This window comes from Meriones unguiculatus, chromosome 2, assembly GCF_030254825.1.
Source record: "Meriones unguiculatus strain TT.TT164.6M chromosome 2, Bangor_MerUng_6.1, whole genome shotgun sequence".
NCBI classification, from domain to species: domain Eukaryota; kingdom Metazoa; phylum Chordata; class Mammalia; order Rodentia; family Muridae; genus Meriones; species Meriones unguiculatus.
In genome coordinates, this window is record NC_083350.1 from 68277359 (window position 1) to 68421537 (window position 144179).

A 144179-nucleotide genomic window follows, 5' to 3' on the forward strand; every position below is an offset into this window, starting at 1 on the left:
AATCGTAGCATTGAATGGCAGAGAAACACTTAAAGAAATGCTCATCCTCATTAGCCATCAGGGAAATGCAAATCAAAACGACCCTGAGATATTACCTTACACCCATCAGAATAGCCAAGATGAAAAACTCAAGTGACAACACATGCTGGAGAGGTTGTGGAGAAAGGGGAACCCTCCTCCACTGCTGGTGGGAATGTAAACTGGTACAACCACCCTGAAAATCTATCTGGCACTTTCTCAGACAATTAGGAATAGTGTTTCCTCAAGACCCAGCTATACCACTGCTAGGTATATACCCAAAGTTTGCTCAAGTACACAAAAGGGATACTTGCTCAATCATGTTTATAGCAGCTTTATTTGTAATAGCCAGAACCTGGAAACAACTCAGATGTCCATCAACGGAGGAATGGGTACAGAAATTGTGGTATTTTTACACAATGGAATACTACTCAGCAATCAAAAAGGAGGAAATCATGAAATTTGCAGGCAAATGGTGGGATCTAGAAAAGATCTTTCTGAGTGAAATATCCCAGAAGGAAAAATAAAAACACGGTACATATTCACTTATAGAGACCTATAAGATATGATAAACATAATGAAATCTATACACCTAAAAAAGAAAATCAAGAGAGCAGACATGGGGTAAGATGATCAGTCCTCGTTTAGAAAGACAGATGGGATGTGCATTGAACGTATGACAGGAGTCTACTGAGCGCATCTGAAAGACTCTAACTAGCATTGTTTCCAAAGCAAAGACTCATAACCAAACCTTTGGCAGAGTATAGGGAATCATAAGAAAGAAGGGGAGTTAGTCTGATGGGGAAAGGATTGGAGCTCCACAAGGACCAAATATATCTGGGCACAGGGTCTTTTCTGAGACTGACATTCAACCAAGGACCATGTATGGATATAACCTAGGACCTCCACTCAGATGTAGCCTGTGGTATCTTAGTAACCAATTGGTTTCCCAAAATGAGGGGAACAAGAACTATTTCTAACAGGAACTCAATGACTGGCTCTTTGGTCTCCCCACCCCCGAAGGGAGGAGCAGTCCTGTTAGACCACAGAGGAGGGCTTTGCAGCCAGTCCTGAAGATACCTGATAAAACAGGATCAGATGAATGGGGAGGAGGTCCCCCCATCAGTGGACTTGGAAAGGGGCAAGGTGGAGATGAGGGAGGGAGGGAGGGTTTGGGAGGGAATAAGGGAGCATATACAGCTGGGATACAGAGTTAATAAAATGTAACTGATAAGAAAAAAATAAAAAAAAAGAAAAAAGAAAATGGTAGTTGATACAGAGAAGATGAAGAAGCTTCTTTCTACAGGAGCGACTGTTTGCAAATCTTTTCAATTAACTAATTATTTATAATTTATTCACTTTGTATCGATGCTGCAGCCCCTCCCTCATCTCCTCCCAGTCCTACCCACCCTTCCTCTTCTCCTCCTATGCCCTTTTCCTAGTCCCCTGATAGAGGAGGACTTCCTCCCTTTATATCTGACCTTAGCTTAACAGGTCTCATCAAGCATGGCTATATCATCATCCTCTGAGGCCTGGCAAGGCTGCATCCCTCAGGGGGAGGTGATCAAAGGGCCAGACACTGAGTCCATGTCAGAGACATCCCCTGTACCCCTTACTAGGGAACTCACTTGAAAACTGAGCAGTCTATGAGCTTACTCTGAACAGGATGTCTAAGTCCTCACCATGCATGGTCCTTGGTTGGAGTATCAGCTTCTGCAGGACTCCCTGGGCTCAGATTTTTTGGCGTTGTTGTTCTCCTTGTGTGGTTCCCTGTCCCCTACAAGTCTATCTCCCTCTTCTACCATAAGGATATTAACTAAATAATATATGATAAATATACAAAAATCTATAGTCTTAAAGAAGCTAAACACAAGAATCACCCTAGGGAAGATGCTTAATCCTCATTCAGAAGGAAAAACAGGATAGACTTCAGAAGAAGGAGAAGACAAGGACTAGGACAGGAGCCTTCCACAGAAGACCTCTGAAAGACTATCCACCAGGGTGTTGAAGTAGATACTGAGACCCATAGCCAAATCTTGGGCACAGTGATGGAAACCTTTGCAAATTTCTTTGTAATACATGGATACTAGTATGAACGACTACAACCAATCAAAATGCAGAGTTGTGTATCCCAGTTCCAATAGCTATGTCTACAAACTGCTCCTGAACCTAAGGCTTAGGGAACATTTCAGTAAGAGGGGCTGGGAAGATTGCAATGACCAGAAGATCATGGAATTTACTCTGGGGTTGTGCTGCCTAGAAATGTTAGGAGCTGCTCTCCTATATTCTCACTGACTCACATGCCCTAACATGAGCTGAACAAAGACCACAACAGTAGATATGCTAAGGTGGTCAAGTGGAAGCCTGTATGATTTCAACTCTACAAGGACTGCAGACAACAAAGATGCTAGAGCAGGTGAGATGCTCTGTTTAGTGAAGTAAACCAGTCATTTACCCAAATTAAATCATCAGTCCTGAAAGTAACACTAAATGACTGAGAAGGTTGTAGTTATGTATTTAGTATTACATGCACACAGACAGACAGATAGACAGATATATGTCACAGAAATTAATGAAGAGACCATATATTTCAAAGAAATCAAAGACAGGTATATGGGAAAGTGTGAAGGAATCTCAAAATAAAATATATTTTTAAAAAGAACTCATGAATTATTTTAAATATCAAATATAAGCAGAAACTCATTTAAAGGCAGTTCTATAAATAAAAGCATTTTCAAAATACAAAAAAGAACTAATTTGTAAAATAATAACTTTACCTCTTCACATTTAAAGACAAGTGGTGAACTCTGCTTGGTCTCTGGTTCATATAATTAGGTCAAATGTTGTTTTTCATTTTAAATACTATAAACAGTCTTGCACAGCCAGATACAAAATTGTTGGTTCTGAGGTACAGGTCACAGATTGAGGTGTCCAAACACAGAAACAGGAAGCAATCTGGATCACGAAGTAGCCTTGCTCTGTCTCTGAATCAATTTTGTAGATTTATATAAACCACATAATTAAATTCATGTCCTCTCCCCCAAAATCACTAAATTATGCCCCAATTAAATGAATGGGTCAATTGAATACCTACTATATGGGTTTATGAAATACATTTTAGAATATTCACCTTAAAAATAAAATCTTGACAAACATATATTTATATGTACATATACATATCACTTATATCGAATATCATATATATGTGAGTGTGTGTATATGTATTTTAGGTCTTTGTTGGTTCTTTATGAACATCACATTATGTACTTACTCCAATCCCACTAATCTTCCTTTCCCCGAGGACCCTTGTAGCCTCGCCAACAACAGAGAAAAAAATTCATTTAGGAAGCTGTCCTGTGTCACAGTGTGTCTCACAGTCAAACATTTTGTCTACACTTCTTTGCTAGCAAATGTCTCTTTGATCTGGTATAAGGCCTCTGGCTTCTCAAATTCCATTGATACTGGAACCTTGCAGGGACTCCTCTCTGATACCCTGCTGTCCTGTGTCATGAAGATAATCTGGACAGATCAAAAGATTCACAACCTTTGTATGAAAGATGATAGTTCCTTGCATAACTATTTCAACAATATTTTCAAAGATCTGTGATGGCATGTTAAATTTTTAAGGAAACTCAGACTTCTGCTTCTTCATATTATGTCCTCAGGTCATCTTATTCGTCTGATTTTGTAGACATAAGTTCTTCCACTGCTGGCATATTTAGTATGTTTTTTATCATTTAAATTCGGGAACAGTGGTGTTTTCTCAACTGAGGAGTGTGGATTCTTCAGTTTTGACTCACTTTCCAGTATATTCCAGTATACGGCAGCTCACTGTATCATTTCTGTAAAAAGATAGCTTTCTCTGAATGATGTAAGGCAACTCCTGGAAGTAAATCAACAATGGATAACAGTTCAGCTTTATTTTATTAGTGATAATATTTTCTTAAAACTAATTAAACCTATCTTACTGTAAATCCCTTTAAGCAGTGCAAGAGTCATATTTTCTGAGGCACTTCATCTTGGTTGAAAGGGCATCTTTTCAAATCTTTAGAATTGATAGCAAAAGAAAACTAGTTCATTTACTATACTAATCAGACATTATGTAGATAATGATATTTTCCAAAGTGTTTACCAGATCCATAAAGCCTAGAATAAAATGAATTTGACTTAACATTTCTAAATAATGTGGACATTGCTATGAATTTTTATATCTCCAATTAAGGCACTAGAGAAAACATTACACGTTCATCCAAGCTTCTTCTATTCAGCCAATCTGTCATCACAGTAAGCATGGCTGTCGGTTCTGCTGTTTCACTGCCGGTGTCGTATGCCCAAACCATCTGCCAGCATCCACTTACAGTTATTCAGACTCCATTAGTAGTTATGTGTGTTTGTGAAAACCCACTGATTTCAGTGAACTAATACATGTACAACTGCCGTTGAATTAGGTTTGTGGACTTACACCACTGATGATTTTCCATGGACCCCGGTTCTGAAACTTTATGGACTGGCATACTGTACTGAAAGCATGCGATGGAGGGCATTCATTTCTCACTGATGAGGACTATGATAAATTTCTTGATATAATTTTTTTGTAATGACTATCATTCAAACTACTATTTTACATGGATTTGCTTATTAATTTGAACTTTGAGCCCCTAAAACACTATATTCTGTTTGTATGGTAACTAGTGTTTTTGTTTTTGAAAATATATATACTATTTTCATCCCCAAAGAGAGCATGAAACAACATGACTCTCATCCCAAAGATATATTTTATTAGTTCTATAATAACGGTAATTCCATGAATCCTCTCACATAGAAAAATCATAGTGTTTTTATATTATAAGTTGATATAAATGTATAATTTTTGGTTGTATGAGAAATAATGAGTGACAGTAGTTACAGGTATGCATATGTCATTTTTCAAATGTAATTTTAATTATATATTTATTTATTAAAATGTATTCCCTTTGTATACCCTCTGCAGCCAGCTCCCTTGTCTCCTCCCAGTTCTACACACACTATATCTTCTCCCCCTATGTCCTTTCCTAAGTCCCTTGAGAAGGGAGGACCTCCTTTTTTTCTAGCTGACCCTATTATCAGGTATCATCAAGGGTGGCTGTATCATCACCCTGTGTGGGTTGGCAAGGATGCACCCTCCAGGGAGAGGTGATAAAGGAGACTGAAATTGAGTTCATGTCAGAAAGAACCCATGTACCCCTTACTACGGAACACATTCAGAAACTGAGCAGGCAATGGTATACTTTTGAACAGGGGGTTAGGTTTTCTCCATGCATGTTCCTTGGTTAGACTATCACTTTTGGGCTCAGGTGTTTTGGATCTGTTGTTCTCCTTGTGGAGTTCCTGTCCCCTCCAGGTCTTTCTGTCTCCCTCTTCTTTCATAAGGTCAGGCACTCTGCCCAAAGTTTGTCTGTAAGTCTTAGCATCTCCATCAGCTCCCTGGAGGGTAGAGTATTTCAGAGATCCTCTCTGGTAAGTTCTTGTACTTTTCCTCATCTTCTCCAACTTCTGATGTCTATCCTGATTGCCCTAAAAAATGAGAATTAAGCATCTTCCCTAGGGTCCTCCTATAAAATGTATATGCCTATAAATTTTAGTATGCTTATCTTATGTCATATGGCTATCAGTAGCATTAACATAATGAAAATGGCCATCCTACGAAAAGCAATACACAGATTCAATGCAATTCCCATGAAAATTGAAAGAACAATCCTCAATTTCATATAGAAAAACAGAACACCCTGAATAGTTAAACAATCCTGCACAATAAAAGATCTGGAGTTATCTCAATCCGAGATCTCAAGCTATAATATAAAGCAATATTAATAAAAACAACATGAAATAGAAACAGACTGGCAGAATAATGGAATTGAATCGAAGACCCAGAAATATACCCACATACCTATGGAAACTTAATTTTTGACAAAGAAGCCAAAACTATACAATGGAAAAAGAGAACGTCTTCAACAAATGGTGCTAGCCTAACTGTATGTCTACCTGTAGAAAAATGCAAATAGACCCATATTTATCACCCTGCACCAAGTTAAAGACAAAGTGGATCAAAGACCTCAACATAAAAAGTGGTGAAGAGCCTTGGCACAGGAGACAACTTCCTGAACAGAATACCATAGCACAGACTCTAAGATCAGTAATTAATAAATGGGACTTCATTGTGGAGTTCATATCCTCTCCAGGTCTTATTATGTCCTACTTCTTTCATGAAATTGCCTGCACTCTGCCCAAAGTTTGGCCATAATTCTCAGCATCTGCTTTTATATCCTGTAAGGTAGACTCTTTCAGAGGCCCTCTGTGGCAAGCTCCTGTACTGTTCCCTGTTTTCTCCTTCTTCTGATGTCCATCCTCTTTGCCTTGCTGTATGGAGTTTGAGCACTTAGCCAGAGTCTTCTTTCTTTTTTTTTTTTTTTTTTTTATTTTTTTTTTCTTTTATTTTATTTTATTTTATTTTTTTTATCAGTTACATTTTATTAACTCTGTATCCCAGCCGTGTCCCGATCCCTCATTCCCTCCCAGTCCCTCCCTCCCTCCCTCCCTCATCTCCACCGTGCCCCTTTCCAAGTCCACTGATGGGGGGGACCTCCTCCCCATTCATCTGATCCTGTTTTATCAGGTATCTTCAGGACTGGCTGCAAAGCCCTCCTCTGTGGCCTAACAGGACTGCTCCTCCCTTCGGGGGTGGGGAGACCAAAGAGCCAGTCATCGAGTTCCTGTTAGAAATAGTCCCTGTTCCCCTCACTTTGGGAAACCAATTGGTTACTGAGCTACCACAGGCTACATCTGAGTGGAGGTTCTAGGTTATGTCCATACATGGTCCTTGGTTGAATGTCAGTCTCAGAAAAGACCCTGTGCCCAGATATATTTGGTCCTTGTGGAGCTCCTATCCTTTCCCCATCAGACTAACTCCCCTTCTTTCTTATGATTCCCTGTACTCTGCCAAAGGTTTGGTCATGAGTCTTTGCTTTGAAAACACTGCTAGTTAGAGTCTTTCAGATGCGCTCAGATGCGCTCAGACTCCTGTCATACGTTCGATGCACATCCCATCTGTCTTTCTAAATGAGGATTGATCATCTTACCCCATGTCCGCTCAATTGATTATCTTTTTTAGGTGTATAGATTTAATTATGTTTATCATATCTTATAGGTCTATATAAGTGAGTATATCCCATGTTTGTCTTTCTCCTTCTGGGATATTTCACTCAGAATGATCTTTTCTAGATCCCACCATTTGCCTGCAAATTTCATGATTTCCTCCTTTTTGATTGCTGAGTAGTATTCCATTGTATAAAAATACCACAATTTCTGTACCCATTCCACCGTTGATGGACATCTGGGTTGTTTCCAGGTTCTGGCTATTACAAATAGAGCTGCTATAAACATGGTTGAGCAAGTGTCCTTTTTGTGTACTTGAACAAACTTTGGGTATATACCTAGCAGTGGTATAGGCCAATTCCATTCAATGGAAAAAAGACAGCATCTTCAACAAATGGTGCTGGACCAACTGGATGTCTACATGCAGAAAAATGAAAATAGATCCATATTTATCACCCTGCACAAAACTAAAGTCAAAGTGGATCAAGGACCTCAACATAAAACCAGATACCCTAAATCAATTGGAAAAAAAAGTGGGGAACAGCCTAGAACTCATTGGCACAGGAGACAACTTCCTGAACAGAACACCAACAGCACAGGCTCTAAGAGCAACAATCAATAAATGGGACCTCATGAAACTGAAAAGTTTCTGTAAAGCAAAGGATACCGTCATCAAAACAAAACGACTGCCTACAGATTGGGAAAGAATCTTCACTAACCCTTTATCTGACAGAGGACTAATATCCAGTATATACAAAGAACTAAAGAAGCTGAAAAGCAGCAAACCAAGTAATCCAATTAAAAAATGGGGAACAGAGCTAAACAGAGAATTCTCGACAGAGGAATATCGAATGGCAGAAAAACACTTAAAGAAATGCTCATCCTCATTAGCCATCAGGGAAATGCAAATCAAAACGACCCTGAGATATCACCTTACACCCATCAGAATGGCCAAGATGAAAAACTCAAGCGATAACACATGCTGGAGAGGTTGTGGAGAAAGGGGAACCCTGCTCCACTGCTGGTGGGAATGTAAACTGGTACAACCACTCTGGAAAGCTATCTGGCGCTTTCTAAGACAAATAGGAATAGTGCTTCCTACAGAGTCTTCTTTCTTGATTAGTTTCTTTAGGTGTACAGATTTTAGTAGGTGTATCCTACTAAAGGTGTATTCTAATCATGTGTCTAATATCCACTTATGAGAGTATAATCCTGTGTGTCTTTTTGCTTCTGGGATACCTCACTCAGGATGATCTTTTCCAGTTTCCAAGACCAAGAGAGCAACAGAACCAAAAGTTCTGGGCACAGGGATCTTTTCTGAGACTGATACTCCAACCAAGGATCATTCATGGAGATAACCTAGCACCCCTAAACAGATGTAGCCCTTGGCAGTTCAGTATCCAAGTGGGTTCCATATTAATGGGAAAAGGGAATGACTCTGACATGAACTGATTGACCTGTTCTTTGATCACCTCCCCCTGAGGGGGGAGCAACCTTACCAGGACACAGACTAAGACAGTACAGCTACTCCTGATGAGACCTGATAGACTAGTACCAGAAGGAAGGAGAGGAAGACCTCCCCTATCAGTGGATTTGGGGAGGGGTATGTGTGGAGAAGGGGAAGAGAGTGTGGGGTTGGGAGGGGAGCAGGGAGAGGGTTATGGAGGGATACAAAGTGAATAATTAATAAAAATTAAAATAAAAAATAGACAGAAAAAGATCGAAAAATGGGACCTCATGAAATCGAAAAGCTTCTGTAAAGCAAAGGATAATGTCATGAGAACAAAACAACAGTCTACAGACTGTTAAAAGATTTTCACCAATCCTACATCTGACAGAGGGATGATATCCAGAATGTATAAAGAACTGAAGAAGTTAAATACCAACAAACCAAGCAATACAATTAAAAAAAATGGGGTACAGTGCTAAACAGAGAATTTTCAACAGAGAAATATCAAATGGCAAAGAAACAATTAAGAAATACTCAACATCCTTCCTCATTCAGGAAATTCAAATCAAAAGCCCCTGAGATTTTTCCTTACACCCATCAGAATAGCTAAGATAAAAAACTCAAGGGATGATGCATCCTGGAGAGGATATGGAGAAAGAGGAATGTTCCTCCTTTACTGGTGGGAATGTAACATTGTAGAACTAATTTGGAAATCAATCTTGCACTTTCTCAGGAAATTAGGAATGGTGGTACCTCATTATGGGGTACAGAGCTAATTAGAGAATTCTCTATAGAGGAATAATGAATGGCAGAGAAACACTTAAAGAAATAGTCAACATCCTTAGTCATCAGGGAAATGCAAATCAAAATGACCCTGAAATTTCACCTCACAACCATCAGAATAGCTAAGATCCAAACCTCAAGTCACAACACATGCTACAGAAGACTTGGAGAAAGAAAAACCCTCCTCCATTGCTGTTGGGAATGTAACCTTATACAACCACTTTGCAAATCAATCTGGTACTTTCTCAGAAAATTAGGAATAGTGCTACCTCAAGATCCAGATACACCACTTCTAGGCATTCATCCAAAATATGCTCAAGTATACAACAAGAACATTGCTCAATCATGTTTATAGTAGCTTTGTTCATAATAGCCAGAAGTTGGAAACAACTCAGATGTCCCTCAGTTGAGGAATGAATACAGAAATTGTGCAATATTTACACAATGGAATACCACCCAGAAATTAAAAACAATTAAATAATGAACTTTGCAGAGAAATGGTGGGAACTAGAAAAGATCATCCTGGGTGAGGTATCCCAGAAGCAGAAGGACACACATTGTATACATTCACTTATAAGTGGATATTAGACATATGATACAGGATAAATATACTAAAATCTGCACACCTAAAAAAAAAAAAAAACCTAAACAAGAAAGAGGACCCTAGGTAAGTTGATCAAAGTTGACCATTTATCACTCAAAAAGGCAAATGGGATGGACATCGGAAGAGGGAGAAAACAGGGAACAGGACAGAAGTCTACCACAGAGGGCCTCTGAAAGACTCTACCCACCAGAGTATCAAGCAGATGCTGAGATTCATAGACAAACTTTGGGCAGAGTGCAAAGAATCCTATGAAAGAAGGGAGAGACAGAACATCCTGGAGGCAATAGGAGCTCCACAAGGAGAACAACAGAACCAAAAAATCTGGGAACAGGGGTCTTTTCTGAGACAGATACTCCAACCAAGGACTATGCATGGAGATAAGCTAGAACCTTTGCACAGATGTAGCCCATGGCAGATAAATATCCAAGTGTGTTTCCTAGAAAGGGTAAAAAGGGCTGTCTCTGACATGAACTCAGTGCCTGGCTCTTTGATCACCTACCAATAAGGGAGGAGCAGCCTTATCAGGCCATAGACTAAGACAATGTTGCCAGTCTTGATGAGACCTGTTAGGCTAGGGTCAGATGGAAGGGTAGGAGGACCTTCCCTATCAGTGGACTTGGGGAGGGGGTTGGGAAGAGAAGAGGGAGAGAGGGCAGGATCTACTTGGACTTTAGTTTTGTGCAGGGTGATAAATATGGATCTATTTGCATTGCATTTTTCTACATGTAGACACACAGTTAGACCAGCACCATTTGTTGAAGATGTTCTCTTTCTCTCTCTCTCTCTCTCTCTCTCTCTCTCTCTCTCTCTCTCTCTCTCTCTCTCTCTCTCTTCTTTTCCATTGTATGGTTTTGGCTTCTTTGTTAAAAATCAAGTATCTGTAGGTGTGTGGGTTTATTTCTGAGTCTTCTATTTGGTTCCATTGATCCACCATTCTGTTTCTATGCCAGTACCATGCAGTTTTTATTACTATTGCTCTGTAGTACAGACTGAGATCATGGGCGGAGATACCTCTAGATGATGTGTTGTTATACAGTAATTTTTAGAAATTTTGAGTTTTCTGTTTTTCCATATGAAATTGAGAATTGTTCTTTCAAGTTCTGTAAAGAATTGCATTGGTATTTTGATGAAAATTGCATTGAATCTGTAGATTGCTTTTGACACAATGTCCATTTTCAATATGTCAGTCCTCCTGATCCATGAGCATGGGAGTTCTTTACATCTTCTGATATCTTCTTCAGTTTCTTTCTTCAGAGATTCAAAGTTTTTTTTTTTTTTTTCTACAGGTCTTTCACTTGCTTGCTTAGAGCCACACCAAGGTATTTCATGTTATTTGTGTCTATAGTGAAGGGTGTAGTTTCCCTAATTTCTCTCTCAGCTCTTTTGTCTTTTGTATACAGGACAGCTACTGATTTTTTTGAGTTAATTTTGTATCCAGTCACTTTGCTGAAGGTGTTTATCAGCTGAAGGAGTTCTCTGGTTGAATTTTTGGGTTCACTCATGTATACTGTCATATAATCTGCAAATAGTGATGCTTTGACTTCTTCCTTTCCAATGTGTTTTCTCTTGATCTTCTTTATTGCTCTAGATAGGAATTCATGTACTATGTTGAAGAGATATAGAGAGAGTGGGCAGCCTTGTCTGGACCCTGATTTCATTGGCATTGGGTTAAGTTTTCCTCTGTTTAGTTTGATGTTGGCCATAGGCTTGATATAGTTTGTCTTTATTATGTACATATATATATATATATATATATATATGCCTTTTATCACTGATATCTCCAAGAATTATGATTGTTTTGAATTCTGGTTCTTGGGTTTCATCTGAGTAGTACTAAATTGAAACATTTCTATAGATTTGATAGGAAAAGTGTTATTTTGGCAGTTTGTGTGTATTTTATTCAGATTTGATCTGAATATGTGGACTTCTTTCTTGCATTGTGTGTGAGGTGAGAAAATGTGTCCTCTTTTGCACTAGTACAGTCCATGACCTGTGCCACTAATGCTAGGCCAGGCAAAGCTGATAGATGAGCTGACTATTTAGACCAGGCCAGAGTAACTACCAAATTATGTGTCTTTACTTTGTCACTGGCTGTAGAGGTAGTAGCAATTGAAGAAAAGAATGAGAAAGGTAAGAAGCATTTCACCAGTGAAAAGTGAGCAAAAAACTATGTGGTTTCAAAGTGATGGGTTTGCAGTTAGGCCATTGTGTGGGGATGGACAAGGGTGTGTGTATAGGGGAGAAGGGGAAAATAAAAAGAAGTCCCTTTCACAGCACATGTATTTCTTGAACAAAACAGGCTGTATTTGTAGACAGGCATGTGGGTGTGTTGCTGTTGGATGGGTGTAGGTGTGAGACAAAGGGAAGAGCAACCTACCTGACAAATGTGGCTGTAAGACAAAGAGGCTTATCTATCCAACCACTGACAGCTAAGCTTGTGGGTGTACAGATGAGGATAGGAAGGGGGAATCACCGCCATTGTTAAGAATCTCATTGCTATGTATTTTATATGACTAATTTTTAAGTTTATAACCTGATTCTCTATGTAGCATGGATTTCCCTTCCCCATTTACCTATATATTTCTTCAGTATCAACTGAATTTTATTATGATACATTCTTCCCCAGTGATTGACTCTGTTCAAAATACTGCGAACAAAATGTTGGACTCCTAGTGACTGTATTTTCGCAGTTCTAAAGCTCAAAACCACCCAAAGGCAACAGCTATGTGGGTTGTTGTTTTTCTTGAGAACAACTTTTTTATTTCTATTTTCTTTCTTTTACTGAAAATACATTTTATATAATACATTATGATTATGGTTTTCCCACTCCCAACTCCTCTGAGTTCCTCTGAATCACTTCTCCCAATCAATCCATACCCTTTCAGTCCCTCGATAGAAAACAGTAGGCATCTAGATTATAATAATAAAGCAAAGTGAGATCAAACCAAAAATTGGAATAGGATAAAACAGTAAACAGAAGATAAATATCGCACCACCAAACTCCCACAATAAACACATATAGACATAGAGACAGAAACACACCTTAACTTAAATAAAATACTTATTTTTATTTAAATACCACTAGAATAAGCAATATCAGGACCTTTCTTTTATTGTAAGGTTCGCACATGAGGCCACAAATCTACATGCAAGTAATGTCCATTTTATTATGTGTTCAGAGTTGCAGATTGGTAGCTTCAGAATATAAGGTAGTAGTCAGGGTAATAGACTTACTTACATAAAAATGTCATCATAGAGTGACAATTAAATGAAACTGCTGTTAGTTTCCAAGGGTCAAAGCCTCAAGTAAATATAGGCTAACTTTGGCAAGAGTGCCTTATGATCCTGAGTTTACTATTTTATCGCTTTGAGTACAAAAAATAAACTATGATGGGCCAGATGGAGTGCCAGTGATTTATGGTTAACATTATTATGCTATAGGAGCTGTCTAATTCGTGACTATCTACTTAGTACCATAGGGGATAATTGAGTGAATGCCTTCATTTATGAGAATATTGGGCACAAATTGGTAATTCTATTGGTGTTGCTATGACATAGCAAAAATAAAGTAAATGGTATGTGCCACTTCAATTATGGAAATACAGAAGGTAACAAACCATTAGAATCTCATCGTGTTGCACTTTTACCCCCTTCCTCATCCCACTCAACATTCTTAGCATAAACTTTCCTTTTCAGTTAGCTATCACTTGGGATATTTGAAACGAGCATTTGAATTGCTATGTCTAAAATAAGTTTACCATTTGTCTAATAGTAAAGGTTTCTTATGTCAAAATTCAGCATGTAATGAATTTACATTTTGTTTCTTGATAAAAAAGTACATAATATTTTAAAGTTGAACTCACTTGACAAAGAAATACGAGCAGTTAATGGCTGATGAAAATGGAATGTTTAGGTCCTCCCATGGATGAGCTCCTGAAGTGTTCTGCAGAATAAAGTGGTCAGATCTAACATCAAATACACATATTTTTGTCTCCTTTTGGATTATTGATTAAAAATAAAACGTTAAAAATGATAACTCAAAAGCACAAAAACAAAGTATTAAATGTAATTCTTTGACTCCTTTCCTTTGTGGTAACTGAAAGCAAATTCACACCATAGGATGGTGCAACCAAGATGTGACATGACACACTGAGAATGTTATCATATCTCTAACGATATCCTTTTGAAAGCCAGTGTTGTTATGCCACAGATCATCTTGCCTTCAATGAAGACATCTGCTTTTATAAATGTGAAATCCTCTCCCACACTTATAATAGGAAGGTAGCTTAGCAAGCTGAGAATACCACCTGAAAAAGGAAATTCATGGAAGAAAGAAAAAAGTCTGAACAGACTCTTCAAATACATGCATAAGCTCAGACAAATCTTTCAAAGCCTTTAAAACATTAGCAAATTAACCCAAGAAAGACATAAATTGAGTGACATATTAGAGACAAGTGAGTTTCATTTCTGGGACACAAATTTACAAAGCTACTTAAACATTTTAAAGTCATTCAGGGCATTGCATAATCTTTACATACCAAGCATAATCATGCAGTCATTTCAAGTGATGGAAAGTAGTACTGTTTCACAAAATTAAACTATTTACCAATAAATTATGTAAAAGAATTATATGTACCTCAGGAAAGTACATCTAACACGCCCACACAAATAATAAATGAACAAATGAAAAAAATTAACTTCACTATATCTTTCTTTTTTTTAATTCTTTATTAATTACAGTTTATTCACTTTGTACCCTCCCTGTGGTTCCCTCTCTCCTCCCATCCAAATCCCTCCCTTCCTCCACCCTCTGCATGCATGCCCCTCCCCAATCCACTGATAGGGGAGGTCTTCTTTTCCCTCCTTCTGTTCCTAGTCAATTAGCTCTTATCAGGAGTGGCTGCATTATCTCCTTCTGTGGCCTGGTAATGCTACTTCCCCCTCAGGGGTAGGTAATTAAAGAGTAGGCCAATCAGTTCATGTCAGAGACAGTCCCTGTTCCTATTACAATGGAACCCACTTGCATACTGAACTGCCATGGGCTACATCTATGCAGGGGTCTTAGGTTATCTCCATGCATAGTCCTTGGTTGGAATAACCGTCTCAGGAAAGAGAAACCAATTTTAGTAGGTTTATCCTATATTATGTATCTGTATGAGTGAGTATATACCGTGTGCATCTTTCACCATTAGAGTCATAGTTATTGGTTTGGTCTTGTCATAGCTTCTCACAACATCAACAGGCTAATGATGTTTTCAGAGTTAATGAAGCAAAGCTCATGTTTCTTTGTCTTCTTGTTTAAACTACAGCATCCCCTGATTATATGGAAAAACAAAAATCCCAGAATATCTAAAACAACCCTATACAATAAAAGAACTTCTGTCTCTGATTTCAAAGTGTACTGCCATAGAAACAGACCAGTTGATCAATGGAATTGAATGGAACACACTGACATAAGAGCTCTTGATTTTTGTCAAAGAAGCCAAAACCATTCAATTGAAAAAAGAAAGTATATCAGCAAATGGTGCTGCTCTAACTGGATGTCTGCATGTAGAAAATGCAAATGGATCCAAGTTTGTCAACCTACAGAAAACTCAAGTGCAAGTGGATCAAAGACTTCAACATAAACCAGAAACACTAAATCTATTAGAACAGAAAGTATGGAAAAGCCTTGAACTCCTTGGCACAGGAGTCATCTTCTTGAACAGAACTCCAACAGCTCAGGCTCTAATATTAAGAATTAATAAATAGACCTCATGAAACTGATAAGCTTCTGTAAGGAAAAGAAAACTTTGGCACATTTACACAATGTAATACTACTCAGATATTAAGAACAAGGAAATCATGAAATTTGCATGCAAATGGATAGGTAGAGAAAAGATCATCTTGAATGAGGTAACCCAGACCCAAATAGACACACATGGTACATACTCACTTATTAGTAAATACTAGCCATATAGTATAAGATAACCATACTACAATTCACAGACCCAAAAAAGCTAAGTAACATAGAGGGCTCAATGAAGGATGTTTGCTCTTACTCAGAATGACAGGTAGAATTGACAAAAAAATGTGGTTGAAGAGAGGGAACAGAACAGGTGAGGGAATGCTGAGAGAAATGAGGGTGGGAAGCAGATTTAGGGAGAGATGACTTGGGAGGACAGATGGCTTGCAGAAAGAAGAGAAACCAATACATCTCTGTGACAATCTGGAGACCTAAAACAGGGTAGGCTCCTGGGAGGATATGGGAGTGACTACAGCTGAGGTCCCTGGTAGCTGAGGCCATTGATACTAATGAGACCATCATCTAAGGAGATAGGACTCCTAGTGGAGGGGAAGGAACACCAACCCAGTCTCAAAAACTTCAACCCAAAATTTTCCCTGCCTACAAGACATGCAGGGATAAAGTTAGAACAGAGATTGAGGGAATGCCCAACCAATGCCTGGCCCAAAATGAGACCCACACCAAGGAATAGAACCTACCCCAACACTATTAAGGACACTCTGTTATATTTTTAGGTGGGAGCCTAGCGTAGCAGTCCTCAGAGAGACTCCACCCAGCAATGGATTTATATAATATAGTATATATTTTAATACACATAATTATATATTATATAAATTTACATATTGTATACAATATCATATAATAATGATCTATACAAATTATAATACGCATTATATTATTAGTATATTTTGTTTTATATATAAGATATAAATAATATTTTATCATATATAATATATTATATAATTATAAATATGATTATATGTAATATACTTATATGTAATATAAGTATATAATATTTAATATTTACTTAATTTAGTTGAGAACACTGTTTTCCCTCCCTCTTACCCTCTCAGTTCCTAAGTCTCAACTCTCCTCCTCTTCATCTACCCTTCCTCCCTTTATTTTCAGAAATATAATTGGGATAATCTAAAGATATATAGAAAAATATTTAGATAGAAGTTAGCTAGCATATCAGAATAGCAAATGATAGCTGAGAATTCTCCCCTAGGAAACATTGTGCAGGCTTATGTTCCATTCATATGTTCCCTCTTCTTTACTAGTTCTTAATTACTGGTTACCCCCACCAAGACATCTGTACCACTATTACATCAATAATTAAATCTTATAGATTTTTCTTAAATTATTTTTTTTAATTAAGGGAATACAGGAGGTCTTCTGATTTCTTGAGTTAATTTTGTATCCAGCTACTTTTTGAATGTGTTTATCAGCTAAAGAAGTTCTCTGTTGAATTTTGGGGTTGCTCATGTATACTATCATATCATCTAGAAAGATCATCCTGAGTGAGGTATCCCAGAAGCAGAAAGACACCCATAGTACATACTCACTTATAAGTGGATCCTAGACATATAATATAGGATAAACCTACAAAAATCTGTATATATAAAGAAGGTAAGCAAGGAGGATGACCCTGGGTAAGATGATCATCAATCCTCACTCAGAAAGACAAACAGGATGGACATTGGAAGAAGGAGAAAACAGGAAACAGGACAAGAGCCTATCACAGAGGGTCTCTAAAAAGACTCTACCCAGTAGTGTATCTAAACAGATGCTGAGACTCGTAACCAAACTTTGGGGAGAGTAATCTTATGAAAGAAGGGAATCTTATCAAAGAAGGGGGAGATAGTTAGACTTATAGAGGACAGGAGCTCCAAAAGGAGAGCAACAGAATCAAAATATCTGGGCACAGGGGTCTTTTCTGATACTGATACTCCAATTAAGGATCATTTATGGATATAACCTAGAATCCATGCTCAGATGTAGCCCATAGCAGCTCATTCTCCAAGTAGATTACCTAGTAAGGGGAACAGGGACTGTCTCTGACATGAAGTCAGTGGCTGGCTCTTTGACCACCTCCCCCGAGGAGCAGCCTTGCCAGGCCACAGAGGAGTGCAATGCAGTCTGTCCTGATGAGACCTGAAAAGCCAGGGTCAGATGGAAGGAGAGGAGGATCTCCCCTATCAGTGGACTTGGAAAGGTGCATGGGAGGAGAAGAGGGAAGGAGGGTGGGGTTGGGAGGAAATAAGGGAGGGGGCTACAGCTGGAATACAAAGTGAATAAACTTTAATTAAAATAAAAATAAAATTTAGTTAAATGAAAAAGTAAGGAAAATATGAGACTCAAATAAGAAAAAGACACAAATGTATAATGCATTCCGTGATTCTAATAGTGATCAACTATGGAAATAAGTAAGGTCAACACACTGTCCAAATTTTAAGAAAGTTAGAAGTTTCTGAGAATAAATTTCTTATGTTTTAAATGTTTATGATGTGATAAATTATTTGGATGATTAAATTCATGATAAAAATCCATAGTGAGTTACTAATAATCAGAATGAAACTAAGCGAGCTAGACCTGTGTGTTAATACTGGATGAAAGAAGAGGAGATGAATGCCAAGAGTTAGGAAAGTGAGTAGATGGAAATGGAACAGAGAAAACAGCAAGGAGATGAATTAAACATGAACATAGTCAGTAGACATACAGAACAAATGTGAAATGTGTTCATCATGAAGAGATATGTGGCAAGCAGTGCTTCTGGTTCTTTTTAATTTTTTAATTCTTTTATTAATTACAGTTTCTCTTTTTTAATTCTTTTATTAATTACAGTAACTCCTTCCCTCATTCCCTCCCAACCCCACCCTTCTTCCCTCATCTCTTCCTATGCCCCTCTCCAAGTCCACTAACAGGTCCACTCCTCCCCTTCCATCTGACCCTAGCCTATCAGGTCTCATCAGGAGTGGCTGCATTGTCTTCCTCTGTGGCCTGGTAAGGCTGCTCCCCCTTCAGGGGGAGGTGATCAAAGAGCCAGCTACTGAGTCCCTGTCAGAGACAGTCCCTGTTCCCCTTACTAGGGTACTCACTTGGAGACTGAGCTGTCATGGGCTACATCTGTGCGAGGGTTTTAGATTATCTCGGGTTCAGATTCATTCAATGTGACTCATTTAGAAAGTGCCCTGGCATGGACTCATTTGACTCTAAGCGAACTGAAAACTGGCATGCTATGCTTATAAAGTTATCAACTGAAAATGTATAGCTAATGAAATATATAAATATATAACTCATAATTAATGTTTTTAAAAGAAGACACTTCATAGAATGAGTGAGGATATTTACAGCCAGTACCTAACAGTCACACTTCATAAGGATTTATGACTCAATACCTACAAAACAACTACACACATTTAGTGATCAAATAAAGTCTGTCAATCTGTGCTCAGAGGTTGTTAGTAGGAGGCATTTGATAAGAATACTGTTTTGTACTCGGAAGGAGTAAATAGCGCATGTGTTTAAATGGTGAGTGGCAGGAAAATAACCAGCTCTGGTCATCACTAATTTCTCTAACAAACTGGAAAATAAGATATGAGTTCCTTGACATGCTTAGTTCTCCTGGGAAGATGATAAGGAGCATCTGTTCTCTCCAGATAGGGCACTGAAAGAGAGCAAATGATCAGTGTTTCTAACTCTAAGTTGATTAACTAGTAAGAGTAATTGGTATTACTTCCAGACTTAGGGGCAACTCATAGTTGGCAATCTTACTGAAAAGCATTCATATACTATGGGAGTCTGTGTGTACATTCCAGGATGTGTCCAGAAGACTATCTCCTTGTAATAAGACACCACTTCTGGCTCTTAGACACTTTTTGTGCCCTTTTCTTCTACAATAATCTTGGAGCCATAGAGGAATGAGAGTTTTATGGTTGTTCCATTTGTGACTGACCATTTTACAGTCTTTCATTCTACACAGGTTGTGCAGTGGGATTTCTATTAAATAACTATGTGGTATAAAGAGAAGTACTGAGAGTTAAATGGAGACGTGGTGCATTGAATAAGATTGGCTCCTATAGGATTGTTTATGTGCATACTTGATACTTAGTGAGTGGCAGGATTAGGAGGTGTGGCCTTCTTGGTTTAGGTGTGGCCTTTTGGAACAACTGTGTACCTGAGAGTGTGTTTTGTGGTTTCAAAAGCTCACACCCTGCCTGCTGATACAAATGTAGAATTCTTTGATCTTTCTCCAGTATCATGTCTTCCTGTGCACTGTCTTGCTTTCAGCCATGACGATAATAGCCTAAATGTTACAAGTTTGTAATCCAGCTGTAATTAAGATGCCCCTTTATAAAATTTACAATGATCATGGTGTTTCTTCACAACAATAGAAACCCCAAGAAAGACAGGATGCATCAAGAAATTGTCAGGATTAATTTAATACCATGTTCATGTAGCAAAATCCCGGTGTGGAAATGGGAATTGTGCCCACAATCTGACCCGTAGATATGGAGCTCTTCATAATTGTTAGCTTCTGAGAAAGGATGACATAATTTTATGTAAGAGTGTAATGCTTAGTAAGTGGAAGAAGTACAGTGTCAGAACCAAGACTACATGGGAAGAACAAGTTGGTCTTGAAGGGTTTAAAATGGCAATAAAAGGAGACTTGAATTTGGATGGATAGGGAAGAAGAAATATATTTAGAAAGAGTTGGGGAAGAGGGTTGAATATGATCAAATAACTTTGTACAAAACTGTCAAATAACAAATAACTTAAAAATATACAAGAATATTTGTGTCCTACAGAAGTTTATGGTGTTCTTTTACCTATAGATTATTTAATCTAAATGATAATTTGTAATGGACATATAAACTATGAAAGTAACACATAACAGAAACAATTAGTATATTATTAACTTCATGGGGCTTCTTTCATCTAGTCTCAGTTCTGAACTTGTGAATATCTTACATGATTTTACAATACATTATGGGTCCTCCCTCTTCTTCCTTAGAGACATTAATGGATTCAAGCTTATGATTTTCTCCAGGAAAAATTCACAGGTATTCTGATTTCCAGGTGGCAGTGGTCATAAACAACTGTGGATAGAAGTCCATAAACATTAACACATTTCAGTCCTGCTTTAAAAGACTCTGTGTGTGTGTGTGTGTGTGTGTGTATTTTACCTGCATATATTTATGTACACCATCTGTTTGTCTAATGCTCCGAAGAGTCAAGGAGATGTTAGAGTCTCTGGGACTAGGTTTATAGAGGGTTCTAAGCCACCATGTGTGTGATGAGAACTGAACCTGGGTCTTCTTCAGGAATGTCATCCACTGAACAATCTCTCTACTCTTCTGTCTTGATATTTAAAGAAAATCAACCTCAAATAAATAGATACAGTGACAAAGAAGCTTAAATTTGATATTTGGTAACCACTCAATAGGAGCTTTGTCAAAGGGGAAAGCAGTTAAGTAAAAATAACTTTGTTCTTCCACTGACAACTAATGAACACCCACTCCTGCTAACCAAAGTCTGTCCAAATGCTGGTTCTGCCACTGGTGGATTAGTCAGCACAATTGAATTATATATCCCTACATTCCTCTCCTTTGCCAGTAGAACAATTTTAATGTCAGCGAGATATTGAAGTAATTAAAACATAAACTCCATGCTGTTGCATCTATCACTTTCCAAATGGCAAGTTGATTTTACTGAATTCCAATTATCAAATTCTAAACTTGTCTGAGTACTCTATTAGCTACTAAAAATGACAGATTCCATCTTACTGCTAGTCCATCATCGACTGACTGATATTTGCAGCCTGTTCATTGCGGTTGCTTACCGAATGTTATCCATTTCTACTAACGTTACTCTGATCATAAACATGTGGCCTAAAATAGAAAACAAACCACTGCATAATATTTCTGAACATGAGCTCGGCATTTCTAGTTTTCTGTACATGTAACTTAAAGGTGTTCACTTTTGTTAACATTAATTAAAAGAAACTTCCAAAAGGACAGCTTAGTCAAATTCACTGTTTTCTCTACGGCAACAATGCAACAGTTTCCAGAAAATCATGAGTTTATCTTTTACTTTCAGTATAACATTAATTATTTATGTGAGTTTATAAATGATTGTGTAAAATGTCAGAGATACATTTTATATATTTTAACTCATTTTGCTGTGTGATTTCCACATTGTATAAAAATAATAAAACTTATAAAAAGCAAATTACAAACATAAAATACCGATTGAACTACTTGTGTTAACAATTTAAGAATTATTCTTAAAAATTTAACATAATCAAATTGCTAAATAAATAAAAATACTGTCTGTTGATAAAGTACTTATTATCATTCTCCAGAATTCATTATTCTCTGATAAAGCAGGCATTGATTTATGATAAACATTAACTTCTTAGTACCACCTAATAGTTTCTACCACAATTTTACAGGAAATTGGTGGACTTATAAATAAATAAATTTTATGATTATTTTTCTTATTTTCTTTTTTTTTATAGTTTTCTTTTAATGAAAAGAAAATAAAGATTAAATGGTTACCTGGGGCTTTCAAACCATGCCTGTCCCTAGCCCCAGGCCAATAGTTATTTTCATAGACAAGAATGTCAGACACAAACAAATTTAGTAGGGTACATTGTAATTCTAGCACTTGGGAGGTAGAAACAGGAAAATCAGATTGTCCTCAGCCACAGAGTGAGTTCAAAACACAAAAAGTGCCACATGTGTGTGTGTATGCATGTGTGTGTGTTTGTTTTGCCAAGCCTAAGAGGGTGTCTGAGTCCATTATTTAGAATCTGGGAACAACAGCACAAAAAGAAAACACCCTAAATTTGCTTTTGCCCCATTTTCACTTATGTATCAGCCAGAACACGTGTCTAACAAAATATGGCTCATATCTTTCCCTTAAATTCTCTCCAGGAGCCACTTTTGATGAGAAGTGAAATGGCTTTGAGCCCTACCCCTTAGCCGTAAGGTTGCAGAGGCTCTATATGCTGTGCAAGTCAGCTCTAGTTGCCAGGACACATGCCTTTCTCCCTAGTATCTGGCTAGAACCAGGGATGGTTAAGACTCGTCAAGCGCTGCACCACTAAGACACTCCCCAGCCCAAGTAGACACCATGGTTCCATTTCAGTCCAGGAAACCAAGGAGTGAGCAAGGAGAGTTCCGGCGAGGGTCCACGTTGATACTAACGACAGGCACCTTGCTATCTCCCAAGAAGTAGTGGAGTTCTTGTCTCCCAAAGCCCCTGCAGTAAGTATACTGTTCCTCTTGAAGAAGCTCCTTCCCGATGATTGTTCACTCCCCAAAGGCTCCATAGGCACATCATCACTAGGGGTGAGGATCTCAGCTCAGTAATGGAGGAGATATGCTTTCAACCTGCAACACTGTTTCTGAATGAGAGCTGAGTGCAAGTGAAGAAACAAAAACATGACTATGGGGCCACCAAGAACCTTCAATGGTTAGGCTCTTTGAGAGGACCCAACTGTAACTGCAGCTTCAGGGGATACAATGCTCTCCACTGGCCTCTGTGGGCAACTACATACATATACACAGACGCATACAAATATACACAATTACCTTTAAAAAAAATCTGTGAAATATGACCCAGTCTATCAGTCTTGCAGTCAGAAGGTGCTGCCTTTCTATAAATACTGACTCGGGTAGAGATACCCAGTTCTACTTTGTGACAGACCCTGATTCCCTGTCTTGGGTCAGCAGATTACTTTCCCTCTGGCTAGGACAAAATACTTGACTAAAGTTGACTTAAGATTTACTCTGTAAAGAATTGAGTTGGTATTTTGATGGGAATTGCATTGAATCTGTAGATTGCTTTTGGCAGTATGGCCATTTTCACAATGTTAATCCTACCAATCCATGAGCACGGGAGATCTTTCCATCTTCTGATATCTTCTTCGATTTCTTTCTTCAGAGACTTGAAGTTTTTCTCAAACAGGTCTTTCACTTGCTTGGTTAGAGTCACACCAAGGTACTTTATGTTATTAGTGGCTATTGTGAAGGGTGTTGTTTCCCTAATTTCTTTCTCAGCCTTTTCTCAGCTTCATATGGAGAAACAAAAAACCCAGAATCTCCAAAACGATCCTGTACGACAACAGATCATCTGGAGGTATCTCCATCCCTGATCTCAAGCTGTACTACAGGGCAACAGTAATAAAAACTGCATGGTATTGGCATAGAAACAGAAAGGAGGATCAATGGAACCGCATAGAAGACCCAGAAATAAATCCACACACCTATGAATACTCGATATTCGACAAAGAAGCCAATTCCATTCAATGGAAAAAAGACAGCATCTTCAACAAATGGTGCTGGACCAACTGGATGTCTACATGCAGAAAAATGAAAATAGATCCATATTTATCACCCTGCACAAAACTAAAGTCAAAGTGGATCAAGGACCTCAACATAAAACCAGATACCCTAAATCAATTGGAAAAAAAAAGTGGGGAACAGCCTAGAACTCATTGGCACAGGAGACAACTTCCTGAACAGAACACCAACAGCACAGGCTCTAAGAGCAACAATCAATAAATGGGACCTCATGAAACTGAAAAGTTTCTGTAAAGCAAAGGATACTGTCATCAAAACAAAACGACTGCCTACAGATTGGGAAAGAATCTTCACCAACCCTTTATCTGACAGGGGCTAATATCCAGTATATACAAAGAACTAAAGAAGCTGAAAAGCAGCAATCCAAGTAATCCAATTAAAAAATGGGGAACAGAGCTAAACAGAGAATTCTCGACAGAGGAATATCGAATGGCAGAAAAACACTTAAAGAAATGCTCATCCTCATTAGCCATCAGGGAAATGCAAATCAAAACGACCCTGAGATATCACCTTACACCCATCAGAATGGCCAAGATGAAAAACTCAAGCGATAACACATGCTGGAGAGGTTGTGGAGAAAGGGGAACCCTCCTCCACTGCTGGTGGGAATGTAAACTGGTACAACCACTCTGGAAAGCTATCTGGCGCTTTCTAAGACAAATAGGAATAGTGCTTCCTCCAGACCCAGCTATACCACTGCTAGGTATATACCCAAAGTTTGTTCAAGTACACAAAAAGGACACTTGCTCAACCATGTTTATAGCAGCTCTATTTGTAATAGCCAGAACCTGGAAACAACCCAGATGTCCATCAACGGTGGAATGCGTACAGAAAGAAATTGTGGTATTTTTATACAATGGAATACTACTCAGCAATCAAAAAGGAGGAAATCATGAAATTTGCAGGCAAATGGTGGGATCTAGAAAAGATCATTCTGAGTGAAATATCCCAGAAGGAGAAAGACAAACATGGGATATACTCACTTATATAGACCTATAAGATATGATAAACATAATGAAATCTATACACCTAAAAAAGATAATCAATTGAGCGGACATGGGGTAAGATGATCAATCCTCATTTAGAAAGACAGATGGGATGTGCATTGAACGTATGACAGGAGTCTACTGAGCGCATCTGAAAGACTCTAACTAGCAGTGTTTTCAAAGCAAAGACTCATGACCAAACCTTTGGCAGAGTACAGGGAATCATAAGAAAGAAGGGGAGTTAGTCTGATGGGGAAAGGATAGGAGCTCCACAAGGACCAAATATATCTGGGCACAGGGTCTTTTCTGAGACTGACATTCAACCAAGGACCATGTATGGATATAACCTAGAACCTCCACTCAGATGTAGCCTGTGGTAGCTCAGTAACCAATTGGTTTCCCAAAGTGAGGGGAACAGGGACTATTTCTAACAGGAACTCAATGACTGGCTCTTTGGTCTCCCCAACCCCGAAGGGAGTAGCAGTCCTGTTAGGCCACAGAGGAGGGCTTTGCAGCCAGTCCTGAAGATACCTGATAAAACAGGATCAGATGAATGGGGAGGAGGTCCCCCCTATCAGTGGACTTGGAAAGGGGCACGGTGGAGATGAGGGAGGGAGGGAGGGACTGGGAGGGAATGAGGGATCGGGGCACGGCTGGGATACAGAGTTAATAAAATGTAACTGATAAAAAAAAATAAAAAGAAAAAATAAAAGAAAAAAAAAGATTTACTCTGGCTCATGATGAAGGGACAGTAGCAAAAGCAGCTTCAGATGCCGTGGCAGGTGGGAGGTGCACATCACATCCTTAATCTGGAAGCAGCTCAATTTCCCCCTTTTCACTCAGTGGGACCCCAGGCCACAGTACCACCCACATTCAGTGTGGGTCTTTCTTTCCCAGTTAATCTCTGGAAACAGCTTCTAAGAGACACCCTGATGTTGTGCCTCCTAGGTGATTTCAAATCTAGTAGTAGGCAATGGAGACGAACCATCACAGGATCTGCTGCTGTGTGCTAGACGTCAGTGATGAGCATGAGCATCATGCCCCATATCCACGAACACAACCGGAAGGAGCCTACACTCAGGTGTGCACACGAAAACACATCTCAGTAGCTGCATCCAATGTCAGCATGTACCCTTGAAGGAGAAGACGCAGCAAGTCATCCCACAGCTCACCAAACCATTTTTGCTGTGCTTTCAGCCACGCACTGAGCAAGGTGGCTATCCACATCTATCTGGGACAGCTTGAGGTCAAATGACTTCCGGCACAGTGGGTAGCTCAGCAACACAGGCAGACAGTGTGAAAACACTCACACTTGGGTGCTGGGAGTCGGACTGGAATCTGACTCAAGGCATCCTTTCAGGGATGCAATAGGTGACCGCAGGGAACCTCCAGCACCATGGAACAGCTGGCAGGAGCTTCCAGAGTCACCAAAGCAGGTGGAAAAGGTGTCTGGGAAAAAGACTTGGAAGCCACATTGAAGATGTCCGGTGGTACAGTGGACGGGAAAGCTGGCAGTGGTGGCAATGGCTGACTCTCTGGAGTCAAATCTGCATTCGGGTTCACAGAGCTAGGCAGTAGAGCAGGCCAGGGATCACTCTTTCTGCTCCCCAAGAGGAACCAGAGGCAGCAGTTGGAGGGTCTGCCCTGCTCCCGCTGGGCTGCTGTGACTCAGCCTCCAATTATTTTTCATATTGCCAAAACATAGTCTATTCATAGCATTTGTTCATTTGATACTTCTAATTACGTCTACTCCAATATTATCATATGACACTAAAAAAATGTAATATTGAAATATCTAAATTGAAAGAGAATCATTACATGCATTGGAAAAAGGATTTACATATTTTTTTAATTTTTATTTACACTACATTTTTTACACAAAACCGTTTATGGCTGGGGGGAAACTCACACTCTTTTTTCTTTAAACTTTAATTATTACAATTTATTCACTTTGTAGCCCCCTCCTTTGTCCCTTCCCAACCCCACCCTCCCTTCCTCTTCTATTCCCATGCCCCTCCCTCAGTCCACTGATAGGGTAGGACCTCTTCCCCTTCCATCTGACCCTAGCCTATCAGGTCTCATCGGGACTGGCTGCATTGTAGTCCTCTGTGGCCTGGTACAACTGCACTACCCCCCAGGGGGAAGTGATCACAGAGTCAGCCACTGAGTTCATGTGGAAGACAGCCCCTGCTCACTTTACTAGGAAACCCGCTTGGAGACTGAGCTGCTACTCTTCATGTACTCATTCAAAACGCTGGGTTTTTAAAACAGTGTCACTTTGACACTGATTGTTGGTGTTAGAAAGACAGGAACTTAAAGAGATTTGCCACTGAAATAAAGGGTTCCATTCTGCATACCAGACACATGACCTCAGTTCTAAACTATCACATCACAAGTTTCTCTTTTTGCCTGTCTTTCACTGTGACACAATGGATAGCAAGTCAAACATTAATTCATAACACATGAATTAATCATGTAAAATAGTCAATAGTTCATATCAATCTCTCAATTATACAGTGGAGAATTTTATATTTTGTAATTCTTTGATATAAATCTAATATTTAAAAGATAAAGATCACATTTAAAAACTATTCTATCACAGTCAGGCTCTAAAACATTGAATTTATGACAGGTGCCTCCTAGACTTTATGTAATGAACTAAAGTGTACTGACAATTTAAACAGACACATTGTAATTGCATATATAAACTTCCTCCCTAACTCATGTTTAATTCTGTGCTATTTCTGGACTTGAATAAAAAGAACTAGGTCACCAATTCCCAATGACTTTATTATGTTCTTGATATTTAAAATAATGGTAAAATATCTTTACTGATGATGAAAATTCTGTGCAAGACTATTCATTCAAACCTTAATATCTAATATTGCAATGCAAAAGAAACCAATCTTCAAGAATTGCAAAATGTATTTTAGGGCAAGTGGTATGGTTTTCTGTGTAAAAACTTTGGCCATAAGAGTTTTATGAACCTGGAACACACAGCACAAGGAAAGATCCCATTGCTGAACACTGTGGTGTGACCTCCCAATAACTATTGCATGCTTTGGTTTGAGGACAGCATCTGCATTCCTAGAAATGTCACAGGTACACGTAATATATATATTTTTAATTTTCTTATTTATTTTAATGCAACTTAATAGAAATAAAGTTACATTACTTTCCATCTTTACATTTCTCCATCCAGCCCCTCTCATGTTCCTCACTCTCACATTGCCCTTTACTTTGATTATTGTTATCAAAGAGAGGGAGAGAGGGAGAGAGGGAGGAAAGAAACACAGAACTCCAACTTTCTTGCTGAGTTTGTTTCTCTTATGGATATAGTTTCATGTCTTAGGTAACCACTTAAGGATTCATCCTGGGAGAAAATAATTCTCACTTTTCCATCTCTGAGCTTCCAATATTGCTTGTAGCACTGCCTAGGATTGGGAACCCATGAGATTTGCCTCCTCTTGCTATAGTATGTCAGTTATTGTAATTGATTTTGTTTTGTTTATACACTCATTTTAAGAAGAGACAATTTTGTAGAAGAATTCCTGGCATTCTTGCTCTTAGCATTTTTCTGCTCCGCTTCCACAGTGTTCCCTGAGCCATGGATGCAGGACCTGTAATGCAGTTGTATCAAGTGGAACTGGGTGCTATAAGATCCATTGGTTCCTGCAGTGCATCCACTTGTGGTTTTCTGTGGTCCTCTCCTTTCACTATAAAATGAAGCTTCTTTGATGGAGGATTGTATCTTTACTGTACTTGCATATATATAGACAACGCATGAATTTGAAAAAATTTGTGGAAGGTGCATAGGGTAATGATGGTAGATACTGTCATATTTTATTGTGCGTATGAAGTTCTTAAAATCAAAGAACAATTAATAAAATTGATAATGTTTATTTATATTAATGGATACATATGTAGATAGGTAAACCTATATGAAAGCAATAACTGTTAATGAAAAAACTGGACATGAATTTGAAGGAGAGCAAGAACACACATATGGAAGAGGTTAGAAAGAGAAAGGGGGGAGAGAAATATTATAATTTTATTACAATTTAAAAAATCCTGTAAACATATTGTACATTCATAGAGTGTATATAATTTTTAGGGTTATTATAGCGGTTTTTGTTTTTCTTTCTTTCTTTCTTTCTTTCTTTCTTTCTTTCTTTCGTTTTCTTTTGCAATGTATCATTTAACAACACAGGCTAACCTCAAACTTATGAATCAAAGGTTTAATTCTTCAGAGTTATATCTGATGCCTGGATATTGACAATATTCAAATACATATGCTGTATATTAGAGTGCTTTTCAAGGGAAAAGGCTACTGGTGTCTGATACATTCTAGCATCCACATTTGGAATGATACTTCTTTCGATGTTTGGTAACTATTAGCTATCAGCTGTTCTTACTATGAGAACTGCTATAGATAACTGTCTAGATAGTGGAAAAACACTTCACATAATATTCTGGAATAATTACATGAGTCTCAAGAGAAAATAAAACAATGTTTATTTTTAGTCTCACTGTTCCAAGTCCTCATCTCTCACTCTCCTTTCCTCCCACCTCCCTGCTAGCTCATCTCTTCTTCAGAAAAGGGGAGCCCCCTTTCCCTTCCAGGCTAGCCCATGAAGTGGTATTAGGACTGAGCATGTCCTCTTCCCCTGTGGCCTATCAAGGCAATCCTGACAGAGGGAAGTGATCAAAAACCTAGTAAGTGAGTCCCTGTCCGATGCTGTCCCCACTTTTGTTACTACTGGACCCACATGAAGCCTGAGCTGCCCATCTGCTACATCTTTGTAGGGAGCCTAGGTTTAGTTCATGCATGGTCCTTGGTTGATGTTTAAGTCTCAGCAAGCCCCTTTGCTGCCGTGGTTAGTTAGCCCTGTTGGTCTTTTTGTGGAGTTCCTGTCACCTCTAGGTTCTCCTTCCACTTTCCACAAGTCTCCTAGTAGAGAGAGGGGGACACCAACCCAAGTACAAAATCTTCTACTCCAAGTTTGCTCTGCATATAAGATGTGCAGAGATAAATATAGAGCAGAGATTAAAGGAATGCACAGCCAATGCCTCTCTCAACCAAAGACCTATCCCATTGGAAAGTGTTAATCGCTGGCACTGTGAATGAAACTCTGCTAAGCTTTCAGACTGTCAGAGCTGTCCTCTGAGAGACTCTACCCAACACCTCCAAACACATGCAGAGACTCAAAGCCAAACATTGGACAATATGTAGGGAGTCATTTCTAATTTTTACACCGTTTATTTAATTTATTGCTGCTGGAGCTGAAATCTAGTACCTTGTGCATGTGAGGCAATTACTTTTCAGCTAAGCATCTTACGCAGTACAAATCATTACATTTCTAAAGCCACAAACAGCGTACTAATTACATTAATTTCAAAACAGTGCCTGCTTTTTTTATTTCCTTTGTCTTTTTATTGTAAGCCTGTTCTATTTCTGGCAATTGTTATGAATGTCCCCCATTAGAATAAGAAAATATACAAATTTTAATAATTTGTATTTGTTGAGGTATTAAATACAAGATTGAGTTACCCCACAAAGCACAGTTTTATATTTGATATAATCAATATTTAGCACATGGATACTTACATGGGAGGCATTTTGTAAGGAGTTAGTTACAAAAAAGCTAGAGCCAAGCTTATGTAAAATGCTTATTCTAAAGTGAAGGACTGCATTAGAGAATGCTAAAGAAAATATGTATCTATGTACTGGATGCTATTTAGTCATTGCTACTAATATGCAACTAAATCATGGAGTGATAATGGACATTATTTGCTCTGTTATTTGGGTTATATAAAACATTTCTCTGGAGACAGTTAATGTTAAAATTTTATTCTCACCAAACTATGAGGATGTAGAAAAGATATTTTATAGAACAACACTTGTCTGAAAGTAAATACTTGGCATTTTTATTATTAATTTTTATTTTTTATATTAATCACAGGTTATTTACTTTGTATCCCAGCTGTAACCCCCTCCCTCATTTCCTCCCAATCCCACCCTCCATCCTTCATCTTCTCCTTCCCCTTTCCAAGTCCACTGCTAGGGGAGGTCCTCCTCCCCTTCCATCTGACGCTAGCTTATCACATATCTTCACAACTGGCTGCCATGGCCTCCTCTGTGGCCTAGCACGACAGTTCCTCCCTTGGGGGTAGGGAGGTGGTAAAGGAGCCAGTATTTGAGTTCATGTCAGAAATAGTTCGTTTCCCTTCCTAGGGAACCCACTTGGTTACTGAGCAGCCATGGGCTACATCCAAGCAGGGGTTCATCTGGAGGTATCTCCATCCCTGATCTCAAGCTGTACTACAGAGCAATAGTAATAAAACTGAATGGTATTGGCATAGAAACAGAAAGGAAGAGCTATGAAACCAAATAGAAGACCCAGAAATAAACCCAAACACCTATGAATACTTGATTTTCGACAAAGAAGACAAAACCATTCAATGGAAAAAAGACAGCATCTTCAACAAATAGTGCTGGTCCAACTAACTGGATGTCTACATGCAGAAAAATTAAAATAGATCTATTTTTATCACCCTGCATAAAACCAAAGTCCAAGTGGATCAAAGACCTCAACATAAAACCAAATACTTGTTATTTTTAAGGGAAAATCAGAGCATATCTATGACTGGGTAAAACTGAGCAAAATAATGAGAAAGGTAAGAGACACTGGAACCATGACTGCTCTCCACTTTTATCTCTGCCCCCTCTTTTCCCCCAAAATCTGCACTGATTAATTATGAAACTTGCACTGGAGAGAAGCAAAGAATTAAATATCTCTGAGGCTGTTCTGTTCCTATCATTATTATCTTCTCTTTGTTTACATTAAGACACCACATTCTAATTGCTACAATCAAAATATTCAATAGTTTTTACATTTGTCTCAATTAATTAAGATACCAAAGACAAAGGTGATTGAGGAGCAAGAGCACGTGTAATTAAATTTGTCAGTAATGTACAATCTTTATTTGTCTCAGCAGCATGACACAAGCTCTACGAAGTGGGTAAAACTCAGTCAATAAAATTCTAAATCTTAATCATGTAGAAACAAAGCACAACAACAACAAAAATGTAAAACCCTTTAAATTGTGCACAATATTGGTAACTAGATAATGGTCTATTTCTCTTTAAAATTATTTGAATTTCACATCAAATTCATAGGCTTATCCTAGTTACAAAAGGTGTACTTGATTTGTTTGTTTGCTTGATTAAGAAAGAACCAAAATTAAAATAAAAAGCTAAAAAAGAAAGCTTTGTGTTCATGTATATTTTTGAAGTGACTGTTTACCTGAGATTGAAATTGAACTCCTACTTCTCAAAGCTACATACAAATGCTAAGATAATTGAAATAGCCTATCACAATGAACTGTACAAGAAGACATCAAATACACTCTCCACAATGATCATGTAAGCTTCATCCCTGGGACACACAGGTGGATCAATATCTGAAAATCCATAATTGTAGTCAAAACAAACTGAAATAAATCACATGATCATCTCATTAGATGCAGAAAAAGCCTTTAACAAAAGCCAACACCACCTCATGATAAAGTCTTGGAGAAATCAGGGATACAAGTCCCATATGAAACATATTAAAAGCAATATATAACAAGCCAACAGCCAACATCAAATTAAATGGAGAGAAACTCAAAATGACTCCACTAGATTCAAGAACAAGATAAGTCTGCCTGTTCTCTCTAATATAGCTCTTCAATATAGTACTTGAGATCTTAGCTAGAGCAATAACACAACTAAAGGAGATCAAGACACAAATCGAAAAAGGAAGAAGTTAAAATATTGCTGTTAGCCGATGATACAAAAATATACATAAGTAACCCCCAAAATTCTACCAGGGAGCTTCTACGGCTGATAAACAACACACTGTCAGCAAAGTGGCACGATACAAAATTGACTCAAAAAATAGTACCCTTCCTGCATACAAATGACAAATGCGCTGAGAAAAAAAAATTGAAAAAACAACACCATTCACAGTAACCAAACACACACACACACACACACACACACACACAAAAAAAAAAAAAAAATTGGTGTAACTCTAATCAAGCAAGTGAAGTCTCTGGAGAAAGAAATTGAAGAAGATATCAGAAGATGAAAAGATTTCCCATAGTTATGGATCAGTAAGATTGATATAATAAAAATAGCCATTTGGAAGTGGAAGAGGACCTCCCCTATCCATGTATTTGGAGAGGGCAAAGGAGGAGATGAGGGAGGGAAAGTGGGAATGGGAGGAGATGAGGTAAATGATTACAGCTGGGATTCAAATTGAATAAACTGTAATTAATATAAAAAATAAAAATTTAATTTAAAAATTGCCATCTTATCAAGAGCAATCTACATATTCAATGCAATTCCTATCAAAATGCAACACAGTTCTTTACAGACAGACCTTCATAGTAGAATTATCAATTTTATATGGAAAAACAAAAAACCCTAGAATATCTAAAAATAATCCTGTACAATAAATGTCTGGAGGTATCTTCATTCCTGATCTCAAACTGTTCTATATAGCAACACTAATAAAAACTGTATGCTACTGGTAGATCTATAGAATCAAATCAAAGATTCAGAAATAAACCAACACTTGTACAGACACTTAATTTTTGTCAAAAAACCAAAACTATAAAATGGAAAAAATAAAGTATCTTTAATAAATGGTGCTGGTCTAACTGGACATCTACATATTAAAATATACAAATAGATCCATAATTATCACCCTGTACAAAACTAAAGTCCAAGTTAATCAAAGACCTGAACATAAAACCAGACACACTAAATTAGAAAAAAAAAAAAAACTGTTGTTAGAAGAAAAACTGGAAAAAAGAGTTGAACTCATTGGCATGAGAGACAGCTTCCTGAACAGCACACCAACAGCCCAGGCTCTAAGATCAATAATTAATTAATGGGACTTCATATAACTGAAAAGCTTCTGCAAAGCAAAGGACACTTTCAACAGAACAAGACAATAGCCTACACACTGGAAAAGGATCTTAACCAACCCTACACTAGACAGAGATTAACATCTGAATTATACACACACACACACACACACACACACACACATACACATCAAGAAGTTAAACACTAACAAACCAAATAATCCAATTAAAAGTGAAGTACAGAGCTAAACAGAGAATTTTCAAAATAGGAATATGAAATGGCTGAGAAACATTTAAAGAAATGCTTAAGTTAATTATTCATAGGGAAAATGAGAATAAAACATCTCTGAGATTCTATCTCAAACCTATGGCTAAGATCAAAGACTTTCAAGTGACAGCCATGCTTGTGCAGTTGTGGAGAAAGTGGAACACTCCTCAACTGCTGGCACAAGTGCAAACTTGCACAACCACTTTGGAAATCAATCTGGTGCTTTCTCAGCTCTCTTCAAGACCCAACTATTCCATTCCTGGGCATATACCCAAAAGATATTCCACGATACAACAAGGACATTGGCTCAACTATATTCATTGCAGCTTTATTGATAATAGCTAGAAACTGGGAACAACCCAGAAGTTCCTCAGTTGAAGAATTGATAAAGTAATTGTGATACATTTACACAATGGAATAGTATTCAGTTATTAAAAACAAGGACATGAAATTTGCAGTCAAACGGATGGAACTGGAAAAGATCATCCTAGGTGAGGTAACCCAGAATTAGAAATACATACCTGGTATGTACTCATTTATAAACAGATATTAGCTATATAGCACAGGAAAAACAATTACAATCCATAGACATAAAGATGCTAAGTAACAAGGAGGACCCTAGAGAGGATGATTGATTCTCATTCAGAAAGACAGATCAAATAGACACCAGATTGGGGTGAAGGGATGGAGCAAGAAGGGAACCTACCACAGATATCCTTTGAAACACTCAACCCACTAGGAGGATTGAAGAATATGCTAGGACTAAGAGCCAAACTTTGGGAATGGCTCAGGGAGTCTTATGGAAGGGGGGCATGAGGGGACAGGAGCTCCACAAGAAGACCAGCAGAGTCAAAAAATCAGGGCACAGGGGACCTACAGAGATTGATGTACCAACCAAGGATGATGCATGGAGAGGACCTAGGACCCCTGCTCAGATGTAGCCAATAGGTAGCTCAGGCTCTGTGTGGCTTTCCTGGTAAGAGTCACAGGGGCTGCATGTCAAGGACTCTGTTGTCAGCTCTTTAATCACTTCCCCCTGGTTGGGTGGCTTTGCCAGGCCACAGAGGAAGAGGATGCAGTGAACCTTGATGAGACTTGATAGGCTATGATCAGTTAGTTGGTAGAGGAGGGAGGCCTACCCCTTTCTGAGGACTAGGAGAGGGAGAAAGAGGAGAAGAGGAAGGGAGGGTGGGATCAAGAAGTGATGAAGCAGGAGGCTACAAGTGGCATGTAGGTAAATAAAATTTTATTTCTTTTTTTAAAAATATAATTTATTTAAAAATTAATTACAATTTATTCATTTTGTATCCCAGATGTAGCCCCCTCCTTCATATCTTCCCATGACCCTTCCAAAGTCCACTGACAGGGGAGGTCCTTCGCCCCTTCCATCAGGTCTCATCAGGACTGGTTGTATTTTCTTCCTCTGTGGCCTGGTAAGGCTGCTCTCCAATCAGGGGAGGTGATCAAAGAGCCAGCCACTGAGTTCATGTCAGAGACAGCCCCTGTTCCCCTCACTAAGTAACCTACTTGGACACTTAGCTGCATGGGCTACATATTTGCAGCAGTTCTAGGTGATCTCCATGCATGGCCCTTGGTTGGAGTATCAGTCTTGGAAAAGTTTCTTAGGCCCAGATTTTTTGGTTCTGTTGCTCTCCTTGTGGAACTCCTGTCCCCTCCATGTCTTTTATCTTCCCTTCTTTGATAAGATTCCCTGCACTCTGCCCAAAGTTTGGGTATGAGTCTCAACATCTGCTTTGATACTCTGTTGCTTTGAGACTCTGCTGGGTAGAGTCTTTCAGATGCCCTCTGTGGTAGGCTCCAGTCCTTTTCTGTTTTCTCCCTCTTCCAATGTCCTCCCATTTGCCATTCTGAATAAGGATTGGTCATCTTACCCAAGGTCCTCCTTCTTGTTTAGCTTCTTTCGGTGTACAGATTTTAGTATGTGTATGCTATATTATATGGCTAATATCATCTTATAAGTGAGGATATACCATGTGTGTTTTTCTGCTTCTGTGATACCTCACTCAGGTTGATCTTTTCTATTTCCTACAATTTGCCTGCAAATTTTATGTTTCCTTGTTTTTAATTGCTGAATTGTATTCTATTTTGTAAATGTACCTCAATTTCTGTATTCATTCTTCAGTTGAGGGACATCTGGATTTTCTTCCAGAATCTGTCTATTATAAATAAAGGTGCTACAAACATGGTTCAGCAAACGTCCTTGTTGTATACTTGAGCACATTATGGATATATACCTACAATTCCTTTAACATTATTTTTTTATTTTATTTTATTAATTACACTTTATTCATTTTGTATCCCCCCATAAGCCCCTCCCTCCTCCCCTCCTGATCCCACCCTCCCTCCCTTTTCTGCAAGCATGCCACTCCCCAAGTCCACTGATAGGGGAGGTTCTCCTCTCCTTTCTGATCTTAGTCTATCAGTTCACATCAAAAGTGGCTGCATTGTCCTCTACTGTGGCCTGGTAAGGCTGCTCCCCCCTCAGGGGGAGGTGTTCAAAGAGCAGTCCAATCAGATTATGTCAGAGGCAGTCCCTCTTCCCATTACTATGTAACCCACTTGGACACTGAACTGCCATGGGCTACATCTGTGCAGGGGTTCTCGGTTATCTCCATGAATAGTCCTTGGTTGGAGTATGAGTCTCTGGGAAGTTCCCTGTGTTCAAATTTTCTTGTTCTGTTGCTCTCCTTGTGGAGACCCTGTCCTCTCCAGCTCTTACTATTTCCTACTTCTTACAGAAAATTCCATTCACTCTGCCCAACAGTTGACCATCAGGCTCAGCATCTGCTTTGATAGTCTGTAGGGCAGAGGCTTTCAGAATCCCTCTGTGGTAGGTTCCTAGTTTGTTTCCTGTTTTCTTCTTCTGGCTTTCAGAAGCCCTTTTTGCTTTACTGTTTTGTACACTTAGTATCAAACACTGGGCTTCACCAGTACCAAGAAAGCACTGTTTCTACATGGTATCATAAACCTAAACACCAATATTCTTTGCAGGGAAACAGCTAAAACACAAAATTAATGGCATTTAACATGTGAGAAGTAAAATGAATATATGTGGAAAATAGGAAAATATAGCCAGTGACTATGAAAAATACAAGTTAAACAGATTAAATATCAAATGGAAACAGTGAACAAGGCTATGTAAAAATTATTTAATGTTACATATACAAATCAGTAAAAGCAGAAAAGACCTGATTAAAAAAAAATAAGATGGAAAATTGTTGAAGAAGTTCCTTGATTTTGACATCTGGCCTCCATGTGCGCACTCACACTTGTGTGTGCTCACCTGTGCACACATACACTCAAACATGTACACAAAAAGGACACACACCTATGTTTTTACCAATTATCCCTTTTGTAGGTGTCTATCCAGGAGAAATAAATATATCTAGTTATAAAAATGGTTGTTCATGGATGTTCCTAGAAGTTTCACACACATACCTAAAGGAACTACCCAAAATACCATTCAACAAATGAAAATTAGCATATTTTTCAAATGTATGGAACAGGATAGTTAGTAGCAACAATATGAAATTAGGTGATAGATTAACATATGTGAACCTCACCATCAAATCACTGAGAGAAAAAAGCTTAAAAAAAGAAACAAAAGAGTAAATGCTGAGTAATTACATTTGTTTGAAGTCTTAGAATGAATGACACTAATGTCTTGGAATATTGTTAAGGGTAGTTGTTTTATATGGTTTGAGTGCTTATGAGTAACAGCAAAAGAAACGTCTCAGAAGAGAGAAATATGACAGAGGGGAGCTCCTGTGGAGACGTCTATTTACCAAATAATGCACAGGAATGCAGTTTAACGCTATCTAAAGGTCCTGCTACACCTCCACCATCGTCATTATTGTCGTGTTAAGGAATACACAGTGAAATGAAGGAGAGGCAAATATAAATCATTTTAGCATTTAGTGGAAGGATGAACAGAAATTTGTGATTTTTTTTCTTACTGTGGGCACGCTTAAAGTTTTTGCAATAAAAGATAAAATGACCCACCAGGGAGAAGTGATCAAGGAGCAAGCAACAGAGTTCATGTCAGAGACTGTCTCTTCTCTCCTTACTAGGGTATCCACATGCAGACTGAGCTGTCTATGGGCTACATCCGAATAGGGGATCTAAGTCCTATCTCTGCAAGGTGTTTGGTTGATGCATCAGGTTCTGCAGTGCCTCAGGGTCCTGTTTTTGTTTGTTTGTTTGTTTTGTTGTTCTTTGTTTTGTTTTTGTTTCTCAAGGACCTTTTATATCCCCTCTCTTCCATAAGACTCCCTGTGCTTTGTCCAAAGTTTGGCTGTGTATCTCTGCATCTGCTTCGATCCCCTCCTTTTAAGAAAATCGAAACGTATACCTATAATTTTTAAAAGTTAAATTTAAATAAAAAGAAAAGAGCTTGTTTGCTACTGTTCTGGATCTGTGTATCTATTTACTATCACTGGAAAACTTATTTTTATAGTAGACAGTGCTTAATACAGAGATCTTGAATTAGCCATCATATAGAGGATAAGAAACTATGAGGTACTCATTTCTAAAGGGGATGTACTATTACACACCTCCTGAGCAGGAACCTCCATAGAAGTTAGGTAGAAAGACTGCAAGAGCCAGTGTTGATGGAGATTTTCAAGGAAACATTATTTTCACTAGTATTGTTTTTTTTTTTTGTGATTGTGATTGTAACAGCATGTGCCATAGCTGGACCATCTCACCCAGAAAAAAATCATTGCATGGAGGTAGGTAATTAGGCAGAACAATGTGGCCATAACTGAGGAGCCATTGACATTTGCTACCTACTTGAAGAGTCAATGATTATTTTTTTTTTTTAATTCTGTGAGCCCTGATGTATAGAGTATACTCTGGAAAAGATCCCATTCCAAAGAGTAGCTATAAAGTTCAAACTGGATTTGATGTGTCTTAAAAAGAAACTAAAACTGAAAGAGTAGAGAGGGTAGGCATATTAGTAGTTGGTGCTTAGGTACAAACTTTGAAAATATGATCAAAATCATTGCATTAAAATTCTAAAGAATTTAAAACACATTATTAAAATGAATAAATTGCTGTGAATGAAATGAAAAATAAAAAAGCTTATTTGTAAAAACCGTATACATATTCTCTCTATGGAAAACCTTCTCAAACTTGTGAATGACTAAATTCTAACTATTGATACTAAAGAGACATTCTGTTCAGTAATCTCCCCTAGACGCTTAAAGTTTGCAATTTGATAACTATGAACACGGGCACTGTTTTTGGAACTAGATTGGTAGATATATTAATTATTTTAAAAAGGCTTCAATACATCTTCATAATCTGTTAATCCTTCCAGCACTCTACCCTACTTCCCCAGCCCTTCACTTTCATCTGTTCACCTAGATAACATGTCATAAAGAAAAGAATTCTTTCATAATAATAGAACAAAATTGATTAAGAATAAGTGTCTTCTTCTTTTATTCTACTGTTTGGGTGTGGCTCTACAGCAGAATACACTGTTGATGGAAGGAAGAGCCTGGGTCATTCCTTAGCACTGATAGAAAGAAACAGCAAATATGAATGTGCAAAGATGTCATACAATCTTATTTCTTTTCAATAGTTGATTTCTTGCTGCTGTTAACAAAGCAGTGAATACTGGTCAATGTCATAGTTGCAATTCAATGTAATAAATTAGAATATCCAGTAGTATTCCACACAAAGAATATAAAAATATACCTTACAAATTTAGCCTATAAAAGTTAATGTAAATGTTAAAGATTTAAATAATTATTATAAAATACATGGCTATTCTTATAGATTATACTGAATAAGAAGATAATTGAGTTTGCTGTGATATTCTCTGTATTTCTAATATCAGAAGTTAAATCCATTCACATCTGCAATAGAGGAGGGTTCCCCTTTCTCCACAACCTCTCCTGCATGTGTTGTCCCTTGAGTTTTTCATCCTGGCCATTCTGATGGGTTTAAGGTGAAATCTCAGGGTCATTTTGATTTGCATTTTCCTAATGGCTAATCACCTTGAACATTTCTTTAAATGTTTCTCTGCCATTGGATATTCCTCTACAGAGAGTTCTCTGTTTAGCTCTGTTCCCCATTTTTTAAATTAGATTGCTTGATTTATTGCTTTTTAAGTTCTTTAGTTCTTTTTATATGCTGGATATTAGCCCTCTGTCAGATATAGGGTTGGTGAAGATCCTTTCCCAATCAGTAGGCAGTCGTTTTGTTCTGAGGACAGTGTCCTTTGCTTTACAGAAGCTTTTCACTTTCATGAGGTTCCATTTATTGATTGTTGATCTTACAGCCTGTGCTGTTGGTGTTCTGTTCAGGAAGTTGTCTCCTGTGCCAATGAAGTCTAGGGTCTTCCCCATTTTTTTCGTCTAACTGTTTTAGTGTATCTGTTTTTATGTTGAGGTCTTTGATTCCACTTGGACTTTAGTTTTGTGCAGGGTGATAAGGATGGGTCTAGTTTCATTTTTCTGCATGTAGACAACTAGTTGGACCAGCACTATTTGTTGAAGATGTTGTCTTTTTTTGGCTTCTTTGTAAAAAATCAAGTATTCTTGGGTGTGTGGGTTTATTTCTGGGTCTTCCATTTGGTTCCATTGATCCACCTTTCTGCTTCTATGCCAGTACAGTGCAGTTTTTATTACTATTGCTCTGTAATACAGCTTGAGATCAGGGATGGTGATACCTCCAGATGATCTGTTGTTGTAAAGGATCGTTTTGGAAATTCTGGGTTTTTTGTTTCTCCATATGAAGTTGACAATTTTTCTTTCAAAGTCTGTAAAGAATTGAGTTAGTATTTTGATGGGAATTATATTGAATCTGTAGATTACTTTTGGCAGAATGGCCAAAAGCAATGTTAATCCTACCAATCCATGAGCATGGGCGATCTTTTCTTCTTCTGATATCTTCTTCAATTTCTTTCTTCAGAGACTTGAAGTTTTTTCAAATAGGTTTTTCACTTGCTTGGTTAGAGTCACTCCAAGGTACTTTATGTTATTAGTGGCTATTGTGAAGGGTATTGTTTCCCTTATTTCTTTCTAGGTCCTTTTGTCTTGGGTCTACAGAAGGGCTTCTGATATTTTTTTTTTTTAGTTAATTTTGTATCCAGCCATTTTGCTGAAGGTATTTATAAGCTGAAGAAGTTCTCTGGTTGAATTTTTGGGGTCACTCATGTATGCTATCACATAATCTGCCAATAGTGAAACTTTGACCTCTTCGTTTCCAATTTCTATCCCCTTGATCTCTTTAGTTGTCCAAGTGGGTGCTCTAGTAGTGGGAGCAGGGACTATTTCTGACATGAACTCAATGGTTGACTCTTAGTCCTCCCTCATTCCTCAAGGAAGGAGGAGCCTTGCTAGGCCACAGAGTAGGACATTGCAGCCAGTCCTGAAGATACCTGATAAGCTAGGGTCAGATGGTAGGGGAGGAGGTCCTCTCCATCAGTGGACTTGGAAAAGTTCAGGGAGGAGATGAGGGAGGGAGCATGGGATTGGAAGGAAATGAGGGAAGGGGCTGTGGCTGGGATACAGAGCAAATGATCTGTGATTAATATAAAAATATAAAAATTATAAAAAAGAAATTAAATCCATAAAACTAAATTAACATGACTGCTAAATATGACCTAAACAAGAATGACAAAAAACGGGTATTTCAGACTGAATAAAGGAAAGCTCAAAAGACCTCACCTGGATACTAAGAAGTATAGGAAAACCTGAGAGCAGGAGAAGACCACTCCAATTGGTTGTCCATTGTCAAACAATCACCCCTGAAAACATTCATTTCAAAAACTTTAAAAAATAATACTATGTAACTATATAATACTATAAAAAAGATATTTGTAAGTTTAGAAAAGACACTGATACCTTATTTAAGAAATAACAAGTAACAAAAATATGAAGCCAAATTATATAAATCAATTTTTTAAAAGATGACTGACACTTGAAAGGTTTTTGAATTCCTTTAAAAGCAGTGACATCCAATCTGTTGGTTGCAACACTATTTGGGGATCAAATGACCTTGTCACAGGTACCCTGCATAACAGATATTTAGATTACAATTGGTAACAGTAGAAAAATTACAATTCTGAGGTAGCAATGAAAATAAATTTACAATTGGGGATTACCACAATAAGAGGAACTGTACTAGCAGGCCATAGCACTAAGAAGCTTGAGAAACATTGTTTTACAATGAGCCTAAAGGCTTTTTCAGTCTTACTTGTGCTTGGTAGGAAGATAAGGATGCAGTCTCCTAGACATCATGAAATATCTGTGGCTGCTGAGAATGTCCTATGACTTGGCTACAGCACTGGAGTAGCATGCCCAGGTTTGTCTAATGATGTTCAGTATAACATGTATGGAGAATGTAGTGTGCTGTAAGATCCTAAAGACACAGGACTCTGCTTCTTATATTTTAGTGTATATACATACTGAAAAGTCAGCACTTACAGTGATAAAATACTATAAGTCCAAAAAACACAGGACAGTGAGATAATAAAAGGAGGTAGACTTAATTATCACAGTCTCCTACTTTGTCTGCCATTTAGAGGTGAGACCATGACCCTTGTTGTTTTCTGACTGAAACAATTCTTGAAAATACTTATTTTTCTCACCTCCAGAAAAGCATGACATATATTATATCACATATGTTATAATACAGCCATTATTAATATAGAAATAAATGTATATTATATTTTAAGCATATAAAGATAGCATTACTTTCATCATCTCTTTATCATTCATATAATGTAACATGAATGGAGAATCAAAGAAAGAGCAACATATATATTCCAAATAAATTGCTGTCTATCTACATTCTGATGCTTATATTTTTATTAAGCAAATAATAAGTGAAAAGGATTATAAAAAATGTAAAGAGGCTGGACAGACGTTCTGATGAGTAAGAGCTCCTACAGAACAAACTTGACGACTGAAGTTTGGATGTCCAGATTCCCGTGAACTCATGTAAAAGAAGAACACAGTATCTATCTCTAATTCCAGTGTTCCTAATACGAAATAGAAGAATGAGAGCAGAGAATCAAAGAAAGCTCCACATAAGAGGAAGTCCTTAATCAAACAAGGTGGAAAAATATTGGACATCTGTAAGAGTCTATACTGACTTTCATATCCATAAATATATACTTGTACACTGATATATGTTTCTCTTTCTCTCTCAATCACATGCACACACAAACACACACACACACACACACACACACACACACACACACACACAGAGTTGACCAAGTAAATCACGAGCTGCAGGCTACCTTAAAAAGCTGATAGAGAAAAAACATTTGTGCTCTTTTCAATGATTCAATATATTTTCAAAACTAAAACTAACATCAGTACTTCTGATATACAGCCATCGTGGAATTGAAGATGCAATCCAAACTTTTACCCATACAAAAAGACATGATCTAAAGAAATTCCAATCAGAATTTGAACATTGAGTACCCATAAGAATGATTACCTTTCTATAAAGCATATGATTAATTAGACAAAAAAATGCTATGGGGAAGAGCATCAATAAAGCTGAAGTCATTTGAAATTTTAATACTGAAAGTCAAAACATTGGCTTTAAACAAAAATTTTGAGTATGTAACATGTTGTTTTGTCAACCCTCCATCACCAAAATAACATCAGGATTTAATAACGAGACTTTTTGTATATTTTACCTAAAATGTGAAGACAGATCTTACAGATAGGATTAAAGCTTAAATGTAGTTAACAGGTTAAATTACACTCTATGACAAGCTTATATTAATTCATACACAAAACCAGCTCATAGTCAGCAGAATTTATTGAACTTAAAGCATGGCTTTTATGAAGACTCAAAAAAAGAGGAAAACTAGGGATCCCCTTTTAATGCTACAACTTGCCAAATGGTAGCCATTTACCTTCAAATTAAATGCAGGTTTTTGGGAGAATATCTACCTATGGAATTCTTGGGTCATGTGGCAGGCGCCAATTGAAATATTTTAACGTTTTACAATTATAACTGAGTGTATCTCTACAAAGCTTGTTTGTATAAGACGAATATTACTTTGGCTTTGATTTACTATGTTTTAATTCACAATCTATGGATAGAGGTAAGAATAGAGAGAGGTGGCTGGACAAAATAAAAGCCAGGTCTGTGATTTTACTATATTTAGTGGGCCTTTGTGCCTATATATATTAGATTCATCCTAAGCACACATTTCTACATTTTGTGACAACAGGAATTCAAAGATTTTCTTTCTGATCTAAAATTAAGTGAAATAAAAAGAATATATCAAACTAAACAGAAAGTCAACAATTTAAGTTTTAGAACAGAAGAAAACAGAAAAAGGAAGGGAAGCATGAAAAAATATTAGCAACTTCTATCAGTTTGAAAGCAGAAGTCTTGGTTACTGAGCTACCACAGGCTACATCTGAGTGGAGGTTCTAGGTTATATCCATACATGGTCCGTGGTTGAATGTCAGTCTCAGAAAAGACCCTTTGCCCAGATATATTTGGTCCTTGTGGAGCTCCTATCCTTTCCCCATCAGACTAACTCCCCTTCTTTCTTATGATTCCCTGTACTCTGCCAAAGGTTTGGTCATGAGTCTTTGCTTTGAAAACACTGCTAGTTAGAGTCTTTCAGATGCGCTCAGTAGACTCCTGTCATACGTTCAATGCACATCCCATCTGTCTTTCTAAACGAGGATTGATCATCTTACCCCATGTCCGCTCAATTGATTATCTTTTTTAGGTGTATAGATTTCATTATGTTTATCATATCTTATAGGTCTATATAAGTGAGTATATCCCATGTTTGTTTTTCTCCTTCTGGGATATTTCACTCAGAATGATCTTTTCTAGATCCCACCATTTGCCTGAAAATTTCATGGATTTCCTCCTTTTTGATTGCTGAGTAGTATTCCATTGTATAAAAATACCACAATTTCTGTACCCATTTGTGGTAGCTCAGTAACCAATTGGTTTCCCAAAGTAAGGGGAACAAGGACTATTTCTAACAGGAACTCAATGACTGGCTCTTTGGTCTCCCCACCCCCAAAGGGAGGAGCAGTCCTGTTAGGCCATAGAGGAGGGCTTCGCAGCCAGTCCCGAAGATACCTGATAAAACAGGATCAGATGAATGGGGAGGAGGTCCCCCCTATCAGTGGACTTGGAAAGGGGCACGGTGGAGATGAGGGAGAGAGGGAGGGACTGGGAGGGAATGAGGGATCGGGACACGGCTGGGATACAGAGTTAATAAAATGTAACTGATAAAAAAAAGACCTTATAAAAAAAAAGAAATATACAAATATGGGTATGCTGTCAATTTACTTTAATAAATGTATCTGCATAATTACCAAAAAAAAGAAAGCAGAAGTCTTTACTTTGTAATGTAAACAGATATAAAAATAACCTGTGATTAACATTAAAAAATAAAAATTATCCTCTACTGTGGCCTGGTAAGGCTGCTCCCCCCCCCCCAGAGGGAGGTGATCAAAGAGCAGGCCAATCAGAGTATGTCAGAGGCAGTCCCTCTTCACATTACTATGTAACCCAATTGGACTCTGAACTGCCCTGGGCTACATCTGTGCAGGGGTTCTAGGTTATCTCCATGAATAGTCCTTGGTTGGAGTATGAGTCTCTGGGAAGTTCCCTATGTTCAAATTTTCTTGTTCTGTTGCTCTCCTTGTGGAGACCCTGTCCTCTCCAGCTCTTACTATTTCCCAGTTCTTACCTAAAATTCCGTTCACTCTGCCCAACCGTTGCCCATCAGGCTCAGCATCTGCTTTGATAGTCTGAAGGACAGAGGCTTTCAGAGGCCCTCTGTGGTAGGTTCCTAGGTTGTTTCCTGTTTTCTTCTTCTTCTGATGTCCATCCTCTTTGCCTTTCTGGATGGGGATTGGACGTTTTAGTTAGGGTCCTCTCTCTTGCTTAGTTTCTTTAGATGCACAGGTTTTAGTGGGTTTGTCCTATGTTGTATGTCTATATGAGTGAGTATATACCATGTGTGTCTTTTTGCTTCTGAGACAACTCACTCAGGATGATCCTTTCCAGATCCCACCATTTACCTGCAAATTTCATGATTTCCTTATTTTTCATTGCTGAGTAATATTCCATTGTGTAGATGTACCACAATTTCTGCATCCATTCTTCAATTGAGGGGCATCTGGGTTGTTTCCAGCTTCTGGCTATTACAAATAAAGCTGCCACAGTAGAGGACAATACAGCCACTTTTGATGTGAACTGACAGACTAAGATCAGAAAGGAGAGGAGAACCTCCCCTATTAGTGGACTTGGGGAGTGGCATGCAAGCAGAGGGAGGAGGGAGGGTGGGATTGGGATGGGAGGAGGGAGGGGCTTATGGGGGGATGCAGAATGAATAAAGTGTAATTGATGAAAAATTTAAGAAAAAAAAATAAAAAATAAAAATTATAATAAAAAACAAAACACACACATAAAGCAAAATTATAAAACTAAAAAATAAAAGAACAATAAAGTATAATTTGATCTGTTATATATATATATATATATATATATATATATATATATATATATATATCAATTACCTGTCCACTGATCCCTGTGAAAAGATGCGCATGTGTGATTATTTTGCTGAAAGGGAAGTTAAGGATAAATTTTACAAATTATACTCATGTATTACTATATGAAACATTAAATAATAATAAATATTTAGAAGAGAGACAGAAACTTTAGATCTTTTATAAAGTTGTAATGAGACCATATATAAAATCCAGCTTGTCAAAATGTAACATACAGCCATTGTTGGTCTTTTTTTTTTTTTTTAATTTCACTGCTAACAGAGGGTAAATGTGAACATAGTCATAGGCTATACCCATTCCCTGGAGAACATGGGTAACAAGCGGAGCTGTATTTTCATCATTATGCACATTTGTACGTGTTGAGTAATGTTTTTTTTTTTTTTTCTGAAGCTCTGAAATCACAGTTTACATATAGATGAACTGAAAAAAAATGGATCAAAAGAAGTTACAGTTTGAAGCAAGAAACAAATGAAAATACTAACTGGAGAATGCAAATTGTGCTGAATCTTCAGTTGTTCAATTGAAGCTGTTGCTGTATTTTTGTTGTTCTTATCTATCCATGAAGGAGAGAGGGGAGACAGACACATTCAGAGACAGTGATGGATACATGTAACATCCTGCCCAGAGTCTATATATAAATATTTGGGTATATACAAAGATAAGAGCTTATATATTTATAACCATTGCTAAATTTGTATGCACATATGCACATTAAATATGAATATGTATGTATATGGATATGCATATATGTATATGAAAATATACATTCCCAATTCTGTCTGCTGAAAGAATACAAAATTCTAAGAAACCTTAATAGTGAAAAACACAGCTGTTGTTGAAATGTTGATCTTGGACTAGCACACACAGTTTCTGAGCGGTGGGATACCTGATCTTCTGAGTTGGAGAATGGAAGGACCCCCAACCCAGGAAAACCACAGCGAGGCTTTCTGAACACCAGAGAACATCGCAGGAGGTGAAAACTTTGGCCTCCGGTACCCGGAGACTTGCTTGGGGAAGGAGAGAAATGATCCTTTGTTCTTGCTGCACTCCCTTCCCCCAGACCTCCTTCCTCCTCGGCACAGCGGCACAGCTGACTCATCTTTCTCAGCGCAGACCTAACTGCCTGGGGTATACAGCCGCTGAGATGGAGCCCCAAGCACTTTAGCGGCAGACAAAAGCCAGCAGTACGTGCCCCGGACTCCCAGATTCGCACAGCGGCTGCACCATCCTCCCAGGGCACGAATCTGCTAGACACCATACTAGCTCCGCAGGATCGCCATCACTGACGGTGCGGCCCCCCCAATCCCACAGTGACAGAGAATATGCTATATACTCACCGAAACCAGGCAGAAACGTCACACAACCTGGACACACCAGGCGCTGGGCCTCCCAAGCTTGGAGAGCACAACGAAGAGATCCCAGGACTTCCCAGAAAGCTTTGGGACTAGCAACCCAGTCTCCAGTTACAGCGGGACGTGGCAGCGGAGCAGCACTGAACTGGCAGGGCACCACAGCCCTCCAGTTTAAGACTAACCAGGGCCAAACCAGAGAACAGAGAGCCTGGTTACCCCATCCCTGCTGAAGTGACCACCCTGAAATCTCCAGCTGCAGCAAGACCTCAGAACCTGGCAGTGACAGCAGCACAGAACTGGCGGAACACATCAAAGAAGCAGGGCCAAACCAGAGAGCAGAGAGCCCCGGATACCAAGATCTCGGCCAAGAGACCTGCCTGTAAGTGAGTGCATCCTTGAGAATCTGCAGTTCCCCAGATCCTGGGTCCTTCTAAATCAGAAGCCAGGCATCGAACCCCCCTCCCACCCACATACCCACTTTGGGAAACAGAGGGGCACTAGGGACATTGAAGTTCCTGCCCTGTGGGCCTGATTGAGGAGCTAAGACAGTTAATGCCAGAAATTGCGCTGAGATCATCATTAGCGCCTGCGACATATACAGTGCAGAGCCCCTCCCACACACTCAAGGGTTCAACATTAGCCATCACTCTGTCCCTCGAGAAACTCATCCACGCACACTTACACACACAGACACACACACGCGCGCGCGCGCGCGCGCACACACACACGCTTGCATTTGCCCCGTTTGCGCCTGTGTACTTTCCTCCCACAGGTACAGCTAGTCCTCAGCATACGCTGAGAGTGCTCAGCTTCCTGAAGAACTCTCCAGACACCAGAGAGAGACAGCACCAGTCTGATCTGCAGAATCCAAAAACAAACAGGGAAGGTTTCAGATAAGTCAATGGCCAGAGGTAGGCGAAAGAACACTTCCAACATAAATCAGGACATCATGACTTCACCAGCAAACCCCAAAATCGGTGGATACACCAATTCAGCAGAAGCACAGGAAAATGATTTTAAAGCCATGCTTGCCCAATTATTTGAGGCTCATAAGGAGGAAATGAACAAGTCTTTCAAAGAGATGGCCAGTCAATTGGAGGCAAAGAAAGAAGAAATAGACAATATCCTTAAAGAAACACAGGCAAACATAGCCAAACAAATAGATACACAAGTAGAGGAAAAATTAGTGGCATATAAGAAGGAAATGAAAAAAGAAATAGAGGCCATCGTAGAGAGACAGGAATCCAAATTCAAACACATGAAAGAAATGGTGCAAGGCATGAAAACAGAATTAGAATCAATAAAGAAAACACAAAATGAGAAAACCCTTGAGCTGGAGAACTTGGAGAAAAGATCAGGAACAACAAAAGTAAGCATCACCAACAGAATACAAGAGATGGAAGAGAGAATCTCTGGAGCTGAAGACACACTTGCAGAAATGGATACTTCTCTCAAAGAAAAAGTAAAATCAGAAAAGTTCCAATCACAAAATATCCAAGAAATCAAGGATGCTATGAAAAGACAAAATCTAAGAATAATAGGAATTCACGAAAAAGAAGACTCCAGACTCCAAGGTCCAGAAAATATTTTCAAGAAAATCATAGAAGAAAATTTTCCCAACTTAAAGAAAGAGATGTCCATAAATATACAAGAGGCCTACAGAACTCCAAATAGACTAGACCAGAAAAGAAACACATCACGTCACATCATAGTCAAAAGACTAAATCTACAGAACAAAGAAAAGATATTAAAAGCAGCAAGGGAAAAAGGCCAAGTAACATATGAAGGTAGACCTATCAGAATCACGCCGGACTTCTCATCAGAAACTATGAAAGCCAGAAGGGCCTGGGCAAGTATCATGGAGACTCTAAGAGATTACAAATGTCAACCCAGACTACTATACCCTGCAAAGCTTTCAATCAACATAGATGGAGAAAACAAAATATTCCATGACAAAAATAAATTTAAATATCTAAAATATCAAAAATAAAAATAAATATCTACACAGCAAACCATCCCTACAGAAGATACTAGAAGGAAAACTCCAATCCAATGAAAACAAATTCACCCAAGAAAACAGGGCATACAGATAATGTCCCAACAAAAATGAAAAGAAAACAAGCAATGAAACAGGGTTAGATCATCGACTCCATTATAAAAGGAACTAACATGCATTGGTCACTATTATCTATCAATATCAATGGACTCAACTCACCAATAAAAAGACACAGGCTAACAGAATGGTTAAGGAAACAGGATCCAACATTCTGTTGCATCCAAGAAACACACCTATGCAACAAACACTACCTCAGAGTAAAGGGCTGGAAAACTGTTTTTCAAGCAAACGGTTCCAGAAAACAAGCTGGAGTAGCCATCCTAATATCTAATAAAATAGACTTTCAACCCAAGTTAATCAAAAAAGATAAGGAGGGCCACTATATTCTCATCAAAGGAAAAATCCACCAAGAGGACATCACAATCTTGAATATCTATGCCCCAAATACAAGAGCACCGACATTCGTAAATGAAACATTATTAAAGCTTAAATCATACATTGATCCTAATACCTTAATAGTGGGAGACTTCAACACTCCACTCTCACCAAGGGACAGATCAACTAGACAGACACCAAATAGGGAAATAAAAGCACTCACAGAATCCCTAAATCAAATGGAACTAATAGACGTCTACAGATCATTTCACCCAAACTCAAAAGAGTACACCTTCTTTTCAGCACCGCATGGAACCTTTTCCAAAATAGACCATATAGTGGGCCACAAAGCAAGCCTCAACAGATACAAAAGGATTGAAATAATCCCTTGTATACTATCTGACCACCATGGACTAAAGCTCGACCTCAACAACAACAGAAACAACAAAAAGCCGACACGCACATGGAAACTGAACAACTTACTACTCAATGACAGCTGGGTTAATGAAGAAATAAAGAAAGAAATTAAAGACTTCCTAGAATTCAATGAAAAGGAAGGCACAACATACCCAAATTTATGGGACACATTGAAAGTAGTCCTCAGAGGAAAATTTATAGCACTAAGTGCCTGCAAGAAGAAATTTGTAACATCACATACAAACAACTTAATGGCCCAACTGAAAACCCTAGAAAAAAAAGAAGCAGATACACCCAAGAGGAGCAGACTGCTGGAAATAATCAAACTAAGGGCTGAAATCAATCAACTAGAAACAAATAAAACTATCCAAAGAATCAATGAAACAAAAAGCTGGTTCTTTGAGAAAATCAACAAGATAGACAAACCCTTAGCCAAACTAACTAAAAAGCAGAGAGAAACTATCCAGATCAGCAAAATCAGAAATGAAAATGGGGACATAACCACAGACATTGAGGAAATCCAAACAATTATTAGGTCATACTACAAAAGCCTATATGCCACAAAATTTGAGAATCTAAATGAAATGGATAATTTTCTTGAAAGATTCCATCTACCAAAACTAAGTCAAGATCAGGTAGAAAGACTGAATAGCCCTATATCTCCTAAAGAAATCGAAGCAGTCATTAACAGTCTCCCCTCCAAAAAAAGCCCTGGACCAGATGGCTTCAGCGCAGAATTCTACAAGACCTTCAAAGAAGTGCTAACTCCAATTCTCCTCAAGCTATTCCACAAAATAGAAACAGAAGGAACACTACCAAACTCATTCTATGAAGCCACAGTCACCTTAATACCTAAACCACACAAAGACCCAACAAAAAAAGAGAACTTTAGGCCTATCTCTCTTATGAACATTGACACAAAAATACTCAATAAAATACTTGCAAACCGAATCCAAGAACACATCAAAGATATCATCCACCATGACCAAGTAGGCTTCATCCCAGGCATGCAAGGGTGGTTCAACATACGGAAATCCATCAATGTAATCCACTACATAAACAAACTGAAGGAGAAAAACCACATGATCATCTCCTTAGACGCTGAAAAAGCATTTGACAAAGTCCAACACCCATTCAGGTTTAAAGTCTTGGAGAGATCAGGGATACAAGGCACATACCTAAACATAGTAAAGGCAATATATAGCAAGCCTATAGCTAACATCAAACTCAATGGAGAGAAACTTAAATCAATCCCACTGAAATCAGGGACAAGACAAGGCTGTCCATTGTCCCCATATCTCTTCAACATAGTACTTGAAGTCCTAGCCAGAGCAATAAGACAACTAAAGGAGATCAAGGGGATACAAATCGGAAAGGAAGAGGTCAAAGTGTCACTATTTGCAGATGATATGATAGTATACATGAGCGACCCCAAAAATTCAACCAGAGAACTCCTTCAGCTGATAAACACTTTCAGCAAAGTGGCAGGATACAAAATCAACTCAAAAAAATCAGAAGCCCTCCTATATACCAAAGACAAAAAGGCTGAGAAAGAAATTAGGGAAACAACACCCTTCACAATAGCCACTGATAACATAAAGTACCTTGGTGTGACTCTAACCAAGCAAGTGAAAGACCTGTTTGAGAAAAACTTCAAGTCTCTGAAGAAAGAAATCGAAGAATATATCAGAAGATGGAAAGATCTCCCGTGCTCATGGATTGGTAGGATTAACATTGTGAAAATGGCCATACTGCCAAAAGCAATCTACAGATTCAATGCAATTCCCATCAAAATACCAACTCAATTCTTTACAGACCTTGAAAAAAAGATTCTCAGCTTCATATGGAGAAACAAAAAACCCAGAATCTCCAAAACGATCCTGTACAACAACAGATCATCTGGAGGTATCTCCATTCCTGATCTCAAGCTGTACTACAGGGCAACAGTAATAAAAACTACATGGTATTGGCATAGAAACAGAAAGGAGGATCAATGGAACCGCATAGAAGACCCAGAACTAAATCCACACACCTATGAATACTCGATATTCGACAAAGAAGCCAATTCCATTCAATGGAAAAAAGACAGCATCTTCAACAAATGGTGCTGGACCAACTGGATGTCTACATGCAGAAAAATGAAAATAGATCCGTATTTATCACCCTGCACAAAACTAAAGTCAAAGTGGATCAAGGACCTCAACATAAAACCAGATACCCTAAATCAATTGGAAAAAAAAAGTGGGGAACAGCCTAGAACTCATTGGCACAGGAGACAACTTCCTGAACAGAACACCAACAGCACAGGCTCTAAGAGCAACAATCAATAAATGGGACCTCATGAAACTGAAAAGTTTCTGTAAAGCAAAGGATACCATCATCAAAACAAAACGACTGCCTACAGATTGGGAAAGAATCTTCACTAACCCTTTATCTGACAGAGGACTAATATCCAGTATATACAAAGAACTAAAGAAGCTGAAAAGCAGCAAACCAAGTAATCCAATTAAAAAATGGGGAACAGAGCTAAACAGAGAATTCTCGACAGAGGAATATCGAATGGCAGAAAAACACTTAAAGAAATGCTCATCCTCATTAGCCATCAGGGAAATGCAAATCAAAACGACCCTGAGATATCACCTTACACCCATCAGAATGGCCAAGATGAAAAACTCAAGCGATAACACATGCTGGAGAGGTTGTGGAGAAAGGGGAACCCTCCTCCACTGCTGGTGGGAATGTAAACTGGTACAACCACTATGGAAAGCTATCTGGCGCTTTCTAAGACAAATAGGAATAGTGCTTCCTCCAGACCCAGCTATACCACTGCTAGGTATATACCCAAAGTTTGTTCAAGTACACAAAAAGGACACTTGCTCAATCATGTTTATAGCAGCTCTATTTGTAATAGCCAGAACCTGGAAACAACCCAGATGTCCATCAACGCTGGAATGGGTACAGAAATTGTGGTATTTTTATACAATGGAATACTACTCAGCAATCAAAAAGGAGGAAATCATGAAATTTGCAGGCAAATGGTGGGATCTAGAAAAGATCATTCTGAGTGAAATATCCCAGAAGGAGAAAGACAAACATGGGATATACTCACTTATATAGACCTATAAGATATGATAAACATAATGAAATCTATACACCTAAAAAAGATAATCAATTGAGCGGACATGGGGTAAGATGATCAATCCTCATTTAGAAAGACAGATGGGATGTGCATTGAACGTATGACAGGAGTCTACTGAGCGCATCTGAAAGACTCTAACTAGCAGTGTTTTCAAAGCAAAGACTCATGACTAAACCTTTGGCAGAGTACAGGGAATCATAAGAAAGAAGGGGAGTTAGTCTGATGGGGAAAGGATAGGAGCTCCACAAGGACCAAATATATCTGGGCACAGGGTCTTTTCTGAGACTGACATTCAACCAAGGACCATGTATGGATATAACCTAGAACCTCCACTCAGATGTAGCCTGTGGTAGCTCAGTAACCAATTGGTTTCCCAAAGTGAGGGGAACAGGGACTATTTCTAACAGGAACTCAATGACTGGCTCTTTGGTCTCCCCAACCCCGAAGGGAGTAGCAGTCCTGTTAGGCCACAGAGGAGGGCTTTGCAGCCAGTCCTGAAGATACCTGATAAAACAGGATCAGATGAATGGGGAGGAGGTCCCCCCTATCAGTGGACTTGGAAAGGGGCACGGTGGAGATGAGGGAGGGAGGGAGGGACTGGGAGGGAATGAGGGATCGGGACATGGCTGGGATACAGAGTTAATAAAATGTAACTGATAAAAAAAAGTAAAAAATAAAAAAAAAAGAAATGTTGTTCTTGCAAACTAGTTTTACAAAGAGGAATAATATCTCTCTCCATGAAGAAAGTACTAACTGAAGTATTGGGCAACTTATATTATCTTCCTTTTCCAGAATATAAGCAGGGGATAGAAGGAGCACTGGCAGATGTGATCCAACTTCAAAGACTCTTCCTGGCCTAGGTACATCCTTTTCTGCACAGGGTATAACATCCACTTATACACAGAAGCAATAAGAAGCCCAATGAGGGAAATCACGTTTTATCTGTCATGTAGCATCAGGTGAGTCTCATGGGAGCTTTAGAGGAACCAGATGAGATAAGCGAACTGTATTAGTCACTTTCTATTGCTGTGCTAAAACACCATTGACAAGGCAACTTATAAAAGAAAGAGTTTAGTGGCATTTATGGTTCAAGGGGACTAGAGTTCATTATGTTACGATGGCAGAGCTAAGGCTTGGAAAAAGGCAACTGAAGCAGCGGCTGAGAGCTCACATCTCAGATACACAAGCAGAAGACAGAGAGCAAACTGGGAGCTGACTCTAGTGACACACCTGTTCCAACAAGGGTTCACCACCTAATAATTTCCAAACAGTTCTACCACCTAGGGACAAAGTATTCAAACATGATCCTATGCAAGGCAGTCCCATTCAATCTACCATACCAACCAACAAAGCACCGCAGAGATTCTAAAATTAACCAAACCTGGAACTGAAATCCAAGAGAAGAGGCTGAAGCTCTTGCACAATACCTAATTTGCTCGCTTTCAAAATAAAAGATTTGAATAGGAGCCTAAGTGTTCTAGGAAATGGAGAAAGAAAACCATGGTAGGATTAAAAAAAAAAAAAATCTGCCATAGCAAAACCTAAGAATATTGCAGTTTAAATGAGAAAAGACGTCATCTGAAATAAAGCCTGATATGAGTATAAGATTGTAATTTTCTGAATTACACTATATAGTAGACACATCAATAAATAACACAAGGTCACTAATTAGAAGAACAAATGAAAGAAAATAAGAAAAGCAGAGGAACTTAATGAAAGTTATATAACAAGTAATTATATACCAAGAAGGAAAAAATTAACAGTTAACAAAATTTGTAATTATATTAAATAAGATTATCTTAGATATTTTATTATTTTAAGATTGTCAGGGAGAGAAAAGTGGATAGGAGCAACAATTTTACCCAACTGCAAGAGAATGGGAGAAAAAAAAAGAAAAACCAAATTCTTCTCGTTTCCAGTGTGAAGGGAAATTTTAATAACTATTTCTGTCATTGGAGCATCAGTGTATATGAAGAGAACTAATCCAAGAAAATACTATTGAAAAATTATTGAATCTGGTAAAAGACATAAAACTATGCTTCCAAAAGCTGGGTGAAATTAGGCAGATAATGTTTTAAAAATCCATAAACTTTCTATAAAGGAAATAGAAAAATAAATTAGAACATGCAGACAAAAACATTAGTTTTTCAAAAACGACCTTAAATTTAAATATTGAATTTGTATCTCATGAATGTCAAAGATTGGTGGATTTTACTTTAAAAATTATCACACAACTAAGAGAATGGAAAAGGTGAATCACAAGGTAAATCTGGAAATTCAAACTAATATATGCAGAAAATTCGACATAGCATTTTAGCATTTTCACAATCAACATACACACAAGAGATATCTGCAGCAAGATATATGCACATGCAAAGTTATAAAATTTTATATTTAGCAACATTTTATCTACCAGCTACAATTTTAACCAAGATATATTTTATTTAATACCATGAGACTCCACATCATCCTTTATTTTGTGTCACCTGATAGTAGACACAAAATAGTGATAGCAAAAATAAGAGTATAATTTACAAATGTGTATAAAAAGTACATTCCAAATAATATGGGTCAAAGTGAAAATTTTTGAAATACTTGTTTTGTTTTTAAATGTGTGCATTAAAGAGAGAGAGAAAGAAAGAGAGAGAGAGAGAGAGAGAGACAGAAAAGAGGGAACATTTGAGTGTGAATGGATCATTTTTCCTGGGAGCAGTAGTTCCAGGATCAAGTACATAACCTAACCTGGATCTGGGGAAATGAATTTAGATTCTCTGCAAGATTAACAAAGAAACTTAACTAATGAGCCATCCTCCAGCTCCTAAAAGCTTTCAAAAATAAAAATTATAGAGAGCTGAATGGCAAGGCAAATGTAAGAATTAAAAACATGCAGGACTCAGCTAGACAGTGCTGATGAGGTAGGTTATAGAAGTGAGTGCTGACATTTCAGATGAGAAAAGTTCTCAATTAGTATGCTAATTTCCTTCCTTAAGGTGTTCTATAAGGAAGCACAGCGTCAGCATAATAAAATAAGTAGTGAGGACAAAGCTGAAATAATTGAAATAGAGAAAATATAATGTGATTCAAGGAAGGTTTCTTTGAAAAAATGTTAACGTGATACATTTCAATAGAGTAAAAGTCCAGAAGGAGAATATGTATAGCACCAATTTCAGGAATAAACTGTAGACACCATAAGAGATTCAGGCCACTGCAAGGAAACTCACAGGCTACATAGCAGGCACAACTGCTAAAATTGTTTGTCACCAAGCCTGACAACCTCAGCTTCTTTCTAAGAACCCAGAAGGTGTAATTTGTCCTCTGACTTCTACCATGTTTGGCATGGTAAGCGTGTACATGCCAAAAATAATGTACATACAACTGAATTAAAAATTTAATTCTAATAAAGAAAAAATAGCTTGAACATACATATTCATGATGAAACCATTGGAAGAGACAGAAGCTTGGAATGAACACCTTCCAGTATTGAGGGTGAGCTTCCAAACCGAGTGCCCAATCTCATAGTCCTGTAAACACATTCTGGGTACCAATGTCTCCTTGTTAAAAACCCCGTAGCCCACTCACATCATCCTATGGACACTTTCCTGGTTGCAGCAGCTAGGGGCACTCACCCATACTATCCTGTGGAGGGGATACCTTCCCTCACTGTGTAGGAGGCTCTGCTCCATTTTGCCTATTCCCTAGCTGCCTGACTCTCCTGGGTCAGGGTAAGCAAACAAAGCATAGACAGTAAACATATCAGAGCTAGGCGAGGATCCCACGTCCTATTGATAACAATATTGCTACCTGTGGTATACTGGAACAGTGCTAAGCTCAGAAATCTTTCTGCTTGCGCCCCAGCTGCTTGGCATACCTAGGCCAGAAACAGTAAGCCCAGCACAGACAGAGAAAACAGCTGAGCTAGGCACAGGACCCAAGTCCCGTCGTCCTCCTCCCAAAGGAGGTTTGTGGAACACTAGAGCAGCCCTAGGCTCTGAGACCTTTCTGCCTGCTCCCCAGCTGCCTGGCCCACCTGGGTCAGAAACAGTGAGCCTCGCAGAGACAGTGAACCCAGTGGAGCTGAGCTAGGCATGGGACCCAACTGCCATTGTCCACCATCTCAATGAAGCCTGTGTGGCACAGGAACAGCACTAAGCCTGGAGATCTGTCGGACTGCGCCCTAGCTGCCTGGCCTACATGGGTCACAAACTGTGAGCCAGCAGACACAATGAACTCAGCAGAGTGCTCTACCTTCCTAAGCTGCATATGAATCACGATCACCCATTCTTGATCCCCTGGACAACTCTAAAATTGCTGTAGGGTACTATAGACTCCAGAGACAGGTGGACCTAGTGCAAGCTCTAGGAAAAATCAAGGCTCCAGACAACCAGATGATTAGAGGCCAGCAAAAAAATACAACCAACAAATATCTGAGCATCATGGCTTCACAAGAATCTCCCCCAAACAGCAGTTGTTTTAATGCAGCTGAAACACAGGAAAGTGATCATAAATCTATGATTATGCAGTTTCTAGAGACATATAAGTAGGACATAAATATAAAAAAAATTCGAGGCCATCATGGACAAACAGGATCGCACAGTCAAATTTTTCAAGACATGAAAACTAATAAAGCAAACAAAAACAGAGAAAACCCTGGGTTGGAGAACTTAGAGAAGAAATCAGGAACAAAAAGGTAAGTATCACCAACAGAATACATTAGATGGAGGATAGGCTCACAGACACTGAAGATACAATTGCAAATATTGATACATCTCTCAAAGAAAACATAAAATAGAAATATTCCTGACACAAAACATCCAAGAAATAAAGGACACCTTGAGGAGACAAAACCAAAAATAATAGGAATAGACAAAAAAAAAAAAAAGGAGGAGAAGAAGAAGAAGAAGAAGGAGAAGAAAAAGAAGAAGAAGAGGAAGAGGAAGAGGAAGAGGAAGAAGAAGGAAGATTACAGGCTCCAAGGCCCAGAAAATATCTTAGAGTAAATCATAGAAGAAAAAAATTTCCCAACCTTAAGAAAGAAATGTCCTTAAACGTGCAAGAGGCTTAGAGAACAACAAATAGACTAGACCAGAAAAGAAATTTTTTGTGTCACATAATAACCAAACACTAAATCTACAGAACAACAACAACAAAAAATATTAAAAGCAGCAAGGGAAAAAGCCCAAGTAATAAATAAATGCAGACCAATCAGAATCACAACAGACTTCTCAGCAGAGACTCTGAGAGCCAGAATGGCCCTGGCAGATATCATGGAGACACTAAGCAACCACAGAAACCAACCCAAACTACTATACCCAGCAATACTTTCAATCAACATAGACAGATCAAACAAAATATGCCCTGACATAATGAAATTTACACAATATAAGCACAGCAACAAGCCTTTCTGAAGATACTAGAAGGGAAATTCCAACCCAATGAGATCAACTACATTCAAGAAAACACAAGATAAAGATATCTTTACAACAATAGAGCAAAAGAAAACAAGCACACTAACACAAAGTCACCACCAACTCCACATTAAAAGGAACTAACAATCATTGGTCACTAATATCTATCAACATCAATGGACGCAAGACTCAAATAAAAAGACACAGACTAACAGAATGGTTGTGGAAACAGGATCCAACATTCTGCTGCATTCAAGAAACACACAACTGTAACAAAGATAGACATATCTCAGAATAAAGGGCTGGAAAAAGCTTTTCCAAGAAAAGCAAGACCCAAGAAGCAAGCTGGAGTAGTCATCCTAATATCTAATCAAATAAACTTTTTTTTTCAATGCAGTTTATTCAGGAACCTTGAACAATCATCTGACCCTGGGGAAAGCCAGCCCACAGCTTAAATAGCCTCTGGGTAGCCAACCCAGGCGTGCCACGTGGGCAATGCAGATAGGTCCACATACATGGAAGCAAACCAGATCCTCAGCCTTAGCCAAATGTGGAATTGTTCGTGACAGAGAGCACTCACCATCGGGAAGGTGGAAGGCGGAAACCAGCTCCATCTTTAAGGCACAGCATTCCGCAGCTCTCTACAGTTCCCCCTTTTTGTTTAAGACGCATCAGGCAAGAGTAGAGGTCTGATCTAGTCATACTGGGCAGACTGCTCAGACCCTGAATAATCATTTAGCCAATGTAGCTCATGCCTTAGTTGTACATAAAGGAGTTAATGCTCAACTAAAAGGAAGCTTGATGGTGTTCAATCAGAGGATTGACCTCGTGCAGGAGCAAATTGATACCCTATGGCAAATCGCTCAATTTGGCTGTCAATGAAAATATGCTGGACTTTGAGTCACTAGCATATAACATGAGAATTTTTCCTGTGCTGCAAATCTGTCTAAACAATTGTCGAGCTATATTTTAGGTAATTGGACTGGAGAATTCGATACTACGATGGAGCAGCTGAGAGTGGCCATTGTCACAGTAAATTCTACCAGAGTGGACGCAGGACTAGCCACAGGATTATCATCATGGATTGCTGCAGCCATGAATCATCTGAAGGAATGGGCAGGCATGGGAGCGTTAGCAGGCCTTCTGGTGTTGGTCTCCTTGGTTTGCCTGTGGTATATATGCAAGATTAGAGTCTCACAACAGTGTGATGCAGCCATGATCATTCAAATAAACTTTCAACCAAAATTAATCAAAAGAGATAGGGAGGGACACTTCCTTCTCATCAAAGGAAAAAAATCTACCAAGATGACATCACAATCCTGAACATCTATGCACCCAATACAATGGCTCCAGCATTATATATATAACAGATGCTTAAATCACACATTGATCCCAACACCTTAATAGTGGGAGATTTCAACACCCCACTCTCACTAAGGGACAGAGCATGGAGAGAAAAGCTAAACAGAGAAATAAAAACACACACAGTGGTCTTAAAGCAAATGGACCTAATAGATGTCTACAGAACATTTCAGCCAAATACAAGAGAACACCTTCTCTTCAGCACCTCTTGGAACCTTCCCCAAAGTTGACCACATAGTTGAGCACAAAGGGAGCCTCAAAAGATACAAGGAGATTGAATAATCCCTTGTTTCCTATCAGACCACCATGGACTAAAGCTGGACATCAATGATCACAGAAATAGCAAAAAGCCTATACACACATGGAAACTGAACAACTCTTTATTCAATGACAACTGGGTTAAGAAAGATCTTAAAAAAAAAGAAATTAAAGGCTTCCTAAAATTCAATGAAAATGAAGCTACAACTTACCCTAACTGAATGGACACTATGAAAGCAATGCTAAGAGGAGAGCTCATAGCACTAAGTGCCTTCATAAACAAATTAGAGGAATCTCATACAAACAACTTAATGGCATGCCTGAAAGTCTTAGGGAAAAAACAAAACAAAACAAAACACAAAAAACAAGTATACCCAAGAGGAGTAGATGGCTGGAAATAATTTAACTCAGGGCTGAAATCAATAAAATAAGAGAGAGAGAGAGCAATTCAAAGAACCAACAAAACCAAGAGCTGGTTCTTTGAGAAAAATCATCAAGATAGACTAACTAACTTAAAGGTAGAGGGACACTGTCCAAATCAACAAAATCAAAAATGAAAAGACACTCAGGAATTCCGAAGAATCATTAGTTCCTACTTCAAAAACCTACATGCAATAAAATTTGAAAATGTAAATGAAATGGACAATTTTCTTGATAGATTCCACTTACCAAAGCTGTGTCAAGATCAGGCAATTAACTAAATAGTTCTGTAACTCCTAAGGAAATAGAAGCTGTCATCAAAAGTATCCCATCCAAAGGAAAGAAAAAAAAAAAAGAAAGAAAGAAACAAAGCCCAGAGCCAGACAGTTTCAGCATAAAATTGTATCAGGCTTTCAATGAAGAGACAACACCAATACTGTTCAAAGTATTCCACAAGATAGAAACTAAGGAACTTTACCAACCTTATTCTATAACACCACAGTTACCTTGCTACCTTAAACACACAAAGATGAAACAAAGAGAACTTCAGACCTATCTAGGTTATGAACATTGATGCAAAAATAATCCATAAAATTCTCGCAAACAAAATCCAAGAATTCGTTAAAGATATTATCCACCATGGACAAGTAGGCTTCATCCCAGTTATGCAATGGTGGTTCAACATAAGAATATCCATAAATGTAATCCACCATATAAACAAAATGAAAGGAAAAAAAAAACTTTGATCATCTCCTTAGATGCCAAAAGAGCACATAAGAAAATTCAACACCCATTCTATTTAAAGTTTTGGAGAGATCAGGGATACAATGCACATACCTAAACATAGTAAAAGCAATATAGAGCAAGGCTATCGCCAACATCAAACTAAATGGAAAGAAATTTAAATCAATCCCACTGAAGTCAGTGATAAGGCAAGGTTGCCCACTATCTCCTTATCTCTTCAAAATCATTCTTGAAGTCCTAGTTAGAGCAATAAGACAACTAAGGAGATCAAGGGGTTGCTAACCAGTAAGGAAGAAGTCAAAGTATCACTATTCACATTTGATATGACAGTATACATGAATGACCACAAAAATTCAACCAGAGAACTCATTCAGCTGATAAACACCTTCAGCAAAAATGGATGTATAAAAAATTAACTCGAACAAAAATCTGTAGACCTCTTGTATACAAAAGACAAAAGGGCTGAGAAAGACATTAGGGAAACAACACCTTTCAAAGTAGCCAGAAATTACATAAAGTGCCTTGATGTAACTCTTACCAAGCAAGTAAAAGTCCTGTTTGGGGAAAAAAAAAAAACTTCAAGTATCTGAAGAGAGAAATTGAAAAAGATATCAGAAGATGGAAATAAATCCCATGCTCATGGATCAGGAAGATTAACATAGTAAAAATGGTCATCTTACCAAAAGCAATCTACAGATTCAATGTAATTTCTATCAAATGACCTACACCATTCTTTGCAGAACATGAAAGAAAAATTCTCAGTTTCATATGGAAAAACCAAAAACCCAGAACAGCTAAAACAATCCTCTACAATAAAAGATCTTTAGGAGGTATCTCCATTTCTGACCCCAAGCTGTACTACAGAAGAACAGTAAGAAAAACTGCTTGGTAATGGCAAAGAAACAGACTGGTGGATCAATAGATTGAATTAAAGAACCAGAAATGAGCCCACACACCTACAGACACCTGATTTTTTACAAAGAAGCCAAAACCATACATGAGAAAAAAAGATAGCATCTTCAACAAATGGTGCTGGTGTAACAGGATACTATATGTAGAAAAATAAAAATATATCCATATTTATCACCCTGCACAAAAGTCCAAGTGGATCTCAACATAAATCCAGACACACTAAATCTGTTAGACACACTAAATCTGCCTTGACCTCACTGGCACAGAAGACAACTTCCTGAACAGAACACCAACAGCAACACCTCTAAGAACAACAATCATTAAATGGGACCTGATGAAACTGAAAAGCTACTGTAAAGCAAAGGACACTGTCAGGAGAACAAAATGACAGCACACAGACAATAAAAGATCTTCACCAATTCTGCGTCTGACAGAAGGTTGATACCCAGAATATATAAATACTGAAGAAGTTAAACATCAACAAAATAAGTAATCCAATTAAAAAATGGGTTACAGAGTTAAATAGAGAATTCTCAATAAAGGAATGCTGAATGAAAGAAATGCTTAAAGAAATGCTCATCATCCTTAGTCATTGAGAAATGCAAATCAAAACAACCAGGAGATTTCACCTCACACACATCAGAATGGATAAGATCAAAAATTTAAGGGATGACACATGATGGAAAGGTTGTGAAAAAAGGGGAATCCTCCTCCACTGCTGGTGGAAATGTAACCTTGTACAACCACTTTGGAAATCAATCTGGTGTTTTCTCAGAAAATTAGGAATAGTGCTACATCAAGATCCAGCTATACCATTATGGGCACACATCAGAAAGGTGCTAAACTCATACAACAAGGACAACTGCTCCACTATGTTTATAGCAGATTTATTCATAGTAGCCAGAATCTGGAAACAATGTACATGTCCCTCTACTGAAGAATAGATACAGAAATTGTGGTACATTTACACAATGGAATACTACTCAGCAATTAGAAACAAGAAAATCATGAAATTTGCAGGCAAATGATGGGAACTAGAAGAGATCATCCTGAGTGAGGTAATCCAGAATCAGAAAGACACATATGGTATATACTCACTTATAAATGGATATTAGCTACATAATATAGGATAAACATACTAAAATCCATATTCCTAAAGAACCTAAACAAGAAATCCGGGCAGAGGGTCTTTTCTGAGACTGATACTCCAACCAAGGACATTGCATGGAGAGATATAGAATCCCTGCTCAGATATAGCCCATAGGCTGCTCAGTTTCCACATGGGTACCCTACTAGGGGGAAGAGGGACTGTCTCTGACATGAACTCAGTGGCTGGCTCTTTGATCACCTCCCCCTGGGTGGGGGTTTTCAGGCTTTCCAGGCCACAGAGGAAGACAATGTAGCCAGTCCTGATGAAACTTGATAAGCTAGGGTCAGATAAAACGGGAGGAGTACCTCCCCTATCAGTGGACTAGGGGAGTGGCATAGGGGGAGAAGAGGGAGGGTGGGAGGGTCTGGGAGAAGATGAGGGGGTCTACAGCCAGGGTTACAAGTGAATAAAATATATTAGATAGATAGATAGATAGATAGATAGATAGATAGATAGATAGATAAAAAGAAGTCTTTTTATTCAAGCAATATATTTATTTTGTTTTACGTAAATATAAATATATGCATAAATATAAATATTTTGTTTTATGTAATTTGCATTTGAAGTTCTATATTTTGAGAAAATATTTCAAATATTGCTTCTTCTATATACATATTTTTTTGTTTATTTTTAGTTTGTGTGTGTGTGTGTTTTTCTGCATTTGTGTGGTGTTTCTGTGTGTGTTTCTGTGTGTTTATGTGCACAAACTTTCCCAAGTTCAAAAGCTGAGATGGGATTTTATTCCATCATGTCAAAACACACCATAGTCCTGACCATACTCTGGTACTTTGTAAGAATTGCAAGCACTGTTACTGTAAAGCCATATATCCAGCCCTGATATTGTTTTTAAATTCATTTAGAATATTTGTGCATATTTCCTTACTTTTTGTTTAACATAAAAAATGCAAAATAAACTGCTTTTAAAATCACCTCCAATCCTATTGCAATTAAGATTCACACTCATCACCTCAGACATTGGATTAAATTTATGTTTATTCCTGATAACACATGGACAACACAAATGATACATAGAAGGTTAGGTTATACACATTTCTTTGTCCACCTGAAAAGAGAAAAGAAAAATAATTAATTCAATTATTAGACAATCCAAAAGGAAAAACACAAAACCAATAAACTTTAATATTTTATATCTATAACCATATAATTGAGGCTTCTACTGTTATGCAAGAAAAGAAGATTAATACAATTGCTAATTTATTTATCATTGCATTTATACAGATGAATAACCTCAAGATCTTAAGTTTCTATCCACATCTTTCTTGCCTTTAATATGTCACACATATTATTGTCATACATATAACATGAATATTTTCCATGACTTTTAATTTTATACTTCATAAGAAGTTAACACAACTACTCTTTTTAGTAAAGTATTATCCATTTAAAAAAGCATGTCAGTTTAATCCATATGTACATTGATATTCTTAGATTTAAAGTAGTCCATTTCAAAGGGATATCTATTTGAAGTACATTTTTACCTTTAATATATGAAGAGCAAATGGCATGTTACATGTCAGCAGAAGCATTAACATGTTAAGGTCATAGAAAAAAATCTTCAGCAAGATTTAAACAAATAACTGTGTGCTGAGACCCGAACTAGGAGAAGAGAAAGAAAATATGGCAGTTAAAATAAGACTGCTTAAATCGTTCATTAACTGCATATCTAAATTTTATTACAGACAGAATTATCTGAGATCACCTTAGAGGAAGATAAGAAATAATTAAGCATTTAATGCTGAAGATAAAAATAGGTTTGTCCTACAAAATTAGAAAGACAATGGTGAAGACACGCTGTCATTGGTTCTTCAAATAGCTTTTTAAATATTCAAATGAAACAGGTCTATTAAGTCAGCTATCCCAAGGGCCCAATATCTTGTGCCACATTTTATGAACTGAACCATTAAAATGAACCGAAATTTTACATTTCTTCTGTTTTCCTTTTTAAAATGATGTATTTAACATAAAGTCCTATTTTGTCTTATGTGTAGGACTATAAATATATTTATATATTAAATTAAAACAATCTAATTGTCATCATCTGTGAGTCTACAAAATTTGTAGTAATCTTAGACACTTTTTTTTCTAAGTAATCATGTAAATTACTAGAAAGAGTATAACAAAACTTTCCTAGGACCCGCCAGCAATTAAATAAAAACACAGACTTATTTATGTTTAAGAGATCAGGCGTTTACCTGAGAAGACTCTCAGCTCACGTAACTTAAGCCCCAACTAGTCTAGCCCATGACCTAACATCTAGCTAGTTCTGTACCCTTCTTTCAGCTCCAGTACGTCTCTTTCTTCCTGTATTACACTGAGGAATCTTCCACGCTCTAAATTCTCCCAGAGACCTTGTTCTGCCCGGAAGTCCCGCCTTTCCCTTCTGCCAAGCCATTGCCTATCATATTTTTATTAAAGCAAATCAAATACATTTCTAGATGTATTCTTAGGCCGGGGAGGAAAGTTGTATGTTTACAAAATGCGAAGCCAATGATGGGCCACAGCTCTCTGCATGTACAGAATTCACAATTAAACATAAAAACACCTTCTCACGGTGCTCCCCAACATAGGACAAGATTGCAATTATTTTTGTGGCTACTATGCTTTCGTTTGGAAACAGCATGGTGAATGGTTGATGCTCTTTGCTTTCAGTTTAAATTCTTCTTTTCATTTTATTTAATTATTCTAAAGGTTAGCTTTTCTTTAATTTTGAGAATTTCATACAAGCTCACAATGAGTTCAATCTTCTCTACTCAGCGTTCCCCACTTTCAACTCCATCACCGCAATATATAATCTCAGAAATCCAGTGCTTTTTATTGTAATTGTCCTTACTTCAATGAGCTTTAGATTTTTCAAAGGCTTTCTTCCCCTAGCCTTGCACTCAGGCACATCTGTACTCTGTAAAAGATATGGCTTCGATCCACACTTCATGCTTGCTATTTTATGATCCATCACAATCACTTTCAGATTCAATACTTACTTGTAGCACTCAGATGTAATCATACTTATTTTACTTCTTAAAATTTATGTGTTTGACAGAAATAAAAAGCGAGATTGAATGCAAAAAAATAAAAAAATAAAATGAATAAGATACATGAAAAAAAATTATGTGTGATCATGTGTATATGTTTAAGTGGGTATGTATGTGAGTGCTGGTATATGTGAGTCAGTGTGAGTGCATGTTCATGTGCGCATGAACGTATGTGTGTGGAGTTGTGTGTACCAGGTATGTGCACTGTGCTAGCTTGAATGTGCCATAGTGCACATGTAAAGCTCAGACACAACACTGAAGAATCAGTATTCTTCTTGCACCATAGAGGGTTGGGATAAAACTCAGGTTTGTGCAACAAGGACTTCCCCCAACTGAGAAAACTGAAAACCCTAATGTAGGGATTTGAATGCTCCCTATATTAAGGAGATGCTTAGGCTCAGAATGGGAATTAACATACAGTAACCATTCAGTTAATGGAAAGTGTTATAATTTTTATCAATTCTGTATTTAAAATTACAAAATTAGTTCTATAATTAAAAAAAAATAGAAATAAATTTTGGTCTTATAGGAAAAGACAATGACACTTTATATAATATATAATGAAATCTTTATTCTGAGAACTTCATAAGTCTCCATTTTATGTATTTCATACCTTAAATATGATTAAAATACTTTGCTATAATTCTGAAAATCACATATAGAAGAAAATTACCACTCTATCAGGATACAAGACAAAGAGCATTTTATAAAACAATTCTTTCTTTTCTAGAGCTTACCATTTCCCTGTACACTTCATGATTTCCTTGTTTTTAATTGCTGAATAGTATTCTATTGAGTAAATGTACCTAAATTTCTGTATCCATTCCTTAGTAGAGGGACATCTGGGTTGTTTCCAGGTTGTGGTTATTACAAATAAAGCTGCTACAAACATGGTTGAGAGATCATTCTGAGTGAGGTATCCCAGAAGCAGAAAGACACACATGGTATGTACTCACTTATAAGTGGATACTAGACCTATAAGATAGGATAAACATATTAAAATCTGTACACTTAAAGAAGCTAAGAAAGAAGGAGGACCCTGGGTAAGATGATCAATCCTCACTCAGAAAGGCAAACATGATGGACATGGGAAGAGGGAGAAAACATGGAAGAGAACAGGAGCCTACCGCTACAGAGGGCCTCTGAAAGGCTCTACCCAGCAGTGTATCAAGGCAAATGCTATGCCTCATAACCAAATTTTGGACAGAATGCAGGGAATCTTATGAAGGAAGGGGCAGAGAAAGACCTGGAAGGGACAGAAGTTCCACCAGGAGAGCAACAGAACCAAAAAATCTGGGCACAGGGGTCTTTTCTGAGACTGATACTCCAACCAAGGAGTATGCATGGAGATAACCTAGAACCTCTGCACAGATGTAGCCCATGGCAGCTCAGTATCTAAGTGGGTTCCCTAGTAAGGGGGACAGGGACTGTCTCTGACATGAACTCAGTGGCTGGTTCTTGGCTCCTCTCCCCCATGAGGGGGTTGAAGCTTTACCTGATGGCAGAGGAAGACTTTGCAGCCAGTCCTGATGAGATCTAATAGGTAAGGTCAGATGAAAGGTGAGAAGGACCCCCCCTATCAGTGGACTTAGAGGGAAGGGGGGTGGGTTTGGAAGGGAATGAGGGAGAGGGCTTCAGCTGTGATACAAAGTGAATAAACAGCAATTTATACAAAAAAATTAAAATTAAAAATTCATTTTTGCCTTTGTTCACTTCCAGGTATAGTCTACCATAACTTTCTAGAAAGTCTTGTATCGGTTTACTTCAGAAGTCTTATTCAGTGCTTTTCTCTATTTACCTGTACACAGGCTAATATTTGTGTTCTTGTGAAATGTTCTCTCATTGCCCTCCAGATCTGTGCTCCTTCTGATGTGATGAACTATCAGTACTCTATACAACTTCCATTAAGTGCTTCTATCCAGAGCATTGCTAGGCAAGAGTTGCAAGAATATGAGGGTGTCGTACTAATTCCCTTAAGTCACTTCCCACAGAAGCACCTGACAAAAGTTACAGGCAGAAAGCCTTATCTCCAAAGAAGTCTGTGACCCCCTTTTCATGAGCTTTTTAAGTGACAACAGCAAGCATTTATTCAGTATGCTATATTTGAATGTTCATATACATATAAAAGTCTAAATAATTTGGCTAGAAATTATGCTCAGTGTTGAAAAGGAGAAATTTTACATATAAGTAAACAAGTTTGAGGATTCTCTGTGGGAGCTGGTGGAGTTGTGATTTAAACACAGGCATTTTAAATTATTTTATAATCTTCGAAAATTATAATATACCATTTCTCCTTTTTCTTTCCTTTTTCCAATCTCTCCCATATACCTCCTGCCTAGGGTTCTTTTTCTTAAACTGCCGTTACATAAATGTCATGTGTGGGTGTCTGTATTTATGGTATTGTGTCTGTCTATATGTCTAAATATATATATATATATATATATATATATATATATATATATGTATGTTTTCAGGGCTCATTATTTGGTGTTGGATAACCATTTTGGCATACATTTGGCTGAGGTGGCAGAGTACTTTTCTTAACTATTTAGTGTTGCCTAAAATTCCTTGAGGTTTGATTCCCAGGTATGTGAATCACGAAATAAAATGTTAGCACTCTTCTACTCCACGATCACTTCTCATTATTTTCTTCCAGACTTATTATCTTCTCTTAAACTTTTCTTTATTTCCTCTTTGAGTATGCCATGATTTTTTGGTAAGATACTTACAGCACTTATTCATATATGCCTGTCAGAATAGTTTGATTGTGTGATAACAAGCAAAACCTAAAATATCTTCAACTTGGAGAAAGCCAAAACACTTTTGTGTTCATGAGGACTAAATGGTCCAGAGGTGACCAAATCTGTGTTTCAATTATATTCAAGAAATCAAAAGTTTGCAAATTCCACAAGAGTTCTAAAAACTTCTGTTAAGGACAGACACATGTATTTCCTGTTAGGATTTATAAGCTTCACCATTGCCTGGTGGTATGTTCATTCAAAAGAGAAAAGTGAATGACAGAAAATATTAAATATGTTTTATATTTCATGACAACTTCAGCATTTGGAGGTGAAACAGGGAAACACTTAAAGAGAAGAGCTTTTTCTTGATACTTACATCTTAAAACTGACCATTGTATTCAGAAAATCAAGAGTATTTATTAAATGATTGAATAATCTTTGTACAAAATTATAAAGAATTAACAAAATGCATTGACTCTTAGGAGCTCTTGGTCCGAGCTTTTAGCAGGAAAAACTATTTGACAATATAAATTCTGACAATATAAATTGTCATATTAGTACTATTCAGCTGCCAGTTTCAGAGAAGAGAATCTTCTTGCAAGGTAACATCACACAACAGAAAGCTCTGAATTCCTGTTTGAAATGTGTAAGCTCTAAATCCAGTTCAGAATGAGACATTTAAAAACAGTGTTATATCTGAGTGTGTCTGTAATAATATTTTTCACAAATTTGTTGTTTGACAGTTTATACATATAAAATGCATTCTGATTATTCTAATTTCAAATTTTCTCATTTCATGTCACCCCTTCAAACTTCCTTCTGTCCTACAAGTTTGTTCTTCACACTTATTCTTTTGGTGTTTTGTTTGTTTGTCTTAATTTGTTTTTGTTTTTTATTATGGCCATATTTTACCAATCCCATCTGTATGACTCTCCAATCAACACTGGTAGTCTCACAGGAGGGTACACATTGAAGACAAAATTACTCTCCCTCAGTATCAACCACTAACCAACAGTTCATTAGAGAGGGCTGTACTCTTTGAGTCTCTCCTCAGTCCATAACAGTTTGTGCAGTACTGTGCATGCCCAGAGGAAACAGCCATGAAGTTTTTGAGATGACAATTGTAATGCCTGTGCCATACCCTGAAAGAGTGTTTCATTACATATTTTGCTATCTCCAGCTCCTATATTCCTAGTGTCCATTCTTTAATTGTTTGCCCTGTGCCTTAAAAATGGCAGTATAAATACCCTGTATGCTGTAAGCTCTTAGCTGGAACTTCTTGTCACTAGATTATGTAGCAGTGAGTCTCTACATTTACCTCAGTACTATGACGAAGTATGCTTCATCCCAGGTATGCAGGGGTGGCTCAATATATGGAAATCCATCAATGAGATCCACCACATAAACAAAATGAAAGATAAAATACCACATGATAATCTCCTTAGATGATGAAAAAAGCATTTGACAAAATCCAACATCCATTCAGGTTTAAAGTCTTGGAGAAATCAGGGGTATAAGGCAAATACCTAAACATAGTAAAGGCAACATACAGCAAGCCCATAGCCAACATCAAACTAAAAGGAGAGAAAATTAAATCAATCCCACTGAAATCAGGGACAAGGCAAGGCTGACCACTCTCTCCATATCTCTTCAACTTCTTGAAGTCCTTGCTTGAACAATAAGACAACTAAAGGAGACCAAGAGGATACAAATTGGAAAGGAAGAAGTCAAAGTATCCCTATTTGCAGATGATATGATAGTATGCCTGAGTGACCCCAAAAATCCCACTAGAGAACTCCTACAGCTGGTAAATACATTCAGCGAAGTAGCTGGATACATAATTAACTCAAAAATATCAGTAGCCCTCCTGTATACAAAAGAAAAAATGGAAGAGAAAGAAATTAGAGAAACAACACCATTCACAATAGCCACAAAGGACATAAAGTACCTTGGTTTGACCCTAACCAAGCGAGGCAAAGACTTGTATGAAAAAAATTTTCAGTCACTGAAGAAAGAATTAGAAGTATCAGATGATGGAAAGATCTCCTATTTACATGGCTTGGCAGGATTAACATAGTAAAAATGGCCATATTACCAAAAACAATCTACAGATTTAATACAATTCCCATCAAATGACCAAAATAATTCTTTACAGATTTGAAAGAATAATTCTCAACTTCATATGGAAAAATAAGAAATGGAGAATTGCTAAATCAATCTTCTACAATAAAAAATGTTCTGGAGTTACCTCCGTACCTGATCTTAAGCTGTACTACAGAGCAACAGTACTAACAACTGCATGGTACTGGCATAGAAACCAATTTATGGATCAATGGAATCGAATAAAAGACCCAGATATAAACCCACATACTTATGGACACCTGATCTTTGACAAAGATGCCAAAACCATACAATGGAAAAAAAAAAGCATCTTCAACGAATGGTGCTGGTCTAACTAGATGTCTACATGTAGAAAGATGCAAATAGATCCATACTTATCACCTTGCAAAAAACTAAATTCCAAGTGGATCAACAACTTCAATATAAAATCAGACACACTAAACCTGTTAGAAGTTCTAAAAAGTGGGGAAGAGCCTTGAACTCATTGGCACAGGAGACACCTTCCTGAACAGCACACCAACAGCACGGGCTCTAAGATCAACAATCAATAAATGGAAACAGATTTCATGAAAATGAAAACTTCTGTAAGGCAAATGAGACTGTTTTTAGAACAAAACAACTGCCTACCGATTGGAAAAGAATCTTGACCAATCCTTTATCTGACAGAGGACTAATATCCAGAACATATAAAGAACTCAAGAAGCTAAACAGCAACAAATCAAATAATCCAATTGAAAATGGGGTACACAGCTAAACAGAGAATTCTCTGAAGAGGACTATCAAATGACAGAGAAACACTTAAAGAAATGCTCAATCTGTAGGATGTCATTTTGTTCTGACGACAGTGTCCTTTGGTTTACGGAAGCTTTTCAGTTTCATGAGGTCCCATTTATTGATTGTTGCTATTAGAGCCTGTGCTGTTGGTGTTCTGTTCAGAAAGTTGTCTCCTGTACCAATGAGTTCAAGGCTCTTACCCACTTTTTCTTCGAAGCGGTTTAGTGTTTCTGGTTTTATGTTGAGGTCTTTGATCCACTTGGACTTCAGTTTTGTGCAGGGTGATAAGTATGGATCTATTTGCATTTTTCTACATGTAAACATCCAGTTAGACCAGCACCATTTGTTGAAGATGCTGTCTTTTTTCCATTGAATGGTTTTGACATCTTTCTCAAAAATCAGGTGTCCATAAGTGTGTGGACTTATGTCAGGGTCTTCTATTTGATTCCATTGGTCCACCAGTCTATTTCTATGCTAGCACCATGCAGTTTTATTATTGTTGCTCTATAGTACAGCTTGAGATCAGGGATGGAGATACCTCCTGAAGATCTTTTATTGTAGATAATTGTTTTAGCAATTCTCAGTTTCTTGTTGTTCCATATGAAGGTGAGAATTTTCCTTTCAAGGTCTGTAAAGAATTGTGTTGGTAATTTGATGGGAATTGCATTGAATCTGTAGATTGCTTTTGGTAATGTGGTCATTTTCACTATATTAATCCTGCCAAGCTATGAACAAGGGAGATCTGTGAAAGGCTCTGCCCTGAAGACTATCAATGCGGATGCTGAGACTTATGGGCAACCTTTGGGCAGAGTGCAGGGAATCTTAGGAAAGTAGTGGGAAACAGTAAGATCTGGAGAGGACAGGAACTCCACAAGGAGAGCAACAGAACCAAAAAAATCTGTGCACAAGAGTGTTTCCTGAGACTGATACTCCAACCAAGGACTATGCATGGAGATAACCTAAAACCCCTGCACAGATGTAGCCCATGGTAGTTCAGTATCCAAATGGGTTCCATTGTAATAGGAAAAGGGACTGTCTCTGACATGAACTGATTGGCCTGCTCTTTAATTACCTTCCCCTGAGGGGGAAGCAAAATTACCAGGCCACAGAAGAAGACAATGCAGCCACTCCTGATGAGACCTAATTGACTGGGATCAGAAGGAAGGAAAAGAAGTCCTCCCCTATCAGTAGACTTGGGGAGGGGCAAACATGCAGAGGGTGGAGGAATGGAGGGATTGGGACTGGAGGAGCGAGGGAACCACAGGGTAGGGAATACAAGTGATTAATATGTAATTAATAAAGAAAAAATAAAAAAATATAAGGAAAAAAAGAGAAATGTTCAAAGTCCTTAGTCATCAGGGAAATGCAAATCAAACAACCCTGAGATTTCACCTTACACCCATCAGAATGGCTAAGATCAAAAACTCAATGAGAACACATGCTGGAGAGGATGTAGATAAAGAGGCATGCTCCTCCACTGCTGGTGGGAATCTAAACTTGTACAACCACTCTGGAAATCAATCTGGCACTTTCTCAGGCAATTAAGAATAGTGCTTCCTCAAGATCCAGCTATGGCACTCTTAGGTAAATATCCAAAAGATGCTCCAGTATACAACAAGGACATTTGCCCAACCATGTTTGTAGCAGCTTGATTTGTAATATACAGAAGCTGAAAATAACTCAGATGCCCCTCAACTGAGGAATGTATGCAGAAATTGTGGTACATCTACACAATGGAATATTACTCAGCAATAAAAAACAAGGAAATCATGAGATTTGCACTAAATGATGGAAACTGGAAAAGATCATCCTGACTGAGGTATCCCAGAAGCAGAAAGACAGACATGGTATATACTCACACATAAGTGGATATTAGAAATATAATATAACATAACATAACATAACATAACATAACATAACATAACATAACATAACATAACATAACATAACATAATATAATATGTACACCTAAGGAAGCTAATCAAGAAGGAAGACTCTGGCTAAGATGCTCAGTCCCCATTCAGAATGGGAAAGAGGATGGACATCAGAAGAGGAAGAAAACAGGGAACAGGAAAGGAGCCTGCCACAGAAGACCTGTGAAAGGCTGTACCCTGCTTGGTATCAAAGCAGATGCTGAGACTTATGGCCAACCTTTGGGCAGAGTGCAGGGAATCTTATGAAAGAAGTGGGAAATAGTAAAACCCTGAGAGGACAGGAGCTCCACAAGAAGAGCAACAGAATAAAAAAATCTGAGCACAGTTTTTTTTTTTCTTTTCTTCTTTTCCTCTGAGACTGATACTCCAACCAAGGACCATGCATGGAGATAACCTAGAACCCCTGCACAGATGTAGCCCATGGCAGTTCAGTGTCCAAGTAGGTTCCATAGTAATGAGAACAGTGACTGTCTCTGACATGAACTGATTGGCCTGCTCTTTGATCACCTCCCTCTGAGGTGGAAGCAGCCTTACCAGGACACAGAGAAAGACAGTGTAGCTATTCCTGATGAGACCTGATAGACTAGGATCAGAAGGAAGGAGAGGAAGACCTTCCCTATCAGTGGACTGGGGAGGGTCATGGTTGGAGAAGAGAGAGGAAAAGTGGGATTGGAAGGTGAGGGGGGAGGGAGCTACAGGGATGATACAAAGTGAATAAACTGTAATTAATAAAAACAAAACTTAATATTAAAAAGAGAATGTTCTGTGCAAGAATATTACGCTGTTTCCTAAAAAAAATGGCAGGCTGTAAATGCCCCCTTTTTTTGAACAATTCATTCTCAGAGTGATACTGGGAAGCAGTTCAGAAAGTTCTGTCCTTTGACATCATTTGTAGCAATAACTAAGAAGTGAAGAAACCACAACAACCAGCGCTTGTAGTTCTTTTTCTAGTATTTATATATGACTTTCCTTGTGCTGCCTCATGTCTCTGGTATCAATGCTTTTCTCTATTTGAATTTTATAGTGTTCTATGATTTCACAATGAGAAAAAATATCTCTTTTTAAGTCTAGGTTCCTGCCTGAACTTCCAAAAGTTTGAGGAACTATATTCATACATCTTTCCCTAAATATCTAAAAAACTTGTGTATCCTAGAATTTAGCACACATTTTACTATAAAATTTAGGTAGCTATATAAAGTTATGCAAAGAAAACAATAATCTGAACTCTCAATAATAATCAAACTGAACTTAGTTAATCATAAATAAAACTTTATTGACAATCTGCCATTAAGCTGACTTCCACTCTTCATGAAACTCCTATTCTAATTTTTGTATAATTACTTAAGGGTCATTCCTTTTATGACATTATCAGAGCCAAGTACATCAGTACATACTGACTGTGATGGACTTGCATTACATCAATTTCACGAAGTTAGACATCCTTTTCCTTTCTCATAGTCATATGTGAACAGGAGACTCATTATGTTCTTTGCATACGTATTAGAGTCTGAAGTGGAGGAGCATGCATATATTTTATAAATATAACAGAAGGCACTCATGAGAGAATGCTCTTTGGCAAGATGTAAATAAAGAGCTGTATATTGTTCCTTGACCAGCTGTTGTGGCTAAGACATTTCAGTCAGAAAGTATGTATGCTTGAAAGCTACAGCTTACTCTGGTAGTATCACTCAATTTTAGGAGTCAACATTTACATAGTATCCATCTCGTTCCTTATTGTGTTTATAATATATATATATATATATCAATATAAAATATTAACATTATGGAATATTATATAAATAATAAAAAAACTTGTGATAGAGAATTGAGGTATCTAAGACTCAGTCATCTTTGATAGTAACAACACAGTTGTTCATCTTTTAATTTATTTATTGTTTTATTAATTACAGTTTATTCACTTTGTATCCCAGCTGTAGCCCCCTCCATCACCTTTTCCTACTCCCACCCTTAATCCCTCTTCTCCTCCTATGCTCCTTCCTTAGTCCACTGATAAGGGAGGTTCTCCTCCCCTTCCATCTGATCCTAGTCTATCAGTTCTCATCAGGACTGGATGCATTGTCTTCTTCTGTGGCCTGGTAAGGCTGCACCCCCTTAGGGGGAGTTGTTCATTTTTGAATAAATTACTTTTAAAATATTTTTTGAATGAATTGATAAACGAATAGCATGTTCTTTTAAAATAAATTTTCATTTAATCTTAGATCTGTAATTTTCCACAAATGAATGCTTTAATTTATTCTGTTGTAATTTCCTGTACCTATTAATATTTCAATTTTGGGGACACTGGTACTTCATTTTGACTAATGAGCTAAAACTTCTTGCTGTATCATTGAAGTTTGGCAAAGTGGATACAGATGTGATGATACCAGTTACTTCAAGCTCCAGCCTCCTTGACTCCTTGTGAGAGTGGGCTGGATGATGGATGGTACCTTTCTACCTAAGTTGCTTTCCTAAGAACATTTTACCAAATCAACAGGAAATCAAATTGACTAGACCTGAGCCTAGTAATTCTCTTCTTCCCACATTCATACAGCACTCAGTATGTTATACATTGTCTTTGTAGTCAAGATCCTCCTGCCTCAAACTCCAGAGTGATGAAATTCCAGGATTGAACCACCACACAGGTTCTATTGCTATTTATTGAACAGCTGTTTCTTTTGAAGGGTCCCTCAGTACTTCATAAGATTAGGTTATATGAATTTCTAGATTCAGACGGTACTCTTTAATCAATGCTATATCTTCAAAAGTTTTGTTTAATTTCAAGGTTTTAATTTTATAGTTTTCTCATGTTCTCTTAGGTTAAATGAGAGAAAATATATAGATTTTCCTGAGATCATTACTTGATTATGACAAGAGTTTAAAGATCTTATTTGAGATAATTTCTATTTTATATAACCTAAACATCTCTGCCTATCCTCAGTATATGTTATATATTTTCTGAGATAATGAAGTATTATTGAGACTATAACAAGAGCAGAAGTATGTAATGTGCACTTGAGTAAATATTTCATGAATCATGTGTGAAATATAGAAGCACAAAGTCATAGCAAAGGGAATATATGTTAGAGAGCATGATAGAGGATATGTCATCAGAAACTAAACATCAAATTAGTTCCAAAATGTGTGATGTCTTTTAATCATTGTGCTTATTGAGGTTTGAACATTAAATGCAGTACCATAGGCTCATAATTTGTCTCCAGAGACCTCAGAAGATTATGAGTCTGGCTAGTAGAACTATGTCACTAGAGCCAGAAATTTAAAAGTACATTTATCTTTTGTTTGGAGCCTTGATGACTTTGGACTTAAAATTCTGCCCCTGCCCCCAGCCTCATGAACATGTTCGTTTTGTGCAGCCATTTTGGAAATAAGTTCAGAGATTTCTTAGAAAACATGGAAGTAAAATTACCTCATGGCCCAGCTCCATCATTCCTCCACATTTATCTCAATGATTCATGTGTCATTTAAGAAACATTTGCACAACTATGTTGATTCCTGCCTTACAATAGCTAGGAAATAGAATCAACTTAGATGTCTATCAGCAGATGAACAGGAAATACCATGTGGTACATATAAACAATGGAATTTAAGATCATATACATGTAGGGGTCTAGATCCAGTCCATACATGCTCTTTTATTGATGTTTCAGTCTCTGAGAGCCCCATGTGATATAGGTTAGTTGAGTTTTTTTTTTGTCTTCTTGTGGTGTTCTTGTCCTCTCTACATCCCTCTATCTTTCCTTTCACATTTCTGCAAAACACCTAGAGCTCTACCTAATGTTTCTTCGTGGATATCAGCATCTTTTGCAATCTGCTTCTGGAGTAAAGCCTTTCAGAGGCAGTTATGCTAGGTTCTTGTCTATAAGTATAGCATAGTATCATTATTGGTATCAGGAGTTGGCTCTTTCCTATGAGCTGGGTCTCAAATTGGCACAGTCCTTGGTTGGCCATTGCTTCATTCTCTGCTCCATTGGTATGCATGAACAACTTGTAGGCAGGGTAAATTTTAGATCATGGTTTTGTGGGTAGGTTGGTGTCCCTCTCACTCCACTTGAAGTATTGCTAGGTTAGAAAGTGGCCTCTTCCATTTCTGTGTTCTAAGATACTAGGAGTTTTAGCTAGAGTCAACCCCATATCCTCCCAGAAGTATACCCTCTAGTAGGTCTCTAGCTTGTCTCAGGGATGCCCTCCCCTAACCAGTTTCCTTTCTCCTTCCCAGGCCACTTAACTCTCATTCCTGCTCTCCTCATACCTGATATCCATCCTCATTCTCCTCCCAATCCCTCTTCCACCAAGTTCCTTATCTTCACCAATTTTCCATAGCTATTTTATTTCCCTTCTGAGTGAGATTCAAGCATCCTCCCTTGTGTCCTCCTTCTTTTTTAGCTTCTTTGGGTCTATGGACTGCAATTGCAGTATGGTCATCCTGTACTATATGCCTAATATCCACTTATAAGTAAGTGAATAACATGTGTGTCTTTCTGAGTCTGGGTTACCTCACTCAGGATGATCTTTCTAGCTTCATCTAATTGCCTGCAAATTTGATGTACTTGTTTTTAACAACTGAGTAGTTTTCCAATGTGTAGATGTGCAACATTTTCTTTATTCATTCTTTGGTTGAGGGATATCTGTGTTGTTTCCAGTTTCTATTACAAATAAAGCAGCTATGAACATATTGGATAAAATGTCCTTGATTTATGGTTGAGCAACTTTTGGGTATATGGACAGGAGTGCTACTGCTGGTTCTTGGGGTAGAAGTAGCCCCAATTTTCTGAGAAAGTGCCAGATTGATTTCCAAAGTGGTTGTACAAATTCACACTCAGAAGCTAAATTCCCAGTGTTATAATTGCAGAGGGTTTGGCCATTACCAAAGAAACTGTAAAGTAGAAGCTTCAGAGCTCAAAATAGTGTGTACATTGACTCTGAACAACATGATATTCATAAAAGAGAATAAGCAGCTTCTGACTGCAATGGAATGCAAAGACTTCCAGGGTTTTGTAGCCGTGGTGGCAAGGGAAAACATTGGTCTAGGGATGATAAGTCCAAAGAGACTTACAAGGTAACTTCTTGCCATCTGGAAAGGAACAACGGGGCCTGTCAGCTCAATGCTCTGAAACGAACAATGTAAGCCATCTTTCTTTGGTCAGCCAGGAAGTACCAAGCAGGCAGGAAAATAAAAACTGACAGTTGATGATCTAATGCATGTACTGAAGGTAGTGCAGCTTTGGATCTGGCCATTGATATGCCTCTTACACTATCTCCAAATGTAGAACTTTACACAATAACCACTGCTATCGATTAGCCTTTACCTTCAGGGACAGTAGGAGTAATCCTGGGAAGAAGTGGATTAGCTTCTCAAGGAATGCTTGTACATCTAGGTATCATAGATGGGATTGAAAGGAAGAAATTAAAATCATGGCATATGTAATAAAGGAGATGCAAATTAATGCAGGGGGTAGTATTGCTCCCCTGTTACTACTTCCTTACATCAAAGGCGAGGCTGTTCCAATAGAAAACAAACAAAGAAACAAACAGGGGCTTTGGGGATTTCTGGAAAGCATGTGTTCTGACAAACAGTGCTTAACAAACAGAGACCCAAATTAATGGTACAAATGAATGGTGTTAAAATAGAAGGTTTGGTGGGTACAGAAGCTGATGTCAATATGATTTTCCAAAAGTCTTGGAATCCAGATTGGCTACTTAAGAAGGTTTATACAGTTTATAGGAATTGGTAAAGTATCACAAATAAGACAGTGTCCAATGGATTAAATGTCTATGACCTCAAGGGTAAACAGGGAAGTTGAGACACTATGTGGCTGACATACTCCTAAATTTATGAGGAAGAAATCTTTGACAACAATATTCCTGAATTCCCAGGAACAGAAAAATGAGGAAATTGGAAATTATATGGTAGATGCCCTTGGAAAAGGTATTGAAGTCCAAGTGGATCAAAGATCTCAAGAAAAAAATCAGATACACTAAACCTATTAGAAGAAAAACTGAGGAAGAGCCTTGAATTCATTGGCACAGGAGACAACTTCCTGAACAGAATAACAACAGCACAGGCTCTAAGATAAACAATCAATAAATAGGACCTCATGAAACTGAAAAATTTCAGTAAAACAAAGGACACTGTCATTACCACAATACGACATCCTACAGATTGGGAAAGGATCTTCACTAACCTTATATATGACAGAGAGCTAATACCCAAAATATATAAGGAACTCAAGAAGTTAAAGATCAACAAATCAAGTAATCCAATTAAAAAATGGGGTACAGAACCAAACAGAGAATTCTTAATGGAGGAATAATGAATGCCAAAGAAACACTTAAAGAAATGAACAACATCCTTAGTCATCAGGGAAATGCAAATCAAAAGGACCCTGAGATTCTACCTTACACCCATCAGAATGGCTAAGATCAAAAACTCAAGTGACAGCACATGCTGGACAGGATGTGGAGAAAGGGGAACCCTCCTCCATTGCTGGTAGGAATGTAAACTGGTACAACAACTTTGGACATCACTGTGGTGCTTTCTCAGACAGTTAGGAATAGTGCTTCCTCAAGATCCAGCTATAACACTCCTAGGCATATATCCAAAATATGCTCTAGTATACAACAAGGACATTTGCTCAACCACATTCATAGCAGTTTTATTTGTAATAGCTAGAATCTGGAAACAACCCAGATATCTCCAACTGGGGAATGGATACAGAAATTGTGGTAATCTACACAATGGAATATTACTCAGCAATAAAAAAAAAAAAAGGAAATCATGAAATTTGAAGGGAAATTGTGGGAACTGGAAAAGATCATCCTGAGTGAGGTAGCCCAGAAACAGAAAGACACACATGGTATATATTCACTTATAAGTGAATATTAGACTTATAATATAGGATAAATATACCAAAATCTGTACACCTAAAGAAGCTAAGAAAAAAGGAGGATGCTGTGTAATGTGGTCAATCCTCATTCAGAAAGGCAAATGGGTTGGACATCAGAAGAGGGAGAAAACACGTAACAAACAGGAGCCTACCACAAAGAGCCTTTGAAAGACTACCCAGCAAGGTATCAAAGCAGATTTTGAGACTGATAGCCAATCTTTGGGCAGAGTGCAGGGAATCTTATGAAAAAAGGGGGGGGACAGGAAGAACTGGAGGGGACAGGAGCTTCACAAAGAGCAACAGAACCAAAAATTCTGGACCTAGATGTCTTTTCTGAGACTGATACTCCATCCAAGGACCATGCATGGCAATGACCTAGAACCCCTGCACAGATGTAACCCACAGCAGCTCACTGTCCATTTGAGTTCCTTGGTACTGGGAACAGGGACTCTGTTCCCTGTTTTCTGACATGAACCAAGTTGCTGGCTCTTTAATCACCTCCCATCTGATGAGGGAGCAGCCTTACCAGGGCACAAAAGAAAACAAAGCACCCAGTCCTGATGAGACCTGATAGGCTAGGGTCAGAGGGAAGGGAAGAAGGACCTCCCCTATCAGTGGACTTAGGGAAGGACATGGGAGGAGATGAGGGAGGGATGGTGGAATTGGAAGAGCAAGAAAGAGGGGGCTACAGTGAATAAACTGTAATTTTTATAAAAAAAAAAAATTAAAACATCAAGGAAAACAAGAGCTGGTTCTTTGAGAAAATCAATAAAATAAACAAACCTCTAGCCAAACTAAGAGGCAGAGAAAATGTGCCCAAATTAGCAAAATCAGAAATAAAAGGGGGCCATAATACAAAACACCTAGGAAAGCCAAGAAATCATTCAGTTTGCTTTCAAAAGCCTGTATTCCACAAAATCGGAAAATCTAAATGAAATGGACAATTTTTTGATAGACCTCACATAGCAAAGTTAGATACAGATCAGGTAAACAATTTAAACAGTCCTATAAGCCCTAATAAATAGAAGCAGTCATCAAAAATCTCCCAACCAAAAAGTGCCCAGTTACCAGATGGTTTTAGCACAGAATTCTACCAGACTTGCAAAGAAGAGCTAATACTAATACTCCATAAATTATTTCACAAAATAGAAACAGAAGGGCGATTATCAAACTCATTTATAAAGCTGCAGTCTCCCTGATTCTTAAACCACAGAAAAACTCAACAAAGAAAGATAATTTCAGAGTAATATCCCTCATAAACAGTGATGTAAAAATATTCAATACTCACTAACCAAATGGTGGGACCTAGCAAAGATCATCTTGAGTGAGGTAACCCAGAAGTAGAAAGACACATATAGTATATACTCACTTATTATTATTATATTAGTTATATAATATAGGATAACATACTAAAATCTATAACTCTAAAGAAGCTAAACAATAAGGAGGACCCTAGGGAAGAGGCTGAAACCTCACTCAGAAGGGCGAACAAGATAGACATCAGAGACAGGAAAAGATAGGGGACAGGACAGGAACCTTCCACAAGTGGACTCTGAAAGATTCTTGGTATCAAAGGAGATGTTGAGATTCATAGCCAAACTTTGGGCAGAGAGCAGGGAACCTTATGGAAGAAGGGGGAGATAAAAAGACCTGGAGGGGGCAGGAGCTCCACAAGGAGAACAATTGAGCCAAATACTATACAATGGTGGGGGCTGCAGTGGGTATATAAAGTGAATAAATTGAAATTAATTAATTAATGAATTAATTAACAAACCTAGCTTTACCATTTCTGGGCTTACACCTCAAATATACTCTATCAGACAACAAGGCCATTTGCTCAATTATGTTTGTAGCAGCTTTATTTATAAAAGCCAAAAACTGGAAACAACACAGTTGTCCCTCAGTCGAAGAACAGATAAAGAAACTGTGGTAAATTTACATATTGGAATATTACTCAACTATTAAAAACAAGGAAATCATGCAAATTTGCAGGCAAATGGATGGATCGTCCTGAGTGAGGTAACTCAGACGCAGAATGACAGACATAGTATGTACTCACTTATAAGCAGATATTAGCCAAATAGTACAGGATAAATGTACTACAGTTCACAGACAAAAATTAGCTAAGTAACAAGGAGAGCCCAAGTGAGGATGCTTGAATCTTACTCAGAGCTGGAATAGGCAGCAAAGTAGTTGATGAGAGGGAACAGGCTAGGAGAAACACTGCTTGAGGGAATGAGGGTTGTGATCAGATGTGGGGAAAGCAGGAGAGGGAGGAAAGAGGTCTTGGTAAAAGAAGAGAAACCGCAGGCAAGGGCATCTCTGAGACAAGCTTGAGACCTAGGATAAGGTAGGGTCCTGGAAGAATATGAGGGTGACTCCAGCTGAGACCGTAAGTAGCGGTGTCAAGAAGACTAAAGAGGCTGCCCTTTAACCAAACAGGACTCCTAGTGCAGGGAAGGGAACATTAACCCACCCACAAAAAAAAAAAAAAAAAAAAAAAAAAAACTTCAACCCAAATTCCAAATTTACTCTGCTTACAAGATGTGCATGCATAAAGATAGAGCAGAGATTGAGGCAAAAATCAGTATGTGCCCAGCATTTTGGAACACTTTCCTCAAGAGAAATGTGAATAAACAGTATGTGTGGTTTGCAGTTACCAGAATAACTCAATGATACATTGCAATTTATAATTCCAGTACTCCAATAATTTTATTATTAAAATAAAATTATAACTATTTCTTCTGATCAATATATTCTTAATTTATTAGTCTACTGTCTTTTTTCTATTATTTATATTCCATGCCTTATATGATTAATTTATATCTGGAGAATTTTCAGTTATTAAAAAATAAGAATCTTCAGTACTCTATTTTGAAAGATAATATCAGACTGTAATAATTATTATAAATTCAGAGCAAGCCTCAAATTCAAGACAAGATCTTACTAAAATAAAGCAAACTTAAGGAAATTTGGCATGCTGAACAGTAAGCATGATATGGAGTAATGAACTGTCAAGTTAAAATAAAACCATTAGTAATTAAAGCAAAATAATAATCAACATCACTTGCAGTCTCATAAAGAACATACTTTAAACTACACTGAGATTATGGCTCTAAGGAATCCATCGTTGTCTTTATATTTGCTCTGCATGCTATGTCTCAGTGCAGTGACTTCATTTATTTTGATAAGCTAGTCACTATTACCAAAAATATTAATTCTTAGGGGACTATGTCCATTTTGTGTATTTCTCTACGTGTTTTCGCTCTTGAGTAAATTTGGTGAGCTGTTATTATTCAGCACAGGTGGTTTTTCTTTTTGCTGGTCTAATAACTTCTTTACAAAGCTAACCAAGGCTTGGGGGGAAAACATACTTTCTCATGTAACTATCAAAGTAGAAATATTTTAAAATATATGGATTTGGGGGATATAGCTCAGTAGCTAAAATGCTTGCTGCACATTCATGAGGACATGAGTTAGCATCTCCTGTATCCACATAAAATGCTAAAATGGAAATGTGTGCTATTATCAGAACAATGAGAATTGGATATACAGGGGTATTGAGGTGCTTAATGGTCAGCCATCTATCCATATCAGTGGTGTCCAGGTCCTGAGAGATCTTGTTTTAAAACATAAGAACAAAGAGAAATGGGAAGAGAGGAAGCCACTCACATTGAACATTTTCCCCTTCATTCTCACTCCACAAACTCATGTATACACACAAACATGTATACACACATTCTCTCTTTCTCTCAGACACACACAGACACACACACATACACAATCTGTCTTCAAACAGTGTACTCCCTTTTGTACAGCCTTACAAAAGATATTATTGCACAGTACGCAATAGATGGCTGCAGATATTGCTGTCATAGCCTAATGTGAAAACAAAAATCAAAACAAGAACAAACAAAAATCCCCAAAAAGGAACTCCTGGAGGGAGATTCCTCTTCTGAATTTACTCACCAGGGTAACCTGGCTAATGTATGCTGTTTTGTGTCTTATGATCAAGAATTAGTTAAGCTGATCACATCCTAATCATTGGTTGTCACATTAAAGGTTCTTCACAGAGCAAGATGCTACATTTGAAGTTGTCTGGTTAATTTTCTCCCAGCGAAGCCAGCACATTTTTAAGTCTTTTGTTCTTGGGATTCAGAGCTGCCTAAGAACAAGCACATCCATTTTCCCAGGGATGTGAGCCTGTGACCTCTACTTCCTCCTTTGCTTCAATGATGCTATTAGCAGGTTCTGTGCAACAGCCAAAGGCCTGTTAAAAGGCAGAAATGTGATTTTGATCTTTTTAGTTTCTCACTAAATTACAGAATCAGTTCTCTGCTTGGCAGCTGCTGACAATTTCATAACAGTTTATTTTTCAGTACCTCTCTGAAAAGCACCAATTTACTGTTTCAGGTGCTCATTTATATCAAGACAGAAACCTCAGTGGTTAGATGGGGTCATTCTTGCTAACGCTCGATTTGCAGTTGACCTTCATGTTTATAATTTTTTCTTCTGAACAGAGAAAAATTAACTATGGCATAATTTAATTTCTATTTTAATAGAGTAAAGCATAGTTTCAGAAGGAAACTTCACCATGGAAGGATAAACACCCTTTAAAGAATAATATGCAAATATTTAAAATTTAAGGCAGTACCACCATTTTAAGAAGTAGTATAACCAATGTAAATAATCTCAATGTGATGCTTACCTGAGTTTTAGTATTTCAGAAGTAGTAAAGCTTGTTATATTTTTCATCTTACTTATTTTTCCTTCTTGTTAAATATATGCAGAGAAATATTTCTTTTCTTAGCTAGATGTATAAAATCTTATTGAATTGCTTTATAATTTCTAATATAAAAGGTAATCATACATCCTATGATTTTTTTCTTAACTATTCATTAATACAAATAAAAATTAGAAAAAAATGAGTTTATGTGTCAATGTTATATTGTTCGCTAAATCTTGGGCTGATATTCAGTTATTAAATGAGAACAAATGAAATGGATTATACATATTTACAAATTGAATTTTGCAATTGCCTTCCAGTTCAAATAAATGTATTGATATTAGTATATTCATGAAAATTGTCAATGTCTTCTCATTTAAACCTTTATAGAAATATGGCTTGGTTCTAGAAGACTCTAGTGAAATGAACAGAAGTATTCAGTTTTGTATTTTTTACTAGAGTTATAAATATTACTTTATGTGTTAGTGCATGGATATGTATTTTTGTGCATCATGTACATGTGTGGTGCCTGCTCAGGTTAGAGAATGTCAGAAAAGGGTATTGGGTTTCCTGGAACTGGAGTTACTTATGGTTGTGAAACATCTAATGGGTGCTGAGATAGACAATGGAAATGTTTAAATGCAACTGCTTTTAACCACTGAGGCATCTCTCTGACTCCAAATTTTGGTTCTTTTGTTTATTGTTGTTTTGGTGCGGTTGAGTGTTTTGACTATATTAATGTCTATGTACCACATGCATGCCTGGTGCCCAATCAAGCCAGAAGACAGCATATGATACCCTGACACTGGAGTCACAAACAGTTGTGAGCTGCCATGTGGATTCTGGGAATTGAATTAGGACCTCTGGAAGAGCAAAAGGTGTTCTTAATCCCTGATCTATGTCTCCCATCCTCATCAATTTTTAAAACATTTTATTTCATTATTTCTATATTTCCATTACCCCCTACCATGTGTGTGTGTGTCTGTGTGTGTATGGGCACATGCACACAGTGCATACCTGTGTGTGTGTGTGTGTGTGTGTGTGTATATGATCTATATATGTATGTATATATATATATGTGTATATATGTGTGTGTGTGTGTTCTGGTGATTAATATGACCAGAAGTGAGTTTTGGATCTTCTAACGATGAAATCACAGACCATTTGAACCACTTGAGGTAGGAGTTGAAACCAATCTTTGGTCCTCTGATAGAGTAGCAAGCACTTTTAAAAGCTGAGGATTTTCTATAGCCCCTCACCATTTCAAAGTAAATATAAATAAATTGTTACTAATATTTGCTAGACATAGACTTAAGGTGATTCAAGACAACTCAAATGTTTATACTTTGGCAAATATTATGAATTAAGAATTACAACTGACCAGTAATATATAAGGTTGGGATTTTTAAACAGATAACAATAGGAATAGAGATTTCACTCAAATGGTCATCTACTTGCATAGAAAAATGGTGTGTTCTGAAAAGTAGAAACTAAAGTGCACAACTCAGAGGGAAAATGTTGAATTGGAAATAATCAGTTCCTTATCATCAGGAACTTATGTTTCCCATTATGGAAATTAAACATTTTCTATTAAGAATACTTGAAAATTTTAGACAGTTTAACAAGGGAATGAGTAAAGCAGTCATGTTTTATTTAAGACTGATTATTCTGTTTGCAATTTAGAAGATCCTTACATGCCTGGATAAAGACAGTGGATTTGCATCTCCCTGATAACTAAGGACATTGTGCATCTCTTTAACTTTTTCTCTGCAATTTGATATTCCTCTTTTGAGAATTATCTGTTTGGCTCTGTACCCCATTTTTTAATTTGATTACTTGGTTTATTGGTGTTTAATTTCTTAAGTTCTTTATATATTCTTGATATTAGCCCTGTGTCAGATATAGGGTTAGTGAAGATCCTTTCCCAGTCTGAAGGCTGTCGTTTTGTTCTGATGACTGTGTCCTTTGCTTTACAGAAGCTTTTCAGTTTCATGAGGTCCTATTTATTGATTGTTGCTCTTAGAGCCTGCGCTGTTGGTGTTCTGTTCAGGAAGTTGTCTCCTGTGCTAGTGAGTTCTAGGTTCTTCCACATTCAAAGACTATGCATGGAGAGGACCTAATATCCCTGCTCAGATGTAGCCCATAGACTCAGTCTCAAGTGGGTTCCCTAGTGAGGGAAGCAGGAGTGTGTCTGACATGAACTCAGTGGCAGGGTCTATGATCACCTCCCCCTGAAGGGTGTAGCCATACCAGGACACAGAGGAAGACAATGCAAACAATCATGATGAGACCTGATAGGCTAGGGTCAGATAGGAGGGGAGGAAGTCTTTTTTTTATTACTGGACTAGGGAAGGGCCTTAGGGGAAAAGGAGGGAGGGTAGAGACTAGGAGGTGATGATGAGGGAGGGGACCACAGCCTGGATACAAAGTGAATAAATTGTAATAAATAGTAATATTTTTAAAAGAATCACCAAAAATTAATATAAATATTTTCACATGAAAATGAATTTAATAAAACTGAGAATGACAAAAAAAAGACAGTGAAAGAACTGAAGTAGTAAAATCGAAATGACATAATATGAAGATGGGATTAGTACTAATGTGAGCAAAGGCGAGGTGATGATTTGAACTTGAGCCATGTTCAGGAAGATAATCTGCAAAGCTTGGCAACAACTCAAGTCAAGCTTATGAAAAATAAGAATTAGCAATGATTAGTGAGTTTCTGACATTTAACACTGGATGTCACAAAGAAGTTCAGGTGATGTAGAGTCAATAGAGGTCACAAGGAGTTATCACCTTAAAGATGAAAAGTGTAATGCAAATGCTGACAATAGCATTTGAACTAACCTTGGAGCAACTGAAAATACGTTCCCACTGGGCACTTAAATACCAGTTTACACCTAATTGTATGTTGTACAAAAAACACACACACACACACAAAAAAAATGTTTGGCTTTAGAAACATTTAAAAGTTTAAAAGTTGATAAGTTGCCTTCTATTTAAAAGTTGATAAGTTGCCATTTATCTATTTGTCACAATTTTCCCATAGGAAATATAAAACATACCTTAATTCATCTCTGTAAATTTTGTCAGGTGAAAATTATAGTGCAACTGTAAATTATTTGTAATATAATTGATGAATCATCTTTAAAATGGCTTCTTTTCCCTGTTTTTCAATTATAACATGAATTTCATTGTTTTACTGGTAGTAGAGAGTATCTTTGAGTTGCCTACTGTTATCTTATTTTTCCTCATGTGGAAAAATTGTTCAAACTGACTTTAGACATTTTGCTAAACTGAAAAAAAAATTCCATTTACTACTTAGATCATTAATTTTAATATTAAAAATAGAAAATAGATATTAAATTATATTATCAGAAATTGGAAATAGAATATTTGTATTGGATATAATTTTAAATTTTATTTATTTTATTTTGCATTTTTGTTGTGTATTTTATATTTCATTTCTGTGTATTTTTTTCTGTATGTGTATTTGAGATCACTTACATGTCTAGCACATGCAATGGCCAGAAGAGGGTAGTGGGTTCCCTACAGCTGAATTACAATTGTGAGGTCATGCTGGAAATCAAACACAGTTTCTCATGAAGAGAATCAAGTGCTCTTGTGTCTCACACATCTCTTGAACACATTTTGAGTCTATGATGAAGTACATTGATAATGCTGGGAATCTAAAGTGTAATACTTAGTTAAAATACCTCCTTTCCCATAGCGTTTCATATATTTCACTTATATCCAATGACAACTGACCTCAAAGAATTCAGCAATATGTGAGCCAGGGTTGGAGAGGGAGCTGAGTACAGTGTGAGGTGACCATGTTTGGTGTTTATTCAAGAAGCAGCAGGTGAGTGTTGCTGTTTTGCTTGCTTTTTCTTTTTTAAATTTAAATTAGGATGCCTGCATTCGGGGTGAGTCTTCCATCTTAGGTTAAATCTGACAGGATCATACAACAGTTACACTGCCGATTCACCAAATGACTAGTTCCACATGGGAGGTTTATTAGGGGAAGGGGTCACAGAGACAGTCTCTGGACAGGGCAGGAGAGAAAGAGAGAGGGAGGAGGAGCTTCAAGTTCTGTTATAAGGTGACCCAGAGCATGGGCAGGTGCTTCCAGGTGGTCCGTAGGTGGCTTGATAGATGCCTGATATCCAGTTTGTCAGGTCCCTTGGGCTGGCCTTAGAGATGCCTGCTAACGGATCCCAACACAATCTGTTTGGAAATGACTTCACAAACACAGCTACATTTGCATTTTGAAGATGATGTTAAGTCTATTCCAATTGACAATGGACATTAATCATTGAAGCAAATATAAATGCTCATTATTCAGCTAAATATAGCACTGAAGAGTTATGAGAGTTGCATTTCATGTTTGCAATATCAAGTTGTTTTAAATAGAACATTTGAACATCATCCCTAATGACTCAGGTTTGCTTACTATAACTGGGTAGTTACTCAAGCCAATCTAAAGCAGTATTACTTATTCTAGTAAAAGATATACATGCTGAATGTGTTATGAAGGCAGTCTAGGCATAACGGAAAAAGAATGCTTAAATGCAGTGAGTTCTAAGAGGAAGACTATGAGGAAGACTAAAACTAAAGCTCTTTTAAAACCTCCTAAGGAAACTATCAGTGTAGAATTTTCATATGTATGTATGTATGGTTGTGCCTGATCCGCAAGACCCCCAAATGCCACTATGAGTCTGAGTCCATGGCAAAACACAAGAGGATCTTTATTCACAGCTTAAGCTGGGACTCTCACAGTCACCAAGGCACTGGTATCTAACTGAGAGCCCAGTACTCAGAATTGAGAGTAATTTATAAGTCCCAATCCCTTCCAGTATGCAGAAAGCAAAGGAATTTCATCCTGGGAAGCATGTATTGGTCAAAACACAAAAGTGGGTGTTGCATTTTAAGACGACTGGCTGTGGAAAGGTGCCAAAACCATTAAGAGTTCTGGCTTCCATTGTTTGGCTGTTGCTAGGGGAGAGGGGAAAACTGGTCAGGTTTCCTTGCTACTATTTCTCTAGTGCATAGGAAAGAATGGAGTACTGCTCGTTCCTTCCCACAGGTGGCCGGACATGTCTCGACCTGGCTAGCCTTTGTTCAGGCTTGTGTTTTAAACTTTAATCCAATAACCCCTAAACTATTTTATAATTCTTTGGTCTCTCAGTATGTGTATGTCTATCTATCTATCTATCTATCTATCTATCTATATATATATATATATGTTTGTATGTATATATTTTTACCTGGAGTTATCCTAGAATGAGAGGCAATATACTATAGACTATCAATTAAAAAGTCAGTACTGGGTAAGATTACTTCTTTTGTGATTATTTAACAGGATACCATAGTCCTTCCCAAGCATATTGCTTTTGATTAATTACCCTCCAGAACTTGATGGAATGACTGTGTTGCACACAACACCCTATAACTGCATCATAGAACATGGAAAAAATAATTTGAACTTAATTAACTTCATCTCTACTGACAATTAATTCTAGTGGTGAAAAGTGGAATGCTACCAATGGAAATAAAGGATTACCAATTTTAGCTAGCTGTGAACCCTCCGAACTGTAGTCATGACTGCCCAGTAATATTTGCCTACGTGGAATTATGGTACTAATGATATGGAAGCAATGAAACACAACTCTTTCCATAGCATATTCCAGATAGAACAGAAGTTTTGCGCACAAAAACTCACAGAGGATATGATTGTCTGGACTTGTCTGAGATCAATCCAGCTAAAAATCCCAGCATGGAAACAAAAGGAGTTTGTGAAACTGTAGCCCTATTGTTGGCAAATGAAGGCTGTGGGGAAGTAGTGAGAAGAAGAGTTAGTTTCATTTAGTAATGTAGCTCCTATGCTTCAGCCGATATTCCTACAGCCATGCAAAAGCAGGTGACATCAGATACACTCAGTGGGTTTTAAAAAGCAAAGGAGAGCATGTGGACATGGAGTAGGGAAATAGGTGAGAATTAGTGTAGGAATTGGAAAAGAGGTCACAAATATGTTTAAAAAATAATGTATGTATGTATGTATGTATGTGTGTGTGTCTATGTATGCAATTTTCAAACAATACAAAGGGTAAGAGAAAACAAATCATGACTACGGAATCTACAACTTTTATTTGCTTGATGTTCTACAAATAAAAATGTGCAAATATGTATGTGTCAAAGTACATGAAAAGAATAAAAATTAGTGATTCGAATACAGGTCTATTTAACTGTGTGGAATACTAGTAACTTTAAATGAAAGAATGCAAAGGCAATATGATATATAATCAGATTTCCTTGGTGGGAAAATGAAGAAAACAACTCATATCAGCAAAAACAAAAAAGGAAATAGTGCTCACTAATATCTGAGAGACTTAAGTGGCAAATGAATGTGTGTGCGATTAAACAGCCTTAAATCTATTAATCTAAACATAACTTGGTTCCCATCACATCATTTCACATCACCAAGTCTCTTATTCTGCAGAAAAAAACAAAACAAAACAAAAACAAAAACAAAAACAAAAACCTACATATACAGAGTGTAAGGTCACAGTAAAGTCTGGTTTTACCTCATGGGACAATGTGGGCAGAAAGAGAGAATCTATTCTGTTGTGATTTCTTCTCACTAACAGATACCTTTATTTCTGTTCCAGTAGAGAGTGGACCAAATCCCTGCCACACAAAGGGTTTGAACAGCAGCTCTCTTAGCTGTGTCTTAGCCCACAATACACCATTGTGCTAATTATAATGGATGACTCTAAGGATAAACACATCTTGAGAGAAAGATAGTCTTTGTGAGGCCTCAAGAGAGAGCAGGTTTATCTGACTCCATCCTATGAACACAAAGAATAAAGCTTTGCTACCACCTACCCAGCCAATGCAAAACAGAACACTGACAGAGAAGGGCATCTGTGCAATATCAGAAACTCCTGTAAGCATCACTAAGAAAGCATAAGGCCCAGAGAATCATCCATGATCTTGTCACTGGTGTACTTCTGAAGACAAAGTAACGTCTACTAAGTACAAAAAAAAAAAAAAATCTCATTCTTTTCTAATGGAGGAAGACAGGATTAATGGTGCTGATTTTATTTGTAAATGTGAGGAAAAAGATGTATGAACATAAATATTTAAGTGTAAAAATACAGATTTCTAATAGAGTATTTAAAGAACAGAAATATAAGGAAAAAATCCTGATTTAGTACTTCAGGTGAGTATGCATGACACTAATGGAAAAATTATAGGACTTTTTGCTAAAAACAATGTCATGACTTACTGTATTATCAGGGCGGTGTTAACTATTTTCATTTTCTACAGTATTTATTATTTCATCTCTCTGAAAGACTGATACCTATGGCCTATCAGGACAAATATGAAATGTCACTGAATTGCCTGAAACAAAACTTTGAGCCTCTTAATAATATTTCCAATTTAATAAGACCTTAGACAGTTTAATGTCTTATATCTAAAGTTAAAAGGAGCCAAAGTGTATTAAATACTTTGAATCCACTCACCTGAAGCTCTGAATTAAATTGAAAAGAGCTGCTATAGCTTAGTGGCACATTAATAGAAAACCAATGAACTACTTAAACTTGACCAGACTACATAATGTCTATTCATACTTGATGGTTGTTTGTCAATGGACACAGAGGGGTTCAGTAAACGTCTTTGCTAGACAGTGAGAGAGAAGAGAGCTTCCCCTGGGATAGTACAAAGATTGTTCCAGATACTGAGGAAAACAATTTTCCTCTCATGAGTGCATAAAAACACATATTTTCACACATAAAAATTATCAATAACAGTTTCCAATCATTTTTAACTAACCTACACTAAAATAATTAACAGCACTGCTAATTTAACTCAGTTTGCTCTTAAGTAGCCTATATCATGTCATCCATATAAGAATTTGAGAATAATTGAGAAAATATTAAAGGTAATTTATCCTTTATTCTGAAATATTTGTAACAATATTCTTTATAATCCATTAATTGGATAACAATTCATATTAATATCTTATTTCTGGAACTAGAATTTATTTCATAAATCATAGAAATATATTTGATAACTCAATTATCTGTTATCAAATATCGTGTTCTTATAATCTTGCATTATTTTATCTTGTACCTTGCATTATTTCACATATTTTATTCTAGGTAATATATTATTTCTTATCAACATAAAGTCAGCTTCTTTAATCATGTTTCTCTTCTTCTCTACTGTGTATTTGTTTCCAAAATTAGTTCAGTGAATATAGAGGGATCTAAATATATAAGGAATGAATTAAGGCATAAGCAAATCCTAAACACTCTAGTGGTTTATTACATGAGGCTGCATCTCGATTATGCTGAGTTTCTAAGATAAATTTGATGATATAAATCCAAAGATATTATTATGGTTTTATTCTTAGCTATGGAAAGGAAGATTACTACAGTTCTCAATGTTAGTATTAACCCCTGCTCTAACTGATGTGCTGTTAGAATATGTATATGTGTGTGTGTGTATAATAGGCATTTGTGTGTTCTTGTGTGTTCATGTGCATTTGTGTGTGCCTGTGTGTGCAAGTGTGTGTGCATATCCATGCCTGTATGCATGCCAGGATACCTCTAGTGCTCACTCTAATCTATGGAAATATACAGCTAGAACAACATGTTAATTCACTTTTTTCATATAGTTTTCCAGAGCAAAAAAATGTTTATCAGTAAAAAGTTACTTTATGTATTAAAATGCAATAAGTCAAGCAAGGGTTACTCCTAGTAATTGTGAAAAGATAACTCATTCACTGGAAAATCAAAGCTTTCCAAGTTCTAAATAAATTGACTGACCTCATGTAAAGAGTAGATTTTACTGTGAGATCATGATACTATATATATATATATATATATATATATATATATATATATATACATTATCTATTAGGAAAGTTTCTTTTGTTCTTTCTTTTTTTTTTTCCATGATGAAATGTTTTTATTTTTGGTTTTCTTTGGGGCGTGGTGGCTTCAAGGATGGCTATGGAGGGATGAGCAGGACTGGGTACATGATACAAAATTCACGATGATTCAATAAAAGTTAAAAAATGTTTAAGATTTTTCATAGCCAAGACCCAAGGTTCGTCAAAATAGAAAACTACTCCACAATATAAGAAGCATGACAAGGTAATTTGTAAAAAATTAACATCCACATTTATAAAGAACACAACCTAAGTATTAAACAGGCCAAGGACCAGAATAGGCATTTCTGTTAACCTATTTCTGTAAGTATGAAAAGTACCTCTGCATCATTATTCTTTGGAGAAATTTTTTACAAATTACCTTGTCATGCTTCTTATATTGTGGAGTAGTTTTCTATTTTGATGAACCTTGGGTCTTGGCTATGAAAAATCTTAAACATTTTTTAACTTTTATTGAATCATCGTGAATTTTGTATCATGTACCCAGTCCTGCTCATCCCTCCATAGCCATCCTTGAAGCCACCACGCCCCAAAGAAAACCAAAAATAAAAACATTTCATCATGGAAAAAAAAAAAAAGAAAGAACAAAAGAAACTTTCCTAATAGATAATGTATATAATTGTTCTTTCTTTTTCAGAGAAATGTTACTTTCAGGGGAAGTAAAAACTTTTATTCCTGTGTAGACACTTACATGTATCTTTCTACTGTCCTGAATCCATTTCTTTCTCACTGCTATTCTATGCCAGTTCTTACAGAATTTAAGGGAAGAATGTCTCGGTGGAAAATTCAGTCACAAGGAACACAACTTCCCAAAAGAAAGAGCTGCCTATGGTTTTGACTCATAAACAAAATGATAAATTTTATAATGAATAATTATAATAATTAATAATTACATCACTCCTCTTATGGTCAGGGAGAGTGAATTCAACAAATTTGGTTATCAAAATGTATACTAATTTTTATGTTTCTCTTGACTCTTAAGCTTGTAACATTTTCTCTTGGTCATGCATTTTGGAGACAGGTGACTGATGCCATGATAGACATTGACTTAAATCAGATCAATAAAATTCTATTTTTAGCATTTTCATCTCCATATCAAAAGAAAAATTCAAATCAAGCATTTTATTTTATTATTATTTATTACAATCTATTCACTTTGTTTTCCAGCTGTAGAACCCTCCCTCATCTACTCCTGGTCTCACCCTTCCCTCCCTTCTTCCTCTTCCCCTATGCCCCTCCCCTAGTTCAGTGATAGGGGAGGTCCTCCTTCCCTGATCTTATCAGGACTATCAAGGATCCTCTTTCTCTGTGGCCTAGTAAGGCCATCCCACCAGGGTGAGGTGATTAAAGAGCAGGCAACTGAGTTCAGGCCAGAGATTACCTTTGATCCTCTTACTAGAGAATCCACCTGGAGAATGACCTGCCCACTGGGTAATCTAAGCAGGGGTCTAAGTCCTCTCTATGCATGGTCCTTGGTGGATTCATCAGTCTCTGCAGGCCACCATCGGGACAGAATTTTTGGCTCACTAGGTCTCCTTGTCTCTTGTCCCATCCAGGTTTCTTTATTTCCCCTTTCTTCCATCAGATTTACCTTACTCTGTTTAAAGTTTAGCTAAGAGTTTCAGCATCTGCTTCAATACTTTGATGGATAGTCTTTCAGGGTTCCTCTATGTTAGGCTCCTGTCTTGTTTCCTGTCTTTTCCTGTCCTATGTCTATCCTGTTTGCCCTTCTGAATGAGGGTTAAGCATCTTCCCTTTGGTCCTCCAGTTGTTTAGCTACTTTAGGACTGTAGCTTTTAGTATGTTTATCGTGTATTATATGGCTAATATCCACTTTTAAGTACATTTTAAAAGAGCTACTGGGAAGCAAACGAAAATAATTTGTGTGAGGGTTGGCATGTACTTCCTGGGGTTACTGTGTTTCGAAGTTCAATTATTTAAGAAGTCATCTGTCACTTTGGTATACATTTCAATTATGTATTTCTCTTTTATTTATTTTCAGCACAATATATCAATTTAGTCATAGATAACAGGAAAGTGTACATTTGTAGTAAATGACTGTTTTTCAGTGAATAAAATGAAGCATCTCTGGGAAATGCGAAAATATTTTTGCAATTCATTATATTTGGCTTTTGTTAATTATTTAATGACATTTTGTACAAATTGTGTAAGCAATTAATGAATAAAACTAAGATAGGGAGGGTTATAATTTTTTATTTTCTATACTATTTGTAATCATTTATTTTTCAGAATCATTATACATTGGAATTTAACAGAATTTCATCACCGAAATCAATACTCTATGACACTTCTTTGAGCAAAAAATGATTTTTAAGTAGTGATAAGATTCATTTTCACACTTTCAAATCATGCTATTTCTATTAGGTTGTTATTTCTAGCAAATATGTTCAGATTAATAATAAAAAAACAGATATGACTACTACTGAGATTGTTTTATATTCTTAGATTACATAGAGATTTTTTTTTTCTTCACATTCTAGGGGTGAATAATTTCTATGAGATATTCTATTACAAATATTTGAGTTGTTAATAAGTCTTTATTAAAATAATTATTAATGAATTATTTGTCTTTAGAGTGCTTACAAGAGCTTCAAGTTTATGTGAGAAAACTAAAATAGGGTCAATAAATGAGTGGTGGGCTAGATGAGACTATCTGGCTGTTATGCTTACATATTCCTCGCTTCAATATTTCCACATACAGGGGGAAGGCAGATAAAGTTTGAATTAAATGTCTACTTATGAATAATTTCAATCATAAGACTGCTAAAATGTTTAATCCCTATTTAATTATAATATTATTTTATACACACTATGAAAAAAATCTGAGGTAAAACTATTTAAATCATTTTGCTGCAGTCTTGTATTCCCTATCTCATTCCAGCAGAATTATCATATTATAGGTTTTTTTTCAATGAAGTCAATTGTTTTTTCATCCTCATTTTGACAAGATATGTACCAGAATAAGTTGTATATTCCTGAATATGAGGCTGAATATTGCCTTTGCAAAAAGAAAAAAAAATACCAGTGATATCTCAGCAATCCATTAAGTTCAGTCATAACAAGGTTTTAATTGTTTTATTTTCTCTAGAAGACGGTACAATTTGAGATGAACTCTTCTTCATGAGAATCTTATGTTTATGAGGTAAGTCATGTAGAAATGAATTTCTTCATTGCAAAATGTTTCCACTTATAAAATTGGTTTGTATTATAGTGCAATCTGAACACTGTAGATAACTTTCATCATTTTTAGATTTCTGAATCCAGAAATTAGTCTTCTGTAAACAGGGCTAACTCTCGGTGCCACTTACTACGAGCACATCTTTGTCTTCTTTCAAAAGTGATCACGGTTTCTACAAAGCACCATCAGACACTATTTATGTTTTAAGTAGCTTTGATCTAGAGAAACTCTGTAAAAACTTTGTTCAAAACTACAGAAAGCTGTTGCTTTTAGAAAAATGTCTGCATCAAGTATCAGGAAACTAACCTAAGATTTTTGAAATGTAAAGGTAAACCTTCGGATAACTACATTGTACTGACTTATTCACTGGCACTTTTGACATATTAGATTATATTATTGTTTATAATGACACTCATGGAGACACAAGTTCCCTTAAAAAAAAGGAATAATTAGTAGTGATAATTTTTCTCCAATATCTATCCATGACTTCCCTGGAACAAAGTAGGTAATTAAGTAGATATATTATGATCTCCACCCTATAAAAGGAAGAAAAAATATCTGTACCAGAGAAAAATTTTCTTGTACCTTGATCTTATATTTCTATGTCTTCATAAAGGCAATAACTTAATATTTGTATACTAATTCATTCAGATGAGGCGTTTTGTTATAGAAAGCCAAATTATGACGCTGTTAATTTAAATAGTATAGGAAATTCCAAACATTGACCAAAGACAATGAACACCAATAGGGAATTTTAATGTGAGTACCTTATAGATTTAACATATAAACAAGTAAGAAAATCTTATCACAGATGAACATTATTTCATACTACCTTCTAATGAATCTAAAAGATCAAAAGATTTGCCATTTATAATGAATATGAAGAAATGCTAGAAAAAGGCCTAAGGAGATGGAAATTATCTATCATTTTCTTCTGATTTATATTTAAAATTATTTTAAAGTTAAAATACTTTGAACTTAATTCATTTTTTACTTTAATATAATTTAATAATGAATTTTTTATTTCCAATCTTAAACCTTATTTTGTGGCAATGTGAACTGAATATCAAGTGATTCTTGAGATATGGAGACTGCATTTATTCTTTCTATCTTACTTTTCCTCACAATCTTGAATCATACATATCTTTGCTAAAGATAATATTACTGTGATAAAATAATCACTTTTAGGCTGCTAATGATGGAATGTAATATTTAGTCTTAAACCTATAAGACCAATAAGTTATGAGAAATAAATATTTACATACAATTTTGTATATTGTATCTAGGAAGCATAACTATATATTTTTAAAATAAAATTGGATCATTGTCTTCAAAATTGAATTTAATATTATTTGTAACTACTATGTAATTCATTACAAACTGAATACTATAGAGCACTGCAAATTTCCAGTTCAGGATGAATACGGAAATATTCTAGGAATTTGTTTATTCAGTGTTTTATAGCAAAATACTAAAGTTTACAATACTTTTTCCACAAATACAATCTTGTTTGATTGCATGTTATTTTGTAAGCAGTGTTACTTAGGGACTTTTGTTTATTTTAGATCTGATACATGAAACTATCAATTTGGGATGATAACTTATACTATATGATAACAAATATTTTATTTGCATTGATTTCAAATAGCTTCCTTGTGCAAATGAATTTATGGTCTACCATAAAGAACATTTTTCATTGCATCACCATCATGAAGGAATAAGTTCTATAAACTGCTGTACATCAAGTGTTCACTTCATTGAAATTTATTTGGAAACAATTTCCAGTACATTGTATGAAGATGTGGAAGTGGTTATTAAACATATAATACAGGATAAATATACTAAAATCTGTAGTCTTAAAGAAGTTAAACAACAAGGAAGACGCTAGGGAAGATGCTCAGTCCTCATTCAGAAGTGCAAATGTGATAAACATTGGAAGCAGGAGAAAACAGGGAACCTGGACAGGAACCTACCACAGATGGCCTCTGGAAGACTCTACTGACTGAGGTATCAAAGCAGAGGCTAAGACTCATATCCAAACATTGGGCAGACTGCCTGGAATTTTATGAAAGAAGGAGGAGATAGACAGACCAGGAGGGGACAGGAGTAACAAAAGGAGACCGACAGAAAAAAATAAAAACAAAAACAAAAACTGAGCCCTGGGGACACTAAATAGAATAATCATTCCAAGGAAGGACAATGCATGCAGAGGACCTAAAATCCCTACAAAGGTATAGCCCATGGCAGCTCAGACTCCAAGTGGTTTCTCTAGTAAGGGGAGCAGGAGATTTCTCTGGCATGAACTCAGTACCTGGCTCTCTGATCACCTCCCCTAAGGAGTGCAGCCTTGGCAGACCACAGAGGAAGACATTGCAACCAGTCCTGATGAGACATGATAAGCTAGAGTCAGATAGAAGGGGAGGAGGAACTCTCCTTTCAGTGGACAAGGGGAGGGGCATAGGGGAGAAGAGGAAGGGAGGGTGGGATTGGGAGGAGACAGGGAGGAGGCTACAGCTGAGATACAAAGTGAATAAATTCTAATAAATGATAATAATAATAAAAATATATAACTGTGGGAAATATTGGGTACATGCTGAAGTCATGTGGAAAAAAAAGCCTTATAACAGCTTAAAAATTCTGTTTATGCCATTTTTGCTATTGTTTTTCTGGCAAACAGGTAGATGGTACTTTAATAAAAATGTTGCTCTAAAATATTTGCAAGAGTATATTAGCTCTGAGAAACCAAAATAGCTCATACCAAATCACAGACCATCCATGGTTGATTTCTTATTAGTATAATACTAGAGAGTGAATGTTTAGTAGTTGGTAACTGATAATATTAAACTATATCAGAAAGCGATTCTTCTCCTTTTACATCTGAGAAAACATGAGGAGATCAAAGACTCCAGGGATTATGACATCCCTGAGTGTTGGTTTTCACTCTATAATATCTTCTGAATTTTCTTACCTAGTGTGTAAGGTGAGTGGTGATAGAATTCATGCTAGATAGTCACTAAAACTTTACTATGACATTCTTTGTCTTGCTTGGCCTTATCCTAAAGTCTTTTTTAAAGTAAATATGTTTCTTTAACACAGTATCAAGTCTAATGTGTTTGACCCTTCTTCTCAGTATGAGAACCTTCTTGATGATGAAGCAGTATGGAGTGTCTCATGATATAGTTTCCTCTCAACATTGTGATTATGTAGGATTGAGACCAGCACATTCTAGAAAAGTCCATAAATCCTTAAGAGAACATTTTTCTGCAAACAAATTTAAATATATATGCAGGTGAGTAGGACCTATTCTTGTTTACAGTTCATAATAAAGCTGAAATCACAAAATTAATCATATGTCAAACTGTATTTACGTAATGATATACAAGATATGCCTAAAAAGTAGATCTGAAACACATTCACGGCCATGAATGAATAGTTAAACAGTTATCTTAATTACTTCAATACGATTTCTAGAAAGGGTACACAAATGGAGGCATGGAAAGGTCCACTGATCATCAGGACAAGATGGCAAACCAGGAGAACACTTCCTCTGAGGAGCAGGACAATATTTTCCAAACAGTGACCAAGAGACTGAACTCTGGGCCCTAAAACAACAGCAATCCTGTTTCCCAGGTGAGAGGAAATGCCCATGGAATGGGAATCAGTCGGGTCCACTCTCAGGCCACCCAGCCAGAACACGGAAGAGATCCAGAGTCCCACAGGCACTAGGTCTCCAGACCAGAGCCACACACCTGCATGTCCTGATCACCTTCCCAAGCTGAACGGTGGGCACAAAAACACCAGAGACTGGGAGTCCCAGTTGCGAGAAAACCCCACAGGGAAGGAAGGAAACAGTACTGACTTGGGTCACCCAGTCTTTCCCTGGAAAAAGTCTCCCAGACCAGCAGGTATGAGCCTCCATCACTGAACTGGGCTCCAGCCACAGGCACAGGGAGTTGCTGCATGCCCAGCTCTTCAACACAGACAGAGCTGTGTACCCCAGAGCACCAGAGACTGGGAGTCACTGTGGGGAGAAATCCTCACAGGGAAAAAAACAAAGGGGACTGACTTAGGCCACCCAGTATATCCCTGGCAAAGGGCCCGCAGACCTGCCCAACCCAGGGACCTGCTGTGCTCCAGATAACCTGCTGTTACCAGGAGAGTGGTACCCACCCACCACAGATTACTGCTTGGGTACTAGGACACAGAGCCCCAACCTCAGACCTACAGAAGCCTGGAATCCCTGAGATCAACCCCGAGATACTGCTCCAAGTGGCAACCAGTTACCCCTAACAAAACTGACCAAACCACAGGACACACAGGTTAGAGCAGCAGATCACTAAATTTACAGCAAGAGACCCAGAAGCAGGGCAGCTGTCTTCAGGACTTCTCTGGGTGAGAGGAGAGCCCTCTCAGCTAATAAGGACCACAGTTACCACTCAGGTCTCTATGCCTGAGGTGAGCAGCAGCAACTCCTGAAAAACAACAGCCATACAGTGCCTATACCCAAAAGGTTGAGAAAGCTTCCTTCAGGAAAAACCATCTTCCTGCCAAGGGGATTCTCTCCACCACAGGATTTTAGGAACCACCAGAAACTAACTCCAAACACCTAAGAAAGCCCAATGGGTAGAGGCCAGCGTAAAAGCTCAACCAACAAAAGACAGAGCAATATGTTATCTCCAGGACCTAGTTATCCAGGGGCAAGTAGACCTGGACACCCCAGCATAATTGAAATTCAAGAAGATGACCTAACATCTATACTCTTGAAGAGGATAACAGAGGGAAAAAATGAAATATTTAAAGACCTAGAGGAAGATAAACTCAAACAGATTATGGCCTTCCATAAAGAAATAGAGGAAGTTGCAGCCAAACAGTTTGTGGCCTTTAGAGAAGAAATGCTTAAATCACTGAAAGAAATAAAAGAAACAGAGGATTGTTCAAACAGCTGAAGGAATTGAAGGAAAAACAGGAAAATACAGTGAGACAGGTGAAGGAAATCAACAAAACGGCTTAAGATCTGAAGATAGAATTGGAAAACTTAAAGAAAACACAAATGGAGGAAATTGTGGAAAGAACTTAGGGAAGAAAACAGGAACTACAGACGATAGCATAACCAATAGACTACAAGAGATGGAAGAAAGAATCTCAGGTGTGGAAGATACAATGGAAGAAATAGATGTATCTGTCAACAAAAATGTTAAATCGAAAAAATTCCTGACACAGACCGTCAAAGAAATTCTATACAACATAAAATGACAAAACCTAAGAATAATATGAATAGAGGAAAAAGATTCCCTTCTCCAGAAAATATCTTCAACAAAATCATTGAAGAAAATTTCCCCACCCTAAAGGAGAGGCCAATAAGAACACAAAAGGCCTACAGAACATCCAATAAATTAGACCAGAAAAGAAAATCCTCCCGCCACATAATAATCAAAACAGTAATTATACAGAACAAGGAAAAAATACTAAAAGCTGCAAGGGAAAAAGGCCAAGTAACATATAATAGCAAACCCATCACAATCATACCTGACTTCTCAACAGAAACTATGAAAGCCAGAAGGGCCTGAACGGATATCATGCAGACCCTAAGAGAACATAGATGTCAGCCCAGGCTACTATACCCAACAAAACTCTCAGTCCTCATAGACAGAGAAAACAAGATAGTCAATGACAAAAACAAATTTCAACAATATCTACACACAAATCCAGTTTTACAGAAGACACTAAAAGAGAAAATACAACCAAAGAAAACTAGCTACTTTCAAGAAAACTTTCAAGGATGGGCTTCCAAGATGGTGGCAGCTAGTGTGCAGCTTAGCTGAAGGGGAGAGGACCCGCAACTCGGAAATTGGTGAGTGAAGGGGCTGATCAACCCAGAACAGAGTTATCTAGACTTCCAAGAAGAAAGAGACTAACCATGATCTGAGTCCATCTAGAATCAGGTCACGGCAGACTCCCCCAGGAGGAGACACCCTGAGAGGTGATTCCCAGGCACTTCCCCACACCCAAAACCCTACTAGCTCTTCGGAGGAGGCCAGAGGCATCCAGCAGAATCTGCCACAGACCACACTGTCTATACCCCAGCCCCAGCGAGAGTTACAGCTCCCACCAAAAAAAAAAAAAAAAAAAAAAAAAAAGAACGACAAACCCCAAGATCAGGACTGAGAAAACCCAATCTTTTTGGGCACTCCTGAGAACCAGAATGCCTCCATAACCCTGCCCGGCGGAGTGGAAGGATAGAGAGGCGCACAGCAGCTTCACAGTGCCTGGACCACAGTGCTGCCTGCTGCTCCTAGCAAACAAACTTCAGCTTGGGCTCTGGGACTGTGGTCATTCAACATATCCTGAGATTCTCCCAGGTTCACTGCAATAAGGTCTAGCACCAAGTCTTATCACTGGTGCCCCCAACCCCTGGCAGAGAAACCTCGGCTCAGGATCAGGACTGAAAAGTCCCAACCCCTTCTGGCACCCCCCTGGGAGTACCTCCATAAGCTTGCCCTAGCAAGGGAAGGGCAGAGGGGAAGGACAGAGAGGCAGCCTGCCACAGGACACAGCACCCCTCTCCAGCTCACCCAGCAGATCCTGGCAGAGAAACCCAAGCTCTGGATCTGAGGACACTCAACCCTAACTGGTACTCTCTCAGGATCAGCAGACATAGGTTCTACCGCCAGGCTGCTTCTGACAGAGAGATCTGGGCCAGGGATCTGGGATTGAGAACACTCAACCTAACTCTTTCCCGCACTATCCCGGGACCAGTCAACATAACCCCTCCTGGCAGAAGGAAAGGACAGAGAGGTGGCACACAGGACAGGTGGACACAGAGTCCTGCTGCAAGTGCCACAGAGCTGACTGTTAGCCTACCTGCGCATTTTTCCGCAGCAGGACCATATCGGAGAGTAGAGAGCAAGGGGAACCCCTGTGCATTCCAACTGGTCCTGCAAGAGAGTGAGTGAGCCTTCTAGGGAGAGTTTGCCCCAGACCCAGGGCCTCTCCACAGAAGCAACCAGACGAAATCCCTGCCATCCCTACCCCTAGTGTGGGCATCATAGGGATTGTTGGGATAGCGACCCCAACGTTGAAGCCTCTGCCTTGTGGGTCCACCAGTGTAATCCAGGCAAACAATCCCTGGATCTCAGACAGAACTGCATAATAGTGGCCTCCAGGCAACTGCAATAGTCAGAGAATCCGCCCATGTACACTGCACCAGCTAAAAGCGCATGCGAATAGCACCAGCATCACATTCCTTACTTAGGCAAAACTGAAACCACAATGCACACTCCCAAACCAGTGAATCTCTCTCATCTTCCTGAAAATAAAACAGTCCAGAAAACAGAAAGAGACGATCATAGCCCAAACTACAAAATTGAGAAAAAAACAGTGAGGGTTATAAATAACCAGATTGCTAGAGGCAGACATAAGAACACACCCAAAAAAAATCAGGACATAATGTCCTCACCAGCAACCCCACAAAACAATGGACACTTCAATTCACTAGATATACAAGAAAACAACCTCAAAACTATATTTCTCCAGCTATTAGAGGCTCGTAAGATGAAATGAACAAAGCCCTCAGAGAAATAGCCAAAGAAATCGAAACAAACCAAAAGGAAACAAATCTTGGAAACAAAGCTCTCCGAGAAATGACCACGAAAATTGAGGCAAACAAAGAAGAAATGAACAAAGCTCTCAAAGAAGTGTCCACACAAATGAAGGCAAATAAAGAAGAAATAAACAAAGCTCTCATAGAAATGCAGGCAATTATAGCCAAAGAAGTAGAGGCACAATTAGTGATACATAGAGAGGAAACGGACAAAAAAATAGAAACTGTCATTGAAAAGCAGGACTCCACATTCAAACATATGAAGGAAATGGTGCAAGACATGAAAACAGAATTAGAATCAATAAAGAAACACAAATAGAGAAAAACCTGGAGCTGGAGAACATAGAGAAAAGATCAGGAGCTACAAAGTTAAGCATCACCAACAGAATTCAAGAGATGGAAGAAAGAATCTCAGGAGCCGAAGATACACTTGCGGAAATTGACAGGTCTCTCAAAGAAAAAATAAAATCAGAAAAGTTCCAAACACAAAACATCCAAGAAATCAAGGACACAATGAAAATACAAAATCTAAGAATAATAGGAGTAGAAGAAAAAGAAGACATCAGGCTCAAAGGTCCGGAAAATATTTTCAAGAATATTATAGAAGAAAACTTTCCCAACTTAAAGAAGGAGATGTCCATAAACATACAAAAGGCCTAGAGAACACCAAGTAGACTAGATCAGAAAAGAAATTCTTCACATCACATCCTAGTCAAAACACTGAACCTACAGAACGAAGAAAAAATTCTAAAAGCAGCAAGGGAAAAAGTCCAAGTAACATATGAAGGTAGACCTATTATAATCACACCAGATATCTCAACAGAAACTATGAAAGCCAGAAGGGCCTGGACAGAAATCATACAGTCCTTAAGGGACCACAGATTCCAGCCCAGACTAGTATACCCAGCAAAACTTTCAATCAACATAGATGGAGAATTCAAAATATTCCATGACAAAACCAAATTTAAACAGTATCTACATAGTAACCCAGCTCTACAGAAGTTACTAGAAGGGAAACTCCAAACCAAAGAAAACAACTACATCTAAGGAAACAGAGGAAATAGATAACTACTAGATAACTACACACCCAAAATCTGAAAGAATACGAGCAATGAAACTCAGTGACACCACCAACCCCACATCAAAAGTAAGTAACAATTGTTGGTCACTAGTATCTATCAACATCAACGGACTCAACTCCCCAATAAAAAGACACAGACTAACAGAATGGTTGCAGAAACAGGATCCAACATTCTGTTACATACAAGAAAGACACCTATGCAACAAAGATAAACACTACCTCAGAGTAAAGGGCTGGAAAAATGTTTTTCAAGCAAATGGTTCCAGGAAACAAGCTGGAGTAGCCATCCTAATATCTAACAAAATAGAATTTCAACCCAAGTTAATAAAAAAAGATAAGGAGGGCCACTATATTCTCATCAAAGGAAAAATCCAACAAGAGGATATCACAATTTTGAATATCTATACCCTAAATACAAGAGCACCTACATACGTAAATGAAACAATATTAAAGCTTAACTCACACATTGATCCTAATACCTTAATAGTGGGAGACTTCAACACTCCACTCTCACCAAGGGACAGATCAACTAGACAGAAAACAAATAGGGAAATAAAAACACTTACAGAGTCCCTAAATCAAATGGACCTAATAGACATCTACAGATCTTTTCCTCCAAACTCAAAAGAGTATACCTCATTTTCAGCACATCATGGAACATTCTCCAAAATAGACCATATAGTTGGTCACAAAGCAAGCCTCAACAGATACAAAAAGATTGAAATAATCCCTTGTATTCTATCTGACCACCATGGACCAAAGCTGGACCTCAACAACAACAGGAATAACAAAAAACGGGACACGCACATGGAAACTGAACAACTTGTTACTCAATGACAGCTGGGTTAAGGAAGATAAAAAGAAAGAAATTAAAGACTTTCTAGAATTCAATGAAAATGAAGGCACAACATACCCAAATTCATGGGACACATTAAAAGCAGTGCTCAGAGAAAAATTTATAGCACTAAGTGCCTGCAAGAAGAAATTCATAACATCACATACAAGCAACTTAATGGCCCAACTGAAAACTCTAGAAAAAGAAAAAAAGAAGCAGATACTCCCAAGAAGAACAGATGGCTGGAAATAATCAAACTCAGGACTGAAATCAATCAATTATAAACAAATAAAACTATTCAAAGAATCAATGAAAAAAAGCTGGTTCTTTGAGAAAATCAACAAGATAGACTAACCCTTAGCCAATCTAACTAAAAAGCAGAGAGAATCTATTCAAATCAGCAAAATCAGAAATGAAAAGCCTGACATAACTACAGACACTGAGGAAATTCAAACAATAATTAGGTCATACTACAAAAGCCTATATGCCACTAAATTTGAAAACCTAAATGAAATGGATAATTTTCTTGATAGATTCCATCTTCCAACATTAAGTCAAGATCAGGTAGAAAGACTGAATAACCCTATATCCCCCAAGGAATTTGAAATAATCATTAACAGTTTCCCCTCCAAAAAAAGCCCTGGGCCAGATGGTTTCAGCTCAGAATTCTACCAGACCTTCAAAGAAGTGCTAACGCCAATTCTCCTCAAACTATTCAACAAAATAGAAACAGAAGGAACATTACCAAACTCATTCTATGAAGCAACAGTCACTCTGATACCTAAACCACACAAAGACCCAACAACAAAAAAGAGAACTTCAGACCTTTATCTCTTATGAACACTGACGCAAAAATACACAATAAAATATTTGCAAACCGAATCCAAGAACACATCAAAAATATAATCCACCATGACCAAGAAGGCTTCATCCCAGGCATGCAAGGGTGGTTCAACATATGGAAATCCATCAATGTAATCCATCACATAAACAAACTGAGGGAGAAAGACCACATGATCATCTCCTTAGATGCTGAAAAAGCATTTGACAAAGTCCAACACCCATTCATGTTTAAAGTCTTGGAGAGATTAGGGATACAAGGCACATATCTAAACATAGTAAAGGCAATATACAGCAAGTCTATAGCCAACATAAAACTCAATAGAGAGAAACTTAAATCAATCCCACTGAAATCTGGGACAAGACAAGGCTGCACACTCTCTCCATACCTCTTCAACATAGTACTTGAAGTCCTAGCGAGAGCAATAAGAGAACTAAAGGAGATCAAGGGGTTACAAATCGGAAAGGAAGAGGTCAAAGTGTCACTATTCCCAGATGATATGATAGTATATATGAGCGCCCCTAAAAATTCAACCAGAGAACTCCTCCAGCTGATAAACACCTTCAGCAAAGTGGCCGGATACAAAATCAACTCAAAAAAATCAGAAGCCCTACTGTATACCAAAGACAAAAGGGCCGAGAAAGAAATTAGGGAAACAACACCCATCACAATAGCCACTAATAACATAAAGTACCTTGGGGTGACACTAACCAAGCAAGTGAAAGACCTGTTTGAAATAAACTTCAAGTCTCTGAAGAAAGAAATTGAAAAAGATATCAGAAGATGGAAAGATCTCCCGTGCTCATGGATTAGTAAGATTAACATTGTGAAAATGGCCATCCTGCTAAAAGCAATTTACAGATTCCATGCAATTCCCATCAAAATACCAACTCAGTTCTTTACAGACCTTGAAAAAAAAAGATTCTCAGCTTCTTATGGAGAAACAAAAAACCCAGAATCTCCAAAACAATCCTGTACAACAACAAATCATCTGGAGGTATCTCCATCCCCGATCTCAAGCTGCACTGCAGAGCAATAGTAATAAAAACTGCATGGTATTGGCATAGAAATAGAAAGGAGGATCAATGGAACCACATAGAAGACCCAGAAATAAACCCACACACCAATGAATACTGGATTTTTGACAAAGAAGCCAAAACCATTCAATGGAAAAAAGATAGCATCTTCAACAAATGGTGCTGGTCCAACTGGATGTCTATCTGCAGAAAAATGAAATTAGATCCTTATTTATCACCCTGCACAAAATTAAAGTCCAAGTCAATCAAAGATCTCAACAGAAAACCAGACACTCTAAATCTGTTAGAAGAAAAAGTGGGGAACAGCCTAGAAATCATTGGCACAGGAGACAACGTCCTGAACAGAACATGAACAGCACAGGTTCCAAGAGCAAGAATCAATAAATGGGACCTCATGAAACTGAAAAGCTTCTGTAAAGCAAAGCAAACCGTCATCAAAACAAAATGATTTCCTACAGATTGGGAAAGAATCTTCACTAACCCTTCAACTGACAGAGGACTCATATCCAGTATATACAAAGAACTAAAGAAGCTGAAAAGCAGCAAACCAAGTAACCCAATTAAAAAATGGGGAACAGAGCTAAACAGAAAATGCTCAACAGAAGAATATCGAATGGCAGAGAAACACTTAAAGAAATGCTCATCCTCATTAGCCATCAGGGAAATGCAAATCAAAACGATCCTGAGATTTCACCTCACACTCATCTGAATGACCAAGATGAAAAACTCAAGTGACAACACATGCTGGAGAGGTTGTGGAGAAAGGGGAACCCTCCTCCACTGCTGGTGGGAATGTAAACTGGTACAACTACTTTGGAAATCTATCTGACGCTTTCTCAGACAATTAGGAATAGTGCTTCCTCAAGACCCAACTATACCACTGCTAGGTATATACCCAAACTTTGCTCAAGTACATAAAAGGGGTACTTGCTCAAACATGTTTATAGCAGCTTTATTTGTAATAGCAAGAACCTGGAAACAACCCAGATGTCCATCAACAGAGGAATGGATACAGAAATTGTGGTATTTTTACACAATGGAATACTACTGAGCAATCAAAAAGGACGAAATCATGAAATGTGCAGGCAAATGGTGGGATCTAGAAAAGATCATTCTGAGTGAAATATCCCAGAAGGAGAAAGATAAACATGGTATATACTCACTTATATAGATCTAGAAGATATGATAAATATAATGAAACCTATACACCAAAAAAGATAATCAAGAGAGCGGACATGGGGTAAGATGATCAATCCTTGTTTAAAAAGACAGATGGGATGTGCATTGAACATATGACAGGAGTCTACTGAAGGCATCTGAAAGACTCTAACTAGCAGTGTTTTCAAAGCAGATACTAAGACTCATAGCCAAACCTTTGGCAGAGTACAGGGAATCATGAAAGAAGGGGAGTTAGTCTGATGGGGAAAGGATAGGAGCTCCACAAGGACCAAATATATCTGGGCATACTGTCTTTTCTGAGACTGACATTCAACCAAGGACCATGTATGGATATAACCTAGAACCTCTGCTCGGATGTAGCCCGTGGTAGCTCAGTAACCAATTGGTTTCCAAAGTGAGGGGAACAAGGACTATTTCTAACAGGAACTCAATGACTGGCTCTTTGGTCTCCCCATCCCCGAAGAAGAGGAGCAGTCCTGTTAGGCCACAGAGGAGGGCTTTGCAGCCAGTCCTGAAGATACCTGATAAAACAGGATCAGATGAATGGGGAGGAGACCCCCCATTAGTGGACTTGGAAAGGGACAGGGTGGAGATGAGGAAGGGAGGGTGGGATTGGGAGGGAATGAGGTAGCAGGATACCGGCAGGATACAGAGTTAATAAAATGTAACTGATAAGAAAAAATCAAATTAAAAAAGAAATTAAAACTAAAATGCACCGAAAAAAAAAATAAAGCACAGGAAATAATTATCCTCTCTACAGTAAAACAAAATGCAACCAAGCACACAACCTTGTGACCAGAGCCAACATCAAAATCAAAGGATCTAACTACCACTGGTCATTCATCTCTCTCAACATCAATGGACTCATTCTCCAATAAAAAGACAAAAACCGACAGAATGGATGAGTAAACAAAACCCAGTAATCTCTTACATACAAGAAACACACCTAAGCCACAAAGATAGACATTACCTGAGGATGAAAGGTTGGAAGACTGTTTTCCAAGCAAATGGACCCAAGAAGCAAGCAGGAGTAGCTATTCTAATATCTGATAAAATAGACTTTCAACCAAAATTAATAAAAAGAGATGGGGAAGGACACTTCATACACATCAAGGGAAAATTCCACCAGGAAGACATCACAATCCTGAACACATATGCCCCAAATGCAAGGGCACTCACATTTGTAAAACAAACACTGATAAAATGTAAACCACACATAGATCCCCACACATTAATAGTGGGAGACTTCAACACCCCACTCTGAACAAAGGACAGGTCTAACAAAACAGAAATTAAACAAAGAAACAATGTCTCTAACAGAAGTCATGAATCAAAAGGACCTAACAGACATTTACAGAACTTACACCCAAACACAAAAGAATTTACCTTCTTCTCAGCACCTAATGGAAACTTCTAGAAAATAGATCATATAGTTGGTCACAAAGTAAGCCTCAACAGATACAAGAAGATTGAAATAATCCCTTGTTTCCTGTATGATCACCATGGAATAAAGTTGGACCTCAACAAGGACAGAAATAGCAAAAAACATAGACATATATGGAAACTGAACAACTTACTTATAAATGACAGCTGGGTCAGCAAAGAAATAAAGAAAGAAATTAAAGTCTTCCTAGAACTCAATGAAAATGAAGACACAAAATACCCAAACTTGTGGGACACAATGAAAGCAGTGCTAAGAGGAATGTTCATAGCACTAAATGCCTTCAAGAAGAAACACAGCTCATTCAAACAACTTAATGGCTCACTTAAAAACCCTAGAAAAAGAAGAAGCAGATATACCAAAAAGGGGAAGACACCTGGACATAATCAAACTCAGGGCTGAAATCAATCAATTAGAAACAAATAAAACAATTCAAAGAATCAATGAAACCAAGAGCTGGTTCTTTGAGAAAATCAACAAGATAGACAAACCCTTAGCCAAGGTAACTAAAAGGCAGAAAGACACCATCCAACACAATAAAATTAGAAATGAAAAGGGGGACATAAGGACAGACAATGAGGAAATCCAAACAGTTATTAGGACTTACTTCAAAAGTCTATATGTCACAAAATTTGAAAACCTAAATGAAATGGACAATTTTTTTTGATAGTTTCGACTTACCAAAGCTGAATCAGGACCAGGTAAATAAATTAAATAGTCCTATATCCCCAAAGAAAATAGAAGTAGTCATTGAAATTGTCCCATCCAAAAAAAAAAAAAAAAACCAAAAAACAAAAACAACAACAACAACAAAAAAAAACAAAAAACAAACAAACAAAAAAACCCAAGATCAGATGGTTTCAGCACAGAATTCTACCAGGTCTTCAAAGAAGAGCTAACTCCAGTTCTCTTCAAACTATTCCACAAAAAAGAAACAGAAGAAACACTACCAAACTCATTCTGTGAAGCCACAGTCAACTTAGTACCTAAAACTCACAAAGGACCGAACAAAGAAAATTTCAGGCCAATCTCCCTTTTGAACATTGATGCAAAAATACTAAACAAAATACTTGCAAACTGAATACAAGAACACATCAAAGATATCGTCCACTATACCATGTAAGCTTCATCCAAAGTATGCAGGGGTGGTTCTATATAGGGAAATCCATCAATGTGATCCACCATATTAACAAATTGAAAGAAAAAAAACCACATAATAATCTCCCTAGATGCTGAAAAAGCCTTTGACAAAATCCAACATTCATTCATGTTTAAAGTATTGGAGAGATCAGAGATACAAGGCACATACCTAAACATAGTAAAGGCAATATACAGCAAACCTATACCCAACATCAAACTGAACGGAGAGAAACTTAAAGCAATCCCACTGAAATCAGGGACAAGACAAGGCTGCCCACTCTCTCCATAGCTCTTCAACATAGTTCTGGAAGTCCTTGCTAGAGCAATAAGACAGTTGAAGGAGATCAAGGGGATACAAATTGGGAAGGAAGAAGTCAAATTATCACTATTTGCAGATGATATGATAGTATACGTGAGTGACCCCAAAAACTCTACCAGGGAACTCCTACAGCTGATAAACACCTTCAGCAAAGTGGCAGGATACAAAATTAACTCAAAAAAATCAGTAGCTCTCCTGTATACAAAAGACAAAAGGGCTGAGAAAGAAATTAGGGAAACAACACCCTTAACAATAGCCCCAAATGACATAAGGTACCTCGGAGTAACCCTATCCAAGGAAGTGAAAGACTTGTATGAAAAAAATTTCAAATCTCTGAAGAAAGAAGTAGAAGAAGATATGAGAAGATGGAAAGATCTCCCATGCTCATGACTTGGCAAGATTAACATAGTAAAAATGGCCATCTTACCAAAAGCAATCTACAGATTCAATGCAATGCCCATCAAATTACCAACACAATTCTTTACAGACCTGGAAAGAAAAATTCTCAACTTCATATGGAATAACAAGAAACCCAGAATTGCTAAAACAATCCTCTACAATAAAAGATCTTCTGGAGGTATCTCCATCCCTGATCTTAAGTTATACTATAGAGCAACAGTTTTAAAAACTGCATGGTACTGGCATAGAAACAGAAGTGTGGACAAATGGAACCGAACAGAAGACCCAGAAATAAACCCACACACTTATGGACACCTGGTCTTTGACAAAGATGCCAAAACCATACAATGGATAAAAGACAGCATCTTCAACAAATGATGCAAGTCTATCTGGATGTCTACATGTACAAAAATGCAAATAGATCCATACTTATCACAATGCAAAAAACTAAAGTCCAAGTGGCTCAAAGACCACAACATAAAACCAGACACATTAAATAGGTTAGAAGAAAAAGTTGCCTAGAACTCATTGGTACAGGAGAAAACTTCCTGAACAGAACACCAACAGCACAGGCTCTAAAGAGCAACAATCAATAAATGGGACCTCATGATACTGAAAAGCTTCTATAAAGCAAAGGACACCATCATCGAAACAAAATGATTACCTATAAATTGGGAAATAATCTTCACCAAACCTTTATCTGACAGAGGGCTAATATCCAGTATATGTAAAGAACTAAAGAAACAGAAAAGCAGCAAACCAAATAATCCAATTAAGAAATGGGGACCAGAGCTAAACAGAGAACTCTCTGTAGAGGAATATCATATGGCAGAGAAACACTTAAAGAAATGCTCAACCTCATTAGCCATTAGGGAAATGCAAATCAAAATGACCCTGAGATTTCACCTTACACCCATCAGAATGGCCAAGATGAAAAACTCAAGTGACAACACATGCTGGAAAGGTTGTGGAGAAAGGGGAACTCTCCTCCACTGCTGGTGGAATATAAACTTTTACAACTACTGAGCGTATCTGAAAGACTCTAACTAGCAGTGTTTTCAAAGTAAAGACTCATGACCAAACCTTTGGCAGAGTACAGGGAATCATAAGAAAGAAGGGAAGTTAGTCTGATGGGGAAAGGATAGGAGCTCCACAAGGACCAAATATATCTGGGCACAGGGTCTTTTCTGAGACTGACATTCAACCAAGGACCATGTATGGATATAACCTAGAACCTCCACTCAGATGTAGCCTATGGTATCTCAGTAACCAATTGGTTTCCCAAAGTGAGGGGAACAGGGACTATTTCTAACAGGAACTCAATGACTGGCTCTTTGGTCTCCCCACCCCCGAAGGGAGGAGCAGTCCTGTTAGGCCACAGAGGAGGGCTTTGCAGCCAGTCCTGAAGATACCTGATAAAACAGGATCAGATGAATGGGGAGGAGGTCCCCCCTATCAGTGGACTTGTAAAGGGGCACTGTGGAGATGAGGGAGGGAGGGAGGGACTGGGAGGGAATGAGGTATCGGGACATGGCTGGGTACCAAGTTAATAAAATGTAACTTATATAAAAAAAAGAAGTTTTACAAAGTTAAAAATAAAAAAAATAAAAAATAAATAAAAAACAGCGCTGCTAGGCCACAGAAGAGGACTTTGCAGCCAGACCTGAAGATACTTGATAAGCTAGGGTCAGATGAAAGGGGAGGAGTTCCTCCCCTATCAGAGGAATGGGAAAGGGGTAGGGAGAAGATGAGGGAGGGAGTGTGGTTTGGGGAGGGAAGGAGGGAATGGGACAGTAAATTGTAACTAATATTAAAAAAATAAAAATTTAATTAAAAAAGCAAAAAAAAAAATAAACTTTTACAACCACTCTGGAAATCAATCTGGCACTTTCTCAGACAACTAGGAATAGTGCTTCCTCAAGATCTAGCCATATCACTCCTAGGCATATATCCAAAAGAGGCTCAACTACACAATAAGGACATTTGCTCAAGCATGTTTGTAGCAGCTTTATTTGTAATATCCAGAAGCTGGAAACAGCCCAGATGCCCCTCAACTGAAGGATGGATGCAGAAATTGTGGTACATCTACACAATGGAGTATTACTCTGCAATGAATAATAAGGAAATCATGAAATTTGCAGGTAAATTGTGGGACCTGGAAAGGATCATCCTGAGTGAACTATCTCAGAAGCAGAAAGACACACGGTATATACTCACTCATATAGACATGTAATATAAGATAAACCTACTAAAATCTGTACATGTAAAGAAACTAATCGAGAGAGAGGACCCTGATTAATATGCTCAATCCCCATCTTGAAAGACAAAGACGATGGACATCAGAAGAAAACAGGAAACAACCTAGAAACCTGCCATAGAGGGCCTCTGAAAGGCTCTGCCCTGCAGACTATCAAAGCAGACGCTGAGACTTATGGCCAACTGTTGAGCAACGTGCAGGGAATCTTTTTTTAAATTTATTATTATTATTATTATTATTATTATTATTATTATTATTTACACTTTATTCATTTTTTATTCCCCCATAAGCCCCTCCCTTCTCCCCTCCTGATCCTGCCCTGCCTCCCCTTTCTGCACGCATGCCTCTCGCCAAGTCCACTGATAGGGGAGGTCTTCTTCTCCTTTTTGATCTTAGACTATTAGTTCTCATCAGAAATGGCTGCATTGTCATCTTCTGTGGCCTGGTAAGGCTGTTCCCCCTTCAGGGGGAGGTGATCAAAGAGCAGGCCAATCAGATTATGTCAGAGGCAGTCCCTCTTCCCATTAGTATGTAACCCACTTGGACACTGAACTGCCATGGGCTACATCTGTGCAAGAAGTGGGAAATAGTAAGATCTGGAGAGGACAGGAACCCCACAAGGAGAGCAATAGAACCAGAAAATGTGAACACAAGGGTCTTCTCAGAGACTCATACTCCAACCAAGTACCAGCCATGGAGATAATCTAGAACCCCTGCACAGTTGTAGCCCATGGCAGTTTAGTGTCCAAGTGGGTTACATAGTAATGGGAAGAGGGGCTGCCTTCAACATAATCTGATTGGCCTGCTCTTTGATCACCTCCCCCTGAGGGTGGAGCAGCCTTACTAGGCCACAGAAGATGACAATGCAGCCACTCTTGATGTGATCTGATAGACTAAGATCAGAAGGAAGGAGAGGAGGACCTCCCTTATCAGTGGACTTGGAGAGGTGCATGAGTGAAGAATGGGGAGGGAGGGTGGGACTGAGAGAGGGGACAGGAGAGACTTATAGGGGGATACAAAGTGAATAAAGTGTGATTAATAAAATAAAATTAAAATTAAAAACAGAAAGTCCCAATGATTTCTCTTACTGAGCAGACAGATTTGGAAATCTGGGGAAATGAATATTTTTAAATTTTAACTGTTAAACTATTTTTGTGAATTTTATTGTTTTTAAGATTTAGAAATAAGTTTTTTTATGTTTTTACTTATTTTTTTAATTTTTTATTTAGTACAATTTCTTGTATCCCAGCTCTCTCCCCACTCATTCCTTCCCAGTTAATCCCTCTCTCTGTCTCCACCTCCCATGCCCCTTCCCAGTCCACTGATAGGAGAGGTCCTTCTCCCCTTCCATCTGACAGCAGCCCATCAGGTCTCATCAGGACAGTCTGTATTGTCTTCTTCTGTGACCTGGTAAGGCTGCCTCCCCACAATCAGGGGGAGGTCATCAAAGAGCCAGACCCTGAGTTCATGCCAGAGACAGCCCCTGCTCCCCTTACTAAGAAACCATCTGGACACTGATCTGCCATGGGCTACAACTGTGCAGGGGTTCTAGGTAATCTCCATGATGGTCCATGGTTGGAGTATCAGTGTCAGAAAAGAAACCTGGGACCAGATTTTTTGGTCCTGTTGCTCTCCTTGTGGAGCTCCAGTCTCCCCCTGGTCTTTCTATCTCCCCCTTCTTTCACAAGTTTCCCTGCACTCTGCTCAAAGTTTGGCTATGAGTCTCAGCATCTGCTTTAATACTCTACTGGGTAAAGTCTTTCAGAGGCCCTCTGTGGTAGGCTCCTGTCTTGTTCCTTGTTTTCACCCTGTTCTGATGTCTATCCCATTTGCCATTCTGAAAGAGGATTGAACATCTTCCCTGTGGTATTCCTTGTTTAGCTTCCTTAGGAGGATAGATTTTAGTATATTTATCCTATATTATATGTCTAGTATCCACTTATAAGTGAGTATATACCATTTGTGTCTTTCTGCCTCTAGAATACCTCACTCAGGATGATCTTTTCTAGTTTCCACCATTTCCCTGCAAATTTCATGCTTTCCTTGTTTTTAATTGCTGAGTAGTATTCCATTTTGTAAATGTACCATAATTTCTGTATCCATTCCTTAATTGAAGGACATCTGGTTTGTTTCCAGATTCTGGCTATTATGAATAAACTTACTACAATCATAGTTGAGCAAATGCCCCTATTCGCTGCTTGAGCATATTTTGGATATATGCTTAGGAGTTGTATAGCTGGATCTTGAGGGTAGCACTATTCCTTATACCCATCAGAATGGCTAAGATAAAAACTCAAGTAAGAACATATGCTGGAGAGGATGTGGAGCAAGGGGAACCCTCTTCCATTGCTGGTGGGAATATAAACTTGTACAACCACTTTAGAATTCAATCTAGTGTTTATTTTTATTATTTGTTACAATTTATTCACTCTCACCAATCACATTTCTCACTGACAAGTAATGTACCCCTACTTCCTCTCACATTCATGACATTTTCTAAATATGTTCGCAATAGTTTTAAGCATCTCTCTACCTAAGTTTAGAGATAAAAATTTGAGATTAGATAACTCATCAATGGCTTCTTTGGAGAAGAGCGATATCTTCTTCTCTCAAGAGCTATTGATTGATATGTAACACTGAATCTTGGCTTGAACACTATGAAACTTCTTCTTTGTAGGTTAGCATGTTAACTTGTGTTCTCACTGTGCAGTTCCTGTTTAGGTTTCTGCATTTTTGTGATTTCATGGCTAAGCTTTCTTCTCATATCTAGAAGATACTATCTAATATCAAACATCTTTTTCCTCTAAAAACCTTTTCGACTCTTTTTCTGTTATTTTCTGTAATCCTTAGAACAAGCAGTTGTGTTGCCCACAGTCTTTCATATTATCTGCATTTGGCAAGTTGTGAATCTCTTTGATAGTGTGTTTTCAAATAGCTCTCCAAAAGGATCTCCTCAGATACAAAAGTATTAGTCATCCTTTGTGCTTATTAATACTGGTGCTTCTTAGGAAGATCAGGAAATGAATTATTCCAAGTCAGAGAATAATCTCCTCAGAAAGAGCAGTGTTGAGGTTCATTTCTACTTGGATCAACCAATGTTCCAGAAACACACAATAAAATCATTTAAAAACATTTAAGATTCAAAAGAGGAAAGACGAACAAAGACTGTCTCTAAGCCATTTAACTGTACTGCACAGTCATGCTCATTTTTATGACAATAATAATGATGATGATATAAAATTCAGTGGCAACTTATCAGTAATGACGCCTACCAACAGAATTTCTAAAATTCTAGACAGAAAAGTTTTGAAATATTTTTTTCTGTGATAAGGAGGAGGTAATCACTAACAGTAACCTAGAGCTAGCACACATGATAGAACTGAGGCAGGCCACTTAAATCACTGTGGAAAGTTAATTTCATATATTAGAAAAGTTAAGTGATGATATGTGATATACACATTCTCTCCCTATTCAATCCTCTTTTTATAGCTTCCATTTTATCTCTTCATATCACTGTGTTCTTTTATCACTTTGTCCTGAGATCATGCTACTTGGTTGCTTACTGTGTACCTAAACTGAATCAGAAGCTTAAAAGCTATATTTCCATAAAAAGAAAACATAATAATATCTGTCTTCATTAGGGCCTGGATTAATACATACAGAATGATTTTTAGCTCCATATATTTAAGTGTACATTTTATAAATTCCTTTTTCTTAACAGCTGAATAATATTTCAGTGTTCAAATGTACCACATTGCCTTTATGCGTTTATCTGTTGAAGAGCACCTACACTCCAATTTCTGGCCATTATAAATAGAGCTTCAGTGAACAAGATGAGCAAGTGTCTCCATAGGAGGATGTAGAGTGCATTGAGTAAATGTCAAAGTGCAGTATAAATTGACCTTGACATAGATCAATTCTCAGTTTCTCAAGGAACTCTCACACTGATTTTTAGAGTGGATGTATCAGTTTGCAAGCCCTTGAGCAATGAGTAAATCTTGCTATCATGAACTATCATTTGTTTTATGGACATTCTGACTGGAGTAAGATGAAATCTCAAAGTAGTTTTAATTTATATTTCCTTCATGTCTAAGGCTGTTGAGCAGTTCTTTACATACTTCTCAGTTAGTTGTGTTTCATCATTTGAGAACTCTTTATTTCCATACTCCATTTGTTATTGGGTTGTTTGATTTCATGATATTGAAGCTTCAAATTTCTTTATATATTCCAAACTCTAACCCCCTACCAAATGTATATTTGATTAAATATCTTTTCCCATATGTATTGCCTAAATGCTTGGATCCTTAGCTGTACAGAAGCTTTGAAGCTTTATAAGACCTCATTTGTTACTTGTTCATCCAACAGCCTGTGCTTTGGGTATACTCTTCAGAAAGTCTTTTCCTACGCCAAGTTCAAGCCTATTCCCCACTTTACAATTTATGGCATTCAGGGTATTTGGCCTTATGTTGAGGATCTTCATCGACTTGAAATTCAATTTTTTTTTAGAATAATAAGTATGGATCTATTTTCAATATTGCACATTTAGCCAGCTGCAGGCATAAGGTTATTGTGTAATTCAAATGCTGAGTTCTGTTTTCCCCATATCTGTTTGCAAGCCTTGTTCTGAGAATCTGCTGTCTTAATGTTGTACAAACTCTGTTCCCCAATGGTCGAATGATATGTCAATAAAGCAATTTACAGCCAATCATGGGACAAGGAAGAGAATAAGGCTGGACATCTTGCCAACAAGGGGAGGAGGGGTTAAAAGAAGAAGTAGAGAATTCAGCCAGGGAATTCAAAGAAGGGAGAGATCCAGAAAAGATAAGGAGAAGAGGAGCTGGAGCAGGAAAACTACAAAGTACCACTATCCTAGGGATCTATGGTGGGAGGAAACTGAATTATACATAGGGTTAGAAAATTGAGCGGACATGGAGTAAGATGATCAATCCTCGTTTAGAAAGACAGATGGGATGTGCATTGAACGTATGACAGGAGTCTACTGAGCACATCTGAAAGACTCTAACTAGCAGTGTTTTCAAAGCAAAGACTCATGACCAAACCTTTGGCAGAGTACAGGGAATCATAAGAAAGAAGGGGAGTTAGTCTGATGGGGAAAGGATAGGAGTTCCACAAGGACCAAATATATCTGGGCACAGGGTCTTTTCTGAGACTGACATTCAACCAAGGACCATGTATGGATATAACCTAGAACCTCCGCTCAGATGTAGCCTGTGGTAGCTCAGTAACCAATTGGTTTCCCAAAGTGAGGGGAACAGGGACTATTTCTATAAGGAACTCAATGACTGGCTCTTTGGTCTCCCCACTCCCGAAGAGAGGAGCAGTCCTGTTAGGCCACAGAGGAGGGCTTTGCAGCCAGTCCTGAAGATACCTGATAAAACAGGATCAGATGAATGGGGAGGAGGTCCCCCCTATCAGTGGACTTGTAAAGGGGCACTGTGGAGATGAGGGAGGGAGGGAGGGACTGGGAGGGAATGAGGGATCGGGACACGGCTGGGATACAGAGTTAATAAAATGTAACTGATCAAAAAAATAATAATAAAATAAAAAATAAATAAACAAAACAAAACAAAAAAGAGAATAATATCTGCTCAGTTATTGTGTTCTGAAGCTTATTATTAAACAAATATAAAAGTCTCAATTATTAATAAGACAGCAGGGTTAGGAGATAAGCCGAGAAACAGCTTTTATAAAAATAGCTGTAACAAAGGACAACAATATAGGGCAGAATTTATGGTAATCCCGCTCATGTAGAAAGTAAAACTACAGAGCAAATTTTTAGTTCTGCTCACAAAGGAGAGAAACTGCAGTTTCTAAGGCAGAAACTTACAGCTGCCTGATTAGACAGACCCCTGCAGATCAGCAAGGCCTCCAGCAGGCTGCAGAAACACAAAATAAAACAAAACAAAACAAAAAAATGATTCATACAAACCCCACTGGAGTCAGTTCTTTCAGTCCTTTCTAAGAAAGGAGAAAAAAAAAGTGGCTTTTTAACACAAGCAAGCTTCTCAAACTAGACTTCCCTGGCCAGGACAGGAAGCTAAATATCTTTGAGAAGGGGCTCTTACTGGCCTGACTGCTCAGGCAAGAAGGCCAAACACTTGTGGACCCAATAACTTCCCAGAGCTGTGAAAGGTTCAAGATCCCTTGAGAAAGGCAGGGGAAAAAGAAAGCCTCTCTCTGGAAGCAGGAGCCAGAGACAGACAGAAAAGCCTCAAGCATCTAAACTGGTATGTTCTGGAAGGGAAGTCTAAGAAAGCAAAGTCTTTAGGGAAAAGTTTGAAATTAAAGATTATTATTTTCTTTTTTTTTATTAATTACACTTTATTAATTTTGTATCCCCCCATAAGCCTCTCCCTCCTCCCCTCCTGATCCCACCTTCCCTCCCATTTCTGCATTCATCCCAAGTCCACTGATAGGGGAGGTTCTCCTCTCCTTTCTGATCTTAGTCCATCAGTTCTCCTCAAAAGTGGCTGCATTGTCCTCTTCTGTGGCCTGGTAGGGCTGCTCCCCCCTCAGGGAGAGGTGATCAAAGAGTAGGCCAATCAGATTATGTCAGAGGCAGTCCCTCTTCCCATTACTAGGTAACCCACCTGGAAATCGACCTGCCATGGGCTACATCTGCGCAGGGGTTGCAAGTCATTTCCATGGATAGTCCTTGGTTGGAGTATGAGTCCCTGGGAAGTTCCCTGTGTTCAAATTTTCTTGTTCTGTTGCTCTCCTTGTGGAGACCCCTTCCTCTCCAGCCCCCACTATTTCCCACTTCCTACACAAAATTCCATTCACTCTCCCCGAGAGTTGGCCATCAAGCTCAGCATCTGCTTTGATAGTCTGCAGGGCAGAGGCTTTCAGAGGCCCTCTGTGGTATGTTCCTGGTTTGTTTCCTGATTTCTTTTTCTGGCTTTCAGAGGCCCTCTGTAGCAGGTTTCTAGGTTGTCTACTATTTTCTTCTTCCTCTGATGTCCATCCTCCCCTCCCCTCAGGATGGGGATCGAAAACTCTAGCCAGGATCCTCTCTCCTGCTCGGCCTCTCTAGATGCACAGATTCTGGTTGGTCCGTCCTACTTTGCATGTCTATATGAGTGAGCATATACTGTGTGTGTCTTTTTGCTTCTGGGACAACTCACTCAGGATGATCCTTTCCAGGTCCCACCATTTACCTGCAAATTTCATGATTTCCTTGTTTTTCATTGCTGAGTAGTATTCCATTGTATAGATGTATCACAATTTCTGCATCCATTCTTCAGTTGAGGGGCATCTGGGTTGTTTCCAACTTCTGGCTATTACAAATAAAGCTGCTACAAACATGGTTGAGCAAATGTCCTTTTTGTGTACTTGAGCCTCTTTTGGATATATGCCTAGGAGTGGTATGGCTGGATCTTGAGGAAGTGCTATTCCTAGTTGTCTGAGAAAGCACCATATTGCTTTCCAGAGTAGTTGTACAAGTTTACATTCCCACCAGCAGTGGAGAAGGGTTCCCCTTTCTCCACAACCTCTCCAGCATGTGTTGTCACTTGAGTTTTTGATCTTGGCCATTCTTATGGGTGTAAGGTGAAATCTCAGGGTTGTTTTGATTTGCATTTCCCTAATGGCTAATGGGGCTGAGCATTTCTTTAAGTGCTTCTCATCCATTTGATATTGCTCTATTGAGAATTCTCTGTTTAGCTCTGTTCCCCGTTTTTTAAGTGGATTACTTGGTTTGCTGCTTTTCAGCTTGTTTAGTTCTTTATATATATACTGGATATGAGTCCTGTGTCAGATAAAGGGTTGGTGAAGATTCTTTCCCAACCTGTAGGCAGTCGCGTTGTTTTGATGAAGGTGTCCTTTGCTTTGCAGAAACTTTTCAGTTTCATGAGGTCCCATGTATTGATTGTTGCTCTTAGAGCCTGTGCTGTTGGTGTTCTGTTCAGGAAGTTTTCTCCTGTACCAATGAGTTCTAGGGTATTCCCCACTATTTTTTCTAGCTGATTTAATGTGTCTGGTTTTATGTTGAGGTCTTTGATCCACTTGGACTTCAGTTTTGTGCAGGGTGATAAGTATGGATCTATTTTCATTTTTCTACATGTAGACATAAAGTTGGACCAGTACCATTTGTTGAAGATGCTATCTTTTTTCCATTGTATGGTTTTGGCATGTTTGTCAAAGATCAGGTGTCCATAAGTGTGTGGGTTTATTTCTGGGTCCTCTGTTCGGTTCCATTGATCCACCATTCTGTTTCTATGCCAGTACCATGCAGTTTTTAAAACTGTTGCTCTACAGTACAACTTAAGATCAGGGATAGAGATACTGCCAGAAGATCTTTTATTGTAGAGGATTGTTTTAGCAATTCTGGGTTTGTTGTTATTCCATATGAAGTTGAGAATCTTTTTTTTCAAGGTCTGTAAAGAATTGTGTTGGTAATTTGATGGGAATTGCATTGAATCTGTAGATTGCTTTTGGTAAAATGGCTATTTTTACTATGTTAATCCTGCCAAGCCATGAGCATGGGACATCTTTCCATCTTCTCATATCTTCTTCTAATTCTTTCTTCAGAGACTTGAAATTTATTTTATATCTGGGCCTAGGTGGCTTTTCTGAGACTGATACTCCAAACAATGTCCATTCATGGATATAGCCTAGAACCCCTGCGCAGATGTAACCCATGGCAGCTCAGTATCCAAGTTCGTTCCGTAGTAAGGGGAAGAGGGACTATCTCTGACATGAACTCAGTGGCTGGCCCTTTGACCACCCCCCACCTCGAGGGAGGAACAGCCTTGCCAGGCCACAGAGGAGGAGGACATTGCATCCAGTCCTGATGAGACCTGATAAGCTAGGGTCAGATGGAAGGGGAGGAGGACACTGGACTTGGAGAGTGGCACAGGAGGAGATAAGTGAGTAAGGGTGGCATTGGGAGGGAATGACGTGGAGGGCTACAGCTGGCATACAAAGTAAATAAAATGTAATTAATGTAAAAAATTAAAAATTTAATTAAAAATAGTAAATAAATAATTACAAAATGAATATTATTTTCTATTTTGAAAAGGAAGAAGACAATGTGCTGCAGTGATTCTGGATTCTATATGAGCTTCTTTCTGTTAGCAAATAAATACTTTTTTTTTCAGTGACAAATTCAGTTTTTTATATTCTCTTTTGGAGAGATCAGCATGAAACAAAATTGGAGAAAGAAGAGACTGAGAAACTAGATGCTAAATTGAAGGCCATAGAACAGACATTCGAAGTATCTTTGAATCAAAATAAGGCACCTTCAGATAAATCCAGTCTGGAACCTTTAATAACACCAAAATAAGGTAGTTTCAGCTGAGGAAAATCCACAAAGGTTTGAAGATACTGAAATACGGCAGCCCACTGAGGTGCTGGATAGAAAGGCTTTGGTTATAGGCCAACGCCAACGTGGTCCGACTGAATATAGTATGTCAAGGTTCAGTTACCTGAATGGAGGCCTTTATGCTAAAGTAGAAATGCAGATACTGTTTGCTGTTACCTTGGAACAAGGTCATACAGTGGTTTGTGTGCTCTGTGTTACAGAGTTTGGCGAAATGAAACATATGCACCATGCCAAAGGTTCATATACAGAAGTCCAATGGGCTTTTGCCTTAAATTCTGGAAAGCATGATTCTCAGTTTACCTATTTTTTTAGAGATGATGACTGTCTATTGGGGCCAATGATGCTTTAGAATGTATACTCATTGGAAAACAACAATTTTTTTAGCCATTATGACATAAAACCTGTCACAGATATAAATTATGATCCTATAGGTTGAATAGTTATGAAAAGATCCAACAATAATTTTAAAAGGTAGTCATAAAACTAAAGGAGAATATATGATTTATTCACTGTAAAATGTTTAAATGAGATAAGTAACATGCCTGCTAAGATGCACTGGAATTTAGAAAAGACTGCTCAACTTGACCAACTTGTGCAAGTCCTCATTCCAAAATGGGAAACAGGAAATATGTTGTGTTGGGAAGAATATACTCTTGTTTTAACAGGGAACAAAAAGCTATGTATTCCATTCAAACTATTGGAAATCAGATTTGACACAGGAAAACCACCCGAAGATCTTGGCTGCAGACAGAAGGAAAGAAATCAAGAAAAACAAACATGACAGCTAATGTAATTTGCTCTCCCTCTATGGGAGAGCAGCTCTGAGACTGACTGAGACATGGAAATGTCTCCAGCCAGGACTTCAGCTATGCATAGCTAATAAATCTTTGGCTATAAAATCTTCACAACTCATCATGTCATTCTTAAAATTGGGATAGGTAAAAATTTGTTTTACAGAGAATCATCTTTAACTGAACTATTCTCAGTGCAAAACCCTTACATATATTAATGCACAAATGTATAATTCCTTTGAAAGTTAATATTCTGCAGAGCAAGAGGACCAGATAGGAAGAAAAACAGGACAAGTAGCCCAGACGATGCTATCTCACAGACAGCCTCATTGACAATGCTTCTTCAAAAACCTGCATCCGGCACAACTTCAAAACTGCTCGCTAGATTATCCAGCATCACAGACTGTTCTAGTCAGAACTTCAGATAAGCCCTGGACTTGGTTACAACATGCAGAGACTAGACAGCAACAGTTACAGCTAGCTTTCTTAAGACTGGACAATATTCCCATTTTCTTGGGCACCCAAAAAGAAAAACCACTTCTCAAATCATCAGGGAGCAGTTTCAGACAAGTACATCTTATTTCCAAAAAGTGGTGGATGGTTTTTGGTCATATAGGTGATATATATTTGTTACTATTTAAAAGAGGTTTGTTTGAGGAATGACAAGTAAAAGGGTAGATTATTGAGTCTACCCTTATTTGGACAAAAAAGCATTACTAAGCAAATAATACTACATTGGTAGAAATGTCTGTGTACTGATACCGATTTAAGATTATATTTTGTTACATCCGGCTAAAGTATTGTTAAAATATAATTCTTAAAACTACAGTGTTGAATTATTTCACTTATATAAGCTGCTATTACCATCTGTTCAGATCATTAAGAAATTCATATTAGCAGCTAGACATTCAAACTCCTAGGAATGTTAGATGCAAGTTTACTTAACTACAAAATCTGTTTGCTGGATTGATGGATAAAAATTAGCTAAAAACAAACAATTCAGACACAATAGGTCAATAGATGGACTGCAAAAACCTGAGATCTACAGAAGATGGCATTTAAAGATTTATTAACTTCAGGCATTTTTGGCAATGAGACAGGTCTACTCCTGGCAGCTGCACCCCTGTTCAACTTCTAAGAGCATCAAAGGCTTCAGATGTGACAAGCTAGCCACTGGGTGAGGAAATGCCTTTACTTCAGGTACAGACAGAACACTGTCCAAACCTGGACAAGCTGGATGCTGTGCAAAAATAAGCCCTTTATAATTCCTGCGTCACAGAAAAGTCTGTGGACCTGAAGGTTAAAGATGTTATATTTGGGGAACTATAGTGGCAGCCAAATATCTCTGTCATTTCTTTACTTCTGGAAGCTACTTGCCTGCAATTCCTGCATATTAAGTAACATTTATTCCTTCTTAAGTCTTTGATGGGATGGAAGAGTAGATAGTTATAGTCTCACAGTTAAGTTTAAATTGTGTAGGATGATAGAAATTGATAGATAGTAGAATACTTTATCTAAAGATGCTAAAATTATACAAATTTCAGTATTACCTATTAATTTCATAATAGTTCTTATTATATATAATTTGTTATTGTAAGAGAAAGAGCCTTTTATTAGACTAAAAGTGAGGTATGTAGGCATAAGGTTATAATGCAATTCAAATGCCGATTTCTGTATTTCCCATATTTGGTTCCAAGTCTTGTTCTGAGAATCTCTTGCCCTAATGTTGTATAAACTCTTTTACCCAATGGTCCCCTGATATATCAATAAAGCAACTTAGAGCTGGACACTTGGCATGGGAGAGAATAGGGCTGAACACCCTTCCATCTGGGAAGGAGAATTTAGAAGAGGAATTAGGGGATTCAGCCGGGAAAGACAAGGAGAGAGGAGCTGGAGCAGGAAAATTACAAAGGGCAACCATCCCTAGGATGCATGCTTGGAGGATACCAAATTATAAAGATGGAGAAGAGTGGAGTAATATCAGCTCAGTTATCATGTTGTGAATCTTACTAGTAAACAAATACCAAAGAATCTCAGTTGCTTATAGCCAGACAAATACATTGTGGAAGTAGCAAATTTCTTTTATAAAATTGGAATTAAACTTGTCCCATCCCAATTCCTGACACTGCTACAGTGGCCACAATATCTGAGACCAGGTAGGTCAGGGACCTTATGGAAAAACCAAGTATGATTTTTATTCTACTGAAGGAACATAGCAATAAAATGATTCCTAATTATACATACAGATCAGTTTATTCTTAATCCACTCACATCAGAGAAGATTCTTCTCGAGGTAAATGGAAATTAAGACAGAAACGCTCACCTGGTAAATTTACGGAGTGGGAGACATTTGAGCACTCATTCCTACAAAGGATGTGTTGAGCATCCCCCCCCCCTTTTTTTTTTGTAAGGCTCAGGTACCTTTGCATTTCGAGGCAGAAAGATTGTGAGAGTCAGAGGTGATGAATGATGACAACCAGCTGTGACTTAAAGATACAGTAGAACTGGTGAATGTGTAAACTCACATATGCTGTGGCAGCACTCACAGGATTTCTACTGGACAAGCCCAACAATATCAACACCGCCATGTGGGAGTAGATGTTAGGTTCTACACATAAGTAAAAACCGATTTGCAGTTGATACCCACTTACAAACGGAAAACCTTGTTTTCTCCAATGCAGTATCACTGAGTACATTAACCACATCTATGGCAAGTCCCATATCCAGGTGTTCTTGACCAATACAAAATAAACTCAATTTGTTTGGTGGGCATTTTATTATTATTATTTTTTGTAGGCAAAATAATGTTTTTTCTTATTATAAAACATATTGTAAAATTGTAAAAAAAATATAAAAAAATCACATTGAAATAATTTTTGAACAAAACTGATATTTTTGTGAGGCACAAATATAGGAAACTAACATCATATTTTTTTTCCCCAAAAGTGGACTATTATCTTATACAGCAAATTCCAAATACAGTTTCCCATTCCTCCACTTTCCTATCTTCCCTTCACCTCCATTCTCCTTCAGATGCAATTCCCATCTGTTTTCCTTCAAAAGGGAGCAGGCATCTAAGAGACAATAGCCAAACAGGACAAAACAAGATACGTCACTACACTGAGACAGCCATACCACGAAGGCTGGACAAGGCAACTCAACAGGAGAAAAAGAGTACCAAGACCAGGAAAAAAAAGTCAGAGATGCACTGGTCCCACTGTTAGGAGTGTCATAGTAAAAACAGGCTAGCATCTATAATATAAATGCTGAGGACGCGGTGGAGACCCCTGTGGGTACTGGGTTTGCCCTCGCAGTCTTTGTGAGCTCGGGTGAGCCTGCTTAGTTGATTCAGTGGACTATACTCTCCTTCTGTCCTCCATCTCCTCTGACTCTTACGATTTTCCCTATCCTCCAACCACTGATGGGAGGGACCTGATGGAGACCCAAAATTTAGACTCTGTACATAATGTCTGTGCGTCTCTAATCCTGCTCAATCTGTTGCCAAGAAAGCTTCTCAAAAGACAAATGGACAAAACATCAATTTATAAGTATAGACATAAACGATTAGGAATGATTTGTTTTCTTATTGTTTTGTTTGTTTGATTTGCCAGTCATGCTTTTTCTATCCTAGGTCTCTGGGCTCTCCAGTGTCCAGTGACGGAACCTAGAGGCAATGTTCACCATGGATTCCCTTTCATATGGTGGGCTTCAAACTAAATCAAACATCGATTGGGCATTTCTCCACGTTTTGAACCACCGTTGTCCCATCACATCCTTTAGGGAGAACAGTTTTTTTTTTTTTGTTTGTTTGTTTGTTTATAGATAGATAGATAGATAGATAGATAGATAGATAGATAGATAGATAGATAGATGGTTTTGTTGCTGGTGAGGTTTCCAGGCTTCTCTTTTAGTAGCCTGAAAAGTACCTTTTCAAGCCAAATGACGAGTATGTAGGACTGTCTTACATACTCCACGATCAAACCAGTTTTGCTTTTCTACATTCAGTGAACGGTGTGAATGTGGTCCTCTGCACATGGTGCCTTACTGTCAGTTATCAAAGGGCAACCTACTGTCCTAGGATCAGCCTCGGTTGTTTTTGAATCTCCATGAGACCTCCTTGTCCAGCAGCTCAACAAAATATAACCCAGTCCCAACACCAGAACCTTGACCTGGCTACAAAAGATGGCCAGTTCAGGCTCAGTGTCCTCTATTGCAAGGAATCCTAACTAGGGTCACCCTCATAGAGTCCAGTAAGATTCACTGCCCTAGATTTCTACACCGGCACCCAATTTTTCCCAATTCCAATTGTTTCTCCGAGCCCTCTCTACCTCTATCTCTTCCCCATTCCCGATTCCCCCAACTCACGTACCCGCCTGTCCCAAATTCACCTCAAGATTCTCTTCTGTTTACTCTTCTCAGGGAGACCCATACTTCCCACTACACCAACCGTCTTTACCTAACCTCTCCGTGTCTGTGGGTTGTAGTTTGGTTATCATTTACTTCAAAGCTAACATCCATTTATAATGCATGTGTACTATATTTGTCTTTCTGGATAGTTACGTTTTGACATTTTTGTCTTATTGGTCTTTTTAGGGTTTTTTTTTGTTTTGTTTTGTTTCTTTATTAATTACACTTTATTCACTTTGTATCCCCCCTGTGGTTCTCTCCCTCCTCCTGCCCCAATAGCTCCCTTCTTCCACCCTCTGCATGCATGCCCCTCACCAAGTCCACTGATAGGGGAGGACTTCTTTTCCTTCCTTCTGATCCTAGTCAATTAGGTCTCATCAGGAGTGGCTGCCTTGTCTTCTTCTGTGGCCTGGTAATGCTGCTTCCCCCTCAGGGGGAGGTAATTAAAGAGCAGGCCAATCAGTTCATGTCAGAGACAGTCCTTGTTCCTATTACAATGGAACCCATTGTATACTGAATTGCCATGGGCTACATCTGTGCAGGGGTCTTAGGTTATCTCCATGCATAGTCCTTGACTGGAATAGCAGTCTCAGGAAAGAACCCTGTGCTCAGATTTTTTGGTTCTGTTGCTTTCCTTGTGGAGTTCCTGTCCTCTCCTGATTTTACTGTTTCCCACTACTTTCCTAAGATTCCCTGCACTCTGCCCAAAGGTTGCCCATAAGTCTCAGCATCTACATTGATAGTCTGCAGGACAGAGTATTTCAGAGGTCCTCTGTGTCAGGCTCCTGACTTGTTCCCTCTTTTCTCCTTCTTCTGATGTCCAGCCTCTTTGCCTTTCTAGATAGGAATTGAGCATTTTAGCAAGAGTCCTCCCTCTTGATTAGTTTCTTTAGGTGTACAGATTTTAGTAGGTTTATCCTATATTATATGTCTATATGAGTGAGTATATACCATGTCCATCCCTCTGCTTCTGGAATAGCTCACTCAGGATGATCTTTTCCAGATCCCACCATTTACCTGCAAATTTCATGATTTCCTTGTTTTTTTTATTGCTGAGTAATATTCCATTGTGTAGATATACCACAATTTGTGCATCCATTCCTCCACTAAGGGGCATCTGGGCTGTTTACAGCTTCTGGCTATTACAAATAAGGCTGCTACAAACATGGTTGAGCAAATTGTCCTTATTCTGTACTTGATAATCTTTTGGATATATGCCTAGGAGTGTGATAGCTGGATCTTGAGGAAGCGCTATTCCTAGTTGTCTGAGAAAGTACGAGATTGCTTTCCAGAGTGGTTGTACAACTTTACATTCCCACTATCAGTGGATTAGGGTTCCTGTTTTTTTTTTTTTTTTTTTTTTTTTAAGTTTTGTTTTGTTTCTATTTTGAATGACAGTGAAGGAATATAAATCTCATTGGGTAGAGAGGTAGAAAGGATCTGGGAAGAAAATATATTGTGTGAAAGCTGTTAATTAAAATATATTAATTAATTAAAAAATAAATACATGAGAATAGACATTTTAGAAAAATTCATGTAAAAAATATTCAAAGAGAACTCAAAACCAAAACTTAAGCTATTTCTATGAGAAAAAATAATTAAAAATACATTATGAGTGTAAAGCTGATACAAGACAAATATATGACATAGAGAAAGAACTTTTTGAATTATTCAAATGATAACATTCAGAATATAGTACTACAGTATAGCAAGAGAGCCTTAAAAACAAGGAGAGCAACAGAACAAGAAAATTTGAACACAGGGAACTTCCCAGAGACTCATACTCCAACCAAGGACTATTCATGGAGATAACCCAGAACCCCTGCACAGATGTAGCCCAGGGCAGTTCAGAGTCCAATTGGGTTACATAGTAATGTGAAGAGGGACTGCCTCTGACATAATCTGATTGGCCTGCTCTTTGATCACCTCCCTCTGGGGGGGAGCAGCCTTACCAGGCCATAGTAGAGGACATAGTAAAGCCACTTTTGATGTGAACTGACAGACTAAGATCAGAAAGGAGAGGAGAACCTCCCCTATTAGTGGACTTGGGGAGTGGCATGCAAGCAGAGGCAGGAGGGAGGGTGGGATTGGGAGGGGAGGAGGGAGGGGCTTATGGGGGGATGCAGAATGAATAAAGTGTAATTGATGAAAAATTAAAAAAAACATTGTTGTTTTTTTAACATTCAATTTAGCAAAACATATATTCAAGTAGCCAAAGATTTCATCACTATAAGTCATTAGAGAAATGCAAGAGTAAATTGCCAATGAAACCTGTTCCATAACATTAAAATGACACAACATTCATGACATACTGAAGATCTGGGGCTCTCATTTGCAACTTATAGTAAATAGGTTATTAAAAATCATAAGCAAATTGATAATTTCTATTGTCTTATGCACTTAATACCTCCTGTCTTATTTTTCTGTGTTTTGTTTTCAAGTAGATGGATTATTACTATTCCACCGTCGATTAGAACTGATAAGACTTGAAATTATAACTAGGTTTTTTATAGATTATTATCATTAATAATTTTATTCATGTAATTAATAAGGTTAACCTGATTTTCTTTTATTGCTTGTTTATGTATTTGTATCCTGGATTCTAATGAGAAGTATAGATTGAAAATTTGTTATTGCATTATTTAAAAGACATTGTGTCATCATATTTTCTGTTAAAAATGATTAAAAATCATGTAATATAAAGCCAAACGTGGTTACTATGAAAAACTAATTTTTTAATAGTATATTGTACTCTTGTATCTATTTTAGTCCAGTTATTGCAACTATGCTTAGCAAGTTTGTGATTTTTCATGTGTCCTTTTTCTTCCTAATGAGTTTGAATTTGCATCAGAGAAAAAAATAAGAAGGGATAATATTTTCATTTTTTAAATGGTCTGGAAAAGCATTTTATAGTTTGTATTAAAGTTATTTTTAACTATAATTGAAGCCATCTGCAGTTAAGTGGGAAAATGCATAATTAAAAATGCAGACAGTTTTCCAGTAAAATTTATTTTAAATGAATTTTGTGATTTTGCATTTTCAAAATATGACTCAAATTTTATATATCATCCTTCCTGATAGAGGCTATTCTATACACTGTTTTCTTTACTTTTATGGAGTTAGCCTTCTTACCCTTGTTTTATATCCTTTAAATAATCGGAGTTTGCCAGATGCTGCTGACTCATTTCTGAGACACTCAGACCCTCCTTCCTATTGTCCTGGTAGAACTTTCTGCTACTTTTTGGTATCTAATGTCTTTTGCACCAATGATTTCCTTGGTTCTGATTTTATTTTATTTCTTAATTTAAATTTAGTTCCTATTTTATTTTACTTTATTAATTTTAATTTAATTATTTATTTAATTTATTATTTAAATTTATTTATTCACTTTTATATCCTGATTGTATCCTCCTCCCTCCTCTCCTCCGTATCCCACACTCCCTTGTTCTTCCCCTTTATTCTCCTCCGTTAGTCCTCAGAAGGGGGGAAACATCCTCCATTACCTGATGACACTTGATAGGCTGGGTCAGATGAAATCAATAAATTAGAAACAAAGAGAACATTTCAAAGAATCAGAGAAATAAAAAGCTGGTTCTTTGAGGAAAATCAACAAGATAGACACTCCCTTGGCCAAACTAAAAGGCTCAGAGACACAGTCCAAATCAGCAAAGCAGAAATGAAGAGGGAAACACAACAACAGACAAACAATCATTAAGTCTTACTTCAAAAGCCTATATTTCCCTTTAGTTTTTGATCTTAACCATTGTGATGTGTGTAAGGTGGAGTCTTTGGGGCATCTTGATTGGCATTTCTTGTATGACTAAGGACTTTGAGAATTATCTGTTTGTCTCTGTACCTTATTTTTCAATTAGATTATTTTGTTTGTTGGTTTTCATTTGTTCAGTTCTTCATATATTCTGCATGCTGCCCCTTTATCAGACGTAGGGTTGGTGAAGATCTTCATTTTGTTCTGTTGACAGTGTCCTTTGCCTTTCAGATGATTTTCAGTTTCCTGGGGTCCCATTTATTTTTGTGATCTTATAGACTGAGTTCTTGGTGTTATTTTTAGGAAGTTGTCACCTGTTCTAATGAGTTCAAGGGTCTTCCCCACTTTTTCTAACAAATTTAGTGTTTGGTTTTATGTTGAGGTCTTCAACCAACTTGGACTTTAATTTTGTGCGGGGTGATATATATGGTTCTATTTGCATTTTTACTTGTAAACATCCAGTTAGAACAGCATCATTTGTTAAAAATGCTATCTTTTTTTCCACTTTATGCTTTTAGTTTCTTTGTCTAAAATCAAATATCCATACGTGTGTGGGTTTATTCATTGGACTTTGATTCAATTCCACTGATCCACTATGCCAGTACCATGTTGTTTTTATTACTGTTGCTATATAGTACAGCTTAAGATTGAGGATGGTGATGCCTTCATAAGGTATTTTATTTTCCAGGATTGTTTTAGGTATTGGGTTTTTTATTTTTCTCTGTGAAGTTGAGAATTGTTCTTTCAAGGTCTGTGAAGAACTATGTTAGTACTTTGGTGGGAATTGTATTGAATATATAGATTGCTTTTGGTACATGGCCATTTTCACTATGTTTATTCTACTGATCCATGAGTATGGGAGCTTTTTCCATCTTACATCATCTTCAATTTCTTTCTTTAAACAGTTGCAATTTTTTATATACAATCTTACATCTGCTTGTTTAGAGTTATACCAAGATATTTATGCTTTTCTTATAGGATTGTGAAGCATGTTTTTTTTTCCTCAGTCTTTTGTATAAAAGAGGGCTATTGATTTAAGTTAGTTTTATATCCAGCCACTTAGATGAAGGTGTTTATCAGCTGTAGGAGTTCCTTGTTGAATTTTGGGGGTTAGTTATGTATAGTATCATATGTTTTGTGAATAGTGATTATTTGCCTTCTTCTTTTCCAGTTTGCATCTCCTTGATCTCTTTTAATCTTCGTGTTGCTCTAGCTAGAATTTCAAGTACTATACTGAAGAGACACAGAAATAGCAGACAGCCTTGTCTTGTCCCTGTTTTCAGTGGAATGGATTTAACTTACTCTCTATTTAGTTTTATGTTGACTATAGGCTTCCTGTATAATGTGTTTACTATGTTTAAGTATGTGCCTTGTGTTGCTGATCTCTCTAAGACTTTTAACCTAAGTGTGTGTTGATTTTGTCACTTTTTTAACAGTTAAGTAGATGTTGTTGTTTTGTTGTTGTTGTTCTTTTTCCCCTTCAGTTTGTTTATATGGGCGATTACATTTATGGATTTCCATACATTGAACCACCCCTGCATGTCTGGGATGAAGCCTACTTGGGCATGTTGGATAGTATCTTTGATGTGTGCTTGGACTGAATTTGTGAGCATTTGATTGACTGTTTTTTTATCAGTGTTCATAAGAGAAATTGGTCTGAAATTCTCTGTTTTTGTTGGATCATTTTGTGGTTTAATTATCAAGGTGACTCTGGCCTTGTAAAATGAGTTTGGTTATGTTCCTTCATGGATTGGTAGGATTAATGTAGTGAAAATGCCTATCTTACCAAAAGAAATCTACAGATTCAATGCAGCTACCATCAAAATGCCAACACAATTTTTTACAGACCTTGAAAGAAAAATTCTCAACCTCATATGGAAAAACAATCAAAACAACCCTAGAATTTCCGAAATGATTCTGTACAACAACAGATTGTCTGGAGGTATCTCTATCCCTGATCTCAAGCTGTATTTTAATCTTCTTGTATCTGTTGAGGGTTGCTTTCTGACAGATTATATGACAAATTTTGGAGAAGGTTCTATGAGGTGCTGAGAAGAAGGTACACTTTTTTGTGTTTGAGTGAAAAGGATTGTAGATGTCTGTTAGGTCAATTTGTTTCATGACATTTGTTAGTGTCATTGTTTTTCTGCTTAGTTTCTTTTTTAACATGTACTTTGGTAAGGGTGGGGTGTTCAGATTTCCCACTATTAACATTTGGGGATTAATGTGTGGTTTAAGTTTTATTAATGTTTCTTTAACATATGTGTGTACCCTTGTATTTAGGACATAGATGTTCAGAATTGAGACATCATCTTGGAGGTGTTGTCCTTTGATGAGCATGAAGTGTCCTTCCTCACCTTTTTGATTAATTTTCATTGACAAATCTATTTTATTAGATATTAGAATGGCTACCAAGCTTGTTTCCTGGGTCTGTTTATTTGAAAACCTTTTTCCAGTCCTTTGTTCTCAGATAATCTCCATCTTTGTGGCTGAGGTATGTTTTGTTGTTGCTGTTGTTGTTTTGTTTTGTTTTGTTTTTTCTATGCAGCAGAATGATGGGTCCTTCTAATGCATCCATTATGTTAGTCTACATCTTTTTATTAGAAAGTTGAGTTTATTGATGTTGAGAGACTAGTGTACTGTTTGTTCCTTTTTCCTGATGTTGGTTGTAGTAATGTGTTTATAAGCATGTCTACTTTTGGTGTTCTGTTCAGGAAGTTGTCTCCTGCGCCAATGAGTTCAAAGCTCTTCCCCACTTTTTCTTCTACCTGACTTAATGTATCTGGTTTTATGTTTAGGTCTTTGATCCACTTGGACTTTAGCTTTATGCAGGGTTATAAATATGGATATATTTTCATTTTTCTGCATGTAGACCTCCAGTTGGACCAGCACCATTTGTTGAGGATGCTGTCTTTTTTCCACTGAATGGTTTTGGCTTCTCTGTCAAAAATCAAGTATTCATAGGTGTTTGCGTTTATTTCTGGGCCTTCTATTCGGTTCCATTAATCCTCCTTTCTGCTTTTATGCCAATACCATGCAGTTTTCATTACTATTTCTCTGTAGCTTGAGATCAGGGATGGTGATACACCTCCCTGATCCGTTGTTGTACAGGATCATTTTGGAAATTCTCCACGATTTCCTCCGTTTGTGCTTTCTTTATTGTTTTACTTCAATCTTCAGATCTTGAACTGTTTTATCAATTGCATTCACCTGTTTGTTTGTATTTTCCTGTATTTCTTTCAGTGATTTATTTATTTTGTCTCTTAAGGCCTCAAACTGTTTGCCTGTACTATCCTGTATTTCTCTGAGAATTTATTCCTTTTTTACCTCATCATTTTTGTAAGCATAGATTTAATGAAATTTTCTTCTGTTTCAGGTCTGTTAGTGTATCCACGGTTGTTTGCCATGGGATAACCAGGTTCTGGGGATGGCATATTGCTCTGGCTTTTGTTGATTGTGTTTTCTACACTGGATTTTAACCATTTGGTTGTCTCTGTCATTGGCTAGTAGATCCTTTTGCTTATAGGCATTCTTGGCAGTATGGAAAGAGCCCTGGGCAGGAAACTGTATGTCCCTCCTCAGATTGGTGGGTATAGTCTCAGAGGATAATACTCAGGCATGTGCCAATGGCACTCCTCGCATGCATGAACCTGGGAACCAAATGAACTACTCCAGAGTCTGAGGACCCTCGTCTTGTCAAAGGAAATCTTGGATTCTGCTGCTCTACTGCTTGCTTTCTTGCTCGGAAGTTAGTGAGCTCTAGCTGCCCATATACTGTGCTCAGACACTGTGCCTTTTGGGCCCAACCATTTGGAAAACCTATGATCTCAGAGGTCTTGCCAGTCTCCTTAGGGCGACAGGTGGAGTTTGGAGCAGTGGCTGGGGCTGTTACTGTGGGTCCTGAGCATTAGGAGTCTCCGTGTTGGAACCGCACCAACTGGCGTTCAAGTTTGGAGCCGTGCACTTGCTGCCAGGAAGTTATCCACTCCACAGGATGGTGAGGATGAGCACCCAAGGTAGGAGCTGTGCGCCCCCAATATGAGGAAGGGATCCACAGATGGTGGGGAGTGGATATGTGACCTGCTGTTGAGGCCTAAAGTTGGCAGTTGCTTGAACTTTCACAGTCTTTAGCTGTGTGACTGATGTTCGACCTTTCCTCACTGTGTGCTCTCTTCTCACCTGGGAAACACAGATCAGACGTCCTGATTTGGACGTCCAGAGCACGGCCTGTTGGCCTCTTGGTCACTCTGATCTCACTGCTATCCTGCTGTTTAGATAGCATGGGCGATCAGTGCTGCCATTTTGGGTCTCCTCTCAGCAGTTTTTATTTTAGATGGACCTCTTTTCTGGAAATTATGCAAGGGCTTTGAAATTTTCTCTGATTTTTCTCCCAATTTAAAAAAAAAAAATTATAATTTTAATCATAAAATTATTTCCGTACAATGTATTTTAATCATGATTTTTCCTCTTCAAATTCCTCCCAGATGATATCCATCCTTCCTAACCACAGATCTCTCTGTTTTTTTTTTTTTTTTTTTTTTTTTTTTTTATCTCTCTGTCATAGATGTCAAAAATAAGTAAACAGACATGGAGGGTGTTACATACCTAAAGGGATTCAGGGAGACAGAGGCAGGCAGATCTCTGTGAATTCAAGTCCAGCCTGACCTACAAAGGGAGTCCAGGATAGCCAAGGCTACACAGAAAAGCCTTGTCTTAAAAAAAAAAATGAAAAAACAAAATAAGAAATGCACGCTTACACAAACAAAACCTAGCAATGATAATGCAAAATACCAAAACAAAACAAAATTCTTCCCACAAACCAGTTGCAAAGTCCTGAGAATGTCATGGGTAGGTGGAAATTTCATGCCTTTGTATTTCTGGTATTACTTTCCTATCTTAATTACCACTGCTGCTATTACTTTTTTTTATTTTTTTTTTTACTTTCTTTTTTTTTTTAAATTTTTCATCAATTACACTTTATTCATTCTGCATCCCCCCCATAAGCCCCTCCCTCCTCCCCTCCCAATCCCACCCTCCCTCCTCCCTCTGCTTGCATGCCACTCCCCAAGTCCACTAATAGGGGAGGTTCTCCTCTCCTTTCTGATCTTAGTCTGTCAGTTCACTTCAAAAGTGGCTGCATTGTCCTCTACTATGGCCTGGTAAGGCTGCTCCCCCCCAGAGGGAGGTGATCAAAGAGCAGGCCAATCAGATTATGTCAGAGGCAGTCCCTCTTCATATTACTATGTAACCCAATTGGACTCTGAACTGCCCTGGGCTACATCTGTGCAGGGGTTCTGGGTTATCTCCATGAATAGTCCTTGGTTGGAGTATGAATCTCTGGGAAGTTCCCTGTGTTCAAATTTTCTTGTTTTGTTGCTCTCCTTGTGGAGACCCTGTCCTCTCCAGCTCTTACTATTTCACACTTCTTACCTAAAATTCCATTCACTCTGCCCAACAGTTGCCCATCAGTCTCAGCATCTGCTTTGATAGTCTGAAAGGCAGAGGCTTTCAGAGGCCCTCTGTGGAAAAAAGATAGCATCTTCAACAAATGGTGCTGGTCTAACTGGATGTCTACATGTAGAAAAATGCAAATAGATCCATACATATCACCCTGCACAAAACTGAAGTCCAAGTGGATCAAAGACCTCAACATAAAACCAGATACATTAAATCGGCTTGAAAAAAAAGTGGGAAATACCCTAGAACTCATTGGTACAGGGGAAAACTTCCTGAACAGAACACCAACAACACAGGCTCTAAGAGCAACAGTCAATAAATGGGACCTCATGAAACTGAAAAGCTTCTGCAAAGCAAAGGACACCGTCATCAAAACAAAGCAACCACCTACAGATTGGGAAAGAATCTTCACCAACCCTTTATCTGACAGAGGACTCATATCCAGTATATATAAAGAACTAAAGAAGCTGAAAAGCAGCAAACCAAGTAATCCACTTAATAAATGGGGAACAGAGCTAAACAGAGAATTCTCTGTAGAGGAATACCGAATGGCAGAGAAGCACTTAAAGAAATGCTCAACCTCACTAGCCATTAGGGAAATGCAAATCAAAACACTGCTGCTATTACTAATGACATCCGTTAATAAATCAAAACTAGTACCTACTTATACTGGAGCTTTTTGTTCATTGTGGCAGGAAGGTGGTGACATTAGAACTGATGCTGACATAGCATCCAGGAAGGAAAAGTACAGTTATTACTACTCTAGCTATTTTCCTTCACTTTCCCCTATTATCCGCTCATTCCTCGCTCCATGGGATAGTCCCCTCCTCATTCATAGTCAGTTATGCTCCATTACATAGATCTCTAGACACTTTAGAAGTACAATTTAATAAACTTACAATCACCTCTAGTCCAATGTAATCATCTGGATTAACTACTATACCATTTTACTAATCATAGCTTATCATCCTTTAATATTGGCAATTGGAGCAATTCTCTAGTAGTCTCTTCTTTGAGATTCCAGTGCATAAATTTTAGATGTAATTTGATATATTAACTAAAGGCTCCCACTTTCTGTATTCTGATTGCTATTTTTGTCATTTCTATTTAGCAAAATGGTAGAATAATTAAGTATGTGCCCTTTTTTTTCTTTTTTTTTTTAGGTTCTTTTTTTTAATTTTTTTTATCAGTTACATTTTATTAACTTGGTATCCCAGCCATGTCCTGATCCCTCATTCCCTCCCAGTCCCTCCCTCCCTCCCTCATCTCCACTGTGCCCCTTTTCAAGTCCACTGATAGGGGGGACCTCCTCCCCATTCATCTGATCCTGTTTTATCAGGTATCTTCAGGACTGGCTGCAAAGCCCTCCTCTGTGGCCTAACAGGACTGCTCCTCCCTTCGGGGGTGGGGAGACCAAAGAACCAGTCGTTGAGTTCCTGTTAGAAATAGTCCTTGTTCCCCTCACTTTGGGAAACCAATTGGTTACTGAGCTACCACAGGCTACCTCTGAGTGGAGGTTCTAGGTTATATCCATACATGGTCCTTGGTTGAATGTCAGTCTCAGAAAAGACCCTGTGCCCAGATATATTTGGTCCTTGTGGAGCTCCTATCCTTTCCCCATCAGACTAACTCCCCTTCTTTCTTATGATTCCCTGTACTCTGCCAAAGGTTTGGTCATGAGTCTTTATTTTGAAAACACTGCTAGTTAGAGTCTTTCAGATGCGCTCAGTAGACTCCTGTCATACGTTCAATGCACATCCCATCTGTCTTTCTAAACGAGGATTGATCATCTCACCCCATGTCTGCTCAATTGATTATCATTTTTAGGTGTATAGATTTCATTATGTTTATCATATGTTATAGGTCTATATAAGTGAGTATATCCCATGTTTGTCTTTCTCCTTCTGGGATATTTCACTCAGAATGATCTTTTCTAGATCCCACCATTTGCCTGCAAATTTCATTGAGATATCACCTTACACCCATCAGAATGGCCAAGATGAAAAACTCAAGCGATAACACATGCTGGAGAGGTTGTGGAGAAAGGGGAACCCTCCTCCACTGCTGGTGGGAATGTAAACTGGTACAACCACTCTGGAAAGCTATCTGGCACTTTCTTATACAAATAGGAATAGTGCTTCCTCCAGACCCAGCTATACCACTGCTAGGTATATACCCAAAGTTTGTTCAAGTACACAAAAAGGACACTTGCTCAGCCATGTTTATAGCAGCTCTATTTGTAATAGCCAGAACCTGGAAACAACCCAGATGTCCATCAACGGTGGAATGGGTACAGAAATTGTGGTATTTTTATACAATGGAATACTACTCAGCAATCAAAAAGGAAGAAATCAAGTATGTACCTTTTAAGCAAAATATTGATGAGAAAAATCATAATCAAAATGTACCATATTTTAAATAAAACAAACTTATTTTAATTAGTCACATGACTATAGTAACTGATCAATGATGTAAATCCCAATATCAGAATTAACAACATGTATTTTTAAGCATATAACAGTTTTTTAGCAAAACTAATTTATAACTAATAAAGTGTTTTCCTATTTTTATAAGTAATAATGAAATTCATGTTAACATAAGAATGAAGATGCTAATATATATTTATATTCAATACATTTATATAGTGTATTTCTTACTGATTTTCATTCATGTGCATATGTGTATATAAATTTTACACATAGTGAATATATACATATATGTCAGAATAATAAATTATATATCATGTTTATTTTAGTATATTGAGTAGTCATGCTTTATATATGGGACCATAATTACTTATATCCCCATCAGTATTATAAAATAATTTTCTTTATCTCCATCTTATTCTTTTTGACACTATTGCTTGAAAGGCATAAGCAAAATTCTACTTTCTCCAAATAGAAAATTACCTATATGTCAAGCCATGGATACCAACAAACACCTATCTATTGATTCAGTAACTTTATTTTGGTTTCTCACAAAAGAATGAATAAGGAGTTACTTTTAGAACCAGGCAAGGTTCAAGGCAAATGCATTACCAAAACCTCACCCCAGTTTGGGTAACTGATCACATAATCTAAACCTGGAGTATACTTAAAAATTTGTAAACAGTTAAACAAGTCAGAAAGTTTTTATTCTAGGCTACTCAGTTGGTCTGAGATTCTTCCCTGCAGCATGGCTGGACTCAATCTTTCAGAGAACTTGATACTCAGTCTTTCATGAAGTTTTGATGATCTGATTATCTTCTAGGAAGTTGAATTTGTCTGAGGGTGCCTTTTAGAAGTCTCTAATAGTCATATAAGCTTAGAGAGGGAGAATCCTCTGGCTTAATGTCAGTTTTAGGGATTTCCGGAATCTTCTGTGGTGTTTCCTTCCTATTAATGAGCTTCTCTTATTTAACATCCTCATCTTAACTAGTCTCTCGCCAGTAGA